General features: G+C 31.0%; 9 protein-coding genes and 3 long non-coding RNA genes across 15 annotated transcripts; 3 read left to right on the top strand and 9 right to left on the bottom strand.

Annotated features, from left to right (window-relative positions):
- Positions 1 to 7,330: 7,330 nt before the first annotated feature.
- On the bottom strand, positions 7,331 to 9,270 carry LOC133693403 (transcription factor MYC1-like). Its single transcript, XM_062114652.1, has one exon. It carries the CDS (start codon positions 9,157 to 9,159, stop codon positions 7,744 to 7,746), a length of 1,416 nt encoding a protein of 471 aa, XP_061970636.1. The 5' UTR covers positions 9,160 to 9,270; the 3' UTR covers positions 7,331 to 7,743.
- Positions 9,271 to 29,151: 19,881 nt separating this feature from the next.
- LOC133701092 (aldehyde oxidase GLOX1-like) lies at positions 29,152 to 31,077 on the bottom strand. The gene has a single exon (XM_062124891.1). The coding sequence runs from the start codon at positions 31,024 to 31,026 to the stop codon at positions 29,386 to 29,388; it is 1,641 nt and encodes a 546-aa protein (XP_061980875.1). The 5' UTR covers positions 31,027 to 31,077; the 3' UTR covers positions 29,152 to 29,385.
- A 9,156-nt stretch (positions 31,078 to 40,233) lies between these two features.
- Positions 40,234 to 43,467, bottom strand: LOC133697580 (uncharacterized). Its single transcript, XR_009842897.1, has 2 exons — positions 41,525 to 43,467; positions 40,234 to 40,687 (listed from the first exon to the last, which is right to left on the bottom strand). It is a non-coding gene; the product is annotated as an uncharacterized LOC133697580 (long non-coding RNA).
- Positions 43,468 to 50,205: 6,738 nt separating this feature from the next.
- Positions 50,206 to 51,351, bottom strand: LOC133703205 (uncharacterized). The gene is made up of 2 exons (XR_009843840.1): positions 50,975 to 51,351; positions 50,206 to 50,760 (listed from the first exon to the last, which is right to left on the bottom strand). It is a non-coding gene; the product is annotated as an uncharacterized LOC133703205 (long non-coding RNA).
- A 213-nt stretch (positions 51,352 to 51,564) lies between these two features.
- Positions 51,565 to 52,865, top strand: LOC133703196 (homeobox-leucine zipper protein ATHB-7-like). Its single transcript, XM_062127655.1, has 2 exons — positions 51,565 to 52,183; positions 52,300 to 52,865. Exons 1-2 carry the CDS (start codon positions 51,872 to 51,874, stop codon positions 52,576 to 52,578), a joined length of 591 nt encoding a protein of 196 aa, XP_061983639.1. The 5' UTR covers positions 51,565 to 51,871; the 3' UTR covers positions 52,579 to 52,865.
- Positions 52,866 to 53,838: 973 nt separating this feature from the next.
- Positions 53,839 to 56,144, bottom strand: LOC133695669 (mediator of RNA polymerase II transcription subunit 10b-like). Its single transcript, XM_062117594.1, has 6 exons — positions 56,015 to 56,144; positions 55,300 to 55,540; positions 55,123 to 55,203; positions 54,926 to 55,028; positions 54,728 to 54,817; positions 53,839 to 54,050 (listed from the first exon to the last, which is right to left on the bottom strand). Exons 2-6 carry the CDS (start codon positions 55,524 to 55,526, stop codon positions 53,979 to 53,981), a joined length of 573 nt encoding a protein of 190 aa, XP_061973578.1. The 5' UTR covers positions 55,527 to 55,540; positions 56,015 to 56,144; the 3' UTR covers positions 53,839 to 53,978.
- Positions 56,145 to 66,887: 10,743 nt separating this feature from the next.
- LOC133680984 (cytochrome P450 78A9-like) lies at positions 66,888 to 71,119 on the top strand. The gene is made up of 2 exons (XM_062104057.1): positions 66,888 to 67,950; positions 70,137 to 71,119. The coding sequence occupies exons 1-2, from the start codon at positions 66,976 to 66,978 to the stop codon at positions 70,758 to 70,760; spliced, it is 1,599 nt and encodes a 532-aa protein (XP_061960041.1). The 5' UTR covers positions 66,888 to 66,975; the 3' UTR covers positions 70,761 to 71,119.
- An 8,036-nt stretch (positions 71,120 to 79,155) lies between these two features.
- LOC133679370 (methionine gamma-lyase) lies at positions 79,156 to 82,407 on the bottom strand. The gene is made up of 3 exons (XM_062101951.1): positions 81,869 to 82,407; positions 81,044 to 81,445; positions 79,156 to 79,992 (listed from the first exon to the last, which is right to left on the bottom strand). The coding sequence occupies exons 1-3, from the start codon at positions 82,254 to 82,256 to the stop codon at positions 79,418 to 79,420; spliced, it is 1,365 nt and encodes a 454-aa protein (XP_061957935.1). The 5' UTR covers positions 82,257 to 82,407; the 3' UTR covers positions 79,156 to 79,417.
- Positions 82,408 to 99,680: 17,273 nt separating this feature from the next.
- On the bottom strand, positions 99,681 to 101,159 carry LOC133697604 (uncharacterized). Its single transcript, XR_009842902.1, has 2 exons — positions 100,796 to 101,159; positions 99,681 to 100,032 (listed from the first exon to the last, which is right to left on the bottom strand). It is a non-coding gene; the product is annotated as an uncharacterized LOC133697604 (long non-coding RNA).
- A 3,532-nt stretch (positions 101,160 to 104,691) lies between these two features.
- Positions 104,692 to 105,521, bottom strand: LOC133699508 (uncharacterized). The gene has a single exon (XM_062122776.1). It carries the CDS (start codon positions 105,316 to 105,318, stop codon positions 104,851 to 104,853), a length of 468 nt encoding a protein of 155 aa, XP_061978760.1. The 5' UTR covers positions 105,319 to 105,521; the 3' UTR covers positions 104,692 to 104,850.
- A 7,622-nt stretch (positions 105,522 to 113,143) lies between these two features.
- On the top strand, positions 113,144 to 116,739 carry LOC133679346 (rab GTPase-activating protein 22-like). 4 transcript variants are annotated; one of them, XM_062101941.1, is made up of 6 exons: positions 113,144 to 113,513; positions 113,650 to 113,834; positions 114,292 to 114,427; positions 114,571 to 114,620; positions 115,064 to 115,117; positions 115,240 to 116,739. In XM_062101941.1, the coding sequence occupies exons 1-6, from the start codon at positions 113,226 to 113,228 to the stop codon at positions 116,486 to 116,488; spliced, it is 1,962 nt and encodes a 653-aa protein (XP_061957925.1). In that variant the 5' UTR covers positions 113,144 to 113,225; the 3' UTR covers positions 116,489 to 116,739. The 4 variants fall into 4 exon arrangements, with proteins under 4 accessions (XP_061957925.1, XP_061957901.1, XP_061957908.1 ...); XM_062101933.1 differs by having other exon boundaries at positions 113,389 to 113,527; positions 113,653 to 113,834; XM_062101917.1 differs by lacking the exon at positions 113,650 to 113,834 and having other exon boundaries at positions 113,145 to 113,527.
- Positions 116,740 to 122,359: 5,620 nt separating this feature from the next.
- On the bottom strand, positions 122,360 to 125,552 carry LOC133679342 (metal-nicotianamine transporter YSL1). The gene is made up of 8 exons (XM_062101902.1): positions 125,368 to 125,552; positions 124,882 to 125,279; positions 124,594 to 124,766; positions 124,215 to 124,309; positions 123,988 to 124,122; positions 123,712 to 123,901; positions 123,516 to 123,630; positions 122,360 to 123,391 (listed from the first exon to the last, which is right to left on the bottom strand). The coding sequence occupies exons 2-8, from the start codon at positions 125,252 to 125,254 to the stop codon at positions 122,463 to 122,465; spliced, it is 2,010 nt and encodes a 669-aa protein (XP_061957886.1). The 5' UTR covers positions 125,255 to 125,279; positions 125,368 to 125,552; the 3' UTR covers positions 122,360 to 122,462.
- Positions 125,553 to 133,378: the final 7,826 nt, after the last annotated feature.

Genomic DNA, 133,378 nt, shown 5'->3' with positions numbered 1-133,378 from the left:
ACATTAGTGTACAATATGGGTGTGTTTGTATTTTCATTTCAAAAGTATTTTAGAAAAAAATTATTTTTTTTACTTCAAATTAATTTTTTTTTTGGGTATTGTTATATTATTTTGATGTGCTGATGTCAAAAATAATTTTTAAAAAATAAAAAAATATTATTTTAATACATTTCCGAATAAAAAATACTTTAAAAAATAACCGCTACTATACTTTTAAATACCTCCTAAAAATCCATGCAAAACCACAATCGGGATGATTTTACTTGTTTGCATTTATTAAAAAAATCCCTTCCACTATACTTTTAAATACCTTTTAAAAATCCATGCAAAACCACAATCGGGATGATTTTACTGATTTACCTTTATTGAGAAAAATCCCTTCCATGACCAATGAAATGCTCATTGATCACCCCCTTGTGGTCCAAAATGTAATAATAAGAAAAAAGAAGAGGGTACCCACCTCTTTCTATAAAGAAAAAGAAAAAAGAAAAAAGATGGTAGCCTGGTAGCAGAAAGGGCCGATTAAGAACCATGTTGCTCAATAGAGTTCAAGCCCTTCCCTCTACACTTTTAAAACATGATAATTTCTTTTTATGAATTATTAACTAGATTCATAGATGTCGTTTCAATTGAGAAGTGTATTGAAACTAAGTACAAATCCCTTCATTCTTGTCATAAAAAAACAAAGATGACTTCCTCGAAATGAAAACTTCCCCTTCCTTCCCCATTGTGCTAGCAATCTGCTTTCCTAAATTGGATGAAAAAAATGTCTGGTATTTTTAATTCAGTTAAATGGCATTGGTCGAACGCTTTGCTAAAGTGGAGAATCAACCTTTGACAATGGGACATTATTATAATAAGTGCTCGATATTGTCAGAAATCGTCCATGATCAAATCCCTAACATTGCATCTGGTACTTTTGCTTAATTAATTAATTAGTTTTTGAGAACAGTATGGGCCCCAAAAAGTATCTTTGAACGAAGGGACCTAGCTAGGCTATTTATATCGGGCGCCAGCCTTTGCTTCTTCTTCTTTTTCTTGAAAATAACAATTAAGTAAGTATAAATTGATATGCAAGAATCCCTTTCAGGTCGCACAATCTTCAGATGCTGCTATTTGACACCATAATCACGTGATGAACTGTCAACCTCACCTGGCCATCCTACCACCCCCTTGGGACCGATATGATTTGTGAAGCTTGCAAACTAGGTGCACAAGGTTTCAATGAATCTTGTCAATGCTAAACATTTTCAACGCTGATGTGTGACCACGTAGACTGGCGTGATCATCTCGATATGTCTTGGTACTGATCATGTGTCTTAACTTCCCAGCAAGGTTCTTGGAATGTAAAATTTCTCATCTCATTCCTTCCATCTCTCTTTGTCAAATTAGTTAGTTCTATAGTACAGCAAGCATGCATATCACAAGATAAAAAGAAGAAAAAAATAGATTACTACTAGATGACGATTACCAACAAAAATGAAAAGAAAAAAGAGAACCGTTCAGGCCTAAATCCAATCCATTTAGGCCAGACCAAACAGGTTTCCACCAACTCACGCAGGACCCCTGAACCTCGACCTCACCCCAATCACCTTGAGTTGAATCCTCCCGTGCAAATCTTTAGGATTTTAAGCTGCTGGCATGCATCACAACGCAAAGTGATGAGTTTTTTGAAAGTCAATACAATGATACACTCTCCGTAACTTATGCATAAATTATCAATATTGTTGTAACCTATTTTTGGGCCCCCCATAAAAATATAAATATATAGCCGGAAGAAATTAGAAAAATAATAAGAGATGGGAACGCTCAGAAAAGAATCAGAAAAATTGATGAAGGAGGTTCAAAAATACAAGGAGTGAAATTTTTTACAGGATATACTTGAATGATGAAAGCCCTGTTAGAAAAGAAAAATTAATTTTAAAGAGAAAAGGCCAAAATTGGATGTTTATGGACTCAATTGGATTTTATTGAGGGTTTAATTGAATTTATAGAGAATTTGATTGCAAGAAAAATTGATTTTTAAGTCAATTTAGGCCTTAATTGGAAGAAATTTAAGTTCTGGAGCCAAAATATATTTTTTAGGAATTTATTAGGTCAAATCAGGGGCTTAATTGCATAAATATTGAAGTTTAAGGGCTAATTGGGGACTTAATTGAGAAAATCCGAAACCAGGGACCAAATTGGAAGAGGCGCGTAAATGGAGGGGCTGCAATTATTCGGTTCAGGGGCCTAATTGAAGAAATTAAAAGTTTATTAATCAATTGAGGGCTCAATTGCATAAATCAGAGGCCAAGGACTAAAGTGAAAAACACGGCCAACAAGAGGGACAGAGATCGAAATTGGCAGGGACACAATTGAAATAAACAAAAGATAATTGAGGGCTGCCTTGCAAATTGACGCGTTTTGGCATTTTACAGAACTTAAATGAAACGGCGCATTTTGCCTAAAACGACGTCGTTTCATGTAAAGAAAAAAAGAAAAAAAAAGTTCTTCAAGTGTGCTACCTCTCTCTGGACCACATGCCTTGCCAGAAAACCGAGGGAGCCGCTCCTCGCCAGCCACGCCCACTGGCCGACCACCCGCCGCGCGCCTACCAGAAAAACGGGGAAGCCGTACCTCTACAGCTGCACCCAAATGGCCGACCAACCGCCGCAGCCCCTGCTCCCCATGTGAAACCATAAAAAGCCCCGCCCCTTGGCCCTATAAAGAGGAGAAGAACACTTCAAAAAAATGGAGGAGAAAGAAAGAGGGGGAAGGACCCGAAAGAGAGAGAACCTTAAGAGGAGGGAAAAAGAGAGGGAAACGGGAGAGAAGGAGAAGAAACAAAAAAAAAACAGGGGAGACTTTTTGAAACTGAAAAGGGGAGGGAAGTTTGAAACGAGGAAAGGTACTGTGAGAGTGTAGAGACAAGAGAAACCGAGAAGAGAGAAAACATAAAAAAAAAAACAGAAGAAAGAAAAACAGACGGAGAGAAGAGAGGGAAGGGAAGAAAAAAAGAGGATTGAAGCATAGGGAGAGGAAGGAAAAGCTGGAAACGAGTAGAAAACTAAAAAAAACAGTAACACCGCCGGACGTTCGGAACAGTAGCCGTTGTTTGGAACCGCCGTCCGTGAGCCACGACACCGCCACCGGCCTCCGCGCCAGGTAATTCTTCTTCCCCCTTCATTGTGGCGTTTGGTTTTGTTCCCTGCATAGCGTTCTGCATGCAGGAGAGTGGGGGGGAAAATAATTCCCCCCGCTAGTTTCGTTGCTGGGCCAGGTTGGTCCTGACCCAACCCTGCCTTCTGGGTCGGGTCTGGCCCAGAAGAAAATATCAGATTTTGTTGGGCCGAGATCGGCCCAATCCATTTTGGGCTGAGATCGGCCCAACACCTTTGGGGCTGAGTCCGGCCCAGTTGGTTGGGTATTAGTATACATGTTTTAAAACCAGAAAAAAATAAAAAAAAAGTTCTTCAAAAAAAAATCATTTCAAAAATATGCGATTTTCTGTAATTTTATTACTGTATTTTGATCATATCGGTTTGTATTTTTATACTGTAAAGATACAAATCCGGTATTAAAATACCCGGTTTTCGTCAAATAAAAAAAAAACAAGTTTTCAAAAAATGTTTTGTTTTCATGCATACGGCCTAGTCTCTCCAATATATATATATAAATATTACAACATCATATTTTCATACAACAAAGGAAGTTTCGAAAACAATATATGTATTAGCATGCATTTTGGCTTTAATAACCAGTTTATTCAAGCTATGAGAACTAGGCCAATATTTCAAAAATTCTAAAAAATCTTTTTGTCTTCTTTTAGTATATGGGATTACGAACTTATACGTAAAACGTATTCCTGATATTAAAAATACAGTTTTTTTACATAGACGTTAGAATGGTTAGGTTTTACCCGATAAGATGAGGACCTCCTTATTGAGGAGGACTTTTCTTGAACCATAGACGGACCAACAACTAGAAAACACAACGAGACCTTGAATTTTATCAGACAGATAAACAATGCAGTTTACCTTAGGTAGGGCGTATTTGGGGTGCTAATACCTTCCCTTGACGCAACCAGTCCCCGTACCCAATCTCTGAGACCAGTTAGAATTCCTAGTGACCAAAATACTAGGTGGCGACTCCCATTCCATTTTCTACCAACAAAAGACAATATTTTCTTGTCTTCCCAGATTTGCAAGATAGATACCATACACACTTCCTAGATTTAAAAGTGAAATACACGACGAGACGCCGCGCACCCGCGACAAATATTGTGCCTAATCTTTATTAATCAATGACTATTTCCCGTCAGTGTATCTTCTTAAAAGACATCTATCTCTCTTACCAATCACCTGCAAGTATATATTAGCTTTTTATTTTATTTTTATCAATGACATAGCAAAGCACAACATCCAAAATACATGCCATGAAAAGTAATTATTCTCTATTCTTCTCGAGATAAACTTATATAATTAAAATTTATAAATATTTCAAATCACAAAGGGTAAAACACTCTTTAACAACACAGGGCATAGCACTCCATTGAGCAACGGAGGAATCTATACACAATGCCCCAAAGCCACGTTGCTGTCATCCTCCTCTCGCTCCCCTCTGTATAAATTTTATCCTACTCCTCACATCATTCTCCGACCCGGCATACTTCTCTCTCCTACATTTGTTATCTTAAACATGTGAGGGTCCATATTCTGATAGAGAGTGTTTTTTGCAGGTGAGTATAGAAGTCACTGTGTCAATCCATTAACTAGTGGTCAAGATCAATTGCTCTCCGAGTCCAGGATGCAGTCATTAAAAACGCAACCTAGTTTGAAATTTTCACTGACAGTCTAATGGTAAGTTGGTTGTACACGACATGGATTCATGATTAAGGTTTTTTTATTTATGGCTTCGAATGAATTTTGAGCGCATGCAGTTCTTTTATTTGGATGCATGTTTAATGTTTTTTGATATATGTACCCAACACCAATGTAAAAAACAAAAAAAAGTAACCCATCAATTTCCTACATGAAATTGTCATAAATTAATGTTATTAATTCAAGTTGCTTTTGGAGTACTTTGGATTTAAAGAAATTAAAATAATTAAATTATAATTGGAAGTACAGTAGAAAAATCAAATAATTAATAACATGATTCTCTTGATAATGTACCATAATTCTGGCACGTCCCGAAATAAAAAACGTAAACGAACTCTTTAAATGGATCGATTACTCTTTAACAAGTGCCTTTTCGATTCCCACAAGAGCTTTGCTCTTAGGGGAAAATATGCCGAAAACCGATATAGTGTTCCATCCTTGGCATGTGCACCGTCCAAGGGACAAATTAGAAGGCGAGCTAGGTATAGAAGCAAAGAGACGGCGGAATATTATTTCATGTGAAAACAGCTATATACCTTCTTGACCATCTTACCGCTTGTTTTCCATGTGTGAAACGAATCAATTAAGACATAGTAAAATAAATGGACGAAAACCAATTATAAAGAAAGAAGGTTGTTTTTCTCTATATTTTCCATGTATAGATATTTTCTATTTTGATTTCTTGGGAATTATAAGTACCGTTGCAGATCGTCTCTACTAAAGAAGAAAGCTCGATCATTTTCCACAACTTTCCACCCTAACTTCTGCTTTCTCCAGATGCCAAGCCGTCGAAAATATAAGAAGAGTTTTGGCACCAAATATTCTGGTGGAATCCCATTTCCCACATGATCGATCACTCTTCAGTACTACTTTCAAGAAAATCAAATTAGAGCTAAGAAACTGGTACGGTAATTAAGTTGACACTTGAAATTATTATCTGTAGTTTTCAACAGGACAAATAAAAGTTTGGCTTATGACTTAAGTTTTATTACAAATTAATTTGGGTGCATGCATAATAATTGTATAAGGTTTTACCTAGTCCAAATTCAAACGCTCGTTGCTGTTTAGAGTGTGCAAGTGATCATTACGCAATAGATCATTAGCAGAAATATTATAATATACTCCCTCGTACAAATTAATACCTCAACAGTGAAACAATTGTTAATTTGTACTGCAATATATATATATATATATATATATATATATATATATATATATATATATAATATTATAGTGAAGTTCTTTTGTCATCCTTATTCTATGGTTTTCTGTGAATGCTATAAATTTCTTGTGAAATGAAAAATAAAAATTTCCTTTTACTAGCTTGTATGGATTTTTCTTAAATGTATCATGAAAGTATACATCCATAAGATATAGAATAACATTGTAATAATGATTATTTTTTAAAGTATTTTTTTTTATTTGAAAATATATTTAAATAATTTTTTAAAATTTAGTTTTTATATCGATATATAAAAAGAATTGAAAATTTTTAAAAATCAAAACTTTTATCCTGCAACTAGCTGCGTCCCCAAACAAGCTTGAACTTGCATCCCTTGTTGCATTTGCATTTCTATTTTTCCACTTCTCTCGCGTTTGCTTTTCAACTCCATTTTTGTTTTTGAGCATTGAAGATTCCATTTCCGAGTTTTTTTCCTCCTTTCGGAATACATGTTTGAAAAATTAGCATTTGCTCAAAGTTGAACATTGACGAAATCGAAATTCTAAATGACCGTACTGTTAATGTATTCATATTTAATTGAAAGTACGGATATAATTTCATCTGCTTTTCCTCTCTTGATTGGTCCAAAATGATGAAAATATAAGTTTTCTTAATTTGGTCCAAAATGCATGAATTGAGATTTTATTTGGGAAAGAAAAACACAATAAATTCAAAATAACCAAATCGAATTAACCAAAAATCATATATTATTAATTTTGTAATGAGTTTCAACCGAAGTAATGTGCAGTCTTTAATTTAGTGATACAAATTAAGTTATCCCCATTTTCTTTCATCTAATTAGTTATTCAATTAGAACTTCCTATTCCTCCTTTTATTCCTCTTCAGAGGGCAATTTTTCTTCTTTCTTGTTACAGCTTGTTGGGATTTTCTTTTTCTTTTTTGAGACTAAGAGACAAAGGATTTAGGTGAGAAAAAAATATTTGATTGCCGCTTTTGATATGTTAATTAGGTGAAAAATAAAACTTAATTTCCTTCCAAACATTTTTGCTTGAAAAAGCTCGAGAGAAGAATATTCATCTACAAAGAAATTAGGAAAGAAATAATATAGGGTGATTTCTAGATTAGCGGTGACCTGTGATGAATCAAAACATTAATCAACATCCGTGAAGAGAAGAACTCATCATGTTAACTGACCTAGTCCTTAATTTCAAGTTCAACAATATAAAAACGCATGATTATCACTCTGAAACATTTAATCACCACATGTACTCTGATAGCTCTAGTTTCTTACAGACCTTAATTTGAAACTGAAAGAGAAAAATACCAAGCACATGAACAAAACTTAACTCAGTATCCATGCACTTAATATCAAGGCTGTAGAATTGCAGATACATAACATTCATAAGATCAGTACTTACTTAATTTCAAAGCATAACAAGAGAGGAAATTAACAAGGGCTACAAGAGTTGAGCAAGCAAGCAATTTCAAGTGCTTGCTTTTCAATAAACTCACAACAGAACATTAACTTATTATACAAGTGGGATAATGAAAAACGAGCCACATAATTCAAGTGCATATGCTAATATCATTTTATGTTGCTTATGACAGGAACTTCACCTTGGAGTTTGCTTGTCTCAACGATGAAATTAATTCGCATTTCTTACTTCTAATGCACCAACTTATTATTGTTTAGTTGACTTAGTTCTGCATTCTTTGAAAAATAGCAGCCCTCATAACTTCTTCAGTTACCAATCCATCAGGAATTATAATCACAACATCTTGAAGCACCAGCTCCTTGACCTTAGACACGCTCGCGTGATGGACTGAAAACTCCAGCTCTCTAAGTGCATCCATCAATCTTGCAGCTGGATAATTAACATCCGGGGATTGTACACGGATCAGAGCTTCCGATCCCAAAATCTTCACATCCACTTCCATTGCATTATTGGACATATAATTTGGAGTGGGCCTTATGTGATTCGTCATGGTGCTGGTGCTGGTGCTTTGGTTGTCATAAATGTTTGCATTACCAGAGATTTTTGATTTCTTGGATACTGCTCGCAGCTTGCCTTCCAATTCATTAACTTTGCTCTTGAGCTCTTTAATATAAGTAGCTGCATCTGCGAGCAAAGATGCTTTGTCCATCTTTGACACATTCGGGACCACGGATCGAAGTGCATAGAATCGATGATTTAGCCTCTCTCTTCGCTGCCTTTCTGCTTCCACATGGTTTAGAGGCAATTCTTTTCCACTTGGCTTTCTTCCTCTCTTCTTGAACCCGATATTATTCTCTGTGAATCCAGCATCTGAATCAGAACGCCCTGAGTCCGAAGACGATCGGCCTTGGCCTGAGGGTTCTTTCCGTGTGTCGCTTTCTTTTTGATTCTCTAGAGAAGTTGTTCTCTCCTTTTGAGGACTTGAAAACATTCCAAAATCAAGGAAATTAGAAACAGTGCGGTTTGGAATTTGAGGTTGAGATTCCTGGTTGGCCTGCTTTGGAACTGAACCTGCATTGATGTCTGCGCCAAAAATTGATTTGGCTAATTGCACTAGGCCCCAATCTTCACTGATCAAATCCGGGGAACCCAATTCAAGAACCCCGGATGGAGTTGAAACACAGACGAAAGTCTGAATTCCATGCATCCGAGCTTCTTTGACTCTCTCGCAGTCATAAATTTGCAGTTCATGATCACCTGTCAACCAAATGAAAGCGCCAGAGCTAAATGCCCTGCCAAGAATTCCATCTCCAACGGCAAATGCTCGTGTTACCGATACTGTGTAGTACCATTCAGCAACATCACCTTCAACCAATCTGTCCATGTCCATATCCTCATTGAAAAGAGACTTTCTTTCAAGATTGAAGCCGAATTTGGAATGGTTTTGCTTGTTGCTTTCCTTGCTTGCATACTTTTTATTCCCACGGAAATGGCCATCGCCCAATGATAAAACAAGGCAGCCGCTGGCATCTTTTGATGCCTGCCAGAAGATGGAGTAAACCCACCATTCTGGCCGGCTATGAAGGAAGAATTGGAGGCGTTGTTGAAGTGTTGAAGAGGTTTCTTGGGCAAATGACATGAGTGAAGATGAAGAAGAGGAGGACAGTATCTCTTCCATTGATTAATTTTGTTTTCTTTTTTGTTCTTTTTTTTTCTAGGTTTTCAGCTCAACGTCACTGTGTTTGATAGAGTGGGAGAGTGGGGAGATTGTATAAAAGCCAAAACGTAATTGTATATGAAAGAGAATGGGAGGTCATGTACAAGAGATTTCGGCTTATAAAAAGACTTCCTGAAGCATTGTGTTTGGTCATGTACTGTAGTTTCCACTGTTTGCCACCATTATCACGTGAAGTTATTACAAAGATTATGATCCCCACACTTGGTAAAAATTATGTTCTGGTTTCATTGAATCTTGTCACATCTAGTGTAATATGATTTTGAATGAGATGTTTTCTGACGTTTAAGGTACCCTTGTTTCTGTTTATGATAAACACCTTTTAAAGGTAAGTTGTATTTGCACTGCTTGATATATTATTACCAAGAATTTTACTCCGATATGAGGGAAGATCCATGACCTGACTTCTTTGTAACAGAAATATAGATTCAAAATTAAATTTTCGCAAACTAATGGGGCTGAGCTCCAGTGCTAGCAAAACTCTTTCTATGAGAAGTGGTTCGTAGTTTCATTATGTAAATCCAATAACTATAATAGTAATCATAGATTGCATGGGTAGCATTTCATTCTCTGTATCTAGCATACTTCTAAATCAGATGTCCAAACTTTTTCATTTCATTTAGAATTGTCAATAATCATAGTTTTTTTTTTCATGGGATTCAATAACAACAATCTCCTCTCTATTTACAGTGATACTAGGAAAAAAAAAACAACAAAATAACAAGATATCATGTCATGGTTTAACAGTGAAAGCAATGAAATAAAAAAAAATCATGTCTCCATTTTCGACATGTCAAATCGCCGATGATAATTTCATCGAAGGAAGTGAAACTAGGTAGTGCTCTCATCCCTCCATTTCATCTTCTTGTTTTAAGATATTTAAGAATACGATATGATTATTTTTTAAAGTATATATATATATATTATTTTTAATATAAATTTATCAAAATAATTTAAAAATACCAAAAAATATTAATTTAAAAAAAATAAAATAAATAAAATTTAATTTTTTTCAAAAATATTTTTGAAACGCAAAAACAAATAAATGTTTAATTCATTTCAACAACCCATTCTCTCCACATTTCAAAATTTGGACAACCCTCCTTCAAAAATTTAGCCCACCACAACCCACTAGCACTGGTGTACCATTTCTTCAAAAACCTAAGCTTCTCTCTCTTGATTTCATTTTTTATTAACCTTCACTCTACCAAGTAAATAAACATATTTCTTTATGTTTTTACACATTTACGTCTTAAGTTAATTTATTGAAATGAAAAATGGATTTAATTTGTTACTTGATAAAATTAAATGTGTTTTTGTAACTTAGGTATGTTAGAATTGAAAAAATAATAGGTAATTCAATGGGTGCAAATTATTTCATGTCAATTTTATGGTTAAGTTTGAAAATTTGGAAAAAATTGATTATGTGGAATTGATAATTATTACAGATATTAATTTAAATTGAATTAGTATGAGTTGAAGAAATGATGAATAATTAATTGGGTCACAAATAATTTTAGCTTAATTATAGGTTTTGTTGAAAATTTAGGGAAAATCAAATTATTATATCATTGATAACAATTAAGGTATTAATTGATTTTATTTATTCTTGAATTGAATAAATAATGGATAGTTAGTTGGGTACCAATTAGTTTTTGTCAATTTTAAGGTTTAGTTAAAAGTTTGGAAAAAAAAATGAATTTGTGTGGAACTAATGACAATAGAAGCTAAATATGTTTCAACTTATAAAGTATTTGATAGTTATGTATTTGATAGTTATTGGAGTATGAATTATATTTTTCTATATTAGGGGAATTGAGTTACTTTGGAATAAAAAAATATAATGAGTTATTAATTGGTTTGTGTAGGTTAATTGTGATTTGTTTTTAATAAATAATTGAATTTGTGTTTGATAACATGTTTCAATTTTTGAATTGTGTTAATTGTTTCTTTTTATAATGCATTCAAGAAGATATTAACGTACCAAATTTAAATTAATTAATCTTATATTATTGTAAATTTGTATTATTTTATTATTTTATTTTCTTATCTAATTTATGTATAATAAATTTATGTATCAAATTGCGTGATTTTCGGTATAATACCCATAAATAAGCAATTAAAAATGTCGGGTTAAATGATACAGAGAGATGTAAAAACTATAAACTAAAGTATGCCACATACCATAATTAGGCAATGTATCTTGAATTGGTGGTTTTAAAAGTTTTTCAAAGCACTTAAAATCCGGTATACAAAATAAAAATAAAGAAACTCAAGGTTCAATGAGCAAGCACACCAAAGAAACAATTCTATTTATCTACCATGAAAAACACCTAGCAAGAGCTCATTGTTATACATATTTTATTATTTTTCTTAAAGTTTTAATTACGTGTTTATTAGTGAGACTTTTAATAAACTATTTGATTTATAGAAAAAATAGCTTGGACGAGAACCAACTCCAATGGAGTTATATAAGGAAAGTTATATAAACAAGGGGGGTAAAGGAAAAGGGAGAAAAAGTTTGTCGAGAATAGAGCAAAAGCATTCATTGTAAGTATTTTAATAGTTGTTATTGATTTAAGATGTTAAGATTGTTTATCTATATCAATAATATAAAATGTAATTAGATTTTGAAATTTATTTTTTTATTTTATTTTATAAAAGTGATATAACGCCAACATAGTTGATAAATTTGGTAAAGACACTTTCACTCATTCTCTTACAACCCTTACGTATGGTAGGAAGCTGCTATATGTGATGAACTTAATATAAATTGAGTTTATGATTTTCCTATAGCATCAGTACAAGAACTAAGGTTCGGCTGCATAATTTTAATTTTAGACACACCACATTCCAGCTCAAGTTATTCATCACATGAATTTAATGAGATTGTGTATAAAATGATTTAAGAACAAATGGCTGTTGAAATTCAGAGGATGAGTACATTTATTTAATTGGAACTTTAATGGTTTCTAACTAGTATCTCTTATTACATTTCTAATTTTTTTTTTAATGTTTGTGTATGGAATTCTGTCTATCTCATTGTTGTATATTATTTATATAAATTTGCTACTTAAATCTTTCAACTGTGAAAGCTCTTAAGTCTACATAATCCATTTTTGAAGATGTCTTCATTATGAAATTTATGTAAGTCGATTTTTGAAGATGTCTTTTTTATAATGGTTATGAGTTTATTGTGAGTAAGAAATTATTGGTTCAGAGATCATAACAAATAAAATCTCTAATGGAAAAGCAGTTCCGTCAGGATTTCCACAAAAAATTTCACATCCATTCTAAAACTTTTGGTAAAACTTACTGAATATATAGCAACTTACCTATGGAATTAGTCAACAGAGTGTTCTGTTAGAAATTAAATGGCGATGGAATCTCCGACAAAAAATGAGAGGTAAAAATGGAGTTCGAGACATGAATATTTTATCAATAATTTCATCGTTATTTAAAACTACTGACATAATAGAAAATCAACAAAATGTTTTTTGATGATGACATTTCATCGTTTCTTATATTCTGTCTTTTTAATGCTAACAAAATCTTTTTTATATGTCAATAAAATATTCTGTCTATATTTTTTTTAATTTTTTGTACGTTTATGAAAAAATGGGTCGCATGCATCATTAGATTCAATTAACGGAAGAAACAAGGATTTAACAAGTGACTAATGTGACAACTTTACAACCTAAAATCCACTTAAAACTGTAAATTTGTGCTCCAATCCGATCATTAGACAAACCAAAAACAGATAATCTCATATACTAGATGCAATCCACACACAAAAAAAAAAAACATAAAATTTAAGATCGCAAAATATCTATATCCATATATTTACTTGGACTATTAAAAACATTAGATCTAACAACTAGAAATGAAATTATTTATATATAAAAAAAAAAACAGAAGGAATAGGAGAGAGGGGGACGAGGTTTAGATTGTTACTTAATTAGTCGAATTCACCGACTAGCAAATTTGAATGGAAATACTATGAACCTTTACTTGATTTTGGTCTTAGCAAAAAAATACCAGTTTTTTCCGTAATCAATTAACATGACTTGTAGGTTTCGCTAATGACCCACATAACGTTGCTATGTGTAGAACTTTGATTTGCTAACCTTCAACGTGATATATGTTTCTCAAATTCGAACATCTATATTGCTGGAGCAGCTGCTTGTACAAGATTAGCAGGTGTAATTAAGAAATTAATGGCCATTGACTACTACTTGTTAAAAAGGTAGATATATCGCCTATCTTAATAAATATATAGTTTAGGACTGATCTCTAGCTTAATCTAATGGATGTACTTTTTAGAAAATCAGAATAATTATGTTGCTCCGATTATAATAAATAACCTACATGCATCAAGTACTGAATAAAATTAAAAACATCCCATGCCTAGCTAAAATATTAATTCTTGTTGTTTACAGTGCTATCACTCAATAAACTATAACGAGATGACATGCCCGCGTGCTGCCGCAAGCTTATAAAACAAATATACTTGATAGTGTTATAATTATGAACCAGCGCTAAATAAGTAATAGAAATTAAAGGTATGATGGAGCAAATATTTCATGGCAAAAAAAAAAGTTGTGTTGGTGATCAAGAACTTAGAGACTGAACAAAATGATTTGTAGCAATTTACCATATTTTGTGAAGAAAGATACAGTGCTTTCGCCACATGATTTAACTTTTCAGTTAATAAAAAGAAAATAAAAATTACAAAGCTAAATTTTCTACCAACTTAATATTAAAAAAAAACCAACAAAGATAATTTTGGAAGGAAAAAAACCCATGAGTAAAAACGTTGTAGCAATTAACAATGTTTTATGAGGAAAACTATAGCGTTTTTCCCAATAAAATAAAATAAAATAACCATTTAGAGAAATATTATAGCAATCCACAGTGTTTTGTGAGAAAAACTACAACGTTTTCCTCATATGATTTAGTTTTATTGTAATTATAATTCTTAATCAACTCAATATTAAAAAAAAAATTGACAAAGATAATTTTGGAAAAAATCATAAAAAAATCACATGGGAAAACACTACAACAATTCACAGTGTTTTAAAGAAAAAAAAATTACAAAGCTAAATTCTTAATCAGCTCAATATTAAAAAAAAATCGACATAGACAATTTTAGAAAAAAAATAACAAAACAAACACCAAAAAAAGGAAAAAAATCGTGTTGGAAACACTGTAGCAATTCACAGTGTTTTGTGATGAAAGCTATAGTACTTCCCTACATAATTTAACCTTATTTATAATGACTTGTAATTATAATTTACAAACAACTCAATATTAAAAAAATAAAATTAAAAAAGATAATTTGAAAAAAATTATAAAAAAAAAACCATGGGGAGAGACACTGTAGCAATCCACAATATTTTATGAGCAAAGCTACAATGTTTTCCCACATGATTAAACTTTATTACAAAGTTAAATTCTAACCAACTCAATATTAAAAAAAATAAAATCGACGAAGATAATTTTGGAAAAAAATATCACAAAAGAAACTGGAAGAAAACCATGTGAGGAAAAACTGTATCAATCTATAGTGTTTTGTGAGGAAAAACTTGTAATTGCAATTCTTAACCAGATTAATATTTAAAAAATAAAATTGACAAAGATAATTTTAGAAAAAAAAACATTATAAAAACAGAAAAAAAAAACCATGTGTGAAAAACACTGTGGCAATCAACAGAAATTTTTAAAAAAAATTACAGTGTTTTCCTAACATATTGTAACTGTAATTTTTAACCAGCTCAATATTAAAAAATAAAATAAAAAAGATAATTTCGGAGAAAAAAAACCATGCGAAGAAACACTGTAGCAAGCAACAATGTTTTAAAAAAAAATTACAAAACCAAATTCTCAATCAGCTCAATATTAAAAAAAATCGACAAATATAATTTTGAAAAATAAAGAAATAAAATAGAAAAACTATGTGGAAAAACATCGCAGCAATTCATAGTATTTTAAAGAAAACAAATTACAAAGCAAAAATTTTAACCAGGTCAATATTTAAAAGGTAAAATCAACAAAAATAATTTTGAAAAAAAATAAATGAAAAAAAAAGTAAAAATAAGAAACCTGAAAAACAATTTGAAAAAAATGAAAAAAATGAAAAAAAAAGGAAAAGTTAGCAAAAAAAAAAACAGGGAGAAGAATCACTGTGGATTACTGTTGTAATCCACAGTGATTTAGGTGTAGGGAAACAGTGATTCCCCCACACCATTTAGAGTATTGTATAATTGTCAAATACAATTCGATGATTGACTTCGAAGAGAATTTGAGTTATCAAACCTGTAAAATTAATTATTAATTTCATCGCAAAACATCTAGTCTATAATTTAATATAAGTTTCAATAATTTATAAAAAAATATAAAATTTTATAAAATCCAAAACAAACCATAACATGTACAAAACATAAATCCATACAACAAGTTTGTTTGAGAAAAAACTATAAAACAAATAAACACCCAAACAAAATACATATACTACAAAAATATACAAAAAAATAACATTTTAAAATTATGTTCAAATAAAAAAAAAAGGTAGATTTGCTTATTGAAGGTGGAGAACCTTCAATAAAATTTAAATCAGAACACGGATGTTGACAAACCAAGTGTTTTAGTGGCTAGAAAAGCTGTGGGAAGTTAAGTTGTGTTGAGATTAGGGGGTGGCTATTTTGTTGCAGAGAAAAATTTTACAAGGAAGAAGTAGAAATGAGAGAGGGGGAAAAGAGGATCGAGCACCAAGTCATATTTTAAATATTACTTACGGATTGACCAATGAAATTATTTTGATAGTAACTATGTCAGTAATTTTATCGGTCTTAATTCCATGTCACTGTAAGATTTGTTGTTTTGAATCTCATTGTATTACTGTCCGCAATGTCATCGGTATATATTAATGGAGTGTTTTTATCAGTGTATTCATGGACGAATTGTACCGATAATTTCATTCCATCGGTAATTATATCTATAAAAACTTATACATCATAGCACTGTTTAGCTTTTTTTTAATTCTATTTTGACCGCTATTCTCTCGACATATACTAATGATATATTTCAAAATTTGGTTAGTAAATATCACCATAATATACCAACAAAAAAATCCGTTAGTCATATGTATTTTCTAATTTTCTAGTAGGGCACACACCATTCTTAATTGAAACCAATTAGTGACCAATCTTTATATCAAAAACCATCTTAGCATCTCTAGTTTCATTCTTTAGAAAAAATATATCCGATTTTATTTGGCTAAAACATCCTAATTATTAAAATCTCAATCAAATCAAAATAGTTTCGCGAAGTCAGGTTCTTGGTTAAATCAACTAGCAACTAAAACCAGGTCAAGTTTTAGGTTTTAAATTTTCTAGGTCAGCATATTGGACTAGACTGGGTTTTGAGCGTCTTTGAAATTATAATAGGAGTTGTTTTTTAAAATATTTTTTACTTATAAATATATTAAAATAATTTTTTTTTATTTTCCAAAACTCATCTTGACATAAGCACATAAAAAAATCAAAAAAATATAAAAATATAAAAAATAATTAATTTTCAATTAAAAAATTCAAAAAAATTTAAAAACACGGAAATTGCAAAATAAAAAACCTACCTTTATAATCACTTAAATAACATGGTATGGAATTGGGGAAAAATATATGGGTTGATGATTACTAAAATTTAAGGGTGAGCAAAAAAATCAAAAAACCGACTAAATCAAGAAAACCAGAAAAAAAATTGAAAAAACCGAACCGTGAAAAAAACTGATTAAAATTTTTTAAAAAAAAACCAGTTCAGTTCAGTTTTGGTTTTATAAGCATGAAACCGAAAAATCCAAACCGAATCGAGTCAAATCGGAAAAAACCAAGCCAAACTAAAAAAACTAAGTTAAAACAGTTTGAATCAGTTTTGATTTTTTTAAAAAAAAATTTAATTTAATTATTTTTTTAATAAAAATTAAACTGACCAAAAATAACCTCCCTGATAAAATTTTTATAATGCATGCATTTGCTCCCCCCACATGACATTACAGTCTCATCACACATGACATTGTACCTTGGTGATGAAGGAGCCTGCCAATCTCTTTACACATCAGAAGTTTCGTTGAGAAACCTTTAATTTTTGGACACTAGTGACAAGAGGTGTTGTCCTATATTTAATGATTACAAAAAAACACTAAAAGCTGTTCTAAAATCATGTAACATTTCACTGTAAAATGCTTTTACTCTTGACAAATTGTTTTTTGAAGAAACTTACAATTAGGAGTGAAATCATTTTTTCCAGTAGTTTCATTAATTATAGAAAAATTAATTTGGGCCAAACAGGTCAAGATACATTTTTTTATCATAGTAAAATAATTATTTTATTCTTAAAAACAAAAAAAAAATGTTAAGCTTATGGTTAGGAGCTCTTTTATCTTTTCAAGAAAAATTGCAAAATAAAGTTACAACATATCCTTAGAAAAAAAAAGAGTGAATATGCACATGAGGGTTTCTTCATCATTTTTTTATTTTTAAAAAAGGTTAAATGACATAATTACTTTTGAAATCCAAAAAAATAAGAGGTTTCAAAGGTGTTTTAGTCTTTTTATTCTATATTTTTTGTTAGTTTTTTTATTTAGTTAGGGGTAGTTGGTCATTTTAAATAATTCAATATTATTTAAAATAATTGTTGATGTGTGAAACGCACGCATTAGCGTATGACAACCCTGTATCTTTTGAGCAGTATGTGTAGGGCCTTACAATTACAAAAATCCTCCATTCATGACGGCATATAAAGTGGTGAATTATCCTCTTTTCAATAGTGTAACATGTGATCACAGCGGAGATTCAATTGGGCTGCAGTGCAGTTTTTTTTTTTCCTCTCTCTTTTCTTTTTCATGCTCTTGAAATTAGCGTCAATCATTTCAAAAAACAATTGTGTCATCTGATTTGTAATTTTATCAATTTTGGCCTTTATTATTTATTTATTTATTTATTTTTATATACTTTTTGAAGTTTAGTTTTTTTTTTTCAATTTTATCTCTGGACATTTTATTCCATTTGATTTTTGTATCTAGCTTAGTCCTCCTACTTTTGATTGTTTTTTTTTTTGTATTTATACTTTTCTTGATTATTATTTTTTTCAATCTCATCCCTTACCATTTTATTGTATTTATTTTTTAATTCAATTTTGATTCTTATTCTTTTGATTGATATTTTCTTATCATTTTCTTGATTTATATATATTTTTATCCCTCAACATTTTATTTCATTTAGTTTTTTTAATTTAATTTTGATCCTTATTCTTTTAATTACTTTTTTTATCATTTTTTTAATTTAATTTTGTTTTTCAATTTAGCCCCTAATTATTTTCTTTCATTTTGTTTTTATATCATATTTGATCCATATTATTTGGGTTTGAAATTGTTTTACGGTTGGAAATTCTACTTTATTATTTTTTTACAATTCCCTTCCTACACAAGGTAATTCTTATCTCATGACCCAAACCCGATTTATGTTTGGCCTTTTTTGAGATTTTTTATTAAAAAATGGGTTTTTCTTCCAAATTCATCATTTGATATTTAGTTATTGGATTTTTATCTTCATTTTTTGTTCCACTTTTCTTTTGTTGAGTTATCTCAATCTCATATCCTGAATAAACAGGTTAGTCAAGTTAACTTTTTTTTCCTCGATGTTTTTTCATAAAATTATTTTTTTATTTCATAAAATTACCGGCTTTGGAGTTTTGTTGGGTTATTCTGAGTGCAAGTTAGTCAAGTTAATCAAGATTAGCTAGAGTTTTCTTTTTCAATGTTTTTTTTATTTAACTTTGATTTTTGTGCTAGGTCCTTCTTTTAAAAGTCTAATATTTTTTTCCGGTCTCATGTCGCGGGTGGCGAGTTAGTCGAGTTGATCTAGGTTGACTTGAGTTTTTTTTCCTCGACTTTTTTTTATGAAATTGAGTTTTTTTTATCATTTGACATTAAATTATTAACCCTTGAAATTTTTCAATTTTTTACTTTTCTTTCTGTTAGTCAAATTAGCTCGGGTTGACTCGAGTTTTCTTCTTTGACGTTATATTTTTTGAAATTATTTTTTTTATTCTATCTTTTAACATTAGGTTATTAGACCTTAAACTTTGTAATTTTCTTTTGTTTTTCTTTCAACGAGTTATTTTAATTTTATATCTCAGGTCGCGTGTTAGTATAGTTAACTCGATTCTGCTCGAATTATCTTCATCCAAGCATTTTTTTTTATGTTTGAAAAAATTTAATTCAACCTTCAACGTAACAAAAACTATCTATCTAGTGAATACTAAATAATAATAATAAGTATTTATGTATCGAGTTTTAGTACTATTCATATTTATATCCAATCAAAAACTACTATGTATACATGATATATTATTTGAGGCGTATGAATTTTGGATATCTAAAATAGATCTGAATAGATTGTTAATATTAATTTAATTATCCACTACCCGAACGTGCATTTAAATAGTTGACAAGAAGAATGTAGTTTTTATTAACTTTATGAGCATAAATATATATAACATACAAATAAATTTTGGATCAGTTATAGGGTAGCAGTACCCATTACCTGCCCAAATCCCACCTTTATTCTTTCAAAATTTACCCAAACCCAACTCAAACAACAAGTAATAGTAAAATATTCAACTCATTCACATTGATTAGGATGGATATCTCTAGGTGCAGACGAATCGTCATCCCCATACTGAATAATTAGCCCACCAGATCCTGAAAAGGCCAATGGAAAACGGCGAAAAAGAACGAGAAACCAGCATGTTGTTCGTTGTTATTTTGACTTTTGAATCATTAAGTATGATGTCTACTGTCGTGAACATCATGGTTGTCTTGTCTTGTCTTGTCTTCACGACTATTGGTACACGGTATCCCCTCGATAACCTTTGTAAAGTCCATGATGTGCTCAAAAATATGATTGCAATTTTTGTTCTCTGAGTCCCTTTCCCCTTCTTTTCGTTTTTGGGAGGCCGTATAGTCAGCAAGCCACTGCTAGTGTTAATTGCCATTCAAACATCTAACTATCTCGGAATCCGATCGAGAGGTTTGCTCTCATGATTATAAAGTGGCTCCTTGTGTAACTTATTTGGCAACCAGGACACAAATTTCATTCCGATTTATCACTAATTCGGATAATAAAGAGTAAAATTCTCATTATTCCTTTAATCTTAACATAAATAACAGGCTTTTAATGAGATTGAAGAATTTAACTTAAGAATCTTCAACCACTATATGGTTGCTACTTGAATCAGGTCAAATGATTTGTCCAATAATTTTTCACCTTTTTTCTTCTTCTTTTTTCTCCTCCTTCTGGTTGGAAGCCATACTTACTCGTTGTGGCTAATGCTAATTGATAGGAAACCTACATCACAATTTGCAATTCGATAGAGTGATCACATGGTTGATGAGGCAAGTTCCTTGATTAGACATTGGGAGTACAGTTATATATCGATCTTGATATATAATTAATACCCCCCTAACTATTTAAACAATTTATATGGTAAATTTATATTGATCAATCCCACAAATAATGCCACGAGTTGGAACTGAATGCGAGAAAACTTCTTAGAAATGTCTTGATATGATAATGAGATAACATATGATGTGATTTAATGGATGTTTAAGAGTGTAATTATAATTATTTAAAAAAAAATATTAAAATAAACAATTCTTAATAACAACAACGAGAGGGGGTCCCAAGAGGGGCCGGAAACAGTGGCTGCGAGGGACCAAAGTAATTGTACGGTTGTCGTTTAAGAAAAGGCATGAGAAAATCAGGTCTCTGTTTACCATGTTGTCTCTCCTCCAATCCGACCCCAACGTTGCCATTTTCGAAAGGGGATGCGAGATCATTGAATCTGGCCTTTGGCACAACAGAAACAGCATGACACCATGTGCAACGACCCAAATTAAATGCAACTGTAGCCCTCCTCGCAAACGCCTTGCTAAGCATGCCAACTTAGACTATATATGTTCTTCGTGTTCTTCTTCGTTGGTTTCAATGATACTTGACTGCATACATGGAGCTTCGAGATGTTATGGCCGGTGGGTCTTAATTTTTTTTAGCGTAAGTGGAAAATTTAATTTTTAGGAGTCAAATTCAGTACTAGAGATGAAAAAATTATTGTCACGAATCTCGTCTTTCAACAAAGTTATAAACCAATCCAATAGGAGGAAGACGTGTGGATAAGTTTATCCTTTCTTTATAAAAGAACAAAGAAAAGGAGCTCAAACTATTTAACTTCATTGAAAGGTTGCGTCAAAATCATCTCGACAAAATCACATCCATTAAACAAAAGTATCACTGTGGCTTTCAGAAATTTAATAATTAAGATTTTCACACTCGTGATTTTATAAGAGATTAAATTGATGAAATTAAACAATAGTATTCTTTCTAAAAAGCTCTCAAATTCGAGCTTCTGCTGTGAATAACAGAAGCAGAGTATACAAACTCCACCGAAAACTTGCAAGTTCCTGGGGAATGATAGCAAATCGCTCTGTTAAGAAAAAAGGGGAAAAGAAAAGTATTAAATTGTTGGATTCATGTCCTTATTTCCCCTTCTCTCTCTCTCTCTCTCCAAGTGTTTTGATTTGAACCTTGAAGCTAGATAGTACGGTGATTTACTATTTTTTTCTTTGATAGTTGAAAGATGTGTTTTCGGCCTTGCTTGGGTTTTTGTCGGAATGAAATTTACTTGGTTTGTTTAAAAACTGGGTGATAAATTCATATTGGAATTTGAGATAATAATTTCATTTAAATGTCTGAACTTATCTAATTAGATTGAATCTAATTTTTATTTGATTAAACTTTGACAATATATGTGCAAGACTCGGTTTGGAATCGGATAGGCACCATCACGTCCCACAAAAATTTTAATTTTTTTTTTGTTAAAAATTAATATTTTTGTATATTTTAAATCATTTTGATGTGCTGATTTGAAAAATAATTTTTAAAAGATAAAAAAATATATTATTTTGATGTATCAGTCAAATTATTTATATATCTGGAATAAAATGCCTTTTTATTTATCTCGTACAAACTTTAAAATATATTTTTTTTAGTTTAATTTGATAAAATTACAAGCTTCCTAGCATCAACTCTGTCTTCTAGAATATGGTACCATCAATCTCTAGTACCATAGATAAATTTACATCTTGCAAACACTACCTTATGATAATTAGGGATTTTCTTTAATTGAAAGTACATTCTCAACTCATACAACCATCTAATAATTTTTTCTTCAAAAAAATCCCCATTAAAAAGAGGAATGCATCTATGAAAAGATTGCGTTTGAACGAAGACTTTAGTGCTCTGATTGCTGTAAATACCACTCCTCATATATCCTCATGATGCCTGTATAGCTTTACAAGAATAGATCTGGGATTTGATTCTCTCCTTTGTCCATCTAATTGGTCAACATACTCTAATATTCATCGACGCATAATATATTGAAAAATAAGAAAATAAGAGCTCCCTGAAATCATAACTTTAAACTATATAGATAGAAATTAAGATTTTTCAATCCCTAAAATTACAGCTCCTAAACTATATAGAAAATTCTGAACTGTAAAAGTTCTAAATAAATGTATGAATAATCATATTTTGAAAATAAGCTACAAAGATGTGTAAATTTTAGCTAAGCTGACAAAGTTAATTAAAACCAAATCAATTTAAAATTTTAAAATCTAACTAGTAAAGGAATCCAAAAATAAGAAGGGAAATAATGAAAAATATTGAACATTTTATTGGCCTAATTTGAACATGTTTCCGACCTAGCATGTGTTAAAAGAACTGGCCTAATAGGGAACACGGCTTGTATAATGCTCAGATAAAATTTTAATATGATCCAACAGATAAAAAAATTATATTAATTTTTATAAAAAAATGTCCAGGTTTCTTCTTACACTTGAATTTGTTATCCATGTCTGTCAAAATTGTTTAATAATTATAATTTTTATTAATACATTAGTATAAGTTCATGTGTAAATTTGCGTTTTAGACATGTGCAATATTTTTTTAAAAAGAATTTATTTAGGGATTTTATATGATTTTTAATTAATATTGATTTTTTAGAAACAAAATGTGAGGGTTGACGATGGTCATAGCTGCGTACTCGAAATCAGGTGTGGCTATATTCACTGCCACCTCTAGTTGTTTTTTTTTTTTTTTTCCATAACAATATTGTCACCTCTCGTTGGATTTAAGATATTCATATAAAAAAAAACATATTTTGTTTTTACAATTTGAGAATTGGAAATCTATAGCTAGCGTTTCTAGAAGAAGGGGGGGAAATGATTACAAAACATGTTCAAAATAAACAAGGTTCGATTAAATGAAGACTTGCTTTAATTTTACTGCAACATAATTGAGTCTTAGGTTCAGTGAAGTTGGACTTTAGTCACCAAGCATCTTAAACATATCAAGAGGAGGGGACGTGGAGTGCATTACTAAAAGTTGTATGAAAGTAATAATGGCTATTTTTTAAAGTATTTTATTATTTTAAATTATATTAAAATTATAAATTTTTTTAAAAAATTATTTTTTTATCGAAATAATTCAAAAACATTAAAAAAATTATTATTTTTTCATAAAATAGCATTGATGTACAATTCCAATCATAACCTTAATTACCTCTATATATTTACCTTTTGATTTTTTCCAAATATGATTCCAAAGTCAGCTTTTTTAGAAGTTTCATTTTAAAGCTTTCAAAGCTTTTCTACTTTTATTATTGGCAACCTATTTTTTTTATTAATTCCTTTTTATCAAAGATTTTTCAACCATCACTAACCAGTAGGTAGTTAGTTTTTTTTTTTTTTATCCAAATATGATTCCAAAGTCAGCTTTTTTAGAAGCTTCATTTTAAAGCTTCTTTTCTACTTTTATTGTTGGCAACCTATTTTTTGTTAATTCCTTTTATCAAAGATTTTTAACCATCGCTACAATTATAGCTGTAAATTAAAAATCTATTGTAACTGTATAGTTGGCAGTGTTCATTAAATAAAAATAGAATAGTTAGAAAAGCCAAAAGGCTTCAAAATTAAGCTTCTCGAAAAAAAAAAAGAAGAAGAAGGTTTTGATTATTTCAAAAATCTTTTTTTTAAGATATACAAAAATTAAATTATTGACCTGTGCTATATTACGAGTCAGATTAAATTTTTATTGAACATAAAAAAAATTCAAATGTTAATAATGTTTTTTTAACAGAAAAGAATTAAATCGTATGAAAGTCGACTCGATATAATCCGGTTGATTTTATAGGTCCAAAAACAACCCATATAACTTGTAATTTAAATTAACCCGTTAAATCAAGTTAACCTGACAAATTAACGATCCGTGCCATGATAGTATAATAACTTAATAAAAAAATAAATGTAATATTAAAGGATAAAATTAAAAAAATATTGATTAAAAAAATAAATTATTCAAATAAATAATGATTTGCTAGAAGAAGTTAATAATAATAAAAACCAAAAAACCTTAAAACAGTCAACTTCACTCTCATTACTAAATGGACAGGAAACCAAACTAGCAGTGAATCACATGGAGAGTCTTTTTATTTGCACCTAGGGTTGCCCAAATATAAAAACATTTGAGTATGGAAGGAGCCATACTTTGATGCTGCTACGGTCATATCAATGCCCCCCTTCCACCTATTTTTTCCTTGCACAAGCAACCTTTTAACATCAATAATGCAATATATAGCATCAATTCTAATTTCTTTTTATAAAAGTAAACAATTCCAAGCGCTCCCCCTCTCTCTTTTTTTTTTTGGTTTAATTACAAGTACTTTTTCTTAGTTTTTCCTAACTCTGTGTTTTTTTGGGTTAATATTTATCACGAGCTGGCTAAAGTAATTATTTCTCCAAGGTTTCCTTGTATAATATTTCTTTTATTTCACATAAAACTTGGTGAGGGGGTCACCAAGTATGTTTTGGTTCTATATAATGATTATAGTTTGAGTTTGACCCATAAAGTGCATTATCTTGCTTCGCCATTGATACCGGAGAAGTACTAGTGTCTCCCCATGACATGAAAGATCAAGGGCTATTCTATAAGTTTTATATAGTTTGAGGACTAAAGCTTAACCTCACTAAAGTCATAGCGGACCACTTCCATTAGACATCTCGAATCCATTTCTCGCTCTCCCTCCATGAATCTCCTGATTTTAAAGTTCAAAACTTGCATGTAAAAATTCATCGAGCCTTGGCTTATTTAGTAGAGATCAAAGGTTGTTTCATTGAATCTTTCGGAGTGAACATAAAAATAAAGGTTAGAGAAGGGAGATGAATGATATCTTGTGGCATTTTGCATGGTCAGTTTGTCCTATGCGTGTGCATACTTGATGGAGAGATGCCTAGGCAGAATAAATGGAATGACTGTGATGCCTAAGAAACAAGCACCAGAGAACACATGATCAACGTGGGCTGCTGGGCGTGCTAGAATACAGTGACTAATGAAAATCCGTACACCCATATTAATTCGTCAGCTTTTCACTCGTTAATTTGACATTCCATGCCCGCACCAGGGACACCCTGTTTCCCCAGTAAATGGCTACCAACATGTTGACAGTGATTTTGGGCCTTATATAGTCGTGTTTTCAAAGCGATTTCGAGGGAGAAGATTAATATTTTACAAACAAATAAGCTGTATAGAATTTCTTCAAATGAATCAACGCTTGCTCGACCGTTTATTATTCATCATTTGCTCCAGGGATCCAGTATGATTTCTCATTTAGCTGCTATGGTTGTTTTCCATTCCTATAACTTGATAGCTAGCTAGATCACATTCAAGCTTTTCATAGACGTCAAAACACGTTGGTAAAGTTCATGCATCCTGGAGAGGTATCCTAATCAATCAAGTAGGGTATTGGCTCCATGTTCTTTCGGTGTGCCCTCTAGAAAAGGGCGAGTTTGTCCATCTAGAATGAGATTGCTAATCAATGAAATGACTCTAGATACCTATTTATGGCTGTACCTTGCTTGTTATACCACAATCCAAGTGACAAACTATACTGTAATTTTGTTGTCAGCATCCAAAATGAGAGTTTAATGGTGTAGCTCTGTGCACCTGCCATCTGTTTTAATGGATGATAACATAGAAAATGTACATTTTCCAACCAAGCTGAACCTCCAAAAGTTTGACATATCGTAGCTATCGATCATAACAAAAACAATGGTTTTTCACAAAAAAACATTTAATTGAAAGAAAAGGAATAATTAAAATCTACTCTCGTTTTATATATATATGTGTGTGTGTATTAAATAATTTGTCAGCAGTCATATTAAATTTTTAGAGTAAATTAGAGGATGGTGATTTTGAGGCATGTTACTCCTTCGGTATCTTTATCTCTAGCAAAGTAAAACCTAACTAAAGGTGTCTGAAATGACCTTATGTAAGAAAACAAGAAGAATGATGTGGGAGGCACAATATTGAAAGTTCGAGTTAAAAAAAAAAAAAAACCATCAATATATCAAATGAGTTTTTTTTATAAAATTTCTAGTTGAGTTTATTCCTGGTTATTTTCCAATTTCTAGTTAAGTTTCACAATTTTTATTTAATTTGATTTTAATTAACTAGGTCCCTTTAACTATTATTTAAACAGTTTTATGCGTCGTTCGTTTTTCATAGAAGATTATTGAATTATTATTATTATTGACATTCTAAATGATCAAATCAGAGTTTCCTCTGCATTTTAATTTTAATTTTTAGAATTTCATAAATTTTAATTTGTTTTCTCTGTTGTAATTCATAGAGTTTCAAAAAGTTTATCTTTGTGGCATTAAAGAATCTTTTAAAAATTATAAAGGGGAGAGAGGGAAAACGATCCTTTAGTTAAATCTATATATGATCATCATTACCTACTTTTACAATAAACTTTAAGGCGGGAATAAGATAATTAACCCATCACTAATCCCTCCAATAAGGAATTTGATGTTTAATCACAAAAAGCAGGGCATCATGTAAAATGCAAGACACGGCCATGGTGGTGACTATGATTTAACAATGCAATAGTGACAATTACACTAAAGCAATGGTGATGGAAATATATATATATATATATATATATATATATATATATATATAGACACACCCCCACACATCACACATACAAGATTGGTAATTTATAATTCCCAAATAAGTAATGGAGATTATAATAATTTCAGTATTTTGTGTTTTATGAAAAAAATTATTTGAATTTATTTTCTTTGATTATGTTCGTTATGGGTTTTTTATATTTAAAAAATGATCAAGAAGATTTATTTATTCTAAAAATACCTTAAGGTCACTAAAGCAACACTATTTTCAATCTTAAATGTATATGAACTCAATTAAAGATTCTAATAAAGTATATATATAGTGATTTGCTGACAAACATCAATATTGATGTTGTGTGATGGTTTTCTTTTTTAGCTGTCGAAATGAAAGGAACATCTTTCTATAAAAAACAAAAGAAGGGTTTTCATAAATAAAGTTATAAGAAATCGGGCCAAAAAGGCCCCAATTCAAGCATAGGGCTACACCTAGTAGGATCCCAAATACAAGAACATTGCAAATGGGTCCTCAAGCTAAAGAAATGAAGGGGATTCTGTTCATCATTGCAAGAAAGAACAAGCAATTGTTGGTCCATAAAAACCCAAGTAATGAACGGGCTATTCCTGGTAGGTTCACAAATACAAGGAAACTACTATTGGCTCCTAAAGCCTAAGTGTAAAATACCAGCCCAGCAACATTATTACCGGTGGTTCCAAGGTTACCAACTCCGCTTTAAGTTGGTGTTTTTTTACCTTTTCCACTTGAAACGGCGTGTTTTGATTTCAAAGCATTTTAACATGTCATTTTAAGGTTGTACTCTATATATATATATATAATTCAAAATATTAATTCAATAAATATAATTTAAATTTAAATCTAAAGATAAACTAACTTAAAATTATACAATTCAAATTTCAAATATAAGTAAAATAATAAAAGTTGAATCGATATGACAATCAACTCAATGGGTCCAAAGATAATCTGGATGAGTGATAAAAATATTGTTTAACTAAAACAAATTCAAGACAATATTTTTTTAAAAAAAAATATTGAAACAATAACATATTGGGTTGATACATGTCAACTTAGATTAACTTTTCAAATTCGTGACACATGTCATGAAACTATAATAACCCTTTATAAAAGAAATCAAAATAAATTATGAAACTCAATTATTAATAAACCTATTGTTGAGTGATGAAATTAAAAAAAAATCCAATCTAAAAAAGAATACAATAAAATGATATTTCTGAACAAAATTACAAAAACATTATTGACAGTCTTTCAAGGTCCTTCTAAATTCCGATTATTCTAAAATCTTAACCTGAGATATAACAATATATAAGGAAATTTCTTGTAAAATTTTAATATGATCCAACAATCGGATTGAGAGGTATAATTAATACTGTAAAATTGGATAATATTTTTTAAACTAAAAAAATTATTTGGCTAGAATAGAACGGCTAGAATAAAACCAGAACATTCTAGTTGGAATTTAAAAAGAATTTCTGGAATAAGCTGATATTATAAGGGAGATGAAATCTATTCTAATTTATTTTGTTTTTTAAATTAGAACAAAATATAATCACTATTATGAACGGAAGGAAATGAATTCACAATCTTTAGTGAACAGTGAAAGGAAAGTCTAACACCATCCCATGGAACAAAAAGGAGAGGGTATCCGGGTCATTTTACTCATAGCAATGGGAAAATGAGTAGCCCAGCTGGTACCGGACAAAACCGATTAAATTTCTCCTCTTGTGGCATATATGTTACCTTATCTTAATAAAAAAAAAATTCTTCCATTAAATAAAAAAATTCAAAAAATCTGTTAATGAATTAGAAAAAATTGACGTGTCTAAATAATGAACACCAGTTTCAATAATTGCATCAAAAGGATACTACTGCTTACAGATGTTGATGTTTCTTGTATGCTTTGGAATTATCCATTTGTACCAACACACAAAAAAAAAAAAAAGATTATACGAATGCCATAATTCAAATCATCAAAGTAACATCTCCAGAACAAATTCAACAAGACTGCAATAGATTAGCCCTTCTTTTCTTTAAAGCGCAACCACTACAACTTCTACTTGATATGGACCCATGTTCCTTTACTGGGAACACCTTCATGGACTACAAATAACTGGTAATATCCTGGAGGTGCCAGTGTTGCAGTTGCCGGTGCATGGACATCAACAACATAGTTGCTGAAATCCACCTTTTGGGCTTCACTGTCCAGAGCCAAAACCAGCAACCTTTGATTCATGGAATAGGAATGTGAAGTAAAAGATGGTGCCACCATTGTCACATAAATCTTTCCAAGCTCTTCATGCCACAGATGTATGTGAAAATGCATGGTGAATTTCTGCTTGTATTCAAGATTGGTCCCTGGATTTATCTTACTAATTAATGGTCTAGAAACGTTGGGGCTAAAATATGGTGGATAAAATACTTCAACACTTAGCTCAGTTGGATAAAGAGCAGTGAAGTTGTAGTTACTATTTGGATTGCTTCCACCCACCAAAACACGACCATCTGATAGCAAATGGGCTGTTGAATGATAAAGACGTGGAATTTTTGAGGGACTCATTATCTCAAACCTGCTAGTTTTAGCAGTGATAGGTGCATTAGGCCGGTAAAGAACTGGGTTTAGCACTGGTTCCCTACCTGCATACCAGCCAGCTGATCCTTTTGCAGCACCATTAATGATAAGCACATCACCTGTAGGCAACAATATCATGTCTCCCATCAATCTACTGAGAGGCATTTCTTCCATTTCCCAGCTTGGATTATTGGCAGTTATTACTAGTCGACCGCAGGATTTGGAAGCAGTAAGGAAGACTCCTGCATTTGCCTTTTGGTTTGAGTCTGGTACTGTCCCACCACAGATAAAAACTTCAGCCTCTGGGTGGTTGTTGAAATCGCTGGAAAGGATAAGAGGAAGCAGAACTGAGGAACCTGTACTGGGATAGTTGCGCGAAACGCCTCCGGGCATGACAGGATAGTTTTTAACCACCTTGTTGTTGACATGGTCTAGTAGAATTGCACGGTCATTAGCGAAAATGAATAACTTTCCACCGGGAGTGAGGTGTAGGAAAGGATAAAGATTGTTGGGAATGAATAGGGAATATCTGGTTTCTTTCAGAAATGGAAGCTGATAAAGTGTTCGATCAGAAGTAGAAGTTTTCGGAATGAACTCATAATTGAATTGATTTAAGCCCCCAACTACAATGATTTTCCCATTTGGTAAAATTTGATTTGATGCATACCATCTTGAAGTAATTAGACCATTTTTTTTTTCAACCCAATCACAATTTGCACACGGTGTGAGAGACCGCACTACTCGTTCTCCAAGCCTGAATCCGCCACTCTGGATTAGAATACCGTTCGGCAACAACGCACCTGAAGAGCACCATGTATCGGTTGTAATGGTAAGCGCTCGGATACTCCGGCTGGAGGGATCAAACTCTACAGAATGTGAATAGCAATCAGTCGCAGTTTCTGAATCAACAACGCACTTTCCTCCTGGTAGAGAAATGTTGGATGGACCGGAATTCCAGTCAAATGCGATGATTTTATCATTTGGTAACAATTGCATGTGCATTGCTGAAATTCCGATGCTTCTCTTCAATAACTTCCATTTTCCTCGGTGTGTTTGGCTGCCTAATGCTAATGTGAACAGTGAACTGGTTACCAGGATTAGACATACCAAGGATTTTGTTGTCATGGTAGCGCCTAGGTACCATTAGCTAGATGTGTGTTTTTTTTTTTTTTATGAACTGCCCAAATTATATAGACCTGAAATCAGCACACAGGAACTTGCAGTGTGGGACCGTCAAAAAATATCAGCAAAGCACTAGCATTTAAAACCTCTAGAATTAGTTTCTGAAGTGAACAGTAACTCATACTCGAGCTAACTATTATGTAGGCTTAATAGATAGCAACGTTAAAACAAGTAGCAATCATTAATCAGTGAGAAGACAATAAAATGGTTTTAAGCACTTAATTGATCGTTTAATACTAGTTGCAAGTGTCCTTGATTTATTTTTGGTAGCTCTGGTAGGTGAGAAGGTCCTCATCATGAGTTGACTTTAGATGCAGAATTGCCTTGTGTTTCAGAATCCGGACTTGTACAGTGTTGAGGCTGTAAATGCCCTGAACAACCATCTTGTTTTGATAATTACGAGCATCAAGAATGCATTTAATTATGCCTGGTTGCTACAGATGATGCATCAGTCTGGTTAATTGTGTGCTCTGAAAAACTCCATGAATTAAGTTTCATCCCAGTTTAAGTGTTTTCCATTCATTTGTTACAACTTACAAGGTCTTTTACTGGCAGCTTAGACATTTGTGCGATAGCTAGTTAATTTTACATGGCATAAGTGGCTGGATCATACTTGACTGCGCACTGATTTGCAAATTTGATCGAGGGCTGTGAGATGCTACCCCCGTAATGAAGCTCAGAGATCCTTTCAATGAACTTGTAAAGAAAAACTAGCCAAAAGAAACAGATAAATCTCTTTGAATTCAAGTATTTATCTGGCACATAAAGACTGGACATTCAATGGCATTTATATATGGAAATTAAATTTGTAAATTCTGCCTTATAAGTTTATTGTGCCTGGTTCCCATTAAAAAGTTTATGTGGATGAAAATGGTGCAGTATCGGTACAATCCCTCGAGCCATGGTGATGTTATAATCTGGATATTTCTCCGCATAATCCATGGTTATTGCTGGTTACGCTAGTGCAAAATCTTTTGAGATGGGAGATGATCATAGCGAAGGCCAACAACTTTGGAACATGATTCATTGGAAGAAATTAAATCAAGTTAAGCAAATTGGATATTCCAATATTCGCATTGATGTCTAACGAGTATGTTGGTTCGTGTTTTGCTAGAATAATTTTTTTAAATATTTATAAAAATTAAAAGTATGGAAATTTTTTTAATAGTATTATTAAACTTGATTATTTGGGTTAATTTTCAAACCTTCCGACTCAACTTTTTATCAAACTGAAGTTTTTAATTAAATCTTGTTAGAGTTAACTTGACTTAAATTAATCAATTTTATAAATCCAAATGCAACATTAATTGTCGGAAAAAAAACATAATTTGACTTTTAAAAAAACTTTAAGATGATATTTTTTTTAAAAAAATATTAAGACAATAACAAATTGAATCGACCATCCCCACCATAACCTGAATCATGAACTTTATTGAATTTAATAATTTTTATTTAATTATATAATAAAAACAAATGTTCATAGAATTAAACACCATCCTAAAAATAAATATATATTTGAGACAATTATTTTTAGAAATCAAATAAAAATTTATTTTCTAACCAATTTAATATTAAATAAAAAGATAATAAATTAAAAAAAATAAAAAAAATATTTTATTGATGGGTAAATTCATTAGGCAAGTCAAATTACAAAATTACATTTTTAATTTTTTTATATGAAAAAATAAAATTGATAAAAATAATTTAATATATATATATATATATATTTATATTTATATATAAAAACACAATATAGAGAAACACTAAATTAATTGACAGTGTTTTATTCTCCGTATATTTTAGCTTTTCCTGCAATAATTATAATGAAGGTGTCGGTGGCCATGGCTAGCTGTACCCTCAGCTTTGTGGTCGTAGGCTCCTAGCTAGTCATAATCATGATGAAGGGTCATGGAATCTTCAATAAAGTATATTAGCTAGTTTATAGCGTTTTTACAGTGTGGTTACAAGTATTTTTTAAATAATTTTTTATATTAAAATATATATTAATAATATTTTTTATTTTTTAAAAATTATTTTTAATATCAGCACATCAAAACGATTCAAAATATATAAATCATATTAAATTTTAATAAAAAAAAATTTAATTTTTTTAGAAACATAATTATAGCTATGTTCCCAAACATTCTCTTAATCTAAATGCACATTGTAGTAATTTTATACTTTAATATTTATTTTTTTTATTATTTTATTTTTTAAAAAATATATTTTTTCATTTTATTTCCAGCCAAAAATCACCATTGCCTCTTTACGTTCGAGTTTTAGTGATACCGAACCCTCTAATTCATTTTGAATATTGTCATCTCTTATGTATTTATTTTTGTATTTAGAAGGCATGTTTAAAAATTATTTAGATTTAAATTAGGTTTTTTTATGAGTTTAAATGATTTTGATTTGCTTATATTAAAACGAATTTAAAAAATTAGAAAATAATTTAGTAGACTTTTAAACCTTTTACTGTTCCTCCACCTAACAACATCATTTCCTTCGAATGACATTAGTAGTCTTTTAAACTGCATTCAAGATACTATTTATTTTTTTAAAAAATAAATTTTTAAAAAATAAAATGTTTTTTTATATTTGATAGTATAATAAAAAATAGGTTGAAAAACATTTTTTTAGTATTTGGTTATGTCATGGAAAATAACTTATTAATATTTTATTTTTTTCAAGTTTATTAAAATAATAAGGAACAAATTTTACAAATTAAAAAGTTGAATAAGAATGAAATTGAAAAAAAAATATAATTTCATAAATTATCTCAAATAAAATAAATAATAATCAAAATAATAAAGATCAAATCTAACAAATAAAAAAATTAAAAGATAAAGAAGTTAAAATAATAATAATTATCATTTCATAATTATTTCAAATAAAATAAGTAACAATAAAAAGAAAAAGGATCAAATTTGATAGATAAAAAATTTCAATTAAAAATAATAAGGGAAAAGCAAATAACAATTATAAAAATGAGGACCAAAGTTGATATAAAAATCAAATTCTAAAGGATAAAATTAAAAAAAAATTCAAAACATTTAATATGATATTTTTAAATTTTTCATAACTTTCAAAAAGTGTTTTTCGTTCAAAATAAAAAGAAAACACATTCCTGAAAATCAAGCCAATTTTTTTTAGCTGAAAAATATTTTTTATTGATCAATTCTTTTAATAAAAAATAAATATAAAAAAATTTAAAAAATAATTTCTAAATAAAATATTTTCCATACAATAAACGAGGCACAAAACTTTTCTCTGTGATACACTCACAAACATCACCTATCCTTTCACTGGGTCCATCCCTCTGCGGCCCACCTGAGTTCCGAACAACATTGTGTTGGTGACTCATTCACCACTGTCGCGGCTAATTCAATTTCGTCCATTTATTCTTCTTCACATGTGAAGAGTGCGATAAAGACAATTTTTTTTTTAAAAAAATATTTTTATATTTTTTAAATTAATTTATGCTTTTTATTATGTTAATAAATTGATGTTAAAAATAAATTTTAATATATTTAAAAAAAACTTTAAAAAATAATAATTACTACAACCTCAAAAAATAATTAAATACATAATTCTGGTTTAAGCTCTGCTACATGTTTTTGCAATAATTTTTTTTTAGTTTAATGTAGGTGTTCGGGCCAGCTTGAGTGTACCTCGACTAATCCCACGGGCCCTGAAGTTAACGACCATGTAAGCTTCCAGTGGTCATCATATAAACAACCACAGAACTCGAAACTAAAATTACAGAGAAAACAAACTTTTTGATCCCAAGCCTTGTTACTGGGCCATGGTTTGTTTTTGCAATAATTAATGCTAATATAGGTGGAAGTTGCGGTCAGTAATATGAAAAACATGCACAGTTCAATTACTCAAAGGGATTTTCCCCTGCTTTTCTCTGTTTTTACCCGGTGTTTTTTACTTGTTTCTCCATGGATGACCTGCTTCCTTTACTGTGGACTGTGGCTGTTGTTAAGGCCACTTTGCTTGTTTCTCCATGGATGACCTACTTTCCTTTTCAGATATGCACATGGAAAAGGAAGATTAATTTTATTTATTTATTTTAGGATTCAGATTTTGATCAAATAAAGAGAGACTAGAAATTTAAGGAGAGAAAGCGGGTAAGTTTGATCAATTTTATTTTGAAATAGAAAATAAATTGTGATTTCTAAAAGTATGGAAAGAAATTGAAAGCGCTATCAAATTATAGCAAGTTTTTTTAAAAAAATATTCTTCGTAAATAAGAATAAAGTATAAAAATGAAGGACTTGCTATTATTAGGTTAGGTTAACAAAGTATGAAAATTATTAAACTTGACCTCATAATTTTTCAAACGTAACCTAAAAATATCTATTCTTTTATGCTTTATTTTAAATTTTAAATGAAGCATAAATTGAAGGAGATAAACTATTTTTTACAATTTGCTTTATTTGTTTTAATCTTTTTATGATTTATTTTATTAGTTAATGTAACCAACGATAGTCGAGTCCTTTATTTTGTGCGTTATTTTACTATTTAATCCATTTTATTATAAGAGAGCTTAATTTGACTAAATTCATATTTCATAGAGTACATGGGTATTTAATGATTTTTAGCCATGACACGTGTTGGAATCTAAGTGAATAAGGATTAATCAACTAGTGATATTAGGTCAAACTACTTTGACTGAGTGAATTGTTAAAAAGTCCAAAAACCGGAAGTAGAAGTGTTGGGATAAATCAAAATAGAGGAGAGTTTGATATAACAAGGGCATGAGGTGAATTTTTTTACCTTTTATTTCCTTCCCTTTTCACCGCTCCCAAGCAAGAGCAGAGAGGATTACTTTCCTTTGCCCTCATTTTCTTTCCTCTTCCATCGACTTGGGAAGCTTATTTGTGTTTTGTGCTTTCGGAAGCTCCATTGTTGTTTCTGTAGCTCCTGTCTTCTTGTTGTTGTCGCCGTTTTCCTAGCAATCTTTTAGGGAGGGCTGGCTTAGGTTTTTCTTTTGGGCTTTGTAGTGAGGGCTTGGAACTCCATTTGTTTGTTAGGGTAGCTCCTTGCGCAACCTCCTCTTTGTAAGCCTATGAATGAATGAATGCACTTGTAACTTCCTTGTGTAATATTATCATAACTCATTGACAAAAAAAAATAAAAAATTGTTAGTCCCTTTAAGATTTGAAACTATAGAATGAGACGCAGTATTTTTCTTTTAAAGTAAAAAAAAAGAAAAAAGATGATCAGCATATTGGATTTATATGAGTTTATTTCTTAAACTTGTAAAATGATTCATATAACTATTTTCTTTTTAAAAATTATTATTTATTTAATTATATAATAATAATAATAGAAAATTATAATATTTAGAATTATAAAAATCTTTTTAAAATATTAATAAGCATTCTCTCTAGTTAAGATCTTATAGGTGGAAATAAACTTGTTAAAATCTATTGATGGAAATGATTTTATCTCTAGTTAAGATCTATTTGGTGAAAATAAACTTGTTAGCCAAGTTAATAGAATCATTGTTGATCCTTAGGTCGAGTAGTTATATATTTTGCTATTGAAATAACTTTTTAAGTGTTTTCTTTATCCGCTTCAATTCTGCAATCTTTTCTTGAGCTTTCAATGTTGCTTGGGTTATTTTTGCTATTTTGTTATCTTATTCATTCTTGGCCTCTAATAACAAATTAAATTTGTTTTACAACTCCTGAAAATCTTGTTGTCATTGATGTAATTGGGCCAATAAACCATCTTTCTCTCTTTTTACTACGATTAGAGTTTGTTCATGGACAACTAAGTTAGACTCTGACTTTCTCTTTTTTGACCTAAGTTGTTCTAACTTTATATACAAATTCTCAATATAGGTCTCTTATTGAGCTCAAATCTCTTATTGTATATCTTTCATGGTTTGAACCATGGGTCTTCGAAGACCCTCGTGTGTTAGGACCTGATAGCCTTTTCCTCTAGTTTTTGCCATATTGGGTAACATAGAGTTGTTTTTCCATAAACTTTATTAACAGATACCATTATACTAGGGTGCTTCCAGGCTTGCTTAACTGTTTCAATAAATTTTTCAAAAGTCTTGAAGTCTTTGTAGAACTCATTTAATCTAGTAGTCTGAGGTATGAATTGTTCGAGTCTCAATTATCATAAAACCATATTAGGATAGTAACTAATGCAACAATGTGCTCCTATTAATAAGACCCACTGATAATCTTCACAATAAGCCAAATATATCCAAAAATAAGCATGTTGGGTCTTCCAATGAAAAACAAACTTACTTAAACTGTGAAATATGGATTCCCAGGTATTCTTTCCCAACTCCTTTAATGGCTATTCTGCGAATTTATCTAGCTTCAAGTACAAGTGTCACGAAGTCCTAAGCAAACCAAAAATATTTCCTTCCACTCAATGACTAATGATCCATAAAAAAAAAAATCAATAGTAAACAACATCTCAAATGCCCTTTTCTAGTTTTTCGACAATGGTTTAGTAAAGATAAATTTTCTATTAAAATTGCTACGATTAGGTTGATTTTGAGAAAAACCACACTTTTAGACATGTTCATGGTCTCAAAGTCCATCATCTTTTCTGCCAATTAGAATAAGACCAAACCATAAATGCCTAATGTTAATATTTTCTGATGGTCTTCATTTTTTTCATCATAGAGCTTTTTCTTGAATGTAACTTCTAAAAGATTCTAGTGCCACCATTGACTATTTTCTTATTTGATTGTTTGTTCTTCTACCTGTTTCTTGCCTATCTTAGTAATTCAGGCATGGTTAGACAGGACTTGTTTTCTTGCCATGTAAAAGTACACTTTATCTAATCTTAGATAACAAATAGTCATATTCTTCGTAAGTGGGAGTCATATCCGCTATATCAAAAGTAAAGTATCTATATTCTAGATCCTAAGACATCAAAACAAGAATATTATGTTTTGATCTTAAACAGTCGAGCTATGTCCCTATATTGTTGTTGAAAATCAATTTGTTCATGTGAAGATAACATTTCCTAGTAGTCTAAAAGCTGACCAATGCAAGAAAATTTTTCATCCAGTTCCATTTATTCTAGCAATTGTGACTCAATCCCTATAAGCAAGAAGTCTCCTTTATTTTTTTGGCCTTGTTCTAACCTAGTCCTCGCGTTCTCAATGGCATCGTGTTTTCTCATCTCTTACTTCCTAAAAGGTTCATAGGAGATAAAATAAGAGCACAATAATAAAAAGATGAATAAATATGTCAAGGCATATTATTATTTGTGTTTTACGAAGGGTCAATCTCAAAAGAAAGGATTTAACTTATAAAGGTTTTGGGCTCAGCATCTAAACTTAAAGACTTTTCAAGCTCCTAGATTATTCAAATTATCAATAGGGTAACTTAATCTCTTAACCTTATACACTACACACATGGGGAAAATTCTATGATACCCGGTATATAGGGTGAGTTCCAACCTAAGTGGGAGTCTAAATAAGCATCAGTAGACATAGTTACACTTGCCATTGAATCTTAAACTCGTCATCGAATCTACCTGTCTAATCTTAAATGGGTTGAGCTCGAGTCCGGACCTTTCATTGGCTTTTTGTGAAGTATATGACATTCATGATAAATATGCATGTGTATGCAATAATATTATGAATAAAAATGAATTATTCTGAGAATAAATAAAGAAAAATCTTTACAAAAAAAATTCACATGCGAATAACATAACAATCAAAAGAATTGAAATTAAAAAAATAAACACAAGTAATTAGTCTTAACCTTATGTTACCTAGTGGAGTTATCATTTTGTCATACCATGACATTGACTGAGACTAAATATATATCATGAAAAACTAGAGTTGCCACCTAATAATTAAAGAAAACTAGGGATCCTAAAATATGCACTGGTTCTAGAGATTTAGGTAAGGGTTTAGTTATACTTAAAGGAAGAACAATATCATCCTTACATCATCATTTCTTATAAAAGATTACATTTACTATGTATTTCTTTTAAATTTATCTTTTCGATTGCCATCAATTATCCTAATTATTTTTATATTTTTATTTTTTTTTTAATTACTAATTATTTTGTGAAATGCTTGATGTTGATATTTAAACACTTCAAAAAATGGCACCAGATCCTAAAAATAGAAGACTCGTCAAAGATATTATTGTTAAGTCTTAAGCTATATTTTTTATTAAAATTGCTAAAAATTAACGTAACTTGTATTTGATTTTAAAATTTAAACCTCGATCATTTTTTTTTAAAAAAATTATATATATAGAAAACGATATTTATCTCCAAAATGAGAGGTTTTGTCGAGACTATTCAAAAAATAGGTGGTATACCCATATGGCTTTGGATCTGGTAGTGGTAAAATTAAATAGGCTTTGGCCTTTTTGTTCAAAAAATTTGTAAATTGAGAATTTTTATTTGATGTTATCTAGCATAATATTCGCTGTTATATAATCTTGCTTCCATTTCCAGCGTATAATTTGTTTTGTTGAGAAAAAAACTAGTATTTACATTTTAAAAATATTTTAAAAGAAATTTGAAATTTTTTAATTTTTTAATTTCAAATTAATATATTTTTGATATTTTTAAATCATTTTAATACACTTATATTAAAAGTAATTTTTAAAAAATATATAAAAAATATTATTTTAATATATTTTTAAATAAAAAATATTTTAAAAATAACCATAACCATATTTTTAAACGATTGAAAATTAAAAAAAATTTCATACTAAAATGGGCCAGTTCAAAGGGTAAAGCCTACAAAATGTGGGCTGTAAATGCCCCACTACCACTGCCTTAACATTTCCTCCCTTTGGAGATATCCATTTCTTCATGGGAACATCCCATTAATGTTTGCAAGAAATTTCCAGGAACCCGTTGATGGAGAGAGGACCTACCTAAAGGGCTACTTTGGGGGAGAAGCCTTCATTAATTAGACAAATCAACCTTTTGAAAAGCTTGGTTCCAGGGAAAAAAACCATAATAAAAAAAAAAGCTGGATGTGTCTCTAGTCCAAGATACTTCACTAAAAGGGTTTTAGACAAGGTTTATGTAATCCACAATCCATGAAAACTTATATAATTATTAATTTTAAAATTTATAAAATTAGTCAAAAAATATATAAATTACCCGTACAACCATGTCAATCAAAACTAATAGTAATAAGAATAATAATAATTAATTAATTAGATATACACATAGCAGTATTTTTGTTTCGTACTAGCTCTGTGTTGGGTTGGAGGAACTCATTATGTCTTGGGCAACATGAATTTTTTGTTCTATTTTTATTTATTTATTGTTGTTTTTGGGAGATGAAGAACTCAGGTTTTGGGTAATGAACTCTCCCTCTCCCTCTCACTCTCTCAGCTAGACACATACTTTGAGGGCTTAGAAAATCAAAACCAGAAAACACTAGTCAACAAAAATGAATTCCAAGAAATGCAGTTTATGTATCCACCAGCTCGAGGAAGCGCAAATTGAAAACCTCCATTTTCCAAGAATCGAAACACTTTCAAGGCAAAATACCAATTGCAAATCGAAGTTGCTCCCTGAAGAATCTGGGTTTGTATGAAGCGAATGTGCAACTCAAAGAACAGTCCACAGAGTAACTCTGAGAGATGGAAAAGAGGGTTGCACCAATTAAGCTGACATAACTGTACTAGATTCTTAATAACTTCTTGAAATACAAAATTCAAACAATGCGGTCTAATAGCACACAGTTCTGACTTCTTCCAAATAATAGATACATCATAGTCGTCATTTATCACAGTCGTCAGGGTAAAGAGGAATCCATGGCATCAATGCTGATGTGACTAAACTGTTTAATAGTAAATAATGAGAGAGAGAGAGTCAGACCATTAAAGGCATTCAGTGTTACATATGGCTCGGACTTAGAAATTGATGACAGAATAAGAGAAAATTGGAACGCACTACTCCACAAGGCCAAGCAAATTAATAAGAAAAGTCTAAGCTAAGCAAAAACGCCTATCAAAGAAGACACATCAAGGTTGTCTTCTTGATGAGGCTTCTCTCATTCACCTTTCCGATCACCTGTTTCCTTTTCTACATATCCATCTTTCTTTCATTTTTCTACGGTTTTTGTTCCCTTATGGACTCTACAAATAAGAGAATTTAAAGCCACCTTCACTTAGTTTTGTGTTTGATTTCCTGTTAGTACATAATGAACTCTCTTTAACCTAATTAAATTAGAATCATGTGCATGTGTAAATTATCAAAACCACACGGAGAGGATGTTTATGTCTTACATTTTCTTGTAATTCTTAACATTAATAACATAATCTAGCCAATAAATTAAGATATAGATTATTGTTGTTGTATATGAAATTGAGGCAAAGAACTACACCACAACAATATGGTCATTATTCAGCAAAAAAAAAAAAATGCTCAGTATCTCTACATTTTAACATGAAAACAAAAATTTGCATACCAGTGTAAAGCATATCAAAGTCCCCCCCTCGAATGTTAGGAATTTAGATTTCTAGCTTTTTAGAGAAGACAGGAGCAAAAGCTTTGATTCCAAAACTACAAGTTGCTGCTCATGTATGGCAGAAGAAGACTGCATGGTCAAGCAAAATCAAAGGTCCAGTCCATCACATCATATTCTCTTCTTTAGAGTGAAATGCTCAGAACCACAGCATAGTTTATGGACAAGCCAGAGAGGTTATAACAGGGTTTCACTTCAAGTAATAGATGGATCAGCATATATAGCAAGTTGAAAGATTAATCATTCTTCCACCTCTCTCTAAGGTAATGGAAGAAGCTTCACGCTAGCAAATGACTCACATAAGAAAACTAAATTGTTTTAGCAAAGGATCAAATTATCTTACAAATATAAGCTACATTACATAAGAAAAAAGTTATGGAAATTCAAGGACGGAACCCTAGCTAGCTACTTTCCATACGTATGCAACAGCTGGGTGTAGCCCATGATCTCTTCAAGCATGCAAAGGACATGAGTTGACCAAAGGGCACAGATCTAAGCTTTAACATAAAGGTAACCATAAGATAAAGAAAAAGCAGAAACAAAACAAAAAGGAGAGGAGAGGAGAGGAGATTACCACCCACTACCACTCTCAAAAGTGGCACAGAAAGATGAAGAGACAAGTATACAACCATCTGATGCCAATTAAAGCAGTTATGACTTATTATACAAAAAAAAAAAAAAAAACTTTGTATAATACACATTTTGATCTTATTTTCTAGTTAAATGAGATAGCATAGGGGAAAGAAAAATGACAAAACATATATACATATCGAATAAGAAAGTAACTGTGGGCTAATAAGGTAAGCTCATTATGATGAAACCCTAGAGGTTTGTGGTAGTTGAAGTGGGCAAAAGAAGCCAATTAGAGTGTAGATCAGTAAGGACCAGAAACAGACAGATAAGATTCTTGGAGCCATCATGAGAAAAACTAGTTCAATGATGAAGATGGAAGAGTTAGCTAGATAGACTGACAAGGAAACATAAAACCCTGATCCATAAAATTTAGGGATAAAATATAAAAGAGTAATGATGAAGATCCATCCTCCTCTTTCAGTCATAAAAGAAGGAGAAAACAAAAGAAAAGGTAGTCAAAATCCCTCATCATTACACCAATCTGCGAGCTCATGCTCAAAAGAATTAGAGTTTTTCTATTGACCAAAAAACCCATGCACAAAAACATTCCAAAATCAATTTAAAACAAATAAACACACATGTGCACAGAAATATACATACAGAAAATAACAAGATAAAATTTACAAAATACTAACTCTCACCTTTTAGATCCAGACCAAAAATGGAAGGGAAGTTAATTGTAGTGATCAACGATTTGAAAGGAAGAAATAATTGGGGGGAATGAAGCCTGGTCCGACATCATTAAATATAAGTTGATCATGATCTCTCTCAATTCAATTTACTAGAATTTGAAAGAAAATCAATCAATTGAGATAAAATCATAGATCCCATTAGTGACCTCGAGCCAGACAACATTCCCCTCAAAAGAAATAGCTTCCATTTCTATTTTCCCCCCTCTTTCTCAATCAAAAACCTAATTAACCTAAGCAAACTCTAGACCGCCCTTATTTATTTACTCAAGAAAAAGGACCTCTAAACCAAACAGATTGTGAGAGAGGCGAAAGATATAAAGAGTTAAGGGGGGAGAGAAAGAGAGAGATGGGTCTGTATGATCATGGTGAATGAGAAACGAGCAAGGAAAACAAGGAGATAAAAAGGGCAGGAAGAGAGATGAAAAGGTGAAAAGGACAAAGAAAGCAATAAAAGCAGCAGACCCACTGACCCTACAAATGGGTCTCGGGCGCCAGAGAAATGACCACGACCCCTATCTCTAACTCACCCCATCTCTCTTCCTCTCATCACTCTCATCAATCTCATCGTTCTCTACCATGCAATGCAGTGTGTGTGTGTGTGTGTGTGTGTGTAGATTTTAGCCCCCTCCTTTTGCTCTCTCTCTCTCTCTCTACGCGGTATCAAATTAATTAAATCCCATGTGTGCCGCGATATATCATCATGACCTAATCACACCATCATATTTTTATGCTTAAAATAAATTATCAAGTACTATCTCTGTTTTGCTAACAACAACATCTTAATTATACCCTTTTATATATATATATATATATATATATATATATATATATATATATAAAGTGATACAGTATATCACTACTTTTATGTCTAACCCTAGCTATACTTCCCATTCTCATTGATCAAGAACTTTGTTACCTTTTCATGATCACCATGTGCATTGTGTGTGTTCTTAATTATTATATACCATATATTTTCTTTCTTCCATTTCCATCAACTAATTAACTAGGATAAATTCATATTCTATTTTGTGTTTTTCTCAACAAACTAATATGGTATTATCCAGGCCAAGTTTCACATATATAGATTAAATTCATATTCGATTTCTTTAACCATTATGGTATTTTTGAATCAGTTTTTATACAACGTCCATATACTAATTTATGTATAATTTTCGTTCCACTTGAAATATTTTCATACCAAATTGTCATATTAAATTAGTATATGATGAAATTGATCATATCTAAAGCATGAACTCACTTGCCCACCTAAACCAAATCCCTCAAGAGTTTGATCGACATTGAATGAGGCGTCCGTAGATATGATAACGTGATGATGCTTTGACGATAATATAAGACAATTAATAAACACGTAAGAAAGAAGATGAGTCAGAGGATTAGTTGAGCTAATTCACCGTCCCTAGCTATATAGTTTAGTACTTTAGTCCTATGATTTATGGGTACCTATCAATTTTGCAAGTGTTACCATATTTTGGTACAATGTTACTTTGGGTAAACTAAAAAAACAAACAAACATGAAAAAGGGTAGCCTCGTTCACCGCAAAAAAAATATCACTGCTTTTTTCTAAGCTTGCGGGGGATTCGAGATGACGACAGACACAGAGAAAGAGAGGGGGAGCGAGTCACAGACAGTCATAAGAGGTTACTGGTCAGGTTACTGCTTCGCATTCAGCTGCTCTCATCTCCACCATGACACATGGTCCTCGCCATTCAGATTCATTTACATGCTTCAGGGCCCACACGTGTTAAGGGCACAAACCCTCTTTTTCTTTCTTTCCTTTTCCTTTTTAAATTTTAATGGAAAAGAAAAACTATACAAACACTTGAAAAAAATATAGGAAGAGCGACACTACATAACAAGGATGGAAGAAAGGGTAAAATCTCCAGCACTGTTTTGTGGCATTTGCAATTGTTAAAAAGAAAAAAGAAAGATAATGTGATTCGTGGGAGAAACTTGATTGTTGTAGATCTAATTAGAGTACCAAGATTTCTTGATATTCTTGTATATACAGCAAATTAAGTGTTTTTTTTTTAACCAAAAGCACTGCTACTGGGGAGAAATTAACGAGATGGAAGAAGTGTTTGGATGATTAAATCAAAGTGAAATTAAGGAGCAATAAATATTTCACCAGAGAATTTGATTCCTTCAAGGGAAAGATATTAACCGGTCTTGCAAAAATGGAAAAAGATGGTGGGATTTATTATGGTGCTAGCAATGGAATGTGACCTCTCAACGCACGCATGTTAAAAGCAAAACCTCAATAAATATAAGCACATGTCTACGAGGCTGTTCAAAGGCTTTGCTTAGGTCACCAAGAATTTGAATGTCGAGATCGTTTGAGCTATAATTTGACTTCGCCTGTTGCTTTGTTATGGTAGTAAAAGGCTTTGGAACTAGCTAGTATATTGCCTTTTAAAGAAACTATATATGTACTAAAGCTATTAACTTGGAAAATAAAATCTGGAATCAAATATTTGAAATCTTATGTTGAATTAATGTTGGGGGTAAACAAGTGTGTATAAAGGAAAAAAAAAAAAAAAAAAAAAAAAAAGTGTGTATAAAGGACTGAAAAGATACAGAATATTTAGAATAATTCAATGTGCTCAAATTGATTAAGAAGGTTAAGTACTGGGTAAAGTTCCTCTCCTAATCCTTCTCATCTCTCTATGGTAGATGGAATTCTCTATAAATCACATCGATTGACTTCCTCCATCGAATGACATCATCAAATGACTTTACTAGTAATAAAAAAAACAAGGACACAATAATTGACTTTCACATGATCTGTGTATGCTTCTTCTGTACACCCTTCTCTTTTGTTATTTACTAAAAAAAATAAAAATAAAAATATTTCCTTTTCTCTTTTTGGTGTAGATATATGGCAATTGCTATTACATGAGTAATGATGGATTCATGTATGTATGATTATATTGGATTTTTTTTAATTTTTTTTTTGAGAGAGAGATTCGATCGACAAATCAATTAAATCCGTGAAAGCAATCAATTAAATCCGTGATAGCAAGTCGCTGCTGCTCAATCTAAACTGATCTAGTTGGTATTTACATTGGATGCTTTTATAATTAGAATGATAAAGATTTTATGTGTAGATGATTTGTTCACTAATCACCGAAATTTCTTTTCTTTGATAACTGACAACCAAATTTCTGTTCTTTATACAAGACAACCAATTTTAATTTCTCTTGGTATGATGTGTTGCCATCTTCTTGTTTTCTTTTTCCTTGAGCACAATTTTTCCCAACATACGTCGCCATCATCCCGGCAAAGTCAAAATTCCATGTCTTAATCATGTGCATTGCCGGAGCTAATAAAGTTCACCCTTTGAACTTCTTGCTTCCGTTCTCGTTTCCCTTCACAATCAAGTAGTTTGGGGATGGAAAATAACACTTGCAAGATTTCAATCATGTAAAATCATAATTTTTTTGTGTGCTGCCCTAAGAGACTCGGATTTTGGATCTATTCTTAAAAGAAAAGTAGGGGTGCCACTAATTACATGATCAAAGTAATTAGCCTTTGTTATCTAGCTACCTTAATAAATATAAAGGTTCTCCTTGACATAAGAATTGGATACTTGAAGATCATAGTCCAGCAAATGTGCAAGCAACATTGACTACTTGCACCACAATCTCATAAAAAAATAAAAGCATTTCATTTTTTTCTCTTCTGGAAGTCCTAATTTTATGGTGATTGATCTAACCCCTCCTCTAGCAGACGTACACCTAACTTTACCTAGATCTTTGTTCTTTCCCAATTCCCATCGAAGGCATTGTCTCCACTCTCCTCTTTTTCTACTAAACAAATATTTGTAAAATAAATCCACAGCAACAAATTAATAGATTACAGCTTTTGTGCCGCAGTCGTCCCTCTTGCCATCCTTGATGATCAATAAGATTTAATTAATGGATTCCAACTGTCATCCATCGTTTTGAATCTGAGCATGGATCACGTATGCTAGCTTGATCATTGTTTTTTACAGTAAGCAATTCCATTAGCAATTGTTTAATCTGAACCATGCATGCATGTATTACATGTAATCGTTACATACTTAAGACCACGCATTAGTTCAGCAGCGCGTGTACGCAGAGCAATGTTGGAAAGTAGTGTGCTCTAATGATCTTGTTTTTAAGTGGCAGATTAATAATAATCAAACCCTAAATCCACTATCGAAAACAGCAAAAAAAAAAAAAAAAGGTTGTGCTACACAAATAACCTTAAGAAAATGTGCGAGAGTGGTTGGAAAGTGAAAAGGCAAGCACTCTTTTCATGCAAAGAAAGCTTTTTGGCCAACCCAACCTCAAGTCTACCTTGATTGAGAAAAGAAGATTCTCTGCAAACAAAACAACGTAGAAAGTAGAACCAAAGCTTACGTGGGGTGAGTGAGAGTTTTCTTTGGTTTTTGAAACTTCAAATAACTCAAACATAAATGCCACGACACATTGATTTTCGTTTCTTTTCATTAAACAAGAACACTTTGATCAGCAGCTGTTGGAGACTGTTACGAGCTATTTAAGGTACCATATCAAAGCTGGAAACCAAAATAAAATATATTGTACTATTAACGCTTGGACACAAGCTGACAAGACCTTATATTTTTTTCAGTTTTGAGTGTCATGCTAGCAACCAGCTACTTGAAAATCATCCGTCCATTCAAATCATTCAAAATATAGCTGGAGTTCAAATTTCAAATGCTGTGCTCGATCCTCAGCTAGTTTTTTTTTTTTTTTTAAATTCACGTGGTTCACATTGATCTGATCAATTAATAACTCTCCAAATATCACATGAAAGTGAAAGAAATGAATATAAATACAACGCATCAGAGCACTTACATCTAATCAGGGACATATTACTAATTTACTACTAGTTAATCAAGGAAAAATGCTAGTCTTGATAGCACTTTCGGACCTAATTTGCTGTGTATGCGTATTAAACATGTATGTATTAATTACTCAACAATTGGTTCCATATCACACCGATTGAAGTTCATTGAAACATTGGTTTTATCGAAACTCTAGATGCAAACGTACGAGAGCAACCTCACTATGATTCTTCGTAATTTTATTATCTCAAGTTATATTACCATGATTCTATGTATTGAATTTGTTTTTCACTTTCTATACATTTACATATACAAAGTGTCCATGAATATTTAGAGATTATATTAAAGTTTGATTTTACAAAATAAAATTTTAGATTACAGTGAAAAGAGTCGAAAGCAAAGGGATAAAATTTAACAAAAAAAAAATCATTTTATTAAATTTTTCCATTGAAAAACACAAAAACCTTCAGTTTGATCCCCAAAGTTTTAATTTATATATATATTTTCGTTGTTGTGTTGTAGTCGGGCTTGAGATAACAGGTAATTTTGAGCAGCCACGAGTGGATTTGTTATAACTAGATGATGATCTACCCCAGACAGATTACGTGGATGACATAACAGATGTATTTATAAACTAGTGGGACAAGTCTAGATTCAAGAGAAGTTCTCGTCACGTTAACAGCTTAAATAAGCTATAATTTTTTATCCAGTCGTTGGATCAGGCTAAAAATTTTACAAGAGTTTCTAGAGGCTATTTTTCTTATAGCAACTATGATGTTGTTGTGCAAACTATTGAATCTTGAGATATCAAGAATCTTGCCAAGGCTCCTGGTTTTAGCTGTTTTGTTATTTTATATTTTATGGTTATTTCCTTGTTATTTTATATTTTAGTTTTTTTTTCTAATTAAAGTAGGGTTTCTAGTATATTCAAGGCTTTGTAAACCTCATAAGGAGGAAAAATTTATCATCATTATTTGTTTAGAGAATAAAATTATGAATATGGGGTTCATATTTGCAGTCCTTTTCGCTCATAATTGTTTTTGTGTTTTGTGTGTGTTTGTTGTTTTTAGCTTCCGCTTGCATAATGTTGTTTTAAAATTTTCATGTTTCTATTCAAACTTTATTTTTCTCACATTTTAGTCTCTAAATGTTAATAGAGGAGGAAAATCGCTGAGAAAAGTTAAGAGAAAAAAATATATGGTCGGCGACATTCTAGCCACATAAAGGTCAATCTTAGTGTCAATGATTTAATTTAAAATAAGAGAGTTTATTGTGTCAAATAATCATATCAATCCAAAAGTTTAAGTTATTATGTGAGGTCTCAAGATATAATTTATATTATTCTCTAATACACCCTCTCAAGTAAAAATATTTGGGTTTGAAACTTGTATAAATTCACACAACCTTGTACTATGAATTAATTTTAATTAAAAGAGAGAATGATAGTGATAAAATTCAAACTCATAACCATTTAATCATCAAGGATATGATAGCATATCAGATAACCATCTTAACAAAAAAACTTAAGTTATTAATTAAGGTCTCAATATATGATTTATATTATTTCCGAACACAATATAAATGATTTTACCCTTAAACATGTCAAAAAAACATATAAGATCCTCGAAGTTTGGTTTAATTCAATTTGACTTATGATTCTTCATCTAATTAAATGGTGCTTTAAGCTTAGAGATGACTTTATAGAAATTTTTATGATGTTTTAAACTTAAAACAAGTAAAATTTGAGTTTTTAAGATTTCAAAATTTAAACCCCTAACTTTTCAATTATTAGCAATGGCCAAAAATTAAACCAAAAAAAGATGGATTGTCTATCAAGATGGACAACATATCATTCATTAAATTATAAAATTTATATAGATAAATCTCATTAAAAATAAAAGATCAAGTAAGTAGACCTAGCCTTTCAAGCCCATTAGCACCCAATGTTTTTCTTTTGGGCCAATTGTGCCAAACCTTTTTTGTATTATTAAAGTATCCTTTAACCTTTTTTGTTTATTTTATTTTTCAAATAAAATTATCTTTAAATAAATTTACTAAAATAATATTTAAACAATCATCCAATTATTTCTTAGTTTCTAGGAAGATTATAATTTTTTTTTATTTTGACCTAATATTCAGGATTTCTAAAAACATTCTCATTAATTTTCAACAAGAATATAATATATTATTGTTTTTATTTTAAATGTTTTTCTTAGATTTATTATCCTGAAATTTATTTATATAGATGCGTAAAAATAATCAATTCATAAATTTTTTCTTTAACAATCATAATAAAATTTTATTTAAAAAAAAATATTTCTAATAAAAAAAGATGTTTTCATAAACAAATACATGAATAATAAAATTGAGTTTTTATTAGAATCTTAGTAAATACGTTTTTTTAATTATCATTAGTTTTTATTGAGAAAATCAAGTTGTTAATAAAATAAAATTGTTATTTTTAAAATAAAAAATACATGAATGAGAAAAGATAATTTGCACTGAAATGGTACATTTTCCCCCTAAAATTATAATTAATTTTTTTATGAATATTTATTTAAATTATCAGATAATAAAATAATAAAAAATTTAAAAATTACCGGGAAAACACACGGTCACTATGCTAGTTTACTAGCTAAACCAACACGAGGGTATTGACATTAATAGATGATACTGAAAGCTATGGATGTCAGATGTGGGCTTTACAACCAGGCTTTTGTTGGTTGCTTTTCAGCTATGATTGACAACAAGCAACTTTGGGCTTGGCACTGATGAAAATTCTAAAACCTTTTTTTTTATCATCAGCCCAGACTTCAAACTTGCTGATCCTGCTGATCTGACTTTTCTACTGCCCAAGGTCTTCCAGATTGGGTCTTGATCTCCTTCTGATGCTTGCTAGCGCTAGACTTCGTCTCTCCAATTCTCTTGTAATGATGAGGTCAAGCAACTACTCCCTGCCATTCTATACACTGAGTTTAACAAGGACACAGATTCTTACGCCCTGATCAAATTACCAAGAGTCAAGAACAAGGACTCGATATGATCAATTCTTTCAAGATTCTCAAAAAAATAAATTTTCTTATAGTCCTTTCGGTAATGCATCATGAGAACTGAATTTATCAGCGGTATCCCTTTAAAAAAAAAAAACAAAACAAGAACGGTGCGATTAGATGCTTTTGGAGCTTTCTACAGAGTAAATAGAAAGAGTTACTAACATGCTTTCAACAGCAGCGTGATATCTGGTCTGGAGAAATTATATATCTGGACGGTGGCGCAGCACGAGTAGAAGGTGACAGACAGAATTGAAGGGTGAACAACGAATCTGGAAGAATCAGATATGATGTCGTTAGTACTAGGGGATCGGTCATGCACAATATTTCAACACGAAGCTAACATGTTTCCTATTTATGCACTCTCTCGTGTCCAAAAATCCAAATAATTGATAGATGATGATAAAACCCACAACTTATTAGTGGCCACGTTAATACGGCAACTTTCCAAAAGAAAAAAGGATCATGCTGTGGAGGGCCCCTTCTTTTGATCCCTCCCGTTGTGTTGCTAAACCATTGGTTCTTGATGGACACAAGGACAGCTTTAGAGTAAACTTTGTCTTCCGGCAATTGATCCAAAGTTGCCATTTTTTTCAAAAGAAAAATGGCTTTTGTATCAACGTGGCAACCTAAGACTCTAAAACCCATGATGTTTTTTCCACGAAAAATGGACCTTCCTTGTCCCTGTAAATTTAAAGACTATAATAAAAGGATGATAATCTTAAGGCTCATGATCATAGAGCCGTTGAAGAGGGTGTTCAAAATCACATACATGGTAGATCAAGGGTGGTGTCTAGGACACATCGCCTTGTCAGCTTGAATGAAAGGAGTACAGAAATGTCGTCACCACCACTAGCACAAAAATAGAGTAACAAGATGCTCTTCTTCAAAGAGTACACGTACTATCGTAGCAGGCCCACCTTCTGTGATGCATGTATAGACATGATCAGTTGCCTGACCATTTATTAGTTCACTAACCTTTTGCAAACAAAGGCTCACCAAAGCAATGTTAACAGAGAGATGAGACATCCCCAACAACAGCAATAGTAAAGTTATCAGGTAATGGATCCAGGCACGCACCCTTTATCAAGCATTCAAAAGAATGCATACAAGAGAAGGTTTACTGATGAACAAATCAAGTTCCTGGAATTCATGTTCGAGTCAGAATCAAGACCGGAGTCTCGGGTTAAACAGCAGCTGGCTAGTGAGCTTGGGCTAGAGCCTCGACAGGTTGCTATATGGTTTCAGAACAGGAGAGCTAGACTGAAGACTAAACAGATTGAGAAAGAGTACAGTATACTGAAAGCAAGTTATGATGTTCTAGCCTCTAGCTTTGAGTCCTTGAAAAGAGAGAAGCAGTCATTGATAATCCAGGTATCTTTCTTTCGTTGGACTATAGGCAGTTTTTTAAGTGTAAGGGTACCCTTGTGACTGAGCTTAAAATGTCTGGGATGCATTCTGACTCTAACAAGAGCTTTAATTTTCAACAGCTGCAGAAACTGAAAAACAGGCATGTAAAGCAACATGGGAGCAGAAATTGTGGAAACCAACTCAGAGGCAGCCGTGATGGCAGATTTGAGAACAAGGATACTGGCTCAGAATCAAAAGAGAAACCCAGCTCTCCATTGGACGGTAATGAAAATGAAGAAAACAGGCCTTCGAGTGATAATAACAGCAGAAATACAGTGAACATGAGGGAGGAAATTGACATTTTGAACCACACCGAACAAACAGACAACTCATCACAGTGGTGGGAGTTCTGGTCATGATCACTAGAAGCACACTACCTCAAATGAATGAAGTATGAATAAACACACGAGCATGTTCAGCATCTACATCGCGTAGCAAAAGTCCACTCGTATCCGATACTAGCTACCAGTTGTCTCGTAATCCAATCTTGATAAATTTTGTAATTCCAGGAGGAAGTTTGGTCAAGCGTCAAATGTATCCACTTTCTTAGTGTAATCAAATTGAGGACATGTACTCTTCGTAGGTACTAATGGGAAAAACAAATGAAGAAATACTTGAAGCAGAATCAAGTGCTTGTTAAAAAGAATTTATGTTATTACCTAGAGATAAATAAATATTTTTTTTTATGTTAATTGTATAGTGAAAATACCTAAATATACTTGATATTAAAAAAAAACATAAACCTGACATCTTTACAAATGATTTTTTTTGTTATTATGATGTAAACTAAAAGATAATTTGGTATTTACTTAAATATAAAAAATAAAAAAAATTTATAATGCAAAGTGAAACAACAAAAATACCCTTGGAAAAAAAAAGCACTTGATTCTTGGTTATATATATATATATATATATATATATATTTGTAATTATCATATCAACTTAAGGCAATTTTATATTTAGTTAAAAAAAAAATAAACATGCATGTAGGACATCAATAGAGCATGGGAAGCAACTCCCGGCATCTAAAAAAAACCTTTCCATCATATCATTAGAAGTGACGGAAACGACGTCGTGTTCCCAGCCTGTTGGTGCGACATGCATTATTGGTGGTGGTCCGATATGATGTTAGGGGACCTTTCTTTTTTTTTTTTCTTTCTCTCTCTTTCCTCTCTCAAAACTTTTGTTTGTTGGCATTTTAACTTTAGTTATTTTTTTTTCTTTTTATTTTTTTGACTTGTCTTTTTTATAAAAATTTTATTTATTTATAATTTCATCCTTCAATCTTAATTTACTAAATATCATATTTTCAATATTTGATCCTCATTGTTTTTATTTTTAATTTTTTTCTTAATCTTTTTATAAAAATTATTATTCTTTTTAATCTCACCTTTAATTATAATACTATTTTTATTTTTATATTAATTTTTATTCTCATTCTTCTTAATTTTTTTATCCTCTGTTTTTTTTTATTTTTTTATCCCATTTCAGCATTTAAACATCATTTTTTACACACATGACAAAGCTCGGGCATCGAAGCTAATTAACTCTATATATCATGACAATCTACAAATCAAAGCATGGATTCGCAGTTGATAGCATATGTCAGACGTCAAAAATAGATAATAAATAGTCACATTCTTGCATTTAAGTAAAATGGGCTAATACAACGTAATTTTGCATAGACTGCCTCCTATTGTTACATGGTAAAGTCAAGTTGGTCCAAAACAAAGAGTTTGATTCACAGTCGTGTGGCCCCTTAAAGCTCGGCTTTAACCTTCACGTCTCCATTGGGCAATGAGCTTTGTGCTTGAGCAAGCCGTTTTGCTTCCTGCAAGATGTTAAGCTAAGTTCATATACTTTTCTTGGGGACAAAAACAAAAGAAAACGAAAAGTTGCATTGTTCTTGTTATCTTTTGAGGCACCAAATTGTTTCTCCAACTGGTTACGGGTTTCTGGAACCAAATCAACATCCAAATTACAAATGTTTAAATTTACAGGCTTAAAATGTCTTGTTTTAAGATTTTAATGCCAATGTAAGCTACACATTCATGTTGTTGAAGAAACTTCTCCATTCATTGGTCGATTAACACAAACTTGAGTGTGAGTCAACAAAATTGTCAAAGCTGCACCAGGATGCGGCGACCATATCGAATATGGTGAGGATAGCAAGTTCAAAACCACTGACAAGGCATAAACTTCAGCTGCTGATAGGTTCATAAACACTAGCAGGTTCAATAATCTCACTGTTCATCATAACTGAAAACATTACGGTTCTCTGTTACCCACCATAAAACATCTCATGCTTATGAATTTCTATTATCGAGCATCATTACTTGTCAGCAATCTAACCTTAAGAAACAAATTCAATAGAGATCTTTGCATGACAAATTTTAGTCTAGGCAGTCCCTTCTAACAAGAGAATATGGCTTTTGTTTCACATTAGAAGCAGAAAAATAGGCAAATTCAACTGAGAAATCCATCCAACATGCAGTAAATATAACTCACAGCAGCAGACATTGCACGTATCTCCCTGTATGATTCGACTTCATCTGGAAAAGTCTGCTCAAGTTCCTCCAGAAGATGCTTGCGTAAACTCTGCCAAATCAATGGTTATATAATGAAGGCATAAATATCTAGCGGAATACATATTGCATGAATACATCCAGAGAAAATAACATATCATAATGGGAACCAAAGAAATACCTTGAAGGCATCAGTTTTGCCTTTAGTGACTTGATTTTTTGCAATGCAGCTGTTTATAACATCCCTTGTGAATTCATCTGGATTCTTTCCATCATCAATCAAACTAAGCACAAAGCAATAAACTTGCTATCAGTTTGCAAAAGATGATAAGCTGAATTTGGCTCATCTCAAATAACAAATTACAAAGTTACACTCACTTCAGGACCTCCATAGGAACCTGAATGTTGCACTTTTCAGACAATTTAACCATATTGTCCAGCTCAGTAACAAGACCATTGCTGCAAAATCACATCTTTATATCATAAACCCTCTATCCACCAAAACACGATGCTATCAAATAACAACCTAAAACAAACAAATTGATAGAAAAGTACAGTCGTTGGAGAAGAGGAAGCTGTGAAGCAGTGTTGAATGAAGAGACCGTGAGGTAAAGCTGGTGAAGTAAACCAAGAGTCTTCTGGATGGAATTAATAACTTGGTTCAAATTCTGCTTTGGATCATCCACTGCCGTCGCTGCTGCTGTGTCATTCACTGGAGCAGCCAACATTCCATTTCCTCCACTCCCTCCAGTCCCCAGAGCAGTATTCTGCGACAAATCCATCTCAAACGACGCTCCTGTGCAAACAAAAACAAGAAATGGACCATAAAAACTACAGTCAAGAAATTAACAGAATTAAGCAAACAAATGATCAAACATGGCCTGTACAAAATATAGGGTCACCTCAATTTTGTTCAAAGCTTGAGAATTTCTCAGACAACCTTAATTAAAGTTCCAAACTTTACAAAAGAAACAAATCAATGAAAACAAACGTGTGTGTTTAGAACATTGAACAACACAAAAGTTCCCTTAATTCGATGTTTCAAATGCACCCAAAATCCAAACTAAACAACCCTCCAGCAAAAAGGAAAAAACTAATAATCTAGCTCCCTAATTAACTTATTATATTAGAATTAACCCAGATCATAATTTTTTAAAAAATAAACAGTATAGTAAAAATTAAATAATTCCAAGCGAACCCAGATTGTGAAAGAAAACAGATAACCAAAAATTAACTTTAAAAAACAAATATTAAACTAAGATTGCTTTACCTGTTGAAATTGGTAATGGGTCTCTGTCGCTTTTGGGTTTCTGCAGAGAGAGCGCGTTCTGCCGAGAAGGAAACAAGAGTTGGTTTTAATTTACTTACATGTAGTTTATATGCCTGAATTACACCTGTCTTTAATGAACGACACGTTGCTCATATGACTAGGTTTTCTACTTTTCTTTATGATGTATGTTTGGGCCTAAATTATAATGAGCCTATATGGGATCCTAAATGGACTTAGGAGATAGCCCTATACAAAATATAGCAATTATATTGATCTATAATCGTGCTATTTTCCACTAAACTTTTGTAGAAATTGAGTTTACTTATATTTTCTTAAGTGTTTTTGAAATTATTTTTTATTTTAAAAAAAAATTAAATACTTCTTATATAATTTTAATATACTAATATTAAAAAAAAATTCATTTTAATCTATTTTCTATTAAAAAACTTTTAAAAAATATCACCAATCACAATAATAAATACCATAGTTTTCAGACTCGGCCCGATCCAAGGCCTGGGTTCTGGGTTTTGACTTGATCACCCATGTTAATTCTTTTTTTTTAATCAAAACGACGTGTGGCAACCGGGTTTTTACCGGGTCTTGCTAGGTCAATTGGGTTTTTTTTTCCTTTATTTTTTTTAACCCGACCCGGTTCCAGTTCCAGATTGATATGTCGGACCGGTTTGGGTTTCAAAACTATGCTAAATGGTAAGTATTGGGTGAGTAAAATTACCTTGATGGGTTGTGATAATCTCTCATGTTTGATGTTTACATTGGACGGGACAAATTATAGATTTTTCTTTCATTTCATAACTCGATTTATTTGCTCTTTCATAATGCAATCATATCTCAACCATTTCATTTTCATTTGATTATACAGACTTTATTGGTTCGATGATAAAAATATTCTTTTTATTTCTTTAATTTCTAAATTCGAATCTTAAAACCAATATTTATAACTCAAGAGGATTTATTCTATTGAATGCATTGAATCAACGTGAGAAATCTACTTTTTAAAATTATCTAGAAAGAAGATTTAATTCCAATTAATTAACTCTTAAGCTGAGATGAAAATATCTTTTATTTTCAAAATAAAAAGTGGTACTTCGTTAATTAAAAATATGAGAAAGGCTACAAAATCCCATTGGTCTAATACACACACACACACTACATGCTTGCTTAGTGAAAAATTACAAAAAACAAATATCCTGTGGATCATAAAAATTTAATTAATTGGTGCAATCAACTAAAACATTGCATCTAAATATTCCAAGCTTGAGCGCAGTTTTTTATTTTATTTTAAAAAAAGGTGCAGGATAAGTGTATACGATTGTTTTGTTTATGAAATATTACAATTAAAAAAATTTTATTAAATAATTTTTTTTTCTTATTCATGCTTTTTTTTTACCAAAATAACTTTTTATTAGTAGCATATTTTTTCAATTAGAACTAACAAAAAACAAAATAAAGATTTTTCAAATTTTGAATAATTTAAAATAAGTAGGGAAAAAATGTATCGCTTTAATATATTTTTCTTAACCTTTCTTTGTGCGTGAAATAAAAGTTATCAAGTGTAATATATTTTTTTATGATAATAAATCTTTTTGTTAACTACAGAACTTATAGTTTCCATTTCTCACTACACCAAGCTTTATTTGCCCAACTAATTTTTGTTTTTGAAGTAGATCAAAGCTCAATCTTACTTGTGGATAAATAATGAACTAATGTGTGCATTCATTTTACCTTGTCGATTCGATCCGGGTTGATTAATCTTCATTTACTAAATTAAAAAAAAAAAAAAAACTCTCACACTACCTTATCTAAAATCTTGGACGTCACTTTGCTAAGATTGATTTCAGAATAAAAAGTTATTTGAACAGTATATACAAAAAATAAATACCTGGTCCTTATTATTGCTGCAATTTGGAGGTTGTTCTACTGCCTTTGGTTACTATTTTGTTGTCTTGACATTTCCATTTTGTTGGTGTGACGGTGTCTGCTTCAAGCTGCTGCACTCTTCAAACAAAATAAATAAAAATGAATTGTTGATGTGTTTTATACTCTCCACACTAAGTATTTAACCTCTTTAAGTTTTAGAAAAATAGACGTCACTTGCTATTTTTTTTCCTTGCTCAGTTTTGTTTTATCCAACTTGCAATCCAGCTCAAATTTATTAAGTATTTCTTAAGTTTTAGAAATAAATAATCCAGCTCCACGCAAGTTTTAGAATCCGTATGTTGAAATTCAAGTGTTTTTTTTTAAATAAAATTTATTTTTTGCTTCAAATTATTTTTCTATGTTTTCAGATTGTCTTGATGTGGCAATTTAATGTGATAATGTCAAAAATAAATTTTAAAAAATAAAATTATTTCAATGTATTTTCAAATAAAAAAATATTTTAAAAAATAACAACTACTATGATACCAAACAAAATCTTAATCAGCTTTATATGCACTCCAGTACAAAATTAAAAAGCAAATTACATAGTTGAACATTCAACAAAAATAACAAATCTTTGTATTTGTTAAAAAGATTCGGTCTTGTTTCACTATAACTGTGAACGATAATATTATATATTATATTATAAAATAAAAGCTTTTAAAAAGATTTTTTTTTATGAATTTTGGAATTAACATGAGAATTTATTGTTTGGAATGAAATAAGAGACCCGTTAAAGATAATTATTTTTAAAAAAAATTAATGGATACAAAAATTAGTTTGAGAAGACTCCAAGTTAAAAAAGAAAAAGAAAGAAAAGCTTCAAAGCAACTGTTCCATCAACCATATGACGAGGGCGATATGAATGTTTAGGGTCCCTCGCTCGTGGTTTTGTACATATGTACAGTTCACTTTCTGTCCTCGAATGACACTTGAAGATGACAATGACGTCATCTCATTACCCTAATTGTTTTTATCGAACTAGTACAATTCAATAAAAAAAACAAATTATAGTACAACACCCAGAAAAATATTTGAAAAATAACGGTTCCATAAAATAAGAGACAAAACAAATATCTACGAGTGATAATTTCACCGATTGGCAAGAAAGCTGTCAAGGAAAGTCGGCGGTTTGCAATAAAAAAAACCTGTAAAAAGACTCGTGGAGACCAGAAGATGATTTTAGTATTTTGGTAAAGGATTGATGATGTTTTGTGCTATTGAATGCTGATTTTTTTAAAAGAAATTTGGTTTCTAGGGGTTTTTTCCTTGCATAAAAAGACACCAAGAAAAATTATAAAATTATATATGCATTGTATTCATAATTTAAAATAATAATTTTATTATGTAATTGCTATCATGAATAATGATGGAATTAAAACTGTTATTTTAAATTACAGTTTTTATTCAAATTATTATTCTGAATAGATTAAAATTTAAAAAAATAATAATTTTAAAACTATATCATTCTCTGATAACTTTCTTCCGACGGTGTCGCTCCTTGAAAAAAACATCCCCTAATCATTAAGTAAAATCTCAGTGAAGCACTCTTTTTAATTAAGATAAGTAATCATCCTAGATATTTATTTACCTTGCAATTAAAAGTAGATTCATCCAGCCCATTCTGGTAGGTATTTTAAGTTTTATCATGATATAATTAATAGAGTCTGATTCCCTACCTGATAGTGTTAGAGAATAATATAAATCATATTATGAGATCTTATCTAAAAATATAAGTTATCGGGTTGAGATAGTTCTTTGATATGGTATCAGAGTCTTGATAACCAAGCGGTCACGAGTTCGAATCTCACCATCCCCATTTGTTTGATAAAAAATTAAGTACAAGGTAATGTGGACCTGTGCAAGTTTGAAGTCCAAAAGGCTTTCACTTGAGGGGGTGTGTTAGAGAATAATATAAATCATATCCTGAGACCTTACCTAAAAGTTTAAGATATTAGGTTGAGATAGTTCTTTGATAATAAAATGGAATTTTTTTCAAGTTTGATTGGTGCTTTTAACTTACGATTACAATCCAATACATGAAGGAGGATAATTATCCGTGCAGTAAGAAAGAAAGATTAATACCAGAGCACAAGTGTACTCGATGGATTAGTATTTTCTTGTCCTGCCATTGGGAGCCAATTTTTGGTTTGATGCCTTTTGTCTTAAATAAGAAGAACCAGGAAACATGATAATGATAGTGCAAGATGATCATGGCTACGATTCCTGCTTTAAGCGATTCTTTTGCCAGGATGCCATGGTAATACTCGTAATCTGATCCTCACGAGAATCTTTGATTTAGAACGCTAGTGCCCATTAATTAACGGAAGCTATTTGGGGGAACAGTCCTCTCTTTTCTTTTCTTTGTTTATTTTTTTAATTTTTAATTTCATTTTCTGCTAAGATTTAACTTTATAATTTTTTTTATTGGGTTATTCTAGTATCATAATCCGGGTAGAGAGTTTGTTAGATTGACCGGTTTAACTTGAGTTTTTATTTATCTTTTTTTCAATTGAATTTTTTTCATGTTTCATCTTTGTTGATTGGGAATTAGACTTTTTAATTTATTTTTGTTTGATTTCTATAAATTTATTTCAATCTCATAACCCGGGTTGCAAAATTTTGGTGGGTTAACATGGTTAACTCAAGTTATTTTTTTGGCTTTTTTTAATCATTTTTTTTTAATTTTATCCTTTAGCATTGAGTTAATTGAAAATTAGACTTCATAATTTATTTTCTTTTACTTTCTATGAGGTTATTATGGTCTAATGACCTAAGTCACGAGTTTGGCTAATTAACTTAAGTTGGATCAAGTCGGGTTTTTTCTTGTCTTTTTTAATTGAGTTTTTTTCCCAACTTCATCATTAAATATTGCTTACCAGATAGGTGGTAAGCACCACATCATGGGCTAACCCAAATCCTTCTTATCATGCAAAATGATGTTCGCGATAGTAGTATTTTTAAGTAAGCAAGAAAAATTCAAGACATGGGTCATTTATTTGACTAGATTCAATAAACTTGGTTAATTTAATAATATGATTTTAAAAAAGGTATCAATAGTAAATAGAGTGAACAAAAAAATTAGAAATAATTAACTATAGAAAATGATCTCCCAATATCATACTTGAAAGTAGAAAAAAATATTTGTTGAAGACTTATTGTTACTCCGCCTTAGGCACCGTCCCACCACCAGAAAAAAAAAACTCACTAAAATGTTTCTAACACCACTACAAAACGTTACAAGATGACATCAAAAGAGGTTGTACGTGCCTTCAAAGAAATAACCCAAAAAGCAAAGCAAATAAAATTAGTGAAAAATTCTATAGAAAAAAATAATGCAGCCCAATCTTCAATTAAATAAATTTAAAAGGACGAAACATGAAAAAAAAAAGAGCTTAAAAAAGCAAGAAAAAAAAACAAACAAACTTGAGAGAATCTCCTAAACCTGGATTAATCTTTCAAATTCATAACCTGTGAAATCTTAGATCTATGATCAATCAAGAAACTCAATTCCTAACTAATTTAATGTTGAATGATGAAATAAAAAAAACTATCAATTAAAAAAAAACAATTCCTAGCAAACCCAAACAATTCCTAACAAACCTAGGGGGTGTTTTAGAGTGTGATAGCGGATGTTTTTTAAAGTATTTGTTTTGCTTAGAAATGCATTAAAATAATATTATTTTTATTTTTAAAAAATTATTTTTGATATCAGCATATCAAAACAATTCGAAAAAACTAAAAAAAATTGAAGCGAAGAAAAACAATTTCTAACTATTTTAAAAATATTTTTAAAACACAAAAATAAACGATTACTTATCATGAATCAAGGCTAGACCTCACTTTATTGGCAAGGTCAACTAGTTGAACCGCATGTTTTTTTTTTTTTTTTTTTTTTGATTATCGTGGGTGTCCGGGCCAGCTTGCGCGCACCTCGACTAATCCCACGGGCCCTGAAGTTAACGACCATGTAAGCCTTCAGTGGCCATCATATGAGCAGCCATAGGGTTTGAACCTGAGACCTAAGAGGAAGCAAACCCCTTAGTCCCAAGCTCTTACCACTAGGCCACCACCTAGATGGGTAGTTGAACCGCATGTTAATGTTATAGGTGGGAGAACCACTCTAGCTCCCAATCATACACCAAGTTTTGATAATGCAATATATATGTGATGGATTATCCAGTGTGTTAATATACAAGATCAGGTTGTCGATAATCTTAAATCAACATGATATTAATCTTTTCCATGAATTTGGTTAGTGACATTTTCGCTGGTCCAGCGCAATACATGCATGTGTGATCTTGCTATATATCTCTCTTGATCACGACGTCTAATTAATTAATGTGCTAATATTAATCAGATATAGCTATAGGTACGTACGTAGCTTAGCCAGTTGTTTGTCACCAACCATCAACATGGAATCATAAACATAGAGCAGGTGGATATGGTGGAAATTACTTTAAGCCTTCAAGTTGAACATAATGTAATTGCTGAGACTTAGGCTTTTTCAAGCATCGTATCTTTCATGGAAAGGAATAATGTCCCATTTTATTCATTGCCATTTCATTATTATTAGATACCTTTCATAGTGCTTCTTTGATTTGTAAAGTTAACGTAGTACTTTTACACCAATGAATGAGCTACTTCATCAATTAATGTCTCTCTGATTTAATTTGAGGTTAATTAACACCATACGCGTGGCAGGAACCGCATTTTGAATTGCTAAATCATACAAGAGTCTTGTTAACGCTTGTTAAGAATCATTTAAATTTCTCAATTAATTTATATTCATCTTTAATTATAAATCTATTTTCAACACTTCAAAATATTACCTTATAAAATAACACGTAATTGATGTATATAATTAACCAACATCATTAATTTTCATTAGAATATTTGATTTCCCTTTATTTTATTGCAATCTAACAATCTATAAATGTATTTAAATAATATTTAATCGGTGTTCTAGAAATACTCTCTAGCTTTTGTTGTCATACATGCGGTCATGATGCCAAAGGGGATCCAGTTACATAGTTAATTAGTGCAACCAATAGTAACAATCTTTTAAAAAAAATCCCAGTCAAAATTAATCAAGATTAGACAAAATGAGAGTACTATATATACTAAGAATTTGATATTATTTCAAGAGTAATTGTCACTAATTATTTCACAAAAGAGAAACAGACACGAGGAAAAAAGAAAAAGAGAATTACAAAATTATTTTTGAAACTAAATATAAATATTTATATCATATTTTTATTGAGGAATCATTACAATAACTTTACACTTATTACACTCAAAATTAATGTATATAATTTCATCTTACTAATTAATTATGTATAGAACAACGTCAAAATAGAGAGTTCATAATTAAATCATGGGTCAAAATGATAATGACACAGAAGAGAGATAAACACATCAGCAAATCTGGCAAATTTGAGGAAAAGCTTTGTGATGGCAATAATGAAATCTATACATGGAGAGCAAGAAAAGGTGTTTCTCTGCATTCAAAGATTCATATTTTGAACAAGTTGAGCAAATGTAGACCTTCCAAAACCACCTTTAATCACCATGTATATATATATATATATATATATATATATATATATATGAAATTATACTAAAATTTGAAATGGAATCCAATCATCTCCTGTGCTTTTTCATTTGCTCAAATCACGACGAAGACCAATCCAATCCACTAAACGAGAACATTGACCAAACCATGAAGCCAAGAACTCACAAAGTGTGACCAAAACCCTTTCTGAATTATCTTTGATGAATCAGTCTCATTTCCTTAGCATCGGATTTGCTATTCTCTAAATCTTATATATTATATGATGGCAATATGTAGATGCAAAGTTTTTTATACCTAGTTTTATATATACTCGCATGATGTCATCAAAGTATTCTCCCTCTTTCTCTTTCACGAGCACACTAAAATTATACTGTGTATATACAGGGGCGGAACTGAAATTATATAAAAGGAAAGATCGATATAATTTATTATTAAAAAATTTATCTATTTAAAATAAAAATATATTATATTATTCTATATTTAAGTACTAAAAATATAAAAAAAATAAAATATTTTACAGGGCCCCGCCTCCCCTGGTTCCGCCCCTGTGTATATACATGGAGGAATCTAGCTAGATTAACTATTCTGCTTGATCCACAAAACAGTTGAAGGAAGAATTAAAGCAATATCAATTCTCTCTTATGTCACTAGCTACTTTTGAATATAATATGTGAAAGTGTTTGTATCTATCATCCAAGTTTGCTTTTCGTGCTCATAATTGCACCTCCACGCAATCAAATCTATTATTGGAGCATAGCAAGCACAAGTTCATGTGGCCATTAAAGTTATTTAGAGCCGACATGGTTTATATTTTAATTTTCTTTTATTTTTTTTTCTTGGGCACTAAAAGTCGATGGAAAAGATATTTGATAGTATTTTTTAAAGAAATGTTTTGAAGGCAAAAGTTATAAACTGAAACTTAAAAAAAAACAAATTAAGTATATTTGAGTAGTATATATTATCAAATATTTTTTTAATAATCATAACAACAATTAGGAATTATAATCATAAAAAAAAAACTTAAATATCACAGCTACTATATAAAATCATAGCTAAAAAATAAAGACTATAACAAACACCTTCTTGATTTTTTAAGTTAGCACTTGCAATTAAATATTAGAATTTAGTTTTTTTTTTAAAAAAAAGATAGAGACAATAGAAATATTTTTATTTGTAGTATCTGTTTTAAGAACACAGAATTCATTTTAAAATTATTATTGAAACTCATTTATTTTATTATTTTCTATCTTTACCTCTTTAACCAAACCTAATAGATTTATGTTTTTAATTATATATTCTCTTGAAAGATGATCATGCTGGCTAATTATTAAAAGAAAAATCATTATATACAAATAGCCTGTTCTTGGGGGAGTGCAAAATGCTGTGAAAAACTGTGCAAAATATAATATATAATTACATATACCGGTACTAGAGAAATAACAGATACAAGCACGCAAGTTTATACTTTATAGTGGTCTTGATTATAGATATCAACACGTATTTCAAGTGATTGATCGCACATACATCTTGAAAACCATTAATTAGCAGCTCCAAGAATCATTCTTCCTAGGAATCAAAAGGAAGCTGATCGATATGTCTAACAAAAATAAAAATAAAAACTTTGCTGTGACTACTAGATATGGGCAAATCCAGATCTGGGGGAAATAACAAAAATGAGAGAGATTACTAGTGCTTGATTGGGCTGATAGTTGTTGCAGCTTTACGCAAGGAATATATGAACATTAGGAAAAATAGTTTGGAATAAAGCGAAGTGAGAGAGCTAGATCTGGTTTATCTTTGTTCTTAATTATTATATTTGATCACTTATATATATTATGACCCGGTTTAATTTACTCTCATCATATATATATATATATATATATATATATATATATATATTGTTTCTATCTTGAATTCGAATTAGTTTTTTTATATATATAACCTCTTTTTTTTAAAAAAAAAAAAAGACTTCATTGCGTAAAATCTCCCAAAATCCACCAGAGGTATGACCTCTTGGGACAAACAAATGGGACCCAATTGCAATGACTACGACCAGACTTGGAGTGTCCTGTGGCCTCTTTTACTTTGTCGAGTATTTGAATATGACAAAAACAAATATGTCCCTCCACTTAACGGCAAATGATCAAGACAAATCGAAATGAATTTCTTTCGAAAAAAGAAATGTATACACGCTCTCCCATTCAGGCCTCTATCATGGACAGACGCGTGGTGTTCAACAGAAGCTTCGGCGAGGAGAGGAGAGGAGACGCAGAATTGTCTTTACCAAGCTGCATGCATGGGTGGTGCTGCATGCTTGACGCTTGTAAACATTTGCAGCTAATATCATCGTCTAGCTTGTGTGGATCGATAGATCGAAGATATTTCTTGCAAATTGCACTGTATATCTTGGACTTTCGTGCTGTAGATATGATTGTTAAATCCTGCAATTCATTAATTCTGAAATTAAAATGTGTTGATTGATCATGATTAAAATACCAAATTAATTTGTATTCATCATTATTCCAAAATCAATGTTATATATGCTTGCAAAATAAGACTTGACTAAATCCCTAGCTCCTATATTGGATTTACCATTTAAATCTGGACCCATTCCTTTTTATACATTTCCTAGCGTTTAAAAAAATCTTAAAATATTAAATTATTGGTTTTGTTAAATAAATAAATAAAACTACTTTTTTTAAAAAAAAATATCTTATAAAAATATATGTCTTTATAGAAAAATAATAATTGTTATTAATATAGAAACTAGTCTAATTGTTATCCTCCTCGAATAGGTAAAAACTATTTAAACTGGGAGAATGCCTATCCTCTGCTGTTTATATTTTATTCTTTGAAAAACTTTTTTTTTTCATTTCAAATATATTTAAAAAAATGAAAATTTTTTAATTTTAAATTATTATTTTTTATTTTAATGTACTAAAATCAAAAATAAATTTTAAAAATCAAAACAACTTATTTCACTATATCTTTAAATAAAAAATATTTTATAAAATAACTACATCACATTATTCTAACGGTAGCAAGCAGCGGTTAGTTACTTTTTTTTTTCCTGCCGCGTACACGCGATTGAGATGAGAGTGGGGCTAAATTTACCACTGTTCAGAAACTTAAATTCTGCAGCAGCCTATATAATACTTGACGGTGGCGGCGCTCTTTCATATTTTCATTAACTTCCATTCAATTTTCAGTTATGATAATATCATAAATAATAATAATAAACTATTTAACCGTTATTAATAGTAGTAGACTAGTGGTTAGTATTTTTTGTTTTTTTCATAAAAAAATAAAATTATATTCCCCGACCCTTCAATCTTTTTCTATATAAACGTATCCTTCCACTTCCTAGTTTAACCCAAAAAAGGAAGTCACAAAAACTCACTCTCTTTACAAACTCAAGTGATCTTTCGTTTAGCCTTTTCCTATCTCCATGGAAACACAAATAGACAGCTTTTGGGTATTGGTCCTTGTTTCCAAATGCAAAGCCTTTTCTGCTCAAAACCCCATCTTCCTTCTTGTCTCTGTTTTCCTGGCCTGGCTAGCCATGGCTTTGTGTTACTGGGTGTACCCTGGAGGCCCTGCCTGGGGTAATTATTTGCGCAAGAAAGGAATTAGCTGTTCAAGAGCCAAGATGATTCCAGGGCCTAGAGGGTTTCCAGTGATAGGAAGCATGAACCTCATGGTTAACTTGGCTCACCACAAGCTTGCTGCTGCAGCGACGGCTTTTAAAGCAGAAAGACTTATGGCTTTTAGCTTGGGAGAGACTAAGGTCATTATCACATGCAATCCTGATGTAGCCAAAGAAATCTTGAACAGTTCAGTCTTTGCTGATCGTCCAGTTAAAGAGTCTGCCTATCAACTCATGTTTAATAGAGCTATTGGTTTTGCTCCTTATGGGGTTTACTGGAGAACTCTAAGGAGAATTGCAGCAACTCATCTTTTTTGTCCTAAACAAATCAGCTCTACTGAGTCGCAAAGATTCAATATTGCTTCTCAAATGGTATCCGCAATAGCAAGTCAAGGTGGAGATTTCTTTTGTGTAAAAGGCATACTAAAGAAAGCTTCACTCAACAACATGATGTGCTCAGTTTTTGGTCGTAAATATGATCTGGGCTCATCAAATAGTGAAACTGAAGAGCTTAGAAGGCTTGTTGATGAAGGTTATGATCTTCTAGGGAAACTTAATTGGTCTGATCATCTTCCTTGGCTTGCAAATTTAGACCTTCAAAGAATCAGGTTTAGGTGCTCCAACTTGGTTCCTAAAGTGAACCGGTTTGTGAACCGGGTTATTCAAGAACATAGAGAGGACCAGACTGGCCAAAGAAGAAATGACTTTGTCGATGTTTTACTCTCTCTTCATGGACCGGACAAGTTATCACACCATGATATGATTGCCGTTCTCTGGGTGAGCAACAAACTGACTTGTCACGGCAATTTTCTTTCTTTGTTTTTTTTTTAAATGCATGCATCCATTTATCCATATCCATGTGTAAGCATATATATGTTTTTTTCAAGGTGGCGTTTTGTTACTCTTAAGAGACTGAGATAATTGAGAGATCAGAAGATATATCTTTTGCCCTTTTATTAATTTTTTTAAAAAATTATTCTAAAAATATTTTTTTTATGTTTTTGTTTTTGTTTTTGTTTTCTGTAACTTTTATATATATATATATATATATATATATATATATATATATATATATATATATATATATTATCCTGGAATATTAACCCAACATAATCTAAAAGATTCTAGTTTATGTAAAGAAATGTGACTGTATATATATAATATAACATGATTATAACAATAGCTAAAAGAGATCAGTAAATCACTGTAGATTGTGTCTAAAATCACTGTGGATTGCACTATTTACGTTTAAAATTCGTTCTTATAATTTTGGCCAATTTTCTATCACTGTTTTTTCATTTATTTTGTTAGGTACGTGGCAGCATCCCTGCCATATATTTTTCTGTTTTTTTAACAGGTTATAGCTTTCTCATCTCTTTCTTTTTTTCTAGCACAAATATAAAATATTACATAAAATAGATTTGACAAGACATTAACGGACTTTTCAAAACTTGATAAACAATTTCACTCTTTTAAAGAAGAAAATAACTGCTGGTTTTTGTCGCGTAGTTAATAAGAGGAGAGGGTAAAAATGCATCAGAGGACATTATAATTATTATTATAACAATAGTTAAAACTACTCAGTATTTTATCATGGATTGCATAGTACAGTCAATAGTAAAATATTGAGCAGTTCTTTTTTTCTTTTTTTTAAGCAGTTTTTTTAATGAATATTTTTTTTGTTTAATTTTTTTTGTTAATGTTCAAAATTTTTTTATTTAGTTATGAAACTTTCATGACACAGGTTCCGAATTTGACGGGTTAACCTGAATTTTTTTTTTCTGGTTTTTCTTTGTAATCAATTTTTTCGAGTGCAGTCAACAGTGAAACGCTGAACTGTCTTTTTTTTTTTGCTTTATTTGTTTTTAAGCAATTTTTTTTCTTTTTTTTTTAATTTTTTTCTTTATTTTTTAAGCTTTTTTTTTTCTTTGTTTTTTTAATGAATTTTTTTTTGTTTAATTTTTTTGTTAATGTTAAATTTTTTTCTATTTACTTATCAAACTTTCATGACATGGGTTTCGGGTTTAACGAGTTAACCCAGATTTTTTTTCTGGTTTTTCTTTTTAATTAATTTTTTCATTTAATTTATTTTGTTAATGTTAAATTTTTTTTATTTAGTTATCAAACTTTCATGACATGAATTCTAGGTTTGATAAGTTAACCCAACATTAGCTGGGTTAACCCGTAATTTTTTTTTCCTATTCAGTTATCAAATTCATGACACAAATCTCAAATTTGACGAGTTAACACAGTTAATTCAATTTTTTTTTCTTTTTTTTTCTTAGTTTTTTTCTTCATGTAGGCTTTTTCTTTCTTTGTTTTTTTAGTACAACGCCAAGCAATTTTCTCTTCTTTTTTTTTAATTTTTTTAAGCTGGTTTTTGTTTCTTTTTTGCCTTCTTCTTTGTTTTTTTAAGCTTTTTTTTAATGAATATTTTTTTGTTTAATTTTTTTTAACGTTAAATTTTTTTCTATTTAGTTGTCAAAATTTCATGACACAGGTTCCGGGTTTGACGGGTTAACCAGGATTTTTTTTCTAGTTATATACTATATGGTGAATAAGGTATCAATGCACCATATATAAATATAAAGTGCAATTTATCAATGTTTTCTTATAGATTAAAATTTAGTTAGCATTCATAATATACAAGTGTTGTAGGATACCTAAAATCCGTATCAGTGAGTAGATAAAATCCGTATCATTAAACTTTACATTTTATATTTACCAGAATTACTGTTTCGAGCTATAAATTTTACATTATCGTTGATATGATGTTTGTTTTTGATACTTATCTCTGTCTTCCATGATTGTCGTTTTGAGAAATAGCCCAAACAAGAGAATCAAAAGTGGAATCTTAGCTAAGCTTGCAAGCTGCTTATATTCCCTTCTTTCTTTTCTTGGCATCTGCTATCATACCCTACCGTACCATTATGTTCTTTGATTAATTATATTGTTTGGTGCAGGAGATGATTTTTAGAGGAACAGATACCGTGGCAGTTTTGATAGAGTGGATACTAGCAAGGATGGTACTTCACCGTGATATCCAATCAAAGGTGCATGATGAGCTCGATCAAGTTGTGGGAAGATCAAGGCCGCTGATGGAAGCAGACATTCAGTCAATGGTTTACCTGCCTGCAGTTGTGAAAGAAGTTCTGAGGTTGCACCCACCAGGCCCACTATTGTCGTGGGCCCGTTTAGCAATCACGGACACTAATGTGGATGGATATGATGTTCCAGCAGGGACCACAGCTATGGTTAATATGTGGGCCATAACAAGGGACCCACAAGTTTGGGCGAACCCTCTAAGGTTCTTGCCAGAGAGATTTTTGTGCAAGGATGCTACTGCTGACGTGGAATTCTCTGTGTACGGGTCTGACCTTAAGCTGGCTCCGTTTGGGTCGGGTCGGAGGACTTGCCCGGGAAAGGCTCTGGGTTTGGCCACGGTTAGCTTTTGGGTCGGGGTTTTGTTGCACGAGTTCGAGTGGGTGCAATGTGATCATGAGCCGGTGGATCTCTCAGAAGTGCTAAGGTTATCTTGTGAGATGTCTAACCCACTTACAATCAAAGTGAATCCAAGGAGAAGATGATCAAGCACGTCATATGATGATCTGATGCTGGAAATGGATGCTGATAATCTGATCGTATACTTGGCAGCGAACAAGCACTATAATGTTCACTGAACGTAAGTTGTAGATATACCCTTCAGGCCTTATAGTTACACTGGTATCGTGGTTTGGCTACTTGCTAGCTAGAATTGGTGTGTGATTATGGTTGCTGATGAGAAATAATATCCACACTAATTATCCTTTTGGATTGTATGTATATATATATATATATTTGTGGTCTCGCAACATTATGTCTGGAGAGACAGTGTAAATGAAGCCTTGGTGTTTTTATTATGTTTTGTTGGTATGTACGAATCAAAATACGTGATTTGGAAGTGAAATATTCAGTGTGTTCAAAACAGTATTCAGCTAGCTCTTCGCAAAGAGGAGAAAGACAAATATCATTGATGCCAATATTACTTGGATTCCAAAATTAATCACCATCATCTTATTCATGGAAACTATTTCAGCTCAAGATTGAAAAAATCCAAGATTTTTTTTTAAAAAAAAAAACAACTAAACTTTGATGATGCTTAAAACTTCAACTTGAATGGTCAATAAAAAGATGCTTGGAATTATGTCGGGGGCATGATTTTATAGATGGGAAATGGTGATTTTAGGTGAGCATACAAAAAGATATTGGAGGGTCAAAACAACACATTACTACTACTACTACAAAAAGATATTGGATGGTCAAAATAGCAACTTCAACAATATGATCTTGGTATCCATAAACAATTACGTACATTTCATAGCTTCTTACCTTTTGTCTTGAGCTCCTATTTTGGATCCTCCTCACCTTAAATAAGATAATCACATCTCATAAACAAGTAGCTGATAGCACGTGAAATACAGGTGGTCTGAAGGACACTGATGCTGCTTGGTGACAGTTCCCTTGCATAGGAATCCTTGTCCATACCTTGCCTAAAACGCAGAGTGTGATCTCGTTATGTGCCCCTGTATCAATAGTTATTTTGTCAAGTCTGTATCAATATAAATACATCGGTCACGACATAAACAAGTTCTTTGTCTCTGCACTACAGGAAAAATCCAATGTTCAGCTTGACCACCCCGTGTCTCATTGGTTTGCTTGAGTGTTCAATCACTTCTAATAATTAGCACTGCCCATGTGATGATAAAAACGTTCAATCACAAACACATGTGTCTCTGTACGTTTTCTGCTTTCAAGATTGAGTAAAGATTTTACGAAACTTCTTTTTCGGACCCTTACGAATTTGTAGATGTAAATGTTTACATGACACATGCATATGGGAATGGTCATCGAAAGACATGGTAGTTAAGTAGAGAGACGTGTATCTGTCATAGCATATGGGAATGGTATGGCAAACGCCCATCTGGATATCCATACAAGCATTTTTTTCCCAAAAAAAACTATATTCTATAGATAATCTAGTGCCTTTATTACCTCCACCCAATAGCCAACGATAGATCTTCTTTGGCAGTAGTAAATGAGTTGCTTGACATTTTTCAAAATGAGTCATTTCATGATAACTTAATTAGCTGCAGCAAAATCAAATTTGATGGATAGTGGGACAAGAACTGAATATTTTTTAATAAACGAGTGCATTTTTTAGATGGCTAGAAAAAGCTGTCTAACATGTTAATTATAAACTAGATTATAGCTTTGAAGTTTGAACGAGATGAGACCACAATCAAGATTAACTTCTAACTAATAAATATGATTAGCTTAGGATAACGTTTATATTTGAAACAATTACTTAATATTTTAGTTCTAAGCAATCCCTTATATTTTTTTTTAGCTAAGGTGGCTAGTATCTAATACCTGCAAATGATTCTTTTTGATAAATTTAAGAATTCTTCAATGTTTAAGCAATTATCTTTTTAATAGAAAAGACAATTATATTTTAAAGAAACTCTGAAAATAAATACACAGTAAAGAATGAAGATTGGAAACCTAAAACTTGAAGAATTCATGAGGTATCATATAGCCTATGAGTTTTATCTTTTTATGAAGAGGAGGGGCTATCAAATCACATTTCCCTGATAACATTAATCATCTCTTATGTGTGTTAAAAAGAAAAAATATCTCTGACTCATCGGAGAAAAATATATCTGACTCACAATTATGGAGCCTAATAAGATTCTCAAAGCTACATGTACTTGAACTCAACACTTAGATGAGCTTGAAGATGTTGGGTCTAACAGCTCACAAATCTTGTATACATTTAGGCTCAACCCAAGAATATTGAGTCTGACAATTCTCTCGACCTACATATGCTCAGGTTTAATGCTTGGTTGAGCTCAAGGATGTTAGGTCTAGCAGCTTCTCATCCCTGTATATGCTTGGGCTCGGCACTTGGTTAAGCCCAAATATGCTAGGTCTAACAGCTCACTGACCCATATATATATATTTGAACTCAACATTTGGCTGAACCAAATGATGTTGGGTCTGGCAGCTCGCCAGACCCGTTTATAATAAGCATGCAGTCCGACTCAGAGCTTAACTAAGCTCGAGATTGCTTAGTCAGTTCACCAAACCCATATATGTTTGGGCTTAACGCTTGGATGAGCCTAAAGATGTAGATCTAACAGCTTCACTAAACGCATATATGTTTGGGCTCAACGATTCGCTAAGCCTAAAGATATTAGGTTATCACAATGCCTCTGATTCCTTTAAATTAGGATCTAGGTAAAAATAAAACATGTTGATCTGTTAGTAGCCCCCTAAATCTTTGCATATTCAATGCACAAAGATTTGAAATTGTATCAATAGTAAATAAGAGTCTTTTTACCTTCTTCATATTTGTCCCACGTAGAATTGCTGGGATTTTCGTGGCCAGGTAGCTCGTCTTTATTGAAGGAGGTATCTTTTAGAAAACAAAATGGTAGCTTATATTTAATGCAGTAATTTAATATACTTTTGGAGATCTAAGATGACATGAAAGGTCATCATCTAAAGGTGAAGGTGGAAATTTATTTTCTTTATAACTCTAGTCATTTGTGTTCCTAACGATTCTTTTACTTTCACTCTTTGTAACTTTTAAAAAACAGTTTTGTGAAAAATTCCAGAGCCAATCCCACTCTATTCTAAGAATAAAATCATCACCTTAGGTGATTTTCACTAGAAACTTCTTCATTTTTTACTTTGAATAAAGTAATGGATCGTAAAAGAGTCAGGTATATCCATAGAAGTAGGAATGTTGTTATATCTAATAAGGAGTTTAGGTTCCAACTTGAGACTAGGGGAAATAATAGGGAACAAGATTCATCACATTGGTCCCTAAAATTAGAGGGGATGGAGCCCTAACATCGACCTCAAGCAAGGGGGAGAGTAGCTCTCCCTGCAAGAGAAGTCTTTCTCTCGTTGCTACTAATGAATCTCAGGGGAGAGGAAGGCTACCTCAGGCCCTTAAGGATGATTCCCTCAGCACTCTAGGTGTAGAGGACATTGAATTCGTTAATGTTTGACAGACAAGAGAGTACATATCTCAAATGTATGTCAAGGTTGAGCATATCAACCAATCAACCTTAAGCTCTACTTAGAGTCATTTGAAAATCAAAGCCCCCTTTTACATGTGTATATTGGGGTATAACTTGCCTGGTTGCTAGCACTAATGGTGGTAATGATATGTGTTGATTCTTTACCTTTATCAACAAGCCCGCTAGAGCCATGAAAAAAACCTTGTAGAGAAAACTTGCCTAATAGTCAAGGCTTACTGGACCTCATTGCTTCATCCATCACCCTTACAAACCTCATGATCCCTAGTTTGTCTTGGGCCATTGGTTTGAATGAAAATAATAATTAAAAAAAACTAATAATATGGACCTAAAATGATAGTTATTATTGGTGATCTTATCTACATTTATTTGGATATTTTTTATTGTTATATCTTTAAATGCTTTTCAAAGTTATTTTTAATTTAAAAAATTATTATTTTGATGTTTTTTTTATGTCAAGAATATTAAAAAAAATATTTGAAAAATATCCATTGATATTTTCTAAATTAAAAACGTCTTGAAAAAACACTTCCAACTACATTATTAAATACACATTTATGGATATACGACATTATTGTTACTTTCCTCACTCTCAATTAGAAGGTTGTTAATTCGTCGTTTTAGAAGAATAGTTATTTGAGATTAATTCTTAACCTTCGAAAATATGATCTCGAATCTGCTAGTAAATTTACCAGAATTCAACATAGTTTTATGGTTTTGGAACCTTTGGAGTTTTGAATAGCATTGATGTTCTATATTTTGTCCTTTTTTAAATAAAAAAATTCATTCTTTCCTAATCAAATCATCCTTTCTTCGTTCCATTCTTCAATTATATACACACACACACACCTTGACAGAACTAAGTATTTAGTTAGAGTATTACTAAGTCCACTGGATTCATTAAACTACTTATAAGCAAGGTTTCTAGAATAGTAGACGCATGTATTTTTTGTATATTTTACACGTAATTAAACGCACAATTAAGGGATAAACTTGAGGGGGTCACAATAAATTTTGTAATTTTTTGTTTTGAAGGTGTGATTGTTTTATTTTTTTTAGAAAATCATTGTATTGTTTTATTTAGTTTTTTATATTTGAGAAAATAGCTTCATATTTTCCATACTCCTGGCTTGGATGGTTTATGATTTCCCTGAAATTCAAGCTATTGTTATATTTAGTTTTTATATTTGAGAAAATAGCTTCATATTTCCCCCTTTTTTTCACCATCTGCTTGAATTAACTTGACTTTCCATAACATTCTTAAATTATCTTTAAAAACCCTCCACAAATGGAACTAAAAACTGAACCTTTGAAAAATGAATTCCAGCACAATTCAATTAAAAAGCTGGATCTTGAAAAGCCCAGATCTTGAAAAACCATCAACTCTAAAGTTTCCAAAACCTTGATCTTATAAGAAAATCCAGGGCACAATTCAAATTGAAAATACCAGATCTTGAAAAACCTTGATCTTATAAAACTCAATTTTCACCCAATCTTCAAGAGTAACTTAATCTTTGTCATCATCCGTTCCCAAAACCAAATCTCACTTGTCCAGAACACTAAAACAAAATCGATCTAAAAATGAAGAGGAAGAGACACCAAAGAAGTAGTAATAGGTTCTAATAAATCAGGGATTCTTATTTCAAATTAGGGTTTATGGTCTTATTTTAATTTCAAGTACATGGGTGTAATAGTCCTTCATGGCAGGAAGACAAAAGAAGAGAAAAAGGAAGAAGATGAGTGTGGTTTCATTACCTGGTTTGGTCAACCAAGGTGAGAAGAGAAGGAAGGTAGAGGCAGGAGATGGGCCGATAGAGAGAAAATGAGGACAAAGTAGATGAAAAACAAGAACAAAACAAGTTTGGGGTATTTTTTTCATCTCTTTATCAAAATTTAAATTTTTTACTGATCAGTGTGAAATGTAATTTTAAAAAAGAAATACAAGTAAAGTGTTATTGTGCTTGAGAGAATCAAGGTAATTTGTTTTTAGTTAAACTAGATTTTAACCGGGTTGTGTTAGGATGTGTTGAGACAGAAAGGTCAATACAATTAACTTTAGCCCAGTTAAATTTGAAATTGGGCTGGGCAAAAGCTCGGATCTTCAGTTTTAATTGAATTTTTTTAAAATTAATTCATGTAAAATGTATGTAGAATATTATTTTATTAAATATTGTTTAATTTTTACTTTATTTCCTAATAAGATTATAATATTATCAAACACTATTTTTATATAACCTTTCTTTATTTTTTGTGTTCACTTTTTAATTTAATTGGGTAAATTTCTTGTGCTATCTCTTTGTATTATCATATTATTAGATAAAAAAAAAAACAAACTCGGACAAACAAAGTTATCTTACCCAACTGAGTCCATAATTTGAATCGTGAATTTAGTAGATTAACCCAGATCGATCCACAACACTATCATCTCACTTTTATTTATATAAAAAAAAAACTAAAACAACACCTTTTTAAAAAGTTTTTCAATAAAATGAATCACACCATGTCAACTCCAATCCGGTTTAATTTTGAAACTCAAACTAGATAAAGGGTTGAATCATGAGGTCTCTAGGTTGGCTTGCCGAGCCGAACCGGGTTTGGTGACACAACCAAAATGTCCTTCGCGTTAACTCGTGATATGTTTATTTTCCTTATATTATTTAATATATTCATGTTAAAATTATCAAAATATTATTTTTTTTCATTTAAACTTGCTTTTATTATTATGATATGGTGGTGTCTGAAATAGAAAAAAATCTAATAAAACAATATAATCCCTTCTTTTCTTATTAAGCCTTTTTTTTACAAAAAAAAGATATAACTTTTTTATTATATATTATACAAGCAAATTATTTTGTTTAAGTAGAATTCAAATTACTATTGTTCTTAAAGAAATATTGATATGTAATTAAATAAAAAAATTAAATGATCCTCAGCAGGGATTAAAATTTTTAATTTACATCTATCTCAAAGCTTCCTAGTCAAATTTTTTAATTTGTATCTATTTCTAGACTTCCTTAGTTATTGTTAACAATGCTTTTTAATCTTTATTAACATATATAATTATAAATTTATTTTATTAAATACACACACCAAATTTTAAGTTTATAATTAAAAAGAAAATAATTTTAGTTTTTTTTAACAATACTTGTATTATTATTTTTTGTGTTAAAAATCAATTTTTAATCCGATCCTATAAATTAACGAGTTTATCCTAACTAAGAAAACTTTGAGAGTTTCCTACTAGTCAATGCCATTAGCCATCACCACTTTAGTTTCAATCATAGTTTTCTGGTGGTTTGATTTTGAGATTTTGCGATTGAAAGCTTAGTCTTGATTGGTTTTACTCTTAAATCTGGGTACCTTAACAGATAAACTTGTGACTCGATTAATTTATCACACTCATGTAATATTAGATTATTAGTTGGTGTTATATTGCTAATCAAATCAATTTTTTTTAATGTTAAAAAAATAAAATTAAGCATTGTTAATATATTTTTTAATAAAAAATTAATCATTAACTCAAAATTCAACACATGTTGATGACATTTTTAAAAATATTTATATGATGATATATTAGATGAAATTTATTTTTAAATATTAAGATAACAACATATTGGATCGATCTTGGTTAATCTGTCAAATTTACGATGACCCGGGTTATGAGATAATAATAACTCTATAAAAATCAAATCAAAATAAAATATGAAGATCAATACTTAATCCAATGTTGAAAAATAAAATTTTAAAAAAAAATTAAAAAAATTATCCTAGTCAACTTAAATTAACCTGCCAAACTATTAGTTTTGAGTCATAAGATCAGGATAACCATGTAAAAATCAAGTAAAAACACATATTAAGCTCAATTTCTAATAAATTCATTGTTAAATGATGAAATAAAAAAATCAATTAAAAAATAATAGAAGTTAACTCGGGTTAACCTTTTAAATTCACGACATTGATCATGAGATTATAATAACTTTATAAAAAAACAAATAAAAAAATTATAAAACTTTATTTTTAACGAAAATATGAGTTAGTCAAGTAACCCGAGTTAACTCGAGTTTTCTTCTTCAATGTTATATTTTTTAAAATTATTTTTTTTGTTTCATCCTTTGTATTTGATTATTAAACTTGGAGTTTTGCAATTTTTTTTATTTTTTTTTATGTGAGTTATTTTGATTTTATATATCAGTTTGAAAGTTAATCTGGACTTGCTAGAATTGTCATCACCTGAGCTTTTTTCTTATGTTAAAATTTTCTTTTGACTCAGCCGCAGCGGAGGAAACACAAGAAAAGTGAATTCTTTTTTTATTTTAATTTTTCCCGCTGTTGCTTCTTTGAATGAAATTGAGATTACTTCGACAGACTTGAAGATATTCATGAAGATAATGAGTTTGAGCCTGATAATCAATTCCCAACTTTGAACTGAAATTTTCTATGTCTGTCTAGAAAAGAGAATTGTTGCTAAAATTACACTAGTGAAGTGCCATTGTCTAGAGCAAAGAAGGATGTACTTGGATGGCAAATGTTAGTGAAAACTGGACTTTGTATGGGACTAGTGTGCAGGATCTGCCTGACAATGGCCCTTAAAAAGAACCTAGTTTTGAACCCGGCATCTCACCGCCGGGTCTGATAATTATGGTTTCAATCCGTTTGCTATGAGTTGGGTTGTGCAGTGTCCACCATTTTTACCATCCTTGTCGATGCTATACTTGGCACCATACTCTTATCCTGGGCAGATTACTCGATGATGCTTACAACGAACAAATGAATGCTATCAAGCATTGAACTTTTAGCTTGGATTGCTTTAGTAGAGGAGGATTACAGATCGGTAGGGGCCTAAAATGAAGCCCTGCAGATAACAAGTTTTTTCCACGGAGCTAGGACAAGATCGAAGTTGGATCAAAATGGTCATAATCATTCATTTAAGATGGGAATGGAAGGGATGTTTTCAACAGCTTCAAGGCCACAAGGAACATTAGCAAGCAACACAGATAATGATTTGAACTCAAAGACGGAACAGGAGAACCATTATTATACTGTCCATAACATCCAGAGCATAAACTGTATGAACACAAAAGGTACTCAGCACTCATTTTAACACGACAACCCAACCAAGTGAGCGACCAACAACACTTGATGAAACACTGGATATGAGCTCAATTCTTGTATAATCCCGAATCCTGCAGTCTTGAAAAAGCCTTCTCAAATTGGCTCCATTTCTGAGCCAAAGTGCCAACGAATCCCACAGAAATTCTCACCAGTCCTGGTGAAATGCCAGCCAGTGCCTGTTCCTCGTCATTCAATTCACTACTAGTGCTACTACCAGAGCAGGACATAAGGGTCTCGTAATAGCCCAAGCTCACTGCCATGAACCCAAATTGAGTGCAGTTTTGCAAGTGGTTCATCAAACGATTAGCCTTTTCCTCAGTTTCCATGTCAATGCAAAGCAGCCCACCAAACCCATATTCTTTATTTGCCATGGACTTCAAGAGCTCGTGCTGAGGGTGATCTTCAAGGCCCGGGTAAATGACATTGAGGCCTAGTTTTTTTATTTTGGTGGCGTAAACCATTGCACGGTGGCAATGTTCCTTCATCCTCAACCCCAAATGAGGAATCCTCTCTGACAATTCAAAGGCAACCTTGGCATTCATCGTGGGACCAAGAAGCATCAAGGCTCCATGCTGAAGATCCATCATTGAATTCACCAGGTTGGCTGGACCACAAACAGCACCTGAGAATATTCCATTAATGCATTAGCAATAATTCTTGTTTACCTTTAGGATGGGTAGAGATTTGAAAAAAGAAAAAGAAAACAGGAGCAAGTACTGTTTAATAGCTTAGCACGACTGTTCTTGGTATCCGCAAACAAACAAGATGAAAAGTGAAAACAAACAAGATGAAGGACACGTCACACAAACAATAAAGCAAAAGACCAAACTCAGATCACGTGTGTGATCCCAACTGCAAGAAAATCTTATTGAAATGTCAAAAACGAAACCACAGAAATTTATAAACATTAGTAAAAGCTGGCATGTTCTAAAGTGACTTGAAGACACCCATCATTCACGAGCGAAGAAAGCTATCATTGCATCCGCATGAACTCAGGAGGTCCACGTGAGCATGCATCATCATATATCCTAGATAACATACTTAAATATTTTCACCCCTAAAAATCAATGTCTTAAAAGATTCCATGGCACCACTAATTTTCTTTTGTTAAAAGATAATCAAGTCTCGTCATGGTGTTGATAAGCCTAAAAACACCCCTCGAGTCTTGTCATATTTTGGATTCGAACTCCTCATTTCTTTAACCACTTGTTGGACACTCTTTAAATCCCAGTTCCACCGGTCATACAAATGTTTTTTCCTTTTTGTGATAGATTCGAGAAAATTCTCCAATATCTTCACCTTTAAATCCCAGTTCCACCAATCTAAGTCTTGTCACCATGTTTAATGATGTGATTGGAAATACAATACAAACCGAACCGTGTTTCTAACAAGTTTAAATTTTTAAGTTTTTGTTAAAAATTATGTTTTTGAATAATTTGAATTGTTTTGATATGTTAATTTTAAAAATAATTTTTAAAATATAAAAAAAATTATTTTAATATATTTTGATATAAAAAACAATAACAATCACAACAAAGAAAGAAACGCAATACTCAAAATTTACAGGCTGCCAAACATGGGGTGTCGACAGCATACCGTATCGAATTTGGATAGAAATTAAGCAACGTTGATTCCAAAATCTGAAATTTGGAAGAGTCAAATTTGCAATATACCTGCAATGATATCGGCTCCACCGCTAATAAACTTGGAGATGCTATGCACAACCACATCAGCTCCTAGTCTAGCCGGGGACAGAACCATCGGAGAAAAAGTATTGTCCACCACAACTGTCACCCCTTTATCATGGGCTATTCTACTCAGTTCAGGGATGTTAGCAACAGTCAGAGTTGGGTTCGACATGGACTCAAAGTACAAAACCTTGGTCTGTCCTTCAACCATTGCATTTTTCACCATCTCGTGATCATTGATATCAACAAATGTTGTCGTTATGTTACATGCCCTTGGTAAGAAATGGGTTAGTAATGCATGAGTCCCACCATAGAGAGTCCTTGATGCCACCATGTGGCCTCCACTGCTGCAAAGTTGTAGCAACACAGATGATATCGCAGACATGCCTGTCCAAAACAAACCATTCCAAGTCCATTATGATTTTTTTGTAAATGTTTTCTTTTCTCCCATCAAAATAGATACCTTATTTTAGGTGCCTTATTGACCCAATATTCAAAATCAAACTGTGTATATCAAAAAAAAATTAAAAAAAAAATACAAGAAGTTTATTTCTGGAATCAAATCCTATAAAATTCATGACGCATATATATGTACCAATCTGTCACAAATTTATATGCATTCTCAAGTAACATACATAATCAAGACAAGTTGTGCAATTACAACTCACAAATTGTGGAGAGTGTTTTTTTTAAAAAAAAAAAATCAATCTTAATATTCTAATTTAGTTTAGGTTTATGTATAAGCTGGCCATTAAAAAACCATTATTCTTAAATTGTAGAAACTATTGATAGTAATAAAAATTAATTTACCACTAGCGGTGCAATAGGCAGCCTCGGTGCCTTCAAGGGCAGCCATCTGACGGCCAAGATTTAAAACTGTGGGATTAAAGTGCCGGCTGTATATGAAGAAGTCACGGTCAGGACCAAGCTCGCCAGCAAACATCCGGCGCATGGTCTCAGGCTCCATGACAGTGAAGGTGGCAGACGCCTCAATAGACATGTTAACACCACCATGTTCACCAAATTCATGCCTTGCGGAAGCTAATGCTGCAGCTGGGTCCTCCCACATGGAAGGCAAGCCTGTAGACAACATTGATTTCTTATTAGCAACAATAAAATCATCATCACCATCTTGCCCTGTCGATGATCTTTTCTTGCCGGAAAAAACAAAGCCCTGTTGGTTCTTGGTTTCAGCCATGGCTACTAACTATTAAGAAATCAAAGAGAGAGATATGTAGACAAGAATCCTTTAACCCTTTTATTATAAAAAACACAATAATAAGGGAATGAGAGATGATTGATGTGGAAGAAGGATTTGTGGTTCTATTTATAGAGAGAGAGCAGAGCTGCCAACGAGAGAGAATTTATTCAAAATATTGTAATGAGGTCAAAAGGTCATTAATTATATGGTTATAAGCCATTAGGTGTTTATAACGTAGTACAGTGAATGTAGACATTTTTTAGAGGGTAAATCAATTAATTAACTGGGAATCTGTTCACCGTTTCATTTATGTGGTCTGAAATGAAGAATCTTCAAATTACAAAAAATTCTACATAGATTGGTAAGATATTAAGGCCCCGTTTGGGAACGCGGCTGCGGCTGCGTTCTCAAAAAATTTGAAAATTTTTTTTTTTTTGCTAAAATTTAATATGGTTTGTACGTTTTGGATCGTTTTGATGTGCTGATGTCAAAAATAATTTTTAAAAAATAAAAACACATCTTTGGCATGCATTTTGGCACGAAAAGTTATTTGAAAAGCACACACAACCACACTGCCAAACACGCTTTAAATCGGTAGCAAGCGTGATGTCGCGGCCTAGATTAAAAAAAAAACCGGAAAAAAAAAGATAAATTTTTTTTTAAAAAAAAGTAAAAGTAATCAAGTGAAATTTTAATTAATTTAATAATAAAATAAAAAATAAAACAACAACAAAAAAATAAATGAAAAAAATTTTACTAGCAAAGTTGGGTTAACAAGTAAAATTCATGACTTGAACATGAGATACATCAAGATTACATATTTTTATACATTTTAGATCATGAGGTCAGAATAATTTGATAAAAAAATTGTCGATAAATAAAAATAAAATTGTAAAAATTAAGAGAAAAATATAAATTGAGATATTTGATAGCATCACATGGGTCATTTACTATATTATTTTAATAAATTAATTTATTAAAATTAATTTATAATACAAATTAACAGACTCATAAAATTTATTGAATAAAACAAAAGGAAAAATAAAATACTATGTAAGGTTGCACATATTAAAAATATCATAAAAATAAACATTTTTAATTGACAAAATTAAATTAAATTTATATGAAGTATATATATAAAAAATACAAATGAATCATATTAACCTCATGAAAAATTAAAGACACCCAATATAATTAAAAAATAATTGCTATTTAAAAAAGACTAAATAAGCAATAAGAAATTGCATAGCAGCGGTATTAATTAAAAAATAAACTTACAAACTATTTAAAAAAAGACATAAAAAAGGTATTAATTGAAAAATAAATTACCAAAATAGGAAAAACTCAGGCACATGGGGCTTGAAGCCCATGGTCACACGTCGAGGCCTGCTATTTTTTTCTTTTCTAGAAGGGGCGTCGTCCACCCCAATTTTAAAAAATAAAAAATAAAAAGAATAGGCAAACGACACGTCACCTGTTGTTGCAGACAACGTGTCGTATGCCAGCCTAGATCCCGGCCATTGCTATGGTAGCTAAAAAATCAGGCCTACAGTTTTTTTACCTAAAAAACTTGTTTTTCAACTCATTTCGACCACAAAATACCTTACAAATACTTCTAGAACACTAAGAAACCAATCTAACAACTCATTAAACCCAAAAAAACAGCCAAAATCACTAAATCAAATCGCAAAAAGTATTGTACCCTCAACTTAGATTTGGTTTTTAGGCTACATTAAGGCTTAAAACAATTACCACCAGACTCCATTCATCTTATGAAACATGTTGACACCAATTTTAAGTTATTTGGTGGTCGGAATCGTCACCAACAAAGAGTTTTCTTTTTCTTTACCAGAATCTAACGACTCGTCTCTTTCTTTCCATGCAAAAAGGACTGGAAAATAAGAAAATTAAAGTTTGGTACCAAAATATTTTTTTTAATTAAAGAGATCGATCACCTTATAATAAAAATAGTTGGGGGCCTAAAATGTATTTCACAAACAAATTTGAAAGCACTACCTATGTTACCTGTGTTTTTCACTCCAGTCTATTCTTTTTCAATTTAACCCTTCCTCCAAAAAGATGTTATTTGGTGCTAATTTTATTTTAAAATGGTTTAATTGTGTAAAAGAAGAAGTTTGATGATTAAATTAAAATTTTAAAAAAAATCACATGATTTTATGCATATTGAAAACACCACACACATTAGTTTTTGTTAATTCGCCTTCCTTTCAGCTTTTATCAACAACAGCTACTAAATTTTCTAAATTGGTTTTATAGTTTTCAATTATATCAGATATATTTCTGGAATGCGTATTTCACAGTATTTGAACTGGATAAATTACTGTATTTCTGGATTCCATAACTAACCATACCTGTTGTGGCTCATTTCCATACAAAAGGCATGCGCTTCCCTTCAAGAAAGGAAATACAAATTGTAGGAATAAATAAGATTTATTTGCCTTGGAGATTGGGATGTGATTGTGGCACATAATTAGAACCGACCAGGCAGTTGAACCGGTTAAGAAGTTGGGTCTCGGGTTATATAGTTTGATTCTAGTCAACTTGAAAAAATTAAAAAAATATATTTAAAGTTTTAATATTTAATATAATAAAATAAAAAAATAATTCATGTAAATATAAACTATATATGTTATAAATAATGAAATTTAAAAGAATATTTTAAAAGGTTTTTTATTCCGCATTGAAAAAACATAATTTTTTTTTATGAACATAGAGTATATATACTAAAAAGTTTTAAATCTCACATTAAAAAATTAAAATATTCTTCTAGTATTTATATAGTAAACTTTGAAAATGATTAATAATCAACTAAAAAAAACTAAAAATAAATATCTCTGATTAGGAAGAAAAAACACATTTTAAAAAAAAAGTTTTAACCAGATTTTATCGAGTTATTTAAGTCAAAAATCAATCAAATTTTATTAAATTCTTATTCATTTTGATCTTTTATCTTATCCAGATAGTCCGGCTATAAAAAGAATCCGAATTTTATAATCATGGAGGCCATGGCTGCACCGTAGCTGTAGTTTTTATTGTTGTCACTGTAGTGATGGTCAGAGACAAAGACGTCCAGTTAAAAGAATATTTTGCGAAAAAGTTATGGACAATATAAAAATGTTTTAAAAGTTCCAAAATGAAGGTTATGAAAAGAAAAGATAGAATCGTTTTTGAGTTTGTAACTGGTCCCGCTGCGCTCTCCATTGCTACCAGATCAAAAATTAATTTTAATGTTAAAAAAATAAATATACAGATATTGTTAATTTTTTATAAACTAAGAGAAATTTCAAAATTAAATTGAAAACTTGATGCATGCATTTAATGAAATTAATTAATAATTATGTTCAATAATAAACACCAAAAAGAATCATTAACAATAAATGCACTGCATCATACTATTTAACATTTTTTTTATTTAACTACATGTCAAATTTTTTTTAGAAGAAATTAAAATTAAAACTCAATCAAAACAAAATAATTTCCTACTATAGTACCTTTTTTTTTTATTAATTTGACTTGATTGGATGCATGGCCCCTAAATTTTAAATTAAAGCATATTAGAGTTGGTTTAATATTCTCGTTCAAGCTAGTGGGGCCAAATATGACTTGATCATTACGTTCAAAATCTAATTTGATAAAAAAGAATTAAAGCCACAATAGTTTTAATATTTTTTGGAAAAAGATTCAAATCCTAATAGAAACAAAATAACTTGCTGGTATAATTCCTTTTATTTTCATTAATTTGACTTGGCTTCACAACGTGACTCTTTGCATAGTCTGAATTTTAATTAAATCATGTTAAAGTTGGCTTGATATGCTCGTTCAAGCTAGAGGGTCAAACTTGACTTGGTCATTACGCTCATAACCTAATTTTATAAAAAAAAAAAATCAATCCACAATCATTTTAATATTTTTTGAAAAAAATTCAAAACCTAATTGAAACAAAATAACTTGCTAGTATAGTTCCTTTTATTTTCATTAGTTTACTTGGCTCTACAATGTGGTTCTATGCATAGCCTGAATTTTAAATTAAACTGTGTTGGAGTTGGCTTGATATGTTCGTTCAAGCTAACGGGTCCAAACTTGACTTGGTCGTTATGCTAAGAACCTAATTTGAAAAAAAAATCAAGCCACAATTATTTTAATATTTTTTGAAAATGATTTAAAACCTAATTGAAACACCATAACTTGAAGGTATATTTCCTTTTGTTTTCATTAATTTACTTGGCTCTACAACATGGCCCTTTGCATAGCCTGAATTTGAAATAAAACCATGTTGGAGCTGACTAGATATGCTCGTTCAAGCTAGTGGGTCCAAACGTGACTTGGTCATTACATTCAAAACCTAATTTAATTTAAAAAAATAAAGCCAAAATCATTTTTATATTTTTAGAAAAAAGTTATTTCAAGACGACGTCCTTAATCGATTCAGGTTGACCTGTCAAACCTTTCACATGGATCATGAATTTGAATGGGTTTAATAATTTTTTTAATCAAGATCTTTATTTAATTATATGCCAACAAAAATAGAGATGCAAAGGAAAACGCTTGAATAAAACTTTTGGGAAAAAAACAAAAAAAAAATATCATGAAGGATTGGAATAAAAATGCTTGTTAATATTAAAAAAAAAACATATGTTATGATCCTATTAAAAAAAAAGTAAAAATCGAATTGGACTTTATTAAATAATATCTCAAACACATTTTTAATTAATTAATTTTAATGAGTTTTAATTTAGATTTTCAAGACATAGTTTAGGAAAAAAAAAGACTTTTAATACCACATTGTTTCATTTTAAAAAAAATCAAATATTCAGATGATCATATTTTGGATCAAAATAGATCAACCTAGTTAATACACAAAATTCATGCTTGAGTCACATACTTGCTTAAGTTTAATAAAAAAAACTCTTTTAGAATATATCTTCAATTTAATTATATGACACTAAAATTTGGACATTCACATAAAATCAATAAAATTAAATTAAAGATACAAACAAAAAAAGAATGAATTTAAATTTAAACCAAAGAAGAAAACAAATTAAAGGCTAAAAGAGGTCAAGTGTTTATGCTTATGTGAGCTAGTGTGTTTGGCCCTTAAAATGGGATCTACAAGGTTAGACTTAAATGTCTAATCTTTTTTTTCCTGGCTTAAGGGTGGACATCGTGTCATCTTTATTTTTTAAAAATAATAATAATTAGACGACATGTCATTGAAAAATATAATTTTCAACCACCAGAAATTTCGTCAAAAATTCAAGCTGATATTTTTTAGACTAAAAAACGCTACTTTTTAAAAATCCTATTTCACCTAAAAACACCTAATAAACACCTTTGTAACCTCAAAAAAAATAAATCTCATAACTCAAACCCCTCTAAATTGGTCAAAAAACATAAAATCAAGTCGGAGAAAATCTTTTTCAACCCAATCTATTTTTTCTTATAAAATAAAGTGTAAAAAATCTAAATGCATCTAGGATGTTTACAATATATCTCTTAAGATTTCAATAACATTGTATTGGTTTAAATACACCTCTAAACATGAATATAAAACTCAAATATCTCTCAACAAGATGAATCTAAACTTTAAATTTGAAAGGAAAACCAAAGCTTAAAATAAGAAATTAAAACTAAAATACAGGGTCAAAAGGAGTGTATAAAAATAAAAAATATATATAGTTTGAAACTCTTCTTTCATCATCTTTTTTATAGGAGATTTTGGAAGCTAACAAGTTGAAGAATTAATTCTAAAAATAATCAACATTTGATTAGGCACCATAAATCCAGAATCAAATCTAAACATCGTGGTCATAAATTTATATTTTTTAAACTGAAAAATTTGTTGAAATTTGCAACAAAAGCTTCTAGAAAAGACTGTTAACATTTATGGGCTGGACTAGACAAACAATGAGCATGAAGAAATAGTTCTTCATGGACTAGCCACAAGCATAAATTTCAGTTGGCAAAAAATAATCTTCTGTAGCTCAAAATATTATTTTACAATAAACTAAAACTCAAGCCCAGGCCTGGCCCAAAGCCTAAGCATAAGTCAGACGAATGTGTGGGGAGGGTTTAAGTCCAAACTTTGCTTTGCCTATGACCTCTTCCTTTTAAAAACTTGAGTGTCATTTTAGCTTAATTTTAACTTTTCAACTACTCATTTTATAAACACCAAGGAAGTTTTTTTTTTATTTTTATATGGGATAAAGTTTTTCTAAGGGTTTTTAGGTTTTACTAAAATATACCAACTAAAGGTTATTTGAAATTAATTTCTCATTCACCTATAATTTATTTAAAATATCTTAATATTCCATGTTAAGGAACTTATGTTGAAAATTAAATTCTAGAAAAAATTTAACCCAAAAAAGGAGCAGACTTCACTTTTAATTTGATTTCAAATATACCTATTAATCATGATGTAATAAATTTTCAAAAGCCTCTAGTGCACCAATATCATTTTTTCATAACTAGGCCTACTAAATGGTGGTTGTCATGTTGGAATGGTTTAGGCATAGTAAATGGTTGTCATGATAAGATTTGTTCCCCTCATATAAAACACCAAAATTTATTATGGCTATTTTCCTAAGTGATGACCTTTAAGATAAACATCATAATATTTTCTTCTTGTTTTTCTCTTATCATTTGGCAAGGTTCATTAATATATAAATATATGTTCATGAACCTTGCAAACCATTTCATCAACTTCAAATTTATGTAATGAAGAGCCTATAAGCGTTAGTGAGCCTTTAAGCCCGAGCTCATTAGTCTGGGCTTGTTTTTTTTAAATGGTTGGATGACTTTTTTTTTTTTTAAATAAGTTGACGACACTTCGCTCGCCAAAACAGACAACATGTTATCTGCAAGCCTGCATTTCGTCCACCATAGTAGTGGCTAGGAAATCGGGATAGTAACTCTATTGGCTAAAAAAACCTAATTTTAAAGCTATTTCAATTCAAAAATACCTCACCAACACCATTATAACACCCGCAAACCATTTTGTCACCTCCAAATACCCAACAATAGCTCAAGAACTAGAAATCAAACGGAGTTAGTTTTGTTTTTCATGTCTTAGATTTGGTTTTGCATCTAATATTGAGACTTCAAACAATCACAATAAAGCTCCTCTCATATCTAGGAATCTGTGGACACCAAGAAACCCCATTTTGATAGTTGAAAATGGGGTGAATGATGATTTTCTCTCACTAATAGAATCCAGCAATCCCTCTTTCTCTCTCCTATCTCTAATTAGGAATTGAAAAATAACAAAAATAAACTTGTGTATCAAAAATGTTTTTTAAAAATTTTTAAAGGACCTAAATTGTATAAATTGTGTTATTTTTAAATATTGATGAGCTTAGTGTATTTTTCATGCAATTCCTGGCACGCCACTCATGTATGTCGCCTTTTTAATTTCGGTTTACTCTTCTTTTAATTTCACTATTGACTAAGAAATTAGAAGTATTTGACCTTCAACTAGGATCAAATTGCATAAAATAAAACTTTAAGGACCAGAATGAATTATTAGAAAATGAACAGTAAATCCACAATGCTCTGTGTGTGTGTGTGTGTGAACAGTGCTTAACTACAGTGAAACCCGACAACTTTTAGTGTATTACTAGTTAGGTGGCCCGCAATACGTTGCGAGCTCACCTTTTATTTTCATAAAAAAATTTAGGTCCTGATGATGGCAATACCCAATGCTATCTGGGTTAATTTCAGGTCCTTCAGGTTGCAGGACCCAAGGCTATTTGGGGTCTTGTCGTGGCTAGAACCCCAGGCTATTGGGGTCCTTAAACGGCAAGAACCCAAGGCTATTTAGATCTTGTACTCGGCAGGATCTAAGACTATTTTAAGTCCTGCACAATGCTAAACCTGGCATGGCTATTTATAATATTAATAATAATATTTAACTTGTATGCTCAAATTTTTATATTTTTTAATTATTTTTTAAAAAATATATGATTTTTCTTCAATGGTAATAATAATACTATCTATAACACAAATAATTATATTTAGAAACCCAACAATATATCTAACACAAATAATAATATTTTGAGATGATAATTTAGAATTATAATAAAAATAATAATATTTATAACACAAATAATTATATTAAGAATTCCAAGAATATTTATAACACAAATAATAATATTTTTTATATTAAAACTTTGAATTATTATAAAAATAATAATATTTATAACACAAGTAATTATATTAAGAATTCCAAGAATATTTATAACACAAATAATAATATTTTTATATTAAAAATTTAAATTATTATAAAAATAATAATATTATAATATAAATAATAATATATTTGATATGAATATATTGAATTATAAAAAAACAATGCAGTTTATAGTGAAATATTCACAGCCTACTATACTCGCACTATAGTACATAATAAAGTAATTCATATTGAAAATACTTATAATACATAATAACTCGTGCTATAATAAAATATTGATTAGTTTTAGTTATAATTAATATAAATTTTTAAGTTCATTAATATAATTTAAAAAAAAAATTTAAAACAAAACAAACAGTCCAGAAAATTATAACTTGACCGGGTATAAGTGGATCGGTGGCTTCAATGATCCCATTAAAAACTGAGCTAGGCTCCGGCCAGGTTGTTAATACAGGACATAAATGATTACCTCATTCATGCGGTCATGCAGATGTAAATCTTGGTTCTTGTGCTAGCCTTGTCAGACCATCATGACCATCCATTCTTTGTGATGACATGATAAACACCTTTCTGATAATCAGAAAAACGATAAAAGGCATTTCCCATGTTTCAATAACATGGCTTATAAAGAACAAAAACAAAAAAAACGAACATCTTAAGAAAGGTATAAAATATCTGTGGTGCGGTGGTTATTATTTTTGTGTTTTAAAAGTATTTTTAAAAGAATTTAAAAATTTTATATTTTTTTAATTTTAAATTAATATTATTTTGATATTTTTAAATTATTTTGATACGCTGATGTCAAAAATAATTTTTAAAAAATAAAAAAAATATTATTTTTATATATTTTCGAGTGAAAAACACTTTAAAACACAACCATAACCACATTCCTGTAACAGCTAAAAAAAAATCGGATCCACTGCTAATATTCTTTAATTCTTATTCGATAGCTACGAGAGTGGGCTGTCGTCTCTGGGACCAAATTAAACGACACATTTAACGTGTTATTAATTGATTAAGAAATTTATAAGGAACATAGTGGGGTGGTGACCATCAGCAGTCTATTATTTGGGATATAATTGAGCGAAGATAAGGTTTATCATTTTGTGATTCAGCAAAGAATGATGTTCTTTTGAAACTTCAGTTTTTTTCTTTTCAATTCGTAATTAATTAATGTATAATAAAAACTAAGCAATTCAATTTAATTACTAGAACTGGAAAACAATGCTGGCGCTTAGCTAAAGTATATTAAGGAAATAATAATAATCGGTTAGCTAGAGAATTTAAGGAAAAAAAGAAAAACTAAAGAATTTGATGAATTTAAGGAAATAATAATAATTGAATATTAAGTGGACTTTTTTATTTTTTTAAAAAATAAAACTATTTTTTGGCTTCTGTTTATTTATTACATCAAATTAACGTTATCCCTGAAATGAACATCTTGCTATTGCTTGAATCACACATAATCCTCGTATGTAATTTTGACATGCTGGCGAGTACACAATCGTAGATATCGGACCTTAAGGAATGGGATAGTGAACAATTTTGCTACGAGAATTTAAGGGGAAAAAAGAAAAAAGAAAAACTAAAGTAATATTATCTACAGAAACCCACAACTGAATATGATGATTTTTTTAATGGACTTTGGTGGATTGTATCGAAATTTCCCAATTTCCAGTTGAGATTCACAATTCTCATACGGCTTTGCATATTACTTGCAAGAGAAATTAATATAATAATAATAAAAAAAAAAAGAGAGAGAGAGAGAGAGAGAGATGGTCACTAGAGATAAAGACATCCACGCGCCAAGGGAACTCCACTACCTTTGCCCGTGGCAACAAATAGACACAGGAAACATGAATTTGACAGCTCCAAATCACTTTTAGTGTCCACGTACGTGTAATATATTATTCAGCAATATTTCACTTTCACTGCGGCTAAACTATACTTTGGTCCCTGTACATTTAGAAGCGTTTCAATTTAAACTTTTATTGTTCGAGACTTTCACTATTGAAATTATTCAAAAGTCCAAGGGCTGATCACAAACCTTTTTTTTTTTTTTTGTAGCATCACCGTCCGGACGAACCCAAGGATAGCAGCATTGCATACGTGGACCATACCTAGCAGGAAGATAAGGCAGAACAGACCCACATAGAGAAAAGAAAATCCAATTTGTGTTCCCTCACCTGGCATTTGAGTTTGGCCACGCCGACCCCTCCAAGAAGCTGGGTGCCATAATGGTGTATCACGTTTACCAATTGCTAGGCACGTGATTTGCTTGTAATTGAAAAAGGACTTTTTTTCTTTATTATCTCATTGGCTAAGTCTACCCTTCTTATCTCTTCGTCGGGATGTGTATATATTTTTTAAAATTATATATTAAATTTTTAAAATTAATAACTATATAAGTCTCTAATAATCTTAAAATTTATAGTACCCGAATTATTAATCCCTAAAAAATAAACTTGAAACTTGATTAATTCAATCATTCCAATATAATATATCGAATGACTTATCATTAATGAAAGAAACTTACAAAATTTAAAGTTTATTTTTTGATATAATTATCTATAAAGAATATAATATAAGTAAGAAATTTAAAAATATTTTTAAAAGATATAAAAATAAACAGATTCTCAAAATATCTAATTTATTTTAGGATGAAGATCGATACACTGCACTATGATTTTAACTATAAATCTTCGTACCTGCAAATACACACACGTATATAAAATATTTTGCGGTTAATATATTTCACTTAATGAAGATCAATCATAAAACAATTATGTGGATTTTCAATGGAGGTCCGACTTTAATAAAAGATTAAAATTTTATTTTTTATGAAAATGAAAGCACTAGTAGAATTTAAAATATCTTCAGGAAGATGAGCACAATAAATGAATCATCGATGACATTTCTATCTCTACGTTCATAGAAGAATCTCCCAAGCTTACTTGGACCCAGAAGAAAAGGAAGAAAAAAAGGACGTTACCATGAGTCATGATGGCTCGGAACTCGATTTTTAATTAATTATTACATTTTAGAAATAAATATATCTTCTTAAAATGGTTCAAAAAGAAATTCATACCAAAACTATTCATAAAAAAATCAATAATTGAGAAAAAGAAAACACAAAGATGTGGATAAGACTCCACACTCATCCATCCACCTGCCAATTTTTAGAGCCTGTCTGGAACTAAAATGCAAGGAAAAGTCAATTCATAAAAAGATTTAAATTTACTTGATAATTTATTATAATTTTTATATTTAAAATAAAATATTAAATCATATAATTAAATTCAAGTATACTATTTGAAGTATTTATGAAAATGAATTAAGTTAACAATTTTGACTATTTATCCTCAATTTAAAAATACTTTTTGTTATGTAAATTTTTGTTTTGTTACAAGAACTCATATATTTATTAAAAATAACATAAAACATATACATTTTAAAGAAGTTATAAATAAACACATCTCATAGTAATTATTTATTTTTGATCACTTTTTATTAATTGAAATCCATTTAGAATTCAAATCAATACCCTTAAAAAAATCCAAATATAAAGATTAACTTAATCCTATTAAATATTGGATTCAAGTTTCCAAGCAACCTGCTTTTTTTTATTGGGAATTGGAAGGTGTTGACAATAGATTTTTTTTTTCTTCCAATTACACATAAATAAAATACCAGAATATTAATTCCTTATACTATTCAAAGTTTAGAATTACACACCAAGACAATAATTCAGCGACAAGATAAATACCAGCTCTTTGCAAAAAGTTTGGTGATGGAGAAAAGGGGACGAGGATAAGAACTTACAAGGCAAAGAACCCCGAAGAAGAAAGCGTGCTGAATTATTCTCCCAAGGCCATGAAAACGTTTCTTCCTTTTTCTTTTTTTTTCCTTTAAGGATTTGATTGATAAAGCCAATCCATCCACACAGCAGCTGCCATGGGAGGCGTCTGGAGTCTGGACAAAACTAGAAGAGTGATGTGTCCACTGTCGAACGGCATACAAAGGACACCCTGTCCGAAAATGTACAAAAGAACACCATCACCTCATCTGTCCCATATACAGATTTGATAATCAAAATCTTCCATCATGGCGGGCCCCGCTCCACATTCATAATGGTCCTATGATCGCTGTATGTACGGTTCTAGGCCCAAACTTCGAAAGTCATGAGACCCCAGAGTTAATGTGTTTCACTTTCTCGTCTTCCACCTGTTTTTTTTTCTCAGGAGGAAGTGGGGATCATGACCATGTGAGAATCCTCTTAACTCTGAATATCATATCATATAATATAATATAATATAATGGTAGTAATTATTTTTTAAAAGAATTTTTTTAAAAAAAATATATATAAATAATATATTTTTTATTTATTAAAATTTATTTATAACATCAACACATCAAAATGATTAAAAAACTAAAAGATTAATTTTAAGCAAAAACAAATTTTATAATTTTATAACTCGTGTTTTTTACTAAAAAAACAAATACTACCACATATTTTCTAATTTTATGGCCTGCTATCTTATGTTTTTTAATATAAAAAAATATTTAGATAACAAAAGTTATTTGATATTGTTATTATACTTGATTTAATAGATTAACTTTACTTTTTTTTACTTAACTTTTTGTTTAGCTCAAATTTAAAATCAAATCGTGTTGGAGTTGCCTTAACATAATTTAATCGATTTAATGGGTTCAAAGATAATCTGAATAACTAGTAAAAAACATGATTTGACTTTAAAAAAAGTTTCAAGATGATATTTAAAAAAAATATTAAAACAGTGATATAATAGCAAGTTTCGTGATTTAACTCGTAATCTAAATCATATACTCCACCGGATTTAACAATTTTATTTTTTTAACTAATTTTTACTTTATGATATAAAAAATATTAAGGCTTGTAAAATTAAATATCAACAAAATATAAGAATGTTTGTTTGAGACTATAATAATTTTTTTTAAAAAATTAAAATAAATTATAAAAATCAGTTAAAAAAAACCAAATATAAAAGGATAAAAAAAAGAAAAAGGCAAAAAATCAATCAGAAGAAAAAAAAAAGAGAGGAGGTGGAATTTAAATAAACAAGAGAGGAAAAGGAAAAGCAAAAAGAAAAGAAAAAGGACCAACTGCTTTACTATTTATATGAATAGTAAATGAGCTGAGAAAACCTGACTCTTTTAGTTATATGTATAATTAGGATAGTTGCTCGTGTCCAGCTATGAATAATTTTAGAATCTAGTTTTTTAATTAATTATATAATAATAAAAATATATATTTACAAAAAAAACAATTATTGAAGAAAAATGTAATTTATTGTCAAAATTGTATTTTTTAATTCACATGATTTTTATTACTATAAAAATAAAATGATTTTTCTATCAGCAACATGGTTTTTGAATAAAAAAACAATAGCAATCAGAAAAAATATATATTAAAAAAACCTATAATAATTTGAAAAAAAAGTATAATTGTAATCAAAAACTAAATTTTACTTATTGTGTATATTTTTAAAATTTAGTGAAAATATTTTTTTATGAGAAATGTTATTTTTCAAGTACATACTTATATCACCGTGAAAACAAGTTTTGATAATTTTTATTCATCTACACGAAAAATACAAAAACAATGCATTTGAAAACATTATATAGAAAATTTAAAAAAAATAAAAAAATAAAAATTTCATTCTCCTTCAATTTTAATACAAAAATTACTTTAAAAATTATGTATATTAGAATAATACATAATTATTTATAAAATAATGGACAATATCATCATAAAAAAGAGCCTTGATCATCTTTAAAAGAAGGAAAAAATGGGCGTTCGCTTAAATATTATTTTAATAAATTAATTTAAAGAATTTTTCTTTGACAAAAATAAATAATAAAAAAAACTAATAAAGGGTTATCTATGAAATAAGGCGAGGCACGTCTAGGTTTACATCACAACATGTTGTCTTCTTAAATGTACATTTTATTTTAGCAAACAAACAAAATGTTGTCTATCTAAAAAACAATTTACATAAGAAACAATGTATCATCCACGTGGGCAAACAATGTGTCATTCTCTGGTTGACTTTCCAACCACCTCTAATGAGTGGAAAGTCAAGTTCTAGGTATTTATATTTTTAAAATTTAATTTTTAACTTATTTTAATATGAAAACACCTCTAAACACATTCTATAAATCCTAAAACACTCTTTATAAACCCCAAAAAATATTATAATCACTCTAAAAAAAATTAAATAAAACAAATTTATGAATCTCGATCTACCTTTTACTAAATGTTAGAGGGGATACCACCTTTATTAAACTATTCTATCATAGTTAAACTTATTAACACTTATATTGATTATTTTAATAGCAGAATCCAGTTAACCGAACTCTTTCTCTCTACTCATTCTTTTTTGATGATTTCCTTTATCTTCTCAAATTTTAGGTGATGAAACATAAAATAAATAGAGTTTAGAATTGAAACATGAAACCCTAGTAATAGAAGAATTAAAATAAAAGGTAAAAACTTAAAGGAACTAGCTATAGTTTTTCGCACCCCATGAATAGTGGAAAACAAAAATGATTGTTTTATTTTTGTTTTAGTGTTAAATGCAGTCCTCGTTGTTATATTTTTTTTAATTATTAAATCTATTTTTTGACATCAAGTGTCAATTTAATGACAATATATTTTTTTGACATCAAGAATATAACATAACAAGCAAAACAAAACAAAAATGAGGCTTAAGATTGTTTCAACACAATATGAGAGAATGAAATTAAAGAAAAAAGTTCAGAGATTATAACAAAACAATTTTCCAAGAATAATAAAAAAGGGGGCTGACTCAGCTGCTCTATGGATTGCTATAAAAATCCATGATAAATCTTTTTACCATTTCTTACTAGTGATATTTCTTGTGCTCTACCATAAAAAGAAATATGTATCTATTTTTTTATTTAATTATACAATAATAAAAATAGATATTCAAATGATGACAACAAATAAAATTATAAAGTAGAAAATTATGGAGTAGGAATCAGATTGTAGTTTTTTGTGACCCTTAAGCAACAAAGAAAGGTTTTTTTTTTCAAGTGTTAAATCTAGTCTTAATTTTTTAATTTTTTTTAATTGAAAATTTTAATTTATATTTTACAAAATTAAATATCAACTTAATATCAAGTAGTTTTTAACATCGCAAATACGCCATAGTATATATAAGGAAAGTAAGGAAATTCTCCGTCAATATGGGAGTGAAATATTAAAAAAAAATAAAAAAAATTAGGGAAAGGACATCTTATATTAAAGGATTAAATTGAGAAAATTAAAAAAACAATAGGACCAAAGGGAAACACTTTAATCATTTGGTGCCATGGCCTCTGCTGGTCCCCGGGATCCATCTCTGGCTCTGCCTACCGCACATCCCGAGTCCATTCCTTGAGCAATTTAAGCCTGGACTTGCCTTATTTTCACATTGTTTTTCGTTATCCCATCCCCCTATTTTGTTTTTCTTGGATCAGAAAAAAAGGATTTTTCGTTTCTATTTTTGAAGGACAGATTTGCATCAATTTGCATGCATGTTTTTAAGTCGGAGTCTTCTTCGCTTGATTTTTCCAAAACTGTGTGAACTCACAGCCACCGTGGTCCTTGCCATTTCTAAGATTCAACTATTACCCTATTTCCTAAAAAGAGTCCAAATTCATTCTCAAAATGATCCTTATCAGCATAGCTGTCCAAATACGAGAAAATCCAGTCACTATTCTCAAGCATATCCTTTGTCTCGAGCAGCCAAGAAAGCCATACATTACATACTTTGACTAAGCTAATAATCTAGTGGATGACATACGGAACGGGCAATGGAAAGAGTTCATCTTCGCAGGCTGGCTTCTGTCTACCTTCAAATACAATGTACACGGCAATCTCCATGGGAACCCTCTACAGTAAATTAATACTAAATTAGAAGAAGAATGCCAATTTGAATTCTATTAAGCGGAGAGTTATTAAGCGGTTCAAAAAATTAAAAAAAGGATTAATATTGTTTTATTGATTGATTCGGTATTGACAAAAACATGTCACGCATCTTCGTTATTGAGACATACAGTGTTGAGTAACGCGGTGGTTGAAATTATATTTCGTAAAAATTGATTTATTTTTTGTTTAAAATTAATTTTTTAATATTTTTAAATTATTTTGATGTGGTGATGTCAAAATAATTTTTAAAAAATAAAAAATATATTGTTTTAATATATTTTCAAGTAAAATACATTTTAAATCATCACAACTGCTATCACACTTTCAAACATCCCCACGAGATTCGAAACGAGGCACACTTTCATTTTATTGAATCTTGCCTTATTTCATTTCATGCTGTAGTCTTTTTCCATGTTCATATCAGATGCAAAGAAAAGTCATGAGCACTAATAACAGCAGAAGAACCTAGTTCAATACAAAGGATAAGATGCAAAACAAATTTTGTTTTTTTGGGTTATCTTAATTTTATGATCTGAATTGCAGGTTTAATGGATAGATGGGAGTTGACTTGATATGTTTTTTTGGGTTTCTTTTTAATTAAGTGTTTTTTTCTTCAATTTCACCCTTCAACAATTCAATCTTTGTTTTTTTTTTTCATACTTTAATATTAAGCTTTTTAGTCATTAGACTTAAAAAATCTTTCAATTTTTTTTCGTAGAGTTATCATTGTCTTATGGATTTAATTTTTTCCCTCTCAATTTCAACTTTCAACATTGAATAAGTTGGAAATGAAGTTTTGTAATTTTTTTATCTGCTTTTTATAAACTTATCTCGATCTCATAACTTAGGTCGTGAGTTTAACAAGTTATTTGACTGTGGTTGATCTTTGTTTTTTTTAATTGATTTTTTATTTTATCATTCAACATTAAATTGGTTGAAAACTGAGATTCATGATTTTTTTATTTGATTTTTATAGAGTATCTCGATCTTATGATCCAAGTTGCAGGTTTGACAAGTTAATCTCAAGTTGATTTTGATAGTTTTTTCAATTTTTTTAAATTTTATTTTTTAATATTAGAATAATTAAGAATTGATCTACTTACTAGAGGAATTCACCCCAACCACTAGTTTGACTTATTATTGCAGTTCATAATTTATTTTGATTTACTTACTATAAATTAACATATTCTCATTATATGAGTTTGAGATTCAACAAGTTAACTTGAATGGATATAACATGTCGTTGTCTTAAAAATCATCTAATATATTATCATATTAATATTTAAAAGTAATATCATCTAATATATATTATATTTTGAGTTTATAATTATTATTATTTTAATAAAAACACGTTAATAATGCAGGAATATCTTTTTATGTTAAAAAAATTATCGCTATCGGAGACCATTATTGTCACTGACTAGGCAGATTCTCTAGGATATCCATCACTACGGTAGCAGTCCAAGTAGGGCCAAGTGGAGCTTCAGCACCAGCAAGGCAGCAACCCACCCCAGACGCTTCAGCACCAGCAAGGCAGCAACCCACCCTAGACGGCCACCTTTGGGTGTCACGATGAGCAAACAATTTGGATTTTCCTGAGACAGCAAGCCATATACTTGATTAAAAGGAGATGAGAGAGAACAAATTTATTGCGCAACAAATCGAAGGAGTTTTAAGTTTGCACTGGTGATGTGTGATGAAAGATAAAAGCAACTTTCTTGAAAAACTAATCGATAAACATTGCATAAAAGAAAAATGGTAAGCACACAGCGACAGCAAGGTAGTCTTTGAGGGAGGGGGGCAACACGATCTCTAGTAAATTCTAGATTTAAGGATTAGTTAGGCGGTTCAGTGGTCAAGAACTTTGTAGTTGAAAGTGAATGCAGAATATGATAGAAAATATTCACCTAACTCTGCATCTCTTAGGAATTTTAGTAAACTTAGAAATTCGAGGACCAACGAGAGATTTCCTAAAGCATTTCAAGGTCAGACAATTAGAACAAGATACTTGATAACTTGCTTGAAAATACTACTATAATTTATTTTAGGCATCATGACTTCTAATTTAAATGGCAGATAAAATAACAAACACACTGCATACAGAACGGCCAGGGCTGTCCCTACAAAGACGAACAATGGTGGATGTAGGCAAGAGATGACCTTTGAGAATTACTGAATCAGGTAAAGAACACGAGCAGAACTGATAAATTCCTTTTAGCCCGCTAATGTGTGACTTGACGAAGCTAAGAGTATCAAGTAGCAGAACCAGAGCATTCAGAAGTAAACAATGGGACAAATAGGATACAAGATATGGGGATAAGAGCAGTTTATGACTTCTGTGGAGAGAGTCCTGCATACCTTGATATATATCTTCACGAGGAATTCCCCGGGCTGGAGCAATTAGATCTTTGGCAGCCTGCAAATTAATGACAAGTAAATCTAAAGCTGAGCCAAATCTGAACACAATTCTTCAACTTCTTGGAATACAAGTATTAAAGAAGGAACACGATTCAATGCTTGCAAATGTATATTCTCTGAAAAATCTTCCATGTATCATGGGAATTACAATTCTATCAGAACAATAATGTGAATAAAAATGACGGAAAGTCCAGTCCCCAATTGTTTCAGGTGCTTGAGATTGCAAGTAGAGGATAAAAAATTTGGCTGAAAGTTTCAAAGAGTGGCGTTGAACAGCCGATTGTTGTTAATATTTATCTCAACAGACGCTGTCATATTAACAAAGACAAATTCTAACATAAATAAATAGATTAAGCCATCATAATGCTTTACATATTATAACCCAATAACCCTTTCGAAAGGCCTAGAGGCTAACCCATTCAGAAGGCCCAGAGGCTAACCCATTCAGAAGGCCCAGAGGCCCATAGCACTTCGGTGGTCACCGGAGACCCAATCAAGAGCGACAACATTGTCATCTTTATTAGCTAGTATGGAGGCACTCATGTTTAAGCCCGGCATCAGGGGTGAATGAAGCAATGAAACGAAAATGGTTTCAACGTGACGGTTACGGCCAATAAAAGGGTAAAGAGTGTAAAGGACGGTGTAAAGAAGTGAAGGCTGAGAGAAAGAGGTCACATGCGCCTCTAATTATTTTGAAGGAAGAGTGAGGAGTGTGATGGTCAGGCATGGTGGTGGTGGTGGTGTGGACAGAGGAGTGTGGTGGACAAAAGCGGCGGATGTGGAGGTTATAGAGAGTTTGGGCATTTTGGTAGTTAAATGGGGAGTTAGTTAAAGACGGATAATTTTCTCTCTAATTATTATTATTTTTATTTATATTATTTTAACAAAATAAAAACAATATTATTTTAATATATTTTTAAATAAAAAAATATTTAAAAAAACAACTTAACCACCTACAATAAAAAGAATGCTACGGACAAGCTTTAGCATGGAGTAAGTGTTATTAAAAGGAAGAGAATATTCATTCGAATCGGTTGATATTGTAGGTGGAAAAGTTTTTTTAAAAAATTATAAAGCACATGAGTTGCAAGCATATTTTAAAAATTATTTATAAACCTCACTTATATTTTTTAAAAATTTATAATAATTAAAATTTCAAATAACTAAAGAGAATAAATGAGGTTTGAGATTTTTATGCAAATTTTATAATTCAATAAGTTATATTTTTATTCGATTCTATTAAAAATATATCATTCATTAAAATTAAGAATATTAAAAAAAAATTTAGTGTTTTTGGATATATTAATATTAAAAATAATTTTTAAAAATTATTATTTTTAAATAAAAAATATTTTAAAAAATAACTATTACTATATTACTATTCCATAAACAAGAGTATATGGAATAGTATATTACTATTCCATACCAGCTAAAGACGAGTTTGATCTTTTGCGACTGGACGGAAGAGCAAGATATGTTTAGTCCATTCCTATCCAAAAATCATTAGGGCCGGACTAGTCGGTAGAATAACCCAGCCCATAAATAGATATCCCTCCCTCATTATTAAATAATTTTGAAAAATGAAATAAAAATAATCACACTAAGTTAGAAAGTATTTTAAAAAAATTTTAAATTTTATTTTATTTTATTTGTTTTAAATTAATATGTTTTTTTATATTATTTTAATGTGTTAATATTAAAAATAATTTTTAAAAAAATTAAAAAATATTATTTTAATATATTTTAGAATGAAAAACATTTTAAAAAGTAATCGCTACCAGATCGATCTCAGATAACCTATACAGGAGTTATTATCGATTATTTCTCCTCTCCGTCACCACATTTTCCTTTTCATCTCCCCGCTTCTGAACCTTCCCAACAACAAATTATATCATCTCCAGCAAACAGATCCTTTGGATGATATTCCCGTCACTTGAGGATTGCAGTGGGGCGGCTTCTTATGCTATTTCTAGATTTCTTACGTTTTTTCTTCTTCAGGATTCTTATTTTGGTGGAACGATTGAGTGGCGAATCACACCATCTTTATCATATATATTATTCTATCCTATATTGGAGAGTCTTTACTCCTTCAGATATTCCCGTTTTATTCCATTTGAATTAATAAATTTATTTTTCAATGACTTAACTTGCAGGGAGGGAGGGAGAGAGAGAGAGAGAGAGAGAGAGAAGGTTATTATTAAATTACTGCCAAGTAAATTGTTTGAACTTCTAATTTCCTTTGTTAATGCCTGGTTGATTTGCATAAAATTAAGTTCCATAATTGTACTTTGTGAGGTGCTTGAGCGTTAAACTGTTGATAATGAGCTGTTAAAGTTGAGGTGGCGGTATATTATTGGATAGAATTCAAGATCAATGTAATTTCAAGGCATAAGTTTCATAACTTCTAGTTGTTGGGTCAGATAGCAAATGGATTTGTTTCTCATGTTACTGTCTCATTTTTTATTTTAAGAAATAAAATATTTATGAATATATCAGATCAAATATCAATGGTTTGTTTAAAGCTTGAATAGAAATAGACTTAATTATCTTAGCTTAATGTATGAAATTTAGCTCCAAAAATACTTAGATTTGTAAAGGTGAAAAAACAAATAAGTTTTATTACATCAATGTGTCCATGGGTGGCCATAGGAATTTAAAACTGCGAGAGCCAAAGAACACATCTTAGATGCCAAAATCATTTACACACATTTAAAAAATGCATGCAGAAATTTAAATTTATAAACTAAAATGTAGGTTTTTTTTTTATTTAAAATGGATCATTATATATAAAATGTCAACACACACACTCATACATACATACTAAAAGGGATCAATATTTTATTGTTTATAAAGACATATATTACTATATATTGATTATAACAGTGAAATAATTATTTTGCCCTTCTTAAACATAATTATTTAACTAGCTATTAGTGGCAGAATAGTTTTCTCATAGAGTCCATCTGTTATTATCATATTGATCGGAGACATATCACTCCTTTTATATTTTAAATACATAGTGAATTGATTTAAATACTCATAAAGCCAAAAATAAAAGTAAAATTGGGGTCTAGGGGCTTTTCGGTCTTTTAATACTTTGATTGCAAAATAAAATGATTACAATATTGCACTTAAAAGCAAATAAATAAATAACACTCAAGGGCTTTTTTTATATTTTTATCACGGATTTTTAGTTATTATCAATTTGAATATGGGAAAATTTAGTTTTTTTAACAAATATAAATATCATTAGAAAAAAGTTGTTGGTGTGTGTCATACACTCGCCAGTTAGTGGAAGGTGTCCATCCTTTTTAATGAATGCATGTGGCATCTCTTGGCGATCAAATGTTGTCTTCTGCAATGAAATTGAAAGCATCATGTTGTCTTCTTACTAGTGGTTAGGCGCATGTACATCGCAAGGTAACAATTTAACTCTAGGATGAATAGTAATTTCAGCTAAAATATTTTTCCCACAATATTTAGTTTCTATTAATAATTCTTTTGAATAAATATCTTGCATGGTTTGTAATGTTTTTATTGTGGTTGTTGTTAAGGTCGTTGCTGTTATTATTATATTTTTTTTATTATATACATTATTGTTAAATTGTAATTATCTGAATTTGTAAAATTTATTTATTAATGTAGATTTAAAAAATAAATAAAATAGATGGAGTAAATGATTAACTTAATGGAGAAGCGGTTATTATAGTTATAATTATTCAAAATCTATAACCGTTAATAAATTAGTGATTATAATTATTGTTTTTTATTTCGGTTACAGTCGTGGCTATAACTAAAACCATAATCATAGCAAAATATACGAAAGGATGATGAGGTTGCTACAGAATAATAGACATCACATAATATAATTCTTTCACACCTCAGATAAAATCAACGACATGAGAAAAATTCACGGAAACATGAACAACAGTGAGTTTATTGATGAACGTAACAAGAACTACAGCAATAAAAAGAGTTGATATATGGACTTGATTTCATCCATGGACTTCCTCCAGCTTTTCCTGCTTCTCCTCATCAGTCATGAAAGCAGAGAAAGGGAAAGACTTGCCAATTCCCATAGGAGTCTTGAAGAGAATTTTCTTGCTTGAAGGATCTCCGATGCTCATTTCAGATATTGGCACCCATAAAAACATCTGCTTGCTCTTAATTCCAGTCATTTTCTTCATCTTGAACTTCTCTACATAACCAGTCACCTCTGTGGCATAGCTTACCTTAGAATTGGATCCAACGAAAAAATGTTCACAGGGGGCCTTTTGTTTCATCCACACAAACCCAGTTTCCTTAACCCTTCCACACTCTTCAAGATCTTTTAGAGGGAGGACACCTTTAGGGAATCCCAGCTCTTCAAGAAGCTCTATGGAGTGGCGATGGCACTCTTCAGGACCATACACAATTTCTGCCCCTGCACGTTCATCTTCTTTTGACCTAATCATGCTTGCCATTTTTATCAAGAATTGGTTGTGTTTTAGAGTTTTTAATGACTGAGAATATCAGTGGTGCTGGGGTCTCTCTCTATATATATGTATATATGAAGAGGAAAGGAGAGGATAGTTGGCTGGAGGTTGAGCCGAATAAGGATGGTGTTCAAGAGGTGGTTCACCTAATTGTTAATGATCACATGCACCAATGCCTGGTGGTTGTGAAGTGAGAAGAAAAAATTAGGGAGAATCACTTGGATTTTAATTACTACCTTTGATGATATATATATATATATATATATATATATATATATATATATATATATATATATATATATACTGTGCACAACCCTTTATAATATAATTTAAACTTAATCGAGTCCATTAATTATTCATTATTTATCTGGTAGGTTTGTTAAGTTAACTCTTATCTTAGAGTTTAATAAAATAAAATTAAAACAACATCCTAAACATATAGTCAAATTAGGTTTAACTAAATTAATTGTGTCATATTATGATTTTTGTTTTGTAAGAATCATATCGCAACAACACTATTAAACATCTTGAATTTACACTCAAAACGGAGCGTGGACAACATAGCTATGAGACAAATAGTCATGTCGTGCTTGCTTATACACTCTGAAAATAAATTGTTGCTTTTGTGGGTGAAATAAAGAACTCGATTTTGAAGCAAGCAAAATCAAGTTTCGGTTAATTCATGGAAAATTCTTCCATTCTTTTCAGTTAGACTTGAGAAAAGCAAATTGATGGCCCTAAATTGATATAATCCACTTAGTGAAGTGGTTGTTGATTTTGAATCTCAACAACCTAATATAAAAAAATAAAATTTTAAAAAATAAATTAAAACACAGAGTCAATTCAGGTTAATATATCAAACATAAATCATAAAATCAGGATAACTTCATAAAAAAACAAATCAAAATAAATTATGAAACTCAATTCTCAATCAATCTAATATTGAAAGATAGAATTGAAAAAAAAAACAATTAAAAAAAATCGAATCAACCTAGTTTAACTTGTTAAACTCTTGACTTCAATCATGATATTAAAATAATCTCATAAAAAACAAATTAAAATAAATTATAAAATTTAATTTTCTCTCAACCCAAATAGCAAATGATAGAATTGAAAAAAATATCAATTATAAAAAAAATAACAAAACTCCGAGTCTCATGAATTGGATTGTGTGACTTAAATAAACTTCTCAAAAAACAAACTAAATTAAATTATAAAAATCAATTTTTAATGATAAAATTAAAAAAAAAAGTATTCAACTATTCTTGTCAATGAGCTACCTAATCTTTCTCCTTATGCAACGTACTCCAACCAACAACCTTGCCCTATCCTTTCCATGAATAGATAAAACTAGCCAACCGCACTCTGTTGTGATTTATATCTATTTTTTAGTGCAATAAAATATGTGCATGTGTTTGTGTTCCTAGCATGTGTTATAATATTTTTTAAAAAATATGAAGTAAAAAATTAATCTGTATTTGATAAAATAAATAATTTTTACTAGAATATTTTTTTTTTAAATAACAGCTTATCATAATCACAAAATCAAGCTTTAATATAAAAATTGTTTATGATAATATTAACACGGATTCAGTTAAAAAATACAAGAATAATATATTATAATTTTATTTGAATATAATATAAAAATTGGCTGGTATTTAATAAATAATACCATAAATATTTTTTGTAACTATTTTATTTTAATTATATCTAATTAAAAATTAAAGGAAAAAAACAAAGACTTTCACAAAAAAAACCTGTGCGGGCTTGGGTTTGTCAGGGAAATTGGGCCGTGACAAAAAAGTCATGCACACATGGGCCTACAGGGCTGAGCCTGTGCGTATGACTTTTTTTTTTTTTTCTTTTCAATTGGTAAAATACCTAAGTAAAAAAACCTTTATAGAAATAAATAGATTTTTTTTGCGCCTTATGTACAGTAAAAAAAACCTTTAAAAACACAGTTGACATTTTCTTCTTGTTCCAGTGTACAATCCAGTCCTCGTTCCTTAAAATTTGATATAATTTAATTTTTATATAGTTTTAGTTTTTATTTTTTTAATTATTATTTATTTTTTTCAATTGAAATTTTTTTTGTTATCATATTCGATTTTTATTTTTTTATTGCTATTTATTTTATTTAAAATAATTGATAAAATTAGTTGTTTTTTAATTTTATCATCTTTTAACTTTTTTATATGTCAAATATAGTCTTTATTATTGTGAGTGCTATTTATTTTATTTGAAATAATTTATGAAATTAATTTTTTTAATTTCATCATCTTTTATCTTTTTTATTTGTCATAGTTGGTCCTATTTTTCTATTTGCTATTTATTTTATTTGAAATAATTTATTAGATTAATTTTTTTTATTTCATTCTCTTTTAAATTTTTTTATATGTTAGATTTGATCCTTATTTTTTTAATAAGTTAAAAAAAAATTAAAAAATTATCAAGTTATTTTCTATTTTTTTCATAATATAGTCAAACACTGAAAAATATTTTTCAACTTATATCTATGATATTGCTAAACATCCAAAAATAATTTATTTTTCTAGAAATTAACTTTTCAGAAAAAAAAGTACTTGGCCTTAATAGAATTTAATTTTCTTTTTTATTTTCCTCCATGCTCAATTTCCTGCTAGTGATTAAGGGACTGTGTTGACTCTTGATATCCTCATATGAATCAATCATTTTTAAGCGTAACAGTGGACTTAATTGAGTTTCCAAACCTTGAAATGGGTGGTTCACTGCTATAGAAATGACACTGGATTTTGATATATTTTGGGTTACATAGAAAAAGAGTAATATTCTATTATATATAAATATATATATAAAAAACTCCACGTTGAAATATTGTAATATTTTCCCATTTAAAAAACTAGAAAATTAGTTTTTTTTTAGATTGTGTTGATTAACATAAAACTATTTCCCTTTCTTATTTTTTTTATTTTTTCAGTTTTTATTTATAACAAAAAATTAGAATTGTGTTCATTTAATGAGAGCAAAGAAGTTTTTTTTTTCTAAAAATAAAAAGAGAAATACATCAAGATTATAACTATTTTTTATAAAAAAAATAAAACCATAATTTTTAATAGTCATCTTGATATTTTGTATTCATGATAATCTAATTATGAAATATTAATCTTATTTCGTTCAAAATAAAAATTATAAAAACAAGATTATATTGTTAACCCAAAAATATCCTTATATTAGTTTTTTTAGTGAAAATTAAATTTATGAAAATAATAAAGTATAAAAAATAATTTTAATTTTAATTTTTGCATTTCCAAAAAGTGTTTGTATATAAGAGAAAAAAATTATTGTTTATATTTTTTTTCATTTGAAAAACAACAAAAAAACTTGTAAAAAAAAACTATGAATAACCTCTAAAAGATATTTTCCAAACTCGATGTAAATTTAGAAGATTTTTTAGTTTGATGGATGGATATTACATTTGAAAATGAAGTTTCAATTTCTTTTTCTAATCTCAGTTTTTCAAAAAATCAGAATGTTACTTTGTTTCTTAACAACCCCTCTTTTTCTCAATTTTAGAATCAGTTTAAAAACACATTTTAGAGGTTATTCATAAATGTTTTACAAGTATTTCATTGTTTTTTATATGAAAAAAAGATATGAACAATATATTTTTTTCTAACAATTTAAAAAATTAAAATTACTATTTTATATTTAATTAGTGTCATAAATTTAATTTTTATTATAAATATAAATTTTTCATGATAATTCTTAATTAATGTCTTATAATTAGATTATCATGAATTTATAATACTAAGATGACTATTATGAATAATGGTTTTTATTTTTCTATAAAAAGTAGATTTTTTATTAAAAAAAATTATTTTTCATAAATAAACATGTTTTTCAAATTTTCATTATAAAAAATGATGGCAGAAAATGAAAATAGTTTTTTTTTTTTCGGGATGTAAGCAAATAGATATTGTGATTCTTAATATTTAGGAATTGGGATCATGGCATATCCTTTTGCAAACATCATGATACCATGGAGGTCCAACCCCGAACTACCGGTGGACCTACTGGGTGCCGGTGGACCTACTGGGTGCCGGCGGCGGCTTTTGATTCTTTGAAGACAGACATTCATAATGGACATAAAACCAGATGTCATCTTGTTGGACTGCTAAAGTGGGCACATAATCATATTGATTGTTTAACAAAATATTAAACAGCGCGGTTAAATCACTGTTTTCACTCCCATAAAATACCAGTTATTAAAATAGTGTTTTGTATTTTCCTCCTCTTCTTCTTCTTACTGTTTTTTTCCTTCCATCTCACCCTTTAATAATTATTTTTTCAATAATTTTATTCTTTAATATTATACTTTGTAATTTTTCTTGATTTTTTTATTAGGTTATATATTGATCTCATAAATTTAGTTCTCCTTCTCAATTTCAACCTTTAGTATTATATTTGTTGTAAGTGGGGCTTTATATATATATATATATATATATATATATATTTATTTATGTTTGTTTTCCATGAGTTTATTTGATTTCATGATCCATATCGCAAGTTTAATGGGTTAACTCGGGTTATTTTTTGGACCACCTTTTCTAATTGGTTTTCTTTTTAATTTATTATTCAACACTGGATTGGTTAGAACCGAACTTCATAATTAATTTCAATTTTACTTCTATAAAATTATCTCGATCTCATGAATTAGATCGCGAGTTTGACAGGTTGATCCAGGTTGGATCTGTTCATTTTTTGGATCCTTTTTTAATTGAATGTTTTTTTAATTGGATTTCATAATTTTTTTATTTGCTTTTCATGGGGTTATTTCGATCTCATGACCCGAGTTATGAGTTTGACAGGTTGACTTGAGTTGACTCATTTTATTTTTTTGATCATTTTGTAATTGATTTTTTTTCAAATTTACCTTCCAATAACTTAATATTACGTTGTTTGGGAAATGAGTTTCGTTTTTTTTCTCAATTTGCTTTTGTGTAGAGTTATCTCGATCTTATAGATTTTTTTCTCGATTTTAACCTTAGACATTTGATCTGTTATAAATGAAGTTTCATAACTTTTTTTATTTGTTTTTTATGATGTTATTTCGATATCTTAACCCAGGTACAATTTTAAAAGATTAGCCAAAGTTGATTTGGGTGGGTTTTTTTGTCCCTTTTGTGAATTGATTTTTTTTGTTTGATTCCATCCTTAAACATTGAGTTGGTAAGAGATTGAGTTTCATATTATTTTTTTTTAATTTATTTTCTATGAGGTTATCCTGATTTCATGACTCATGTAGTGGGTTTGACATGTCAATTTAGGTTGATTCAGATAGTTTTTTTCCTCCTCCTTTTAATTTAATATATATTTTTTCAATTTTATTTTTCAACATTAGGTTTGATTGGTAATTAATTTTCATAATTTATTCTAATTTGTTTTTTACAAGGTCATCACAATCTAGTGATCCATGTTTTGATAAGTTAACTCGGGTCGATCTAATATATCACAGTCATGATATTTAAAAAACAAATGTTTTTCAATATATCACCGTATCAATATTTTAAAAAATATTATTTAATATGCATCAATCATATTTTAAATTTATGATAAACTTTATTTATTAGAACACATGTTAGTAATATTTAGATAATTTTTCCATGCTAAGAAAAAAATTTAATTCGATTTGCAGCACAGTGTATACAAGACCAAGACCAATTATCTAGTGATTCAGAAAATCACATCTATAATCACTGCTGCGATGCTCTTAATATTTATTTAACATCCAATAATCAAGAACAGCATAGCTTATATTTAAAATTTATAAAGTCTCTGAAAAAAATACAATAAAGGGTGGCATGTCTCTAGATAAAATGAAGCTCAGTCCACACACTTCATGTGACTGCTTTCAGATCGGAGTGCAGGGAAAAGCAAAGGCATGAATGAGTGTCTCTGTCTGCCATGGTCTCTCTCCTTCCTTTCCTCCACTTATTTTTTTTTTCCAATTCATGTGGGGTGTCCGGGCCAGCTTGCGCGCACCACGACTATTCTCCACGGCCCACTGGACATCCTGCAAGCCCAGGGACAGGTTAGGCACCGCGGGGGTGACAGACGTGCACATAGAGGATCGAATCCGGAATGAAGGCAGAACAAGTCACACGATTGACCACAGCATCTATACCCTCAAGTGCCCTCCACCTATTTTGTGGTGCCACGTGATCGAATCCACCTTTCATTTTGCTTTTGTCATAACATAACTTGTCTTTTTTCTTCCTTTTATTTGCTGGCATGTTTATGATTGGATAAAATTACCTTGGTTAAATGCTTTCGTGAAAATATCAACCCATGCATGGAAGCACTAATGTCACATTATTATTATTAATATTATTATTATTGTTGTTATTATTATTATTAGAGAATGAATGATTTAAAAAAAAATTAAAAAAATATTTATTGTAGCCCCTATATTTTACAAATTATTGATATTGAGTTCTTTTAGTTTCCAAAATTAAAAGAAAAAATTAATTTTGGTCTCAAACTTTATTTTCTCTATTTTTTTATCCCTGGTGTGAGAGAGGTAAAAGAAAATCGTCGAAATCCAGCGTCAAAGAGAGAAAATTTTTGTTTACATTGATTACGGACATAAAAAAATTTGAAATTGGTGTCAAAATGCTCCTTTTGACGAGGGGAGCATATATTAGGGGTTTATTTACCTTAAAATTGCCAAGAAAATTAGATATGATATTGATAAGATTTTTGGTTTCGAGAGTTGATTTCAAGTTTTAAGACGATTTTTTGCGCTCATGAATGGATTTATCAGGTTGCCTATGATGTTTTTTAGATGTTTAGGTAAAAAAAAGTAGGTTAATTGGGTTTAAAAAACTATCAACTTGTTTTTTCAACCATCATAATAGCCAAAAACTATGTCATACAGATAACGTGTTGTTTAGTTTTTTTTTTTCAAAAATATCATCTACCCTAAATGCAAAGAAAAAAAGGGCTCAACCGCTTGGCCCTAATAAAATGGGTCAAGTGGCCTAACCTGACTTTTTATATATATTTTTAAATTATTTTTTATTTATATTTAGATTTGTGCCTCTTTTTTTTTATTTTGTCTAAAAAGCTTATTTTAAAAGACAATTATTTTTTTAGTAGTGCATTTAACTTTTGAAAAAGGTTTTTTTAATTTATCTATAATTTTGTTTTTGTATAGATTAACTTTATTTTTTAGAATAAAATTTTTTTATTTTCAGATAATATTTATAACATGTGCAACCTTACATAATATTTTTTTCTTTTTTATTTTACTCAATCAATTTAATATGTGTATCTATTTCTATTATTGTTTGATTAATTAAAAAATTATTTTTATTTTAAGATAATATTTCTAACATGTATGACCTTACATGATTTTTTTTTCACATTTATTTTACTCAATCTATTTAATATATATATCTATTTCTATTATCATTTAATTGAATAAAAAATTATTTTAATAAATAAATTAAAAAAGCACAACCGAGTAAATATCTCGTCTTAAAAAATTAAGTATCTTAATATATATACCTTTTTTTTAGTTTTATTTTTTAGTTATTGTTTATAATTTATTTTTTATTTATTAATCTATATAATTCTTAATTTATTTAATTATATATATACATAAATGTTTTATTTTTTACTTAGAATTTTTTTTAATTATAATAACATGTTGAAAAAAACATATCTAAGTAAGGACTACCACGCAAAAACCGAAAAACAGGAATTAAACTATAATTTTCTTTAAAGAAAAAAGCTAGCAAACAATAATTTATTCCTTCATGTAAGAGAGTTGAACACTCAAAAAGCAATTGAAAATTGAAATATCGAGAGAGAGAGAGAGAGAGAGAGGCCTTGGGGGTTTCTTCACTTTGGTGATGGTGTTGTCGAATCCAAAAAAGCATATACTCATATTTCCGCTATCCCACAGTGTCATCTCTGTCATTTCACTGTTCATGCTCTTCTCCTTCTCCACCGGTGGCGGTGTCTTTTGTAAATGGGTTGTGTTCGCCGAAGCTAGCACTGGAAGCACCGGGTCAGGGAGGAAGGGCTGGATTGTTGGTGGCGCTGGCGGTGGTTTCTGGGGCGCCGCTACGGCTCCTTCCAATGTTGGTATCGCCATCGCTGTCACGGCCATGGCCGGTATCGCCTTGGCCGGCACCGTCGTCTATTCTCGTAGGTAAAACAACAAAATCAACAATCAAAATCCTAATTCTTTCGAATAACGGAGTATCTAATTCTAAATTTAGATTAACCGTCCCCAAAGAAACCCTATATAGATATATCTAGATGTTGATGCAGCAGAAACCGTTGATGAAAGCCTTAAGGCGAAGCCACACTCCTTCCTCTTCATCTTCTTCGCCGTCAAATTCCTCCTCACCGTCGTCATCTTCATCGTGGATTCATTTGAGATCAATTTTATTAGTTGTTGCTTCCTCTTCATCGTCGTCTTCATCATCTTCTTCCTCACCAGTTTCCACTAATCGGTGAGTTCTTCAATTCCTCTATATCAAGTTCTCAGTTTTTTTTCGTAGATCCAATCTCTTAGTTGTCTAAAAATGATCCCTTTTGCTCGCCATGTTATTCTATCTTGCTAGATTCTGATTCTTCTCGCTCCTTTCACTTGCCTTTTGCTGTTGTTCTTAGAATTCCGGAACATTTCTTGAATCTGTGATGGTGTAGATGCGATGTGCAACTAAAGTGTTTAAACTTCAGTAGAAGAATAAATTCTAAGGTGCCTTGTGAAAGAATAATTGTCACTCGTAGAATTAGCTGTTCAATGCGTTCTCCCATTTAGGAAGGCAGTGAAAGCAAATTGCATATACCATCTCTGATTCGATATGTGAAAAAAGAAAATCGAGGTCTATTTTGTGGTTTGGGAATCTGGTTTTCGTTGATGATTATTATCAAATAACTTACCTTTTGTTTCTTTTTTCATCACAGGGGTGGACTTAAATCACCTTGGTCGCGTAGGAGAAGAAAACAAGCGCTTTTACCAAAGCAATGGAAAAGTTTATCTATGCCTGATGGGAAACTGTGTGATGGTGGTGTTAAGTTTCTGAAGAAAGCACGAAGTGGGGTATGTTGCTGTCTCTACTGTGACTGATTTTTTTACTGTTTTTTTTAGTTATTCATCAGGTCTCATGTTGATTTTTTTTATGTTCCTGATGCTATATTTCCAACTGCTGATGGAGTGCTATCTTTTCCTAAACTCTAATGTAGGGTATTGATCCAAGTCTTAGACCAGAGGTTTGGCCATTTCTCCTTGGAATGTAAGTTCTTGTTTATGTGTCTGTTTATATTTGATTTTCTTAGCATCTACATGCCAGAGATTTGGTTGAGTTGGGTTTCTTATCTGCTTGATTTTTCCTTCTGATGGTTTATTTATAATTAAGCAAAATAACAGCTTTTTATCAGTACATTCTGTCATTAAATTTGGGCTGTCACAAGGTGCTCTATCTGTATATTTGGAAAAATCATTAATGGTAGGCTAGGAACAATGTAATTGTTGGCAACAAATTTGCTGAATGCAAACATTCTCATAGAAAAGGTCTCAACATTTATAATTTTTCTATTTGGAACACGCGCTTGCAATTTATGCTATTATTTTTCTGATTGTCCTTCCTAGGAAGCTTTTTTCTTTTTGTTTGTGTTCATTTGTTGTGAGGATGCATTAGCACTGCTCTTTGTATTCATGCCGAGTTATTTTCAACAGCTATGATGTGAACAGTTCCAAGGAAGAAAGAGATTGCATCAGAGATCAGAAAAGGTACCATAATTCTCTCTCAAAACAGTTTTTAGTGATGGATGAAACCTTCTCTCTTTTCCAAATTCCTTGTAAGCATGGGTTTTCCGTTCTTTTCACGGTTCTTATATATAAATGCACTGCAGAAAAGATTATGAGAATCTACGGAAACAGTGCCGGCGGAAGCTCAAACGCAATGACAGGAGTTTTAAGGCCAAGGAAGCTGCTGAAATCAGCAGCGCTGAGGTTAGTGGGGACTTGAGTCAAGTTATGGATTCTCCTAGATTAGAAGATGTTGCTAGTTCCAGGAGGTCACCTTCTGCTGAGCAAGGCAACTTAGCTGCTGAGGATTTGGATTGCCCCGACCAAGCCCCTCAGGGCTCTGACTCAATATTGGAAGGAGATGGTGGTAGTGTGGTCACTTATGAAGATGGCTTGGCTGGAGACACAGAGTCAAGTGATTCTGATTCCTCTGAAGAACCTGAAATTGCAGAATCTTTTCTTGCAACTGAATTTACTGGTGAAAATGATTTTCATCTGCCTTCTTGGGGGAATTCCTCTCCCTCTGAGACAGAAATTAAGTTGAAACTGCAGAAAGATGAGGATTTTGCCACATGGCAGAGAATCATGCGTGTTGATGCAGTGCGGGCAAATGGTGAATGGATAATGTACTCACCATCTCAGGCTGCAGTACCAGAGATGAAGGCACGGCGGTTGGCTGAGAGTGTAGGGTTGCAGGACTATGATCACTTGGAGCCAAACAGGATCTTTCATGCTGCTCGCCTTGTTACTATCCTTGAGGCATATGCACTTTTTGATCCTGAGATTGGTTACTGTCAAGGAATGAGCGATTTACTCTCACCCATTATTGCAGTGATGGAGGAGGATTTTTTAGCCTTCTGGTGTTTTGTGGGCTTCATGAAGAAAGCTCGGCATAATTTCCGGCTTGATGAAGTGGGAATCCGGAGGCAATTGGGTATTGTTTCCAAGATAATCAAGTGCAAGGATAGCCATCTCTACAAGCACCTGGAGAAGCTTCAAGCGGAAGACTGCTTCTTTGTGTACAGAATGGTGGTAGTCCTTTTCAGAAGGGAGTTAAACCTTGATCAAACACTCTGCCTCTGGGAGGTGATGTGGGCAGACCAAGCAGCAATACGGGTAGGGATTGCCAGGTCTGCCTGGGGGAGGATGAGGCTAAGGGCGCCTCCTAGTGATGATCTGCTGCTTTATGCAATAGCAGCTTGTGTGCTGCAGAGGAGGAAACTGATCATTGAGAAGTACAGCAGTATGGATGAGATCATGAGAGAGTGCAATAGCATGGCTGGGCAGTTGGATGTCTGGAAGCTTCTCGATGATGCCCATGACTTGGTGGTCAACCTGCACGACAAGATTTAAGAAAGAATCTTTCCTAAGCCTCTTTCTCTCCCTTGTTCTCCATAGATTTCCTTTTTTTTTTCTCTTGTCCTTGTTGCGATGTTCAGATCCCTTCAAGACTAAGGGATCTTCAGATCACTTTACAAATGCAACTTAAGGCAATTTGTGTAATGGGGTAAATTATGGAATTACGAATGCTGTGCCCGCACTCAGCCCACCTCGAGTGATGGTGGCGTTATTGCAAAATTAGCATTTCTGATCTTCCTTTTTCATCTTGGTTTTTTTTTTTAATTTTTTTTGGTCTTTCGACAAGGGAGGTTTTGAAAAGAAGGGAAAGAATGAAGGAATAAAAAGAATAGGTTGGGGAGAAGAAGAAAAGCAGCATGAGAAGAGAGGAAAGAAAAGCAGGAAAATCTGTAATTTTTTTTTAAAAAAAATTAGTATTGTCTTTTTTTAAAACCTGGCAAAATATAATAATTTTAATTTTTTTTTTGATGAAATAGTATAGTTTGTTACATGAAGGATATGATTTTGTAAAAAGTCAAGTTTGAAAATATTGATTTCTAAAAAAATTGTTAAAATGGACCAACATAAATAAAAAGAAAAATAAAGGAGAGAGAATGAAACAAAGAAATTTTAGAGATATATTAGAACTTTGATTATAAAATTATTGATATCATTGAAAAGATTTTGATGACATTAAAAAAGGTCACTAATAATTATAGAAGTTGACTACACTTTTTATTAAAAGATAAGTGAGCAATTATAATAAGGAGATAGAACCTGCACATCAAAACTTCAATTACAAACATCACCGGAATATTAGAAATATTACAACGAGACGAATTTAAAAACATTACAGAAAGTCGTCAACAATGATTGTAGCGGACCATGCACTGCAAGCAGCTCACTTCCTTTTAAGAGGAGAGTGTAGCTGACTCCGGTCACCGTTCGTGACCTTTTTTAGTGTCGTTGAATTTTTCTTATCGAGTTCTTTCTTATGGTACTGGTAATGTTGTAATTGAGCTTTTGGTATCCTCTAGTATCTCTTTCTTTTTTTTCTCTCTCTCTCCTCTCTTCTTTGAAATTTATGCCGGTCCATTTTAACAACTTCTCTAGAAGTTGATATTCCCTATCTCAAGTTTTTACAGAGTCGTTATTCCTAACCGTGACATGTATTAAACTGTGCTATTTTACCAAAACTTTTTCTACATGTATTATTTGGCTATTTTTTTTTTTAAATTGTGTTAATATGTGAAATGCCCAAAATCTTTTAATTCATCCAAAAAATTATCTAGAATGTAGAAAATTACATATAAATAGCAAAACCTTAACACACTTGGGCTTATAGATAACTAAATAAAATATTCAACAAAATAACATAAATTATCCCCGATAAAAAACCCAAATAAAATCCAATAACATAAGCTTATGTGCACAATCTTTTAACCAAAAAATAAAGGTTGGTGTTCAACTATATATTTATGTGAACTGTGTCCCTGGTTTAGTGTCCTTATCAATTCTCTTGCGGTTGGAGAAATTCAACTTCATCTAGTATAACTCTATAAAGCTCCAATAATACTCTAAAAGATCATAATTAAGCTATTGTTATGTCTCTCTAGTAATTCAAGTATAATTTGAAGCACGTCACCTTGCCACAAACCATGATTCATTGAACTTCACCATCATTGATAAAAAAAACCTTGTACATCCAAAATAATATCAACATGTTCTTTTTATATTGATGGTAACGGTAATGGGGTAAGGATTTCAAAAGCATCATCAAGGATAAGTTGCCTTTTATATATAATCAGGTTCTTTATGTTAAAAGTAGTTGTAATACCAAATAGAAGGACACCGTTCATGTTTAATTAGTATCATGAAATAAGTATTATGAAATTTTTATAAATCAACTTAAAATTTGTATTATTCATTACTTGCTTGAATTTGTTTTATGATCTTAATATGCAAATCATGAACTCCAAGTATAAAAACTAAGTTGAGTTAGACATCATTGCACAGAAGAGATAAAAGAAGACTTACATGCATCTTAGGTTTGTGAACATGTACATTATGAAATATAGATCACATACAATCTAGTAAATCATGATCATCCTCTTCTTCCTTGTCACATATAAATAGTACAAAATTAAGGAGTTTAGAATGATATTTATTTTGAAACTCTTCTAACACCACACTTATCTCTTTAAGCTATTTTATTTGAGAGTTTTCTAAAACCTCATCTACAACCAAAACAAACATTACATTCTTTTTTTAAACCTCATTTACAAACTTATTATGTTAAGTCCTTTTTTTTTTTTTATATCATCTTTATCTAAGTTATGAATTTATCAGGATTGAATTCATATGCTTAATCGTCATAACATTTCTCTTCACCTATATCTTTTTATTCTTTGATGATCGGGGTATAGTGGTATAGTTGGCTATAATATGATCGAAACCTTGATATTTAGCACGCTTAACCCTAGAAATCATCTTATACTCATCAAACTGAGTAATAGACTCACTAATGGTCTTGCTTAATTGTTTAAGGTTAATATATTGATCTAAAAGATTACTTTTATAAGATTAAGGTTGATATTTTTTCTATAATTTTTATTTTATCTCAATCTAATTGATGATAAGAGGTTTACCCCCCATCAAGATATTACTTAACACTCTTTTAGTAAAGTTGGACTATACCGAGGCTCATTTTAACAAATTTAACTTTTTATTTTAAAAAAAATTGTACAAATTAAAGAGGTAATCCATATCATAAATCCATCTAGTAAAAATCAAAGGATTATGATGACCATAAAAAATGGGGCTCCGTATTTTGTTACATATCATACACGCTCATCAAGGTTATTAGGTAACCCAGGTTATAATTATATTTTCCTCCAAGAAAATTCTATTAATAAGTGAATCTACAGTAATTTGTTTTTGTAGGCAACGAAAAATACGAAAATGCTGTCCAACTTAATTGGAACAGTCCCTAGGTATATTTTTTTTATTAAATTTATTAAGTTTTTTTTTTGTTTCATCTGAAGCTAGAATCCATAATTTTCCCTTTTGTTTATATTGACCTTACCATTTATGAAATCCATTTCAGGCACTTAATAATTGGGCATTTGCTCTGCAGGTATTTTGTCAACTATATGGTTCTCCTAATTCAGCACTGTTTATACGTTTTTTTTTCCAAGAGAACTTTTGCAGAGCCTTTTTTTTCTTTTAAATATTAATACCTTATGATGTTCTGGTATGTGTGATTGTCTAGGTAGTTTGTTTGATGCTATATTGAATTTTACAATTTTAGGAACTCAGTGCAATTGTTCCTACAAACAATTGTGAGAACTGCAATTAGTAAGGTACAAAAAGTCATTTGGAGGTATTAGAGTGTCTGGATGAATGTATAGGACAAGCAGGAAGGAGATTTTGATTTGTGTTATGTCCTAAAATAGGTCTACTTGTATCTTCTGTTCATACGATCCCCTTTTGCATGTTTCTTTTATGATCGGAGGATTGGAAAGATAAGAAAGGAAAGAAACAGAGAAGAAAGAAGAAGAAAAGATACAGAGAATGTGTTCTTCATTAATTTCTTGCTTCCTACGTCAACTGGCCATTACATTTATATCAGATTTCTAAGCTAATACAAAAATGCTAGCTGACATTTTCTCATCACTAACATGTTTCTTATTCATCAACTAACTCTAACTAATTCTGTGTATTCAGTTATTTACAAAGCCACGTGGTTTATATGCTAATTGAATCTACTGCTGCTGCATTCTTCTGCTATAAGCTCTGCTGCTACCTGCTGCGTTCCAATCCTGAGTTCATTCCAGCATTCACATAGGATTGTAACAGTTTCTAATGCAGTTCCGTGCAGCAATTCAGTTGCAATTTGATTTCCATCGAGCGATATACAACCTTGGAACTGTCTTGGTTAGTTTGATCATTTCCATCCTCATCTGCAATACAATGTTTCTACTGTGATTATTTCTATTGTCTTGCTTTATTTAATTTGCTGGTCAAAACAATATAATCGACTGTCTTTGCGTATCCTCCCAGAAATTAAATGGATTAAGTCCCAAATTCATAATGCTTTTTTCATTTTTGGCAGTATGGGCTTAGCCGTGGACACATTTAAGAACCAGGGAAGCAGCCAATGCTAAGGATTGTTTCCCCTAACGAGCTGTATGGCCAGTCTGCTATCTACATATAGCGGCTGCTCATGCATTAAAACCTAATTACTCGGCAAGTATTGCACACACATATATATTTTCTCCATCGGTTTCCTGTGCCTGAATTGGAAGTGCTTATTTAAATTCTGCAATTATGAGAGGCATGTTTCTGTTCAATTATTATAATTTAAAGCTAATTTTACTCGATTCTTTACTGGTATACAGCAGCGCATTGAGGCTTGTGCGTTCCATGGTTAGTAATGAATTTTCTGAGTTTATGGTTGTTATTTCATCCTAAAATGTCTAATCTGTGGTGGATAACCGCTTTCTCAGTAGTTAGTTCTCGCTTAGGTTCTTGTATCTTTTCTTAGACTTTTGATGTTGGGGAGGGACATTTTCTGATGAACTCCATTATTGTCTTTGATTGGTTGACCATATTATCTACTAGTTCTTGTGCTTTTGGTTCATTTTGCATGTTGCCCAAATCTTTGTGCCTTGACCCCTACGCTGCTGTTTCTGGTTAATATGGGCACATAAAAAACTGAACTTCATATCCAACCTTCATGTTCTATTATTTTGGGTTCAATCAATACCTCCACATTTGTTTTGGATTATCTTTTTTTTTTGTATAGATTTTATCAGGATGTATATTTCCATATCGCAAGCAATCTCTTTTCTACCTGATTTCCACTCAAATGATTTTGTCTTTGCTTCAGAGTTCAAAACAGGGCAGGATAGAGTTTAGGTGACTGAACTATGAGTCGGTGCTGTTATCAAAACTCTTTCCCTCTTATGCTTGCATTCAAGATTATTAGGGAGAGGGAAGATTTTTTTTTTTTTTTTAATTCTACCTTTACTGTGCTTCAGTAAGCTGTTATCTTTACCTTTTGAGGGCTTTTATCCAAAAACTGGGGATAGAAGGTATTTTGTTTCACATCAAGAAACCAAGTTTAAATTCTGCCCATGGATCAGCTTGCTGACTCGTGGGAATCCCTGGATGGATGGCTTGATGCAATCCGTCTGGTTTACAAGCTGATTGCAGTTAGGCAAGAGTGAGGTCCTGGCAGGTATCGTAACAAGCTGATTGCAGTTAGGCATTATTTCTTTTCTTTTGAAGATGTATGATTCATGTATTGAAACTGGAATATGTTCATTCAAATAAGTTGATATGATAGAATTTTTGTCATGGCATTTTTTCTCGGCTTGATCAATTGTTGTACATTATTTTAGTTTTGGGTGGCAGGTGAGTGATCTTGTTGAGAAGTTCGATTCCTTGTTTTGTTTCAATAGTAACATTGGCACCAAACAGTATATTGCATTTTTGTAACAATTCCAATGATTTAGAATTGGGGTTGGAGCCATCCATGACACTTCCACGCAATGATGTACGACTGAAAGCATAACATGATTCAGAGGCTTTTAATTTACAGAGCAATATTTTGCCTGAAGTTTTCAATAATTTTCATCCTATGGCAAGGTAGAGAGAAATGAGGCAAATTGTGGAGATTTGATCAATTTCCATGTTTGATTTAGACTCTTAAATCTTTGAGAGTTTCTTTCATCACACACATGCGCTAGCGCGCGCGCATTTCTTTTCATCTGGTGCATACTGCATAGAGAGAAAATGTGTACTGCCTAATAATTGGCTTCGGCCTGCTTTCCATCTGCAGTGCGGAAATTAAATGAAAAAGGAGGCATTTTAAAGGCTGCGTCAGTCAAAGCTAGGGGGATTAAGTATTATTAACGCCCATTTTGGTGATATAATCTGACAACAATTTTTCTGGAACTTACAATATGTATTGAGTAAGTTCTTTCTAGGAAGCTACAAATTTCATGCAGATAGGTGGCTTTACTTGGGCCAAAGCAAGAACAGCTTCAGGAAGAGTCCACAGCCCTTCTCCACAGATTAATCCTGAGGCGACGGCAGGAACCATGAACTCAGCTTTCTTGGTGTCTCGTTTATGCCATATTAAAACAATCAAACTTCCAATACTCATATCTATCGCAAAGGAAGCACCAATGAGAAATGGAACACCCATGACCATAGGAAGTGGCATCCATTGTCCGATCTTCTGAGGTGAAAAATCTCTCACCAGGTTAATTGCTATAGCAAAAGCAAAGAAACCATAGCATAGCTGCAAGCAATGTTGGGGCAGAGCTGAGAAACCATCAACACCTAGAATTGCCATGTTTCTGTAAATTAGGGCATAAGGAGCTTTAAATTCTCCATATGGATTTCCAACATCAAATGCCTTGTAAAATAGGAAAAAACTGCTAGGAGCTGCGATGCACCCAATTGCTGTGCCAACAACCTGGCTCAAAAACATTGCTCTGGGGGAGGTGGATGTCATTTGTGCTGTTTTGAAATCCTGCATCAGGATGCAAGCAACAGAAAGAACAGATTTAACAAGGCCACATCCGGCAAGTGCTGCCACCACACCATTCTCTCTCCCGGATACCGCTGCTAGCACAAAGAGCGCAATTTTCCCATAATTATAGGCCATGTTTATATCGGTTAGACCAGCTCCATAGGCATTGCAAAATGCTAAAGATGGAGCAAGAACATAAGCGGCAATGACATAATACCACTTAAGCTGAGGGAATATGATTGGCACTGCAATTACGGATAGAATAGAGAAGGCTACGTATCCAATGACTGCTACCCACAAAGGTATTGTCTCTCTGAGGAACGTTTCATTTACTCTTTGATCATCAAGGTGCTTCTTCTGGTGATCCACAGATGCTGGGAAAGAAATACAGTTAACAAGCAGTGTACACTGCAACTGAAGCTTCAATCTACTTAGCAGCATTTGGTTACAGAACAGGAAAGAGCTGTAGAGGATAAAATAAAAGGATCTCCAATTTACCTGCACTGAGTTTCTTGTCCCGTACTCTGCCATGAACATTGATGATTGTACAAACCATTACCTTAACGAAAGTGTAGAGCCCATCTCCTAGGATGAGAGCAACTGCTAAGAAAACCTGTCAAATTACAGCCATAAATTAAGGATCAATAAAATTTTAGAAGGCTAAGAAAACCATACACTATTATCTGTTTCTGACCTTGTAACCATACAAGCTCTTCATGCTAGTTTCTTCTAAAGAAGCTGGAAACCAGTCTCCCTTAAGTTGACCAATAAGTGGCCACATAACCCCATATGAGAGCACAGCTCCAAGAAGCAAAGACAAGTTCACTAGATGAGAAACAAGCATTCCAGCTCCAATGAAAGTGGTGTTAAAATCAAAGAAAAATCTACGAAACACCCAAAACCAGAAAGAAATGGTCAGTAACATGCAGAATAGAGGATAATTTAATCAGGAGGAAATAGATGTAAATACGTGTGCTTCCAAGCTTTCAACCCAAAAGTAGGGAACTGTGAGAATCCACATCCTTCTTTCCCAGAGTAAAACCACTGAAAAAATGCCCATAAGAAGCTGATTGAAAAGTACTTCATGAATCCACGAACTTGTTTCCTGTAATAGTAACTCATCATATTATTTCTAAGTTTGATTTTTATAGATAGCATATGAGATATGCTAAATTTAGACCGTAAATATATATATACTTTGCCATCTTATTTCCTCTGCTATGGAAACCATTGATGAGAACTGCAGTTGCCATGCCACTTGGAAACGTTAAATTCATGTCTACTATCAGAATCTGCACCCAAATGGCCAAACCAAACCGTTAGGAATATTTCAGCAAGAAAATCCCTAGCTTCATAAATTAAGATCTTGGAACCTTAGCTAGTTAGTGGGTAATCTATCTAAAAACATCATCTGAACTAAAAGCTTAAGTTGATAATCATTTTGTTATTTTGTTATCTCATTTTAGCGCAATAAATGAAATTTTATTATACAATTTATATTATTTTCTAACATATTATTAAATACCGTCAAATTTTTAATCATTATAAATGGAAAGATTATTGGCACTATTTATACCTTTCTAAGTGGAATCAACACAAAAAGACCAACAAAGCAAACTAGGAACAGGTATCCACACATCCAACCAAATCCAGGTTCCTTTATAGAAGTTGAAGGATTTCCTTCAGTATGCACCCCTGACAACTCATATGTCTTCCTGTTCAACCCCAAAAGATAAGAAGCAAATCCACCTGTTGCCCAAGATAAATGAAAACCAACGTTAGTAACCTCAACTTGGCCTGGAAGAATAAGATAAAATACTGTTTTCTACAAAGGGTAATTAATCAGAGTATCAAAGCCTCAAACCTCCATGTGCTAGGCTATAGCATGCAACTGCACAGGTTTGTATCATTGTATTCTCTTGCCGAGTAAAGGGTTTGACTACAAATCCTGCCCTTCGAAGCATTTTTGTCCAAGATCGAACAAATACAAAAGCAAGAAGTGCAGCAGAGACATTAAAATTTGGAGCCAGCCCAGTTGTGAGGTTTAGCTTCATAACTATCACACTGTAGATGGCTCCAATAAGAATGCTCGCTGTGAACCCTCTTACTGTGATTTGCTTTGTCCATGGTTGAGGTCTCCTTGACCCTTCTGGTTCATCTTGTGGATCTACCTCCATCTCCATCTCCATCTCCTCCCTCTCAATCTCTTTCTTTTCTATTGCTTCTTCAATCTTCATGGCTCTAGCTAGGCAGTAGTTAGTACTGTATTCAGCATGTATGAAATGAAATGAAGTGAGGAGAGGATAGAGTTCACAAAGATATAAAACTATGCATGCACGTTCTTAATTACCTTGGCTCTTTTAATTATTACTTCTCTTGGATCTACTTGGAGCTAGGTAGTCTTCTTTTCCTACCTCAGTGGTGGGACTACAGACGAATTGTATAGACTTAAGCTGCGGTCGATCAGATCTTTGTCCTCTTCACATATACTAATCAAAATGCCTGTAAGCTGTGGTGATTTTGACATTTGCTCAAGCGGGAATTATGGACTGTCCACAATTTGTAATCATGCTAGAAACTCAAAACTAATCAGATGATTTAATTTACTTTCTCCTATGCAGGATTGAATTTATTACCTTTTTTTACATCACTAGCAATCCCCACCTACAGATTGAACATCTCTATGCATGTCCTTTTTTATACAAAACTGGGACAAATTAAATTATCGTGTGTCTCTCTCTCTCTCCTCTAAAACGGTTAAATTCTTTTTATTAATATGATTTTTAAAAGTACTATCTACTTTTAAAAAATATTTTTAATATTTTTTAATTTTTAATGTACTTTTGTCAAAACTAATATATATATATATAAACTTATTTTAATGTATTTTAAAAAAAATTATTTTAAAAAACACTCTACGTTAGAATAGAAAACACATTTTTAGAGAAGATTTGTTTTTATGATCAAAACTATGTTTAGATGCGTTTGACATAAAAGAATATTAAATTAATAATTTTTTAGTGTATTTCGATAATTTTAATAGGTTGATTTCTCAAATAAAAAAATCTAAAAACAAATATTTAAATATATTTTTAAATAAAAAACAATTTTAAAAGTATTTTTCATCATGAATTAGGAGCAATATACTATAATTAATATCAATTACAGGTAGAACTATAAGATCTTTAAAATTCATCATCGTTAGACCGAATATATAGCTGACCTTATCATTGACCTCCTTTTTTTGTTTCCTCCTCCTCCATCACTGTTGTGGAAATGTGAGCTCTTCTAGTAGCAGAGATTCTTCTTTTCTGCGAGTGGTTTGATCGCAATGTGGGATGTTGATGCGTCAGTCGTGCAATTAAGTGGACACTGATAGGCGAAGAAAAAAACTTCTTCCTTTTGTTGTCGTGGGCCATGATCAATGTGAACCGCAGGTCAATACCTGCACCATGGATTGGTTTAGAGATACTTCTTGTATAGTATAGTTCGAACATGTAAATTATATTGTTTTTTAATGTATATTTTTTTAGATTTTTAGATTTGAAATTTATATAGATTTATTATTATTTCATACTTAATTTTATTAATTAAAATGAGTCGATAATTTTTAAATAAATAACTATTTGATGCGATCGTAGTTTTAATATTATATTAAAAAGCGGTTGAATAAGATTTTGAAATTTGAATTATATTATTATAAAATTTTCTACTTGCAGTAAACTATAACTTCGAAGACTAACGGACAAAATGGATTAAAAGTCAAGCGTTTGTCTCTTTTTCCATACCAAAAAACCACACTGATATTCTATTTTCTTAATTCCAAAATTGCTTTTATATATATATATATATATATATATATATATATATATATATATATTCTCCGTGCTAGTTTTATTGGTCGTTTTGAATTTTCAAATGTCCATTTTACAAAATTTTGACTAATTTTTCCTGTGATTTTATATTAGATAAAAACAGTTATAAAAAAACAGAAACTTTAATATTTCTAAAACTTAATTTTTAAAAATTCTAATCACTAAAACCAATTTAAAAAGTTGATCAAAGTTAACTATTGTTAATTTCTCAAAAAAAAAAAAAGAGCATTAATGATCGGAGAGCACGTTTGATGTGAAAATGCGCTCTCTCCTGAGAGTTTTTCTTTAAATTTGATTTCAATTCCTAATTTCTGATCCCATACGAGCCAATAAACTCATAGGTTGCATTTAACTCCCGTCCCATTCCACACTTTGTAGGATTTAAAAATAATTTTTAAATTTGACTATTTTTAAAGTGTTTTAAAATTGAAAATGAATTAAAATAATATTTTTTTATTTTTTAAAAATTATTTTTTACATCAACATATTAAAACTATAAAAAATATTAAAAAAATTTAATTTAAAAAACAATCAAAATTTAATAAAAAAACTAGTTTAATCATAATCTCAAAAGTGATTTGAATAATGAGTAACTAGTGCACGGCGGGCGGTATAGAGTTTTTCTGAGAAAAGGAGCGGTTTCATTTTATTTTTTTTTAATATTTTTAATTAATATGAGTATTCGGGCTAATTTGTATGTATTTTAATTAATCTTTCAAGTTTTAAAATTAATAATTATATAAATTTTTAATGATTTAAAAAAAATTAAATTTATAATTATTAAAAAATAAATCTAAAACTTAATGAGGTGAGCCATCGTCAAATGATGGTTTTATTTTAATTGTGCTAACAGATAAATAAGCTGTCATTTCGATGGGTTTCTTTCTCTCAATTTGTTTTTTGAATATCAGCACTCACGATGACCTCCCAAGGCATTCATGAGCACAAGTTGTGCCATATTCAAACCTGTAATTTTTAGATGAAAAATACATGATTTTATTAGATTTGGGAAAACTTCAATTCAGCCCCCCAATGCAACGTCTCATTATTTCAATCAATTTTAACCCAAATCTAATTGATATTAGGTAATTTCATCCCTTTATCAATTTATTTGTAGCAATTTATATGTGATTTGGACATGATCAGCAGGTGTTTCCATCCAAGGCACCAAATTAAATACGTCCCAAAATGTTCTAAGAGATAGTTTTAACAATAAATAGTAGTAAACATTCCTCCATTCTACTAATAAAATTCAATGTTAAGAATGTCCCTTTATAGTAAGTTGAAGTTTACTTTAATTGTGAGCGTGCCACTAACAATAGATGGAGGAATTAAGGGGCAATATTGTCAAAATCTTTTAATTACATTTAGCAAGATTGATAAAATAAAATAAAATAAAATAGGACACAATTGATAATAAGATAATATCTTAAGGGTTACTTTGAAGTTTTCAGTTGGATTAAAGTGAAAACGGCTGAAGAAAATAATTGGTGAGTTGAATATTCCGAGTCCGTCCAATTTTTTCCACTCTTTAAGCAGCACTCTTTGTTTAAGGAACTGGGTCAAATATCTCATTCTGCATCAAGTTATTACAACCTGGAATCCTTAAACCCGCCGCACTCGTATATTATTTTATCATTTTGTTTTGAACAACAAACGTAAATTCCAAAGGATTACTTGTATCGCTATCTGAAAATTGTTTAATACAAAAAAAATCATCGATAAAAAGATATCGGTGGAAAACTATGATGATATTTATTAACGATACATAACATTGTTGTTTCTATCTATAAGTACAGAAATAATTACAGGTAAAAATCAAAAAATAAAAATAAAATAAAATTATACAAATGTTTCCTTGTTATTTTCATTGGAAAATATGACATGTCAATATTACAGATAAAATTATTGATGTAATGTAACCGTCGCTAATATTCATTGCTAAATTTTTTTGGTAACATTTAAGTTATAACATGTTAGATCTTCTCTTCCCCTCTCCCATTTCTTCTTCTTCTTCTTCTTTTTTCCGCCAAAAAATCATCATTCCCCCCTTATTTTTTCACAAATCAAGCTCCACTCATCACAAATTTAGTCACCCCAGCACTTAGCCTATCAATATCTCTGTTCTTGTTCAATTATTTTTTAAGATTCGTCACATCAAGTTGGCATACCTACTTGTTTTTTTATTGCAATTCATTTTTTTATGTTAGTTTTTTTGGTATTTTTATGTAGTATATGTGGTTTATTCGTGTGTTTACTTGTTTTATAGCTTTTTCATATAGAAATTTGTTACGTGAATGTATGGTTTGTACATTTTAAGGTGTTTTTTGAGATTTTAAAAAATTATATTTGTTTTTCACATGATAAAATTGAGTTTAATCTTGTAACTCGGGTGTTTTATAATAACATTTTGGGTAGTCTTCTGTATAGGAAGGTGCTGTCAAAATATTTTTTTTAAATATGATTTAATGATAATGTTATTACCTTGTTTTATACTTCTTTTTTTTAGATGAAAAAAAGAAAGTCATTAGAGAGTAATACAAGCATGAGTACTACTGGTTTTTCTACCAACACTTCTGATGACTACGAGTCGCTAGGTGCCAACCAAGACACCAAGCATAAACACCCTCTCTTAACACAGGCTCATCAAATGCAAGGCCAGCTTGTAGAGGGGTGTCCCTTCCGAGAAGAATGTATACGTTGAGAAGTATATTGTTCAGTGGAAGCTCGTCCATAACAAATAAGTTTGTTTTCCTTTCCTGCACTATAAAAAAATAAACAACAAATGATAATTTTTGAATAATTAATTTCAATGAACAAATAAAATTTAAGGTTTATAAATGTAAAGACTGCTCGCATGATAATATCAATGATGAAATCATCGATAAAAATGCTTTTATTTTAGTGAAGTCAGGTTTTTAAAAATCTTGAATGGAAGTCTATAATTGATACTTGGTTTAGAAAGTTCAAGATTAGTATATACATCAATAATTCTTTTAATATTTAATTTGGTTAGCTTTTTAATTTTAATAAACTAATTATTTTATCAAAATAACGTGTAAGAAAAAAAATAACCGGGAGGAGGTTGGCAATGTTGTTGCCAGGAGAGTATAGAAAAATCACAACACAAGTAAGCAATTAAATTAAGATTGAATTCAAATTGTGAATTTTTTTAAATGTTTAAATTTTATTTTTCATAATCTTAACCAATAATTATTTTTCTCTACAAACCAAATCGCATGATTTCTAGTACGAGGCAAAAAAATAATCAAAGTATGCAAAAGAAAAAAGGTTTTCCATGTTGGGATGACGTGGTAGTGTAGAGGGATTTCAAACCCTCACTTGGAGGCTATTTGGGATGCTTATATCCAAAATATGATGTTTGAGCATTTCATGTGGTGGTCACAATCTAGTGGGGTGAACTAGACCAAGAAGAGTCATTGTTCCATTACCACATATATCGGTAGATCCATTCTGTTTATTGTGCATGTAAAGCAAATTTTAAGATGATTTTTTATAAATTCTTTTAATTAATTATTTTATTATATAAAAATATTTAACTAATAGTAGCTTTTTTTTGCAGGTTATGGTGTTTAGACACGATCCAAGACTGATGAAACTTTTTGCTGATGAAGTTTTTTTGCTGAAACCTACATGTGAAATGAGGACTGTTAGAAAAGGATGCAACAACTCATAGATAGCTAAGCTCGAAAGCTCGTGGTATGTGGGATTTCAACAATTTTTTTGTTAAGTTATTGATTTTTTAAATTTTCTGACTTTTTTTTTCATGAAATATATAACACCCGATTGCATGAGAGATATGTGAACGACCTTTCAATCCATATGGAACTCAATCTAGGTTTGTGGTTGGAGGCTAGATCGTCCAGTGAACTCGATAGAAATCAAGTATACAATATTTCCAACATTATACCAAGGGTATTTGACTGTCTAGGAGATTGTACGAGAACAAGTTTAAGCTCGGACGACCCGACTTAGTGCTGAGATGACCTAACTTCGGTTTGAGACAGCCAGATGAGGGATAAAGTGAATGTCTTCGAGCAGCTATTGGCAACCCTCATTGGTACATATGGTCAACCACGTTGCCCTCCTGGTTCTGGTAAAGATCTGTCTCCTCCCTTTTCTCTAGCTTTTGTTCACCAGATAAATTATATTCAATAATATTTTTTGAATTAATAATAAAAATTTGGTTTTCATTTTAGTTTAATTAAATACAATACTAACAAAATTACCAATAAAATTTACATCACCAATTGAATGACCGACAAATTAAATTCCTCGTAGAGTTCTAAAGAATTGAAAATGAATTAAAGAACTTCCCACTCTTAGATGTAATTTTTTAATGACTTGATTTTATTAGTAATATGTATATAATTTATCAATAGACTTATCAATAATTTATCTTATCGGTGATATATCATAATCACTAATAGATGTACTAACATAATAGATGCCAGTAAATGTTTTTGTTTGAGACACTATTTCTACATGAAAATCCATTGAAGATTCCATTACTAATGAAATAACAGACAAAATATAACTTAGCGAAGATATGTTTTTGTACATAAATTTATATTCGTGACTCCGTCAGTAAGTTTGTTTTCGACAGAAAATTAATCCTTAGCTGCGTATTGCTAGCTCAATAGGATCTTTTCATGTTGACAGTGACTGCACACTAGCTAGTGGTGTCGTGCATCCGCAGTCACAAAGAAAATAAGAACCTTCCATTCGTTAGATCCTATCTTATCTTTTGTTACTCGAGATCGACCTTCAAGGTCCGTGGAAGTGGATATTCCAGAATTTCGTGACCTTTTTCATATGATGTTGCCTAATACGTGTTCCCAAGAGAGAAAAAAAAGTGGCTAACAAAGAATAAGAGTAGGCAGGCGCCCCAAATATCTTTTCATGGCTGGTCTAGCAGCAGCAGCAGGTCGGCAAGGGGATCCCTAATTACAATCTTTACTCTTACATCTCAGCGTAAATATATAATTTTTATTAACCATTTACTTAATTTGGATATGAATAAGATGTGCAAGCATGAAGAGGGAGGAAAACTCATTGATAAGTGCGGGCAAATTACTGAGAAAATGAGCAACACCCTCTTCTCCTCAATCCATGGAGGTTCTAGTCAGCGAAACTAATGTCTGTATACTCATATTAACAATAAACAACTATTATTGTATTATATATATATATATATATGGGGGATTTACTATATGTGCAAAATGCATAAGCTTCCCTCTTAGATTTTACAATGGACCAGAGCGGTGCCTGTTCTTTAAAATATTTGGTTGTCAAACTTTTTTTATTGTATTTTTTTATGACCAAATTGAAGATTAATTTCTTATAATTTGTCATAGAAGGATACAATTTAAAAAAAGAAGATTAAAGTGTAAAACACGGTAAAATAATCTTGTATTTTTAAATTAGTAGCTTTCTTTTATAAATAATCTTGTAAGGAGAATGTGCGGTGGAAATTTGGAAGAGGGGTGTGGGACAGCTGTGAAAGGGTTGAGATGGAATTGGAGGGCGTTAGATGGGCTATTGATGTTGAGGTTTGGGTGTGGTTTTCTGGATCTTCTGCTAAATACAGCTTGAGATTACGTTGCAAAGGAAAGTTTTGTTCATCTTGTAATCAATGCTCACTTGTCATCTATCTTTATTGTTTTTTTGTTTTGTCTTTTTTTCATCAGAAATTCGATGCATCCGACTTCACCCCACTTCACGATGACGCAGCTTGTAGGCCTATCCACTAACCAGATAGCTAGTGAAAAGCCACTTGATCTTTCCTATACCAGTAATAAAAGAATCGACCCCTTTCCCTTTGGTGCAGAAGTTCCCTGTTACTTGGATTCAACACATGTACTCAGGCTCTGGTCAAGCTTGTTCTTGAAAACAAGTGAATTGATAACACTCAACTGATCGGGACCGAATTTTAGGCTGGCTTTGTAAGATTATTGGCAGAGATAAAATCCAGTCAACTGGGAAAGATATGCATGCCCAGCGAAGTCATTCTTGGAAGTATTACTAGAACTATAATTCTCAACTCGACAATGAACATGGGAAGTCATACACTGGAATGGAGGACAACTGAAATTTCAGACTCTTGTGTTCAAATACCCACTTAATTAAATATAAGAGCAAATAAGAGGGTGGAACAAGAGGCTTATGGAGTATTATACACTAAAATTACTCTCTCTTAAAAATCGCAGAGGCATAGTAAAAGGTAAAAACTTGCTCCTGTTTACTACAGGAAACCAGACAAGAAGTCTACTCGTAGAGAAAGAGAACAGAGTGTTGGAGAATCGTCCCAGATCACCCTTGTTACCGCGGCTATATATAGCTTTGTTGTTGGTGGCAACTGCCCCATACAGCCAGCCTTCCTTTTGTAATGGAGCTCTTCATTGGCGTTCTAATAATATTGAATATTGTTTTGCCATTATTGCTTTTGATTCTGCTCCTGGAGAA

Source organism: Populus nigra, chromosome 1 (genome assembly GCF_951802175.1).
Source record: "Populus nigra chromosome 1, ddPopNigr1.1, whole genome shotgun sequence".
Lineage (NCBI taxonomy): Eukaryota > Viridiplantae > Streptophyta > Magnoliopsida > Malpighiales > Salicaceae > Populus > Populus nigra.
This window is presented reverse-complemented; position numbering and strand designations above follow the sequence as displayed.

What these genes read in the sequence shown, in the direction of transcription:
- LOC133703196 (XM_062127655.1), top strand. Translation starts at nt 51,872, where the DNA reads ATGGATCCAGGCACGCACCCTTTATCAAGCATTCAAAAGAATGCATAC. An exon ending in AGCAGTCATTGATAATCCAG is followed by an intron (nt 52,184 to 52,299) that starts GTATCTTTCTTT and finishes AATTTTCAACAG; the next exon opens with CTGCAGAAACTGAAAAACAG.
- LOC133695669 (XM_062117594.1), bottom strand. Translation starts at nt 55,526, where the DNA reads ATGGATTTGTCGCAGAATACTGCTCTGGGGACTGGAGGGAGTGGAGGA. An exon ending in CTTCCTCTTCTCCAACGACT is followed by an intron (nt 55,204 to 55,299) that starts GTACTTTTCTAT and finishes GTGATTTTGCAG; the next exon opens with CAATGGTCTTGTTACTGAGC. An exon ending in GCAAAACTGATGCCTTCAAG is followed by an intron (nt 54,818 to 54,925) that starts GTATTTCTTTGG and finishes TTGATTTGGCAG; the next exon opens with AGTTTACGCAAGCATCTTCT.
- LOC133679346 (XM_062101941.1), top strand. Translation starts at nt 113,226, where the DNA reads ATGGTGTTGTCGAATCCAAAAAAGCATATACTCATATTTCCGCTATCC. An exon ending in TCGCCTTGGCCGGCACCGTC is followed by an intron (nt 113,514 to 113,649) that starts GTCTATTCTCGT and finishes ATGTTGATGCAG; the next exon opens with CAGAAACCGTTGATGAAAGC. An exon ending in TGAAGAAAGCACGAAGTGGG is followed by an intron (nt 114,428 to 114,570) that starts GTATGTTGCTGT and finishes ACTCTAATGTAG; the next exon opens with GGTATTGATCCAAGTCTTAG.
- LOC133693403 (XM_062114652.1), bottom strand. Translation starts at nt 9,159, where the DNA reads ATGGAAGAGATACTGTCCTCCTCTTCTTCATCTTCACTCATGTCATTT.
- LOC133699508 (XM_062122776.1), bottom strand. Translation starts at nt 105,318, where the DNA reads ATGGCAAGCATGATTAGGTCAAAAGAAGATGAACGTGCAGGGGCAGAA.
- LOC133680984 (XM_062104057.1), top strand. Translation starts at nt 66,976, where the DNA reads ATGGAAACACAAATAGACAGCTTTTGGGTATTGGTCCTTGTTTCCAAA. An exon ending in ATATGATTGCCGTTCTCTGG is followed by an intron (nt 67,951 to 70,136) that starts GTGAGCAACAAA and finishes TGTTTGGTGCAG; the next exon opens with GAGATGATTTTTAGAGGAAC.
- LOC133701092 (XM_062124891.1), bottom strand. Translation starts at nt 31,026, where the DNA reads ATGACAACAAAATCCTTGGTATGTCTAATCCTGGTAACCAGTTCACTG.
- LOC133679370 (XM_062101951.1), bottom strand. Translation starts at nt 82,256, where the DNA reads ATGGCTGAAACCAAGAACCAACAGGGCTTTGTTTTTTCCGGCAAGAAA. An exon ending in TGCCTATTGCACCGCTAGTG is followed by an intron (nt 81,446 to 81,868) that starts GTAAATTAATTT and finishes TGTTTTGGACAG; the next exon opens with GCATGTCTGCGATATCATCT. An exon ending in TGGAGCCGATATCATTGCAG is followed by an intron (nt 79,993 to 81,043) that starts GTATATTGCAAA and finishes GAATATTCTCAG; the next exon opens with GTGCTGTTTGTGGTCCAGCC.
- LOC133679342 (XM_062101902.1), bottom strand. Translation starts at nt 125,254, where the DNA reads ATGAAGATTGAAGAAGCAATAGAAAAGAAAGAGATTGAGAGGGAGGAG. An exon ending in CTATAGCCTAGCACATGGAG is followed by an intron (nt 124,767 to 124,881) that starts GTTTGAGGCTTT and finishes CTTGGGCAACAG; the next exon opens with GTGGATTTGCTTCTTATCTT. An exon ending in AGAGCTTGTATGGTTACAAG is followed by an intron (nt 123,631 to 123,711) that starts GTCAGAAACAGA and finishes GTAATTTGACAG; the next exon opens with GTTTTCTTAGCAGTTGCTCT.